The 144,179-nt window shown below is 42.7% G+C and overlaps 1 protein-coding gene, 1 long non-coding RNA gene and 1 other non-coding gene across 4 annotated transcripts; 2 read left to right on the top strand and 1 right to left on the bottom strand.

Moving 5' to 3' along the window:
* The first annotated feature begins 39,231 nt into the window (after window positions 1-39,231).
* On the top strand, window positions 39,232-39,318 carry trnay-gua (transfer RNA tyrosine (anticodon GUA)). The gene is given in 2 exon segments: window positions 39,232-39,268; window positions 39,283-39,318. It is a non-coding gene; the product is annotated as a tRNA-Tyr (tRNA).
* A 10,390-nt stretch (window positions 39,319-49,708) lies between these two features.
* adgrl4 (adhesion G protein-coupled receptor L4) lies at window positions 49,709-115,059 on the top strand. The gene is made up of 16 exons (XM_077202813.1): window positions 49,709-49,820; window positions 50,537-50,683; window positions 57,637-57,786; window positions 57,901-58,050; window positions 60,455-60,525; window positions 83,978-84,145; window positions 104,758-104,941; window positions 105,934-106,050; window positions 106,145-106,344; window positions 106,434-106,610; window positions 111,062-111,265; window positions 111,386-111,606; window positions 112,065-112,131; window positions 112,458-112,549; window positions 113,185-113,353; window positions 114,690-115,059. Exons 1-16 carry the CDS (start codon window positions 49,775-49,777, stop codon window positions 114,750-114,752), a joined length of 2,226 nt encoding a protein of 741 aa, XP_077058928.1. The 5' UTR covers window positions 49,709-49,774; the 3' UTR covers window positions 114,753-115,059.
* Window positions 115,060-137,639: 22,580 nt separating this feature from the next.
* Window positions 137,640-140,295, bottom strand: LOC143712030 (uncharacterized). 2 transcript variants are annotated; one of them, XR_013194967.1, is made up of 4 exons: window positions 139,964-140,295; window positions 139,352-139,456; window positions 139,054-139,207; window positions 137,640-138,539 (listed from the first exon to the last, which is right to left on the bottom strand). It is a non-coding gene; the product is annotated as an uncharacterized LOC143712030 (long non-coding RNA). The 2 variants fall into 2 exon arrangements; XR_013194966.1 differs by having other exon boundaries at window positions 139,054-139,197.
* Window positions 140,296-144,179: the final 3,884 nt, after the last annotated feature.

Raw genomic sequence — 144,179 nt, 5'->3', positions numbered from 1 at the left:
GGCTTGAAGCACAGTAAGGGAGGAAAAATGTAGGAAAAGCTCTACAAGAGTGCGCGAGTGGATTGTAGCAGCGGCAGTGAGTGGTGTTGAGTCCCCCGAGACATGCTCATTCAGTGAGTCTTTTAAAAGAAACCACGAACAGCAACGCAACGAAGTAAGTGAAAAAACTTCACAGAGAAAGAAGGAGAGTGACTGGCAGAAAAGAGAGAGGAAACCCGCTGCAGGATTCACGCGACTCACCGAGGGAAAGTTAAGTGCACCCTTTTATGATTTACCTTCTGGAGAAAATCACATGTAAAGATTTACCATCACCAGTGTACGACTAACCTGTGTTTGTGGGCAGTGTGTGTTATCCTGTTGACAGAGCAAAGAACAGTAATGGTAACGGCTGGGAAGATCGCTGAATCCATGTTCATCTTCTGAGACTACTATTCCTTGGATCATTCACCCTATGAAGAGAAGAGAAACGAGTTGATTAATCACTGTGAAGGTAGAGTAAGTTTGCAGTGTCTGAAAGAGTGAAACAAACACATGTTGAGATTTACAAGAGTGATTTATGCACAAGTGTGGGGAGATCAAACAACTGTGTTTTCTCTGAGTCTCTGACGGATGAAATTGACCCATAACTTTGAAGATTCGTTCAAACTGATCTGTCCCCTCTGCTGTTCTGTGAACAGAGAGTCTACCGCTGCATTCTGCTATTGTTGTCCTGTGGTAGGCGAAGATTCAGTTATTAACTGTTGGATTCTGTACTCACCATTGCTGTTCTGTGAACAGAGAAATTCTGCCGTCCGCTGCTGCATTCTGCTATTGTTGTCCTGTGGTAAGCGAAGATTCAGTTATTAACTGTTGGATTCTGTACTCACCATTGCTGTTCTGTGAACAGAGAAATTCTGCCGTCCGCTGCTGCATTCTGCTATTGTTGTCCTGTGGTAAGTGAAGATTCAGTTATTAACTGTTGGATTCTGTACTCACCATTGCTGTTCTGTGAACAGAGAAATTCTGCCGTCCGCTGCTGCATTCTGCTATTGTTGTCCTGTGGTAAGCGAAGATTCAGTTATTAACTGTTGGATTCTGTACTCACCATTGCTGTTCTGTGAACAGAGAAATTCTGCCGTCCGCTGCTGCATTCTGCTATTGTTGTCCTGTGGTAAGCAAAGACTCAGTTATTAACTGTTGGATTCTGTACTCACCATTGCTGTTCTGTGAACAGGGATTCTGCCGTCCGCTGCTGTATACTGCTATTGCTGTTCTGTGAGTCTGCTGACTGCTGTGTTTGATCCACTGTCTGTCCCACGAGCTGATTCAACGAGGCTGACGACGAGAACAGCCACTGTCTGTCCTACGAGCTATTCAACGAGTCTGACGGCGAGAAAAGCCACTGTCTGTCCTACGAGCTGATTCAACGAGTCTGACGACGAGAAAAGCCACTGTCTGTCCTACGAGCTATTCAACGAGTCTGACGGCGAGAAAAGTCACTGTTCGTCCCACGAGCTATTTAACGAGTCTGACGGCGAGAAAAGTCACTGTTCGTCCCACGAGCTATTTAACGAGTCTGACGACGAGAAAAGCCACTGTCTGTCCCACGAGCTGATTCAACGAGTCTGACGACGAGAAAAGCCACTGTCTGTCCTACGAGCTATTTAACGAGTCTGACGACGAGAAAAGTCACTGTTCGTCCCACGAGCTATTTAACGAGTCTGACGACGAGAAAAGCCACTGTCTGTCCTACGAGCTTATTCAACGAGGTTGACGACGAGAGAAGTCACTGTCCGTCCCACGAGTCCACCCAGAGAGGAATATATTTATCTGAAGAACGGAAGAATACCTACCAGCACTTCCCTCCCTGTATCGTACCAAAGCCACAGCCCCGAACGTCCCTGCCACTGCTTTTATTCCTTTTTAATTATATTAAAAAAAACTTACTTTTTAAACTTACCTTGGTTGTCTGTCCTCTGGTGTCTGCTCCTCCGGAGTGTGGTAAATAACCCTTGGCCTTAACATCGGTGACACTTACATGCATTATAGCTGCATACTTATACTTGAGAATGCTTTGACCTGCAACCACAGTGCACGATGACTAAGGGAACGTATGTCAATTCCACCAAGTGGTTAAAACGTATAATTTTATATAATATGAATACATATTGAAATACGATGTGAACAATATGAATACATACATTTAATATTCAACAATATTATTGATCTGCCTGTATTGAAACCATCATGAGAACGGAACTGAATGATGACATCACTGTTTTCTCCAGAGTGGCTATACACTCACCTAAAGGAACACCATACTAATACTGTGTTTGATCCCTTTTGCCTTCAGAACTGCCTTAATTCTACGTGGCATTGATTCAAAAAGGTGCTGAAAGCATTCTTTAGAAATGTTGACCCATATTGATAGGATAGCATATTGCAGTTGATGGAGATTTGTGGGATGCACATCCAGGGCAGGAAGTTCCCATTCCACCACATCCCAAAGATGATCTATTGGGTTGAGATTTGGTGACTAATGGGGCCATTTTAGTACAGTGAACTCATTGTCATGTTCAAGAGACCAATTTGAAATGATTCAAGCTTTGTGACATGGTGCATTATCCTGCTGGAAGTAGCCATCAGAGGATGAGTACATGGTGGCAATGTTGTTTTCGTCAACGATGACGATAACGAAATGATTTCGTTGACGCACTTTTTTTTATGAAGATAACGCGACGATGACTAGCTAAAAATGGCTCTAAGGTGATTAAAACATGACGAGACGTTTTCGAGTTTTCGTTGACAAGACGAGACGGAACAAAAATGATTATAAGTCTGACGTTCACAATCACAATGTATGTCATTTCTGCCTATTTTGCGTAAAATATGTCTGTTTTGAGCTAAAAAAAGTTTCTACCGCAATGCTACCGCTTCCTATCCTTGTTTTGGGTACGCCCACCACCCATGCCGCGCGCGCACCAGATTCCACACAACAACAACACACCTGCGGCTGCGGCTAGTCACTCACCACACATCTTCGAAGGACCATGGCGGCGAAGTCAATAAACGGCTTGGTGGTCGGAAACGACGAGATGATTTATGGACATACTTCAGTATAATCCAGCGGTTCTCAAAAGTGTGGGGCGCGCCCCACTGGCGTGACAGGTCTCCTCCAAACAGGAGGAAATTTTCCTTTTTATGCCTTTATATCTTTATTCGTTCATGGCGAGTCCGCATCGTCAACTTCATCTTTGCTGTGACACCGAAAACACCAGTTTATTAATAAACAATTAAATGTATCCTTGCTATTTTTTACACATTCATAATCATTACTTTTGCCGGTTCTTTGTGGCAAGCTTTATGCGTGCGGTCGTGCGCTTAAGTGCGGCTATAACGCTCATTATCCTGTATAGCCAATTTAAGTAATTAAATTAATGTAAAGGGGCGATTTGTTCACTAATTTGCCCAGCACTTATTCCACATATTCTCGAACCAGCAGGCCATTCTGTGTTGAGCGCGCGACCCTGATCGGAATGAGCAAGCGGAGGAATATTCAGAAATGCTCTCTTCGCTCACATGCTCTGATCGGAACAAAAGAATATTAAAATAATTAATCATTAATTTATATCTTATACACTGCCCATACACTAGGCTACCCATAATTTTAATCCCATATCAAACACAGTATGTTATGTCTATTTTATCTATTTAAATCTATTTAGTAAATCTATTTTAGTTTTTAAGTACCGGTAGGCTAAAGGCAGAGAGCTGTGTGCATTATTCTTCCCTTTGCCACATCATATCTCTGTGAGATGGGCTTTTCAGATGTTTCAGCTTCACTGAAAACAAAGTACAGATCTCAGCTGAACATTGAGCATATGACTTTTGATAAATTGTGCAATAAATTGTGATAAATGCAGGCTCATTGCAGCCACTAATGTAGGGATAAATAGACCTGTCTTGCCAAATGGATTTCTATTCTTTTCTTTTTTTTAACAGATTGAAAAGTGGCATTTTTTTCTATTTTTGAACTTGATACAAATTTTGACACAGCTGCACTTTTATTTTCTCTATTTTTTAAAGACTACTTTTTTTTTTTTACTAAAATTGACTAAAACTTGACTAAAACCTTTTTTTGTTTTCGTCGACTAAAACTTGACTAAAACTATTAAGTTTATAAGTGACTAAAATGTGACTAAAACTAAAAAGCATATTCGTCCAAAAGACTGAGACTAAGACTAAAACTAAAAGGGCTGCCAAAAACAACACTGCATGGTGGCCATAAAGAGATGGACATGGTCAGAAACAATGCTCAGGTAGGCCGTGGCATTTAAACGATGCCCAATTGGCACTAAGGGGCCTAAAGTGTGCCAAGAAAACATCCCCCACACCATTACACCACCACCACCAGCCTGCACAGTGGTAACAAGGCATGATGGATCCATGTTCTTATTCTGTTTACGCCAAATTCTGACTCTACCATCTGAATGTCTCCACATAAATCGAGACTCATCAGACCAGGCAACATTTTTCCAGTCTTCAACTGTCCAATTTTGGTGAGCTCTTGCAAATTGTAGCCTCTTTTTCCTATTTGTAGTGGAGATGAGTGGTACCCGGTGGGGTCGTCTGCTGTTGTAGCCCATCCACCTCAAGGTTGTGCGTGTTGTGGTTTTACAAATGCTTTGCTGCATACCTCGGTTGTAACGAGTGGTTATTTCAGTCAAAGTTGCTCTTCTATCAGCTTGAATCAGTTGGCCCATTCTCCTCTGACCTCTAGGATCAACAAGGCATTTTCGCCCACAAGACTGCCGCATACTGGTTGTTTTTCCCTTTTCACTCCATTCTTTGTAAACCCTAGAATTGGTTGTGCGTGAAAATTCCAGTAACTGAGCAGATTGTGAAATACTCAGACCAGCCAGTCTGGCACCAAAAACCATGCCATGCTCAAAATTGCTTAAATCACCGGTTACACTTTATTTCGATAGTCGTTTTAGATATTCTACTAACTATAAGTAACTTTTCAACTACATGTCAACTAACTGTCATTAGAGTATTAGTAGAGTGTGGTAGACGGTCAGTAGACTGTTAGGTTAGGGTTAGGTGTTAGGGTTCGGGTTTGGAGAACAAGCTGACTTGTAGTTGCTAAGTTCCCTTTCGAGGGAACTCGGACTGCGTCGAATGACACTTTGGGGGGGAACGCCCTTAGCGTTACGTATCTAAAGTATGAATGAAACTAATCCAATCCTGATTGGTGTTGCGTCATGACGTAACATGTGACGGCATACACGGAAGCAATGCCGGCACACAACAGAGTTAGCTTTTTGCTCTTCAGCAAGCGCTCTGTGTCAAACTGTCTGTCCTATTTGGTGTTGTTTGTCCCATAAGAATTGTCCTAAATAAAGGTCTGCAAGAAAAAAGAAATTGCAATATAGAAACTATAGTGGCTCGGATCTCGCGTTTGCCGAGGCGGCGCGTTGATTACGGGTCTACTCTGCAATAAAGATTCTGTGACTGGGATCTCGCGTTGTCGAGGCAGCTCGTAGATTAAATGTCTGCATTGCAATACAGAATCTATAGTGGCTCGGATCTCGCGTTTGCCGAGGCAGCGCGTTGATTACGGGTCTACTCTGCAATGAAGATTCTGTGGCTGGGATCTCGCGTTGTCGAGGCAGCGCGTAGATTTAAGGTCGTACATTGCAATACAGAATCTATAGTGGCTCGGATCTCTCGTTTGCCGAGGCAGCGCATAGATTACGGGTCTACTTTGCAATAAAGATTCTGTGTGTGTGCGAGGCATGAACAGTCAGCTCCTGAGGGTGCTGGCTGTGTTCATTGAGAAATATCTCGACGCGCACAGCCGTGCATTTTCGGGTGTTTCAGCCTCGCGCCTGTTGATTTTATTCTCGAGAGATGAAACCAAATATATTGTGAACGACTCGAATCTCGCGTTTGCCGAGGCAGCGCATAGAGTACGAGTCTGCAATGAAAGGGACACACGCAATCTGTGAAATAATAGGCTACTGTTTGGGGGCGAGGCATTCACAGTCAGCTCCTGAGGCTGCTGGCAGTTGTTCATTGAGAAATATCTCGACGCGTATATCCGTGGGCTGTCGGATGTTTCAGCCTCGCACCTGTTGACTTTCTTCCTGAGGGATGAAAGCCAAATATATAACGACTCGAATTTCACGTTTGCCGAGGCAGTGTAGATTACGAGAAATCGTAGCCTATAACGATTTCTCGTAGCCTATAACACAAAACAGTATGTCTGGTAATTATGGCTGCATTTAATTTTAAGAAATTAAAATTATGACATTTTATCTGACTTTAAGGAAGTTAAATATTTTAATTCAGCCTACCATTCAGACTGTGTTTCACAAATACAGTGTTTATGGCTGCATTTAATTCTGAGGAATTAAAATGATGAGCAGTGAACGCACGCTGCTCTGTCTGCCCCACAGGCTTGCGGCCATGCATTGTCCCTTCTGCACATCAAAAATTGTTTTTCGATTTTTCCCTGCCGGTCCTCCGCTTCAGGGTATCGAAAACGAGACAAAAATAGCAGGGCTATCCCCCCCATGGAGGGACGAGCGAGAATTGCTCCTCCGCGGAGCCCTCAGAAAATCGATGTTTGTATCCAGCGTCAAGTGCGCCTCGGGACACATCGGTTTTCAGCGAATGCACTGCAGTATCCGCCCCAAGGGCTTGCGGCCAGGCAGTGCTCGTGTTTGCCCATCGGAAACGGTTTTCGATTATTCCCTGCCGGTCCTCCGCTTCAGGGTGTCGAGAACGAAACCGAAAGAGCCCTCAGGAAGTCGATGTCTGTATCCTGCCGTTAAGTACACTTCGGGACACATCGGTTTCCAGCGAACGCACGCTGCTCTGTCTGCCCCACAGGCTTGCGGCCAGGCAGCAATCGCGTCCGCCCATCGAGAATCGTTTTCGGTCGAACCCTGCTGGAGATCCCCTTCAGGGGCCCGAGAACGAATCCGGATTGATACCCGAAGCCAGGCTCGAGAGCCTAGTTCCTTTGGTAAAATATTTCGATGCATGGAAAAATCTCACGAATATTTCTCCCTGGGCCCTGTGCACCATTCAAAAGGGGTACAGGCTGCATTTCCGCCCACCAAGGTTCAACGGGGTGGTCTGGACTGTAGTCGACCCAGTTTAGGATCGGGTATTGGAACAAGAAGTAAACTTGCTGCTGGTAGGAAGTTCCTGAGGTTCGCTTTCGGGGGCGAAGCGTACCAATTTCGGGTTCTTCCGTTCGGCCTAGCTCTCTCCCCACGCACATTTACCAAATGTATGGATGCTGCTCTAGCACCCCTGAGGCTCCAGGGCATCAGGGTACTCAATTATATCGACGACTGGCTGATTCTGGCCCAGTCACAAGAGCTGGCGGTTCGGCATCGAGATGTCGTCCTCGCCCACATCCAAAGCCTGGGGTTGAGACTCAACAGGAAAAAGAGCGTGTTGACACCAGCCCAGAGAACCACGTTTCTGGGAGTGGTGTGGGACTCAGTCGCGATGCGGGCACGATTGTCTCCTGCACGAATCGAGTCCATTCTGGCCACAGTGTCCAGGATAAAGCTAGGCCAAGCCATTACTGTGAAAGTGAAACATTTTCAAAGAGTGTTGGGGCTCATGGCAGCAGCGTCCAACATTATTCCATTTGGCCTGCTGCACATGAGGGCCTTCCAGTGGTGGTTGAAAACCAAGGGGTTCTCCCCGAGGGGGAACCCGTTCTGCATGATCAGGGTTATGCGCAGATGCCTTCGTTCCCTATCTATGTGGAAAAAAGCTTGGTTTCTGTCCCAAGGTCCAGTGTTGGGTGCGTCATGTTGCCGGAAAACCGCTTCGACAGACGCCTCCCTCACGGGCTGGGGCGCGGTCATGGATGGTCGCTCTACGACAGGCCTATGGCAGGACCATCATGCCTCCTGGCACATAAACTGCCTGGAGATGTTGGTGGTGTTCCGAGCTCTGAGGAGCTTCCTGCCGGACCTCAAAGGTCATCATGACCTTGTGAGGTCAGACAATATGTCGGTAGTGGCCTATTTAAACCATCAGGGGGGGGCTGAGTTCTTGCCCTCTATGCAGACTGGCGCATCAGATCCTCCTGTGGTCCCAGGGGAAACTATTATCTCTAAGAGCAATATACATCCCAGGGAGTCAAAATCAGGGAGCAGACATCCTGTCGAGACAGGGGCTGAGGCCCGGGGAATGGAGACTCCACCCCGAGGTGGTGGAGTCAATATCTTAGAGGTTCGGCCCAGTGGAAGTGGACCTATTCGCGTCTCGAGAGATGACCCACTGTCCACTGAGGTTTTCCCTCACTCATCCAGCCCCGCTGGGATTGGATGCCATGGTGCAGACGTGGCCGAGGCTGCGTCTGTATGCATTTCCCCCAAACGCTCTGCTCCCGGGAGTTTTAGAGAGGGTCCGTCGTGATGGGATCAGTCTACTGCTGGTAGCCTCGTTGTGGCTGGCCCGAGTATGGTTCTCAGACATTGTATCGCTCCTAGACGGCCCTCCGTGGGAGATTCACCTCAGGAGGGACCTGCTGACACAAGCAGAGGGCTCAATATTTCACCCTCGGCCCGAGCTATGGAAGCTGTGGGTCTGGCCCCTGAGGGGGCACAGTACCTAGAGGCCGGCCTATCAGCTGGAGTAGTGGAGACCATACTCAGCTCTAGAGCTCCCTCCATGAGGAAATTGTACGGCTTAAAGTGGAATGTCTTTACCAATTGGTCTAGAGAGCGTGAGGTGGATCCAGTTAACTGCCCAGTGGCTTCAGTTCTGGAGTTCCTCCAAGATCGCTTACCCCGTCCACACTCAAGGTGTACGTGGCTGCAATTGCGGCTTTCCACACTCCTCTGGGTGATGGGCCTCTGGGGAGACAGTAGTTGGTCGTACGTTTCCTCCGTGGGGCTTGGAGGATGAGACCTGCGGCTCGTACCAGGGTTCCCACATGGGACCTGGCAATGGTTCTCGAAGGGCTGGCCGAGGTCCCCTTTGAACCACTGGAGTCGGCTGAGGCCAAGAACCTTTCCCTGAAGGTGGTTTTTCTGTTGGCCATTACTTCTCTGAGGAGGGTAGGAGATCTCCAGGCGCTCTCTATATCTTAACGGGTGCCTGGAGTTTGCTTCACACTAGGACAGGCAGGGCGCGTTGTGGCATAGTCGGTACTCGTTCCCCCAAAGTGTCATTCGACGCAGTCCGAGTTCCCTAGAAAGGGAACGTCCTCGGGTTACGACTGTAACCCATGTTCCCTGAGAAAGGGAACGAGGACTGCGTCCCTTCGCCACGCCTTCCCCTGCCTGGGAGTGACTTGCTTCATCGCATAAGCTAACTCTGTTGTGTGCTTTCTCAGGGAACAAGGGTTACAGTCGTAACCCGAGGACGTTACTTATAGTCAATAGAATGTCTGTTGGGGGACCAACAAAATAAAGGGTTAGCAGATATTAAGCAGAAAGTTTACTAATACTATACTGAGAGTTGGTTGACATGTAGCTGCAAAGTTACTTATAGTCAGTAGAATGTCTAAAGTGGACTATCGAAATAAAGTGTTCCCAAATCACCTTTCTTTCCCATTCTGACATTCAGTTTGGAGTTCAGGAGATTGTTTTGACCAGGACCACACCCCTAAATGCATTGAAGCAACGGCCATGTGATTGGTTGATTAGATATTTGCATTAATGAGAAATTGAACAGGTGTTCCTAATAATCCTTTAGGTGAGTGTATATATATATATATATATATATATATATATATATATATATATATATATATATACAGTGGTTAAAGTGGCATTTGGTAGGTGGGGGAACCCTCAAATTTTGTGTAGGTGCAACAGGGAAAAATGAATCACCGTGGGACAACATATTGAGTATCATAGTATAGCAATACTTTTTGGGTCACTCACTATGGCACCACATATCACAATAATTATTTACTTGATATTTGAATGGTTTTATTTTGGTCCATCAACACATATGATGACGATACTGTGTTAAAATTGCTGAACACTGGTCCAAAAATTGAGCCCTGGCATTGTAGCCACATCAGCCCACATTAGCACAGCCCCACCCACAGACAGAGACATGTGGATTTAAATGTGAGGTAGTTAGGGGGGTTCGGGTGTATGCTCCCCCGAGAAAATTTTGATTTCTCTGACCTACATATGTGCAATTTAAGACTTTTGAAGGCCCAAAAATATTGATAATAAATAGCTTTAAAACCATGTCAGTGTGCATTCGATTATTTGTCAATATCTGGTCTCTCATCTTAATCTTTCTTTTTCCTCTCAGTCTCCTTATCCTGCCGTATTTCTTCACCGGTGATCAGCGCGAGATGCATGCCGGTTAGAAATGTGTCCGAGTGCTGGCCGCCTTGCTCTGATGTCATGCTGACGTGTGTCAAAAAGCGAGCACAAGGCGCACGTGTCGGATTCTGCAGTCGAGCGTAGTTGCTCTCCACCGACTGCGCTGAACAAAAGCATGATGGGAAACGACCACTGATCTATATAGAATGACTGGATAGCTCATGACGTTCTAAACTGCCATCAAGCAGTGAAGCCACCGGAAGTGTTCGAGCGGCCATCTTACGATTCCCTACCAGCAGAGGGCTCCAACGGCCGTTATACAGATTTTGCGTAACTAAACCCCTGGTCAGAGCCTGAGTCCACCCACTGGCAATATTTGAAAAATGCTGGAAAAGTGGGCAGAGCCCAGCGGAGGGGGGCGTGCACCTGAGACGCATCTGTCTGTATGGAACTTGCCTACCTCACCAACAACCCCTTATGTCACAAACCACCCCAAACATCCAATAGGAAAATTCAACTGCAGTAGCCACCGTTCAACCTGAAGAGGGCAGCACTCAGACGTTTTTACTCCATATATTGTAGAATTAAAACACTTTATACACAAATGTCAAAAAAGTTACTCAAATCAATGAACAGTACTAATAAAGCCCCATTCTTTCAGATCATTAACTAAAAAAAGTTGGTTTAGGGTTTAGTTACCCTTTAAGATGACCCGCTGTGCAGCATACAAGTGTAAAACGACGTTCACAAAAGGATGCAGAATAAACTGCCCACAGGTTGTAATTCAAGCCCTATAAGTAGTAATTTATATGTACAATTGTCGCTATTCCTGTGTTGTTTTCTCCGAGGCAAGAGTAACTTAATTCTTCTACTAGTGTTGTCGAAAGAACCGGTAATGATACTTCGGTCCGAGTGAAGATTGCGCAACTTGCGCAGCGCGTCGTCCATGCAACTGATAGCAGCGGACACGAGCGCTCAACTTGATTTAAAAACAACCAATTTTGGCGCTAGATCTCTTATTTAATAGCGAACTAAATGAATGATCTGCTAGTTAACTGGAGATGTTTTATTTATTTGTATTAGGTACATCCGTGCCTCAATGTTTCAAAAAGTGAATGTGTGTGAAACGTGTGTGTGACGCCAATCGGACGTTCATGTTTTTTTCCGTCTATTCGAAAGTTAAGCTAATAATAACATGTTGCATTCTATGCGGCCTTATTATTTCATTTTTTAAGTTACATAGACTGCCTGCAGTTTTCCTCAACTTGACTAATTAAGAGGCGATATTTGACCGGCATATCATCAAAATGTCAGTAAAACGAAACTTCTGCCGGTCACTGTGACCGGCACCATTTTTTTCTAGCGGAAACTCTGATACCACTATGTATTATACTAGTGTCTGTGAATATTAAACCGCAAAAAACGTGGCTATTAAAACGTTCTGCTTGTCTCTGTGGGAATGAATGGCGCAGACGCGCGGTTTAATTTACCACACACACAGAAGCACGCGTGACGCTCGCGCAGGTTTCAGTCTCTGCTGCCTCAAGATATGAGGACATGATGAACTTCCTCTCCAGAGCCGATCTAAGTGTCACTTCATGAGCATTTTACCGCTTCATTTGAGAAAAACTATCGTCATATCATAACACACACAGAAACTCAAAAGGTCTTCACGGCAACCCGTCAAAATAAACATTTTCGACTTTAAACAAATATCCATTTAAATACTTAGGCTGTTTGAGTGGTAAAAATGGACAGGGAGACTTTAGATTTTAAAACGGTGTCTCCTTAGGCAATGTTTTCTCAGTCAAATCATACAATTTCCTATTGATTCAATAGAACGCGTGACCTCACTAGGGAATACCAATATGGCGGCGCATAGCTTCGGTGTTTATGACGTCATGAGCTATCCAGTCATTCTGTATGTAGATCAGTGGAAACGACTTGCTGACGACACAGCTTAATGTTGATTGGTTTAAACAACCGTGATGTATTGTTCTCTTTTAAGTTAAAAGAGAACAATACATCACGGTTGTTTAAACCACTGTCCGAGAGTTTGGGAATATTCACACATAACATATAGGCCTATGATATCCATGATATCTGAGTTTTAAAATAAAAATTGTTAAAAGTTTTAACATGTTTGATTTTAAAACTCGGATATCATGGATATCATATATGTTATGTGTGAATATTCCCAAACTCTCGGACAGTGCGATCTCTATGGGTTATGCAATGTCATTTTATTATATACATATATAAAAAACCACATAGCCTATGTCTGTATTAAAGAAAAAATGATTGATAAACACTTATTTGGAATGGAATTAAATAACAAGTACTTTGGGTGTCTTGTTCATTATATTTATTTTCATATAAAAGCAATTGAACTTAAATTACATCCAGTTTATTAGCAACACTGTGCACGAGCGTGAATCCCGCGATATCCATCATTGATCTCACAGGTGTCAGATCCACTGTGAGAAGAGAGAACTGTCCGGCTTGCCTGCACTTTTTTCACTCCTCCTCTCACTGCAGCCGCCTACTCTCGCCTACATTTCAGGCGAGGCAAGGCGCACCTCAAACAAGCCTATTCACGGGTATAAATATGCAGCATTAACGCACTGTGATTTTGAATGAATATTTAATGTCGATAATGGTTACATAATGTTAAAACTAATCCTGCTATTGATATCTTTGTAAGACTGCCGACCCTAGAACAGTGGCAAGGGAAAGCAATGTCCGTCGGAATATCGAACATTAAATTAACTTTACCACGCTCAACCACCTTGAGTGCATTTCACGCATTTATAATCACTCGAGTTCAGCGGGAGGAAGGGAGGTTGGTCGGCCAGTCGGCCCATCTCGGGACCAGCAAGATTCGTTGAGATTAATGAATCTATTTATTTAATAATTTATCTGAGGTGCCGGAACGCAGTTCCGGACCGTTCCGGCCCACTTTAACCCCTGTATATATATATATATATATATATATATATATATATATATATGTGTGTGTGTGTGTGTGTGATACAGATGACGATGATGACTAAACAGGTGACACAACTGAACTGATAATGACAGTAACCAAGGATACGAAGGAGTGGCGGTAAAAGAATAAAGGAGAAAATGAACCAATCAAAATACAAACTGAAAGTCCAAACAAACACTGACAAGTGACAGACTTGAATATAATTTGATAAATAAACAAATCCTTTTGGTGAATTACAGTAACTGTAGGTGCCAGGTTTGGGTTGATGTCTTTTATTTTGAAATTTTTACTTTCAGTTTGTTACGTCACTTGCTATAGGTGCATATTACCTGCTAGTTTGTAGGACCTGTAGGAAGGGGGTCAGTAGCTGGGAAGCTCACTTTCTGTTGGCCGTTTTCATTTTATTTTATTTCATTTCATTGCTTTTTTGCTTATTTTACCTTCAATGAATGATTGAATGAGGCATTTATATAGCGCTTTTCATATGTACTACTGTACACCCAAAGCGCTTCATAATCATGTCGGGGTCTCTCCTCAACCACCACCAGTGTGCAGCCACAGTACAACGGCGCCAGTACGCTTACCAGACCCGGCCCGAGCCTTTTGGGGGCCCTAAGCAGAATTTGATTTGGTGGCCCCTCCCACTACGCGAATTCACCTGTGCTTGACAATTATTGACATAAATGTCACACAATAAAGATACATTATAAATGAATACAGTGAGGTTATGTATTAATACAAAATAAATACTTTAAAAAAAATGTCAACTTAAATAAAAAAGTTTTAACTTTTACTTTACTCTTTTACTAACTCTTTTACTAACTCTAACTCTTTTAAACAAACAGTCTCAAAACATATAAAATAAATTACTTGCTAAAATAATGACAAAGTATGAGAAATCAGAAACATAATAAGAGCAAGGGTTCAACAATGACAATTATTGTTGAAAACTGTAAAAATATTATTATTTCTCAACTGTCCTCAAAATCTTTTTTTTTTATTATTGTAACAGACTTTGTTGGATTGTACATGACAGAATCCAACAAAGTCTGTTACTATAATACCATTAATGATGTACTGGCGCTCGTTGTATGTGTGTATGCAATCTATTTTTCCCCTCGGGGCTTGCCGTAGATAGAAATGGGTCGTGCGCACTTGGTACTGGAGTGTCGCGGGTTTTTGGAGTTAGTGATCTGATGTGTGATATAATAAAGTGGAGAAGAGTTCAAACTGCTATGTTTATTATTTATTCAAACTGCTACCCTTACACCTAGAAGGTTAAGTTCCCCTGCGGCTATTTTCTCCAACTTAAACCGATACCGTGACTATGCACAGTTGCGCACGAATTGTCTATGCAATCGCGAGGTGTCTAGATTATGCGCATGACTTAAATGCTGGCAGACACAGCATCAGTTGTTGGCAGGTATATTGATCATGAAATCAGAATTTTCTTTTCTTGAATTATTCATTCATTCATTCATTCATATTCATTCATTTATGTCACTTGTTTAAGTCATCTAAAAAAATAAAATAAACTCGATTGGGGGGCCCCAAGCAGCCGCTTAGTTCGCTTATGCCTCGGGCCGGCCCTGGCGCTTACCACACACCAGCTAACAATTCATTGCGGGGATTATTAGGAGGCCATGATTGGCAAGGGCTATTGGACAGAATGTGGCCAGGACACCGGGGTTACACCTCTACTCTTTACTATAAGTGCCATGGGATTTTTAATGACCACAGAGAGTCAGGACCTCGGTTTAACGTCTCATCCAAAGGACGGTGCTCTTTGACAGTGTAGTGTCCCCATTACTATACTGGGGCGTTAGGACCCACGCATACCACAGCGTGAGCACCCCCTGCTGGCCTCATTAACACCTCTTCCAGCAGCAACCTAGTTTTCTCAGGTCTCCCATCCAGGTACTGACCAGGCTCAACCCTGCTTAGCTTCAGTGGGCAAGCAGTGTTGGGCTAGAGGGTGATATGGCTGCTGGCCATTATGTTGCTGTTCATTTCAATGTTACAATAAACCACCTGGATTTAAGTGGAAACGTGTCATCTTTTACTCCCTCTAGTCAGTGTCACAAGAACGGGGTGGAAGCAAGTGCAAGTTAATTATTTTATTTAGGGTCAGAAGACACTTAGACAATCTCGAGGAATCTCAGCAGATGGTGGCGCAGGGACTCAGTGGTCAGCGTGCAGGTGAGGGTGAATCCAGTGCGGGTGATGGTGAATCCAGTGCAGGTAGAACTCCAGACGAGACAGGACACGAAGACACCGAACAGGAACTCAAACTGGAACAAACTGCAACAGGGACACGAAGCACGACACAGAGGACACCAAACAAACGATCTGACAAAGAAAGGAGATTGTGATGAGTCTTTATAGTGAGGTGAATATGCAGCAGCTGGCGCTGATAATGAGATCAGCCGGTGACTGATCAGCTGAACGAGCGGTAACGCCCACTCACACGCGCTCATACTCACAGAACAACAATAACACGAGACATGAAGGAAACAGCGAATTCATGAATCGTGACAGTCAGCCTCTTAGCAGTTACTGGCTGCTGCTCTAGTAACCTTTTTATAAAATTAGTATGTATTACTGTACATACTGGAAGGTATTTGGCATACGGAGCCCCTAAAGGGACCTTTGCAAAAATAAAAATATACAGACTTTCACATGCTCACGAGAGGTATACGTGCTCATGAAAGTCTGTATATTTATATTTTTTGCAAAGGCCCCCTTAGGGGCTCCGTATTGGCACAATTTTACCTGTAATAAATTACTTTTACCAATAGGAAGCTACTTCGAGGTTTGGGACATGAAAAACCCTTTTTTATATTTATATATAGTTGTATACTGTGCCTACAGGGAGCTATTGGCACTAGGGGTGGGAATCTCTAGGCACCTCACGATTCGATTCGATTACGATTCAGAGGCCTGCGATTCGATTCAAAAGCGATTATCGATTATCTGAATCTTTTGTGTGTGTGTGTGTGTGTGTGTGTGTGTGTGTGTGTGTGTGTGTGTGTGTGTGTGTGTGTGTGTGTGTGTGTGTGTGAATATAAATACTTTGCTTTAAAAGTACAAAGTAATGACCCATAAAGAATTAACGTACAATATATTTTATTAACATTGCAAAAGAACCAACAGGAAAATAAAGTGTGCCTGAACTAGCAGCATACTTGTAGTAAATTAATAATATAACAACAACAGGTGTTCTGACGATTCATGCTACCCATCGAGATGTGCTATTTACTGGTGCATGTGGAGACTCATTTTTCTTCTGCTTACCACGCCCATAAATCTATGCATCCTTGCTGTGGAGACTTGTAGGAAACTTTGACAGGTCAAAGATGAATATTTGATGATAATTTTTACTTTTCACAGCGTTTTAAAAATAAAAACAGTACATTATACTGTACTCTTAACTTCGAATTTTATTATAATTTTATTTCATATAATATTATCATTTTTACTTGTTATATCAAATGTGATAATTGCTAGTTCATTTAAAATATCCAAATATGCTCCCCATACACTTACCCTCATTAAAATGAAATAACAATGTTATAATATTGTGAGATTTACACCATTATGGAAACAATAGAGAATGAATCAACATTATCTATGATCGATTCGCGTTTGTGTAGCATTTTTCGACAAGGCAGCAGAAATCGTCTGAACACCGGTACAGCCCAGAGCCTTAGAGAGAAACGGCTCTGGTACAGCCGAGTGTTTTTCCTCCTCTGGGTGGAAACGTGTCATATGGCTTCTCATATTTGTCGTGTTGCCGAAATATTTTAGTTTTATTCTACAAAGCTTACAACTAGTGTGGCTCTTGTCCAGCTCCTTTCCCCCTTCAACTTCATAGAAGCCAAAATATTTCCACACGTCAGCTTTTAACGAGGAGGGTGTTTGGATTTCGCGCTCAGCCATCGCGTCTCTGTTATGTGCGCACGCCACAGACAGACGTCCGGGCACTGCACACTTCCGCGCTGCAGAGTTCCGTCTTTTGCGTTCCGTCAATATTACGTCATTATAAATAGGCTACATATCTAAAAAAAAAAAAAAAGGTTTGTTGAAAATCGATTTTTGACATTTGTGAATCGATTCAGAATCGTCCGCATCGCGATGCATCTAAGAATCGATTTTTTCCCCCTCCCCTAATTGGCACAATTTCACCAGTAGTAAGTCAGTGTGGTCACTATGAATGTATTCAACCTTTGAAACATGAAAAAAATAAAAAAAATAAAAAAAACTTTTGTTATATTACAGTAATTTTTTTCCTAAAAAACTCATTGTTTCCCTTAAATACATGAAGGGAGGTATTGGTGTAAGGAAGCAGCAGACTCAATGGGATCCATTTGCAGCTTTTTATTAGAGTCATCAAACAGGCAGGGATCAACACCAGCAAACAGGGCAATGGAGAACAGACAGAGACAAACTAGATAAGAAGCAATGGTCGGGGCAGGCGGTGAGAAGCAAGGTCCAATAAACAATCAAGGTCAGGGTATGCAGAGAACGATCAGAAACGGGGTACACAGTCTAAGGTCAAGGTCAAGGTCAAGGTCAAGGTCATCAACAATCCACAGGAATAAACGCTCGCTAGTGATAGTCAGGGCAAATCAAGATTTCGCTCTGGTGTGGTACGTGGAAGTGGTTTATGTGTGTGGATGAATGAGATGCAGGTGTGTGTGAACGAGATGCATGTGTGTGCGCAATCAGTCCCAATTAAGAGGCATGATGGGAATTGGAGTTCGGTAAGGTTCAATATTCCAGAGATGGCTCCCTCCGGTGGTGCAGAGGAGGCAGTACGGGAGCCTCTTCTGTTACAATTGGAGAAGGAAAAAAAAATCACCCGTAGTAAGTCAGTCTTGTAAATACAATCAAGCTTTGGATTTTTAACATGTCTGATTTTAAATGAAGAGCTCTTTTCCAAAACGCGATAAACACCATTTAAAAAAAAAAGAGTTTCTCATGTCATTTTGCTGTGTACTGAACCTATTCACTGCTCCATCAACGTTTCATGCAAAATCACTATATTTCCTTGTTTAAATTGTACTGCAACATGCAGTTTCTTTCCAAACCGCGATAAGCGCCAAACCTATTGTTAGCCTAAACGCGATATATCCTCTTGACTAATCAGAATTCGGTGAACGTTCTACACAATCCAACACGGCGGCACTCTGAACAGAGATTTGTTTATGTTCATTCATTCCTCAAAATGAGTACTAGTTTTGTAGTCAACTAGTAGAAGTTCGTTTAAGCCATTAGTCTAATCACATATTTATATTGATTCAATTACTTAAATATATATGGGAGAGAAACCATAATGAGCGTTTTTAATTGCCTATTCCGCATCTCAACGCACGCATAAAGCTTGGCACAAAGAACTGGCAAAAGTAATGATTATGCATGAAACATTTGAAATGTTTATTAATAAACTAGTGTTTTCTGTCAGTGTTGGCTGCAAAGATAAAGTTGACGATGCTGACTCGCCATCTTCGCAGTAGTGAATGCACCTATAGAGAGAAATGCACACTTCATATGAATTAGTCTACATATAAGCAGAGGTATAGGCAATTTCTTTTCTTTTTAATTGTTTTGTTTAAAGGTAGACATTTCAAGCTTTCTATACTTCTCTGTCAGTCTGTGAGGCAAGTATCACTGTGTTTCGGTTCATTTATGACACACGCTCCAGTTTACGCGCCGGCGCCTCCGTGTCCTTGTCTTGCTTCTTATTTATTAATCCTGTCAATTTGTTAATGAAACATTGATTAAAATGAAGATAAAATTTATACAAAACGAAATTCACTTTAAAGAAAGGCTTTCTACTAAACAAAACTTAATAAGTGGTCAAAATCATGTCTGACCCATTCCAAATGTTTTCCGATATTCGATTTGCGAATAATAATAGAATAATAGAATATTCAATATTTTTAATAATACATTTATTCATGCATAAGTAGAAGACAAATTGGTCCTACTTGTTACAGGTTTGCCACTTGACACTACTAAAAATGACTCTGAATGTATTACTAAATAACTTAATGACCGAATGACTATTAGCCTAAACGTGTTACTAAATTTCATGTATATTAATTTATAGTATGAGCCCCTGATTATATGCTTGCTTGTTCTCTTGTTTTGTTTTTTAGTTTTTTTTTAAAGACAAAACCATGCATTTTTTGGAACAAATTGATGGATTTATAGTGTTTGGGAAAAAAATGGATGGATTTATAGCATTTTGAAAAAACAATTAACTTTGAATTTATCATAAACAATAGTGCTGTTTGATTTAATAATCATTGTTCAACATGTTCAGACTAAGCCAAAAAACATTTTAACAGTATAAATTGAATAATCACAAAATGTGTGGGTCGAGGTAAAAAAAAGATTTTCCTGAAAACTATTGAAATGGATTTATAGCCTTTTGGAAAAGAGCTCCTCAAATGTTAAAAGTAATTTGAATTAATACAAATCATACATTTTAACCACTTGGTGGAATTGGTAGACGTTCCCTTAGGCATCATGTGCTGTGGTAGTGCGTCAAAGCATTTTCAACTATAAATGCGCAGTTATAATGCACATAGGTGATTTTGAATTAATATTTCATGTCGATATACAATGGTAACATACTGTTAAAACTTATTGTGGAGTTGATACATTTCTAAGATTGCTGACTCTATAGAACAGTGGAAAGGAAAACTAACTTTACCGTGCTAGTGGTAGAGGGAATTTCCATTGTGTTGTGGCTTTTTTTCATTGTGTTGTGGCTTATTTCCATTGTGTTGTGAATTATTTCCATTGTGTTGTGGCTTGTTTCCGTTAGTGTTGTGAACTTATGTTTGCTTTTTAAATTGTGTTGAGTTTTGCACTACTGGGCCACCGTAGAGATGGCTATGGTTTGTTATTGTCATGTTTCGGTAGTGAAAACTAAAATAGGATTAGCAGCGTTTACAAAAGTCCCCCTTTTCGAGGGTTGTGTGAATGCCAGGCGTAACCGTAGCAAAAGTGATGCATTTTAAAGCAAAAAAGCACCAGTGTAAACAGGGCCTTAAACTGACATTCTGTCATTATCATTAAAGGTAGGGTAGTCACAGTTTTTCACAAACAGTTTTTGTTATACTGGTTGAAACTCGATCTCTTCACATCCTGATAGGAATCAATAATAGACGTGGACTTAATATTAAAAACTGTACATATATCTTCTGTGGAAGTCTCAGAACTAAAAAATAATTAAATTGTCCAACCATTGTATTTGGTATGACTTACTTGTGCTAAAAGTTCAGAGCATAAAATAATGGAAACATTATGCTGCTGCTAGATAGAGGGAGCTGCAATGATAGGATGTCCATCCTGCCTGTCAACCTATGAATTTCCAGACCTCCATGCAAACCTGCTTGGGCAGACATCACATGTCATCAGTGTGTTCCATGAGGCTTTGCAGAGTTGTAGACAGAAAGTCAATGAGCGTCACAAACGAAAGAGCAACCAAGCTTTACAGTTCCTCCTGAACCAAAACAATAAGGTTATGCTGCTTTCACGCCATGTCTGTCACAAGAACGCCAGAGAAGGCAATAGCAGGTAAAAGAATATGTTTAGTAATATAAACAGAGCTGGTCAGGTCTACACTAACACGACACACAGGGCGGGAGAGTGACGCAGGGACTTTGATGGACAATTGGGTAGAAGATAGATGACAGATGAAGTGCTTGTCCATGAATCGGAAGTGTGATGACGATGACAGGAGACGAAGACACGACGAGTAGGGATGTGACATTTGAACCGAGGCGTCGGAGCTTGTGTCGAGAAAAAATAGGCGTGCGAGATGAAACCGCGATTCGAGGCTTGTGTTGTTAACGTGAAAATCACGTGACTAATGACAAACGAGGCCTCGGTTTGTGTGGATACGTCATCGATTCGGCCTGAGTCTCGCTTCCGGATAAAGGGGGTTCGAAACTTGCGCCACCTTCTGGGTGTTGTCAGGAGTAGAAACAGTTATAGTATTGTCAGAGAGTCAGAGAGTTACAGAACTCTCATTGTCATTGTCGTTATTGTGTCATATGTGTTAGGGCTGTATATTATTACATTATATCAGGTTAGAATACTTATATTGTTATTATTCATTATAGTAGCTATATTATAGTCTTGTTATATTAATTAGATAAGATTATATGGATTGCTTTGGATTTTTGTATCTGAACTGGACTGCTTTTTGTTTTGGATTGCCCTTTTGGATTTGTTTGCTTTTTGCGACTCTTCCTTTTTCCTGGTAATGGAGCCAGCAAGAAAGAGGAAATCCTCCCCCCTCTGGGCTCAACAGAAGCATCAGTATCCTCATTTATACCAGCTGGCAATGCCATTTTTATGTTCCCCTGCATCCTCTGTTCCTTGTGAAAGGATCTTTTCCAAGGCTGGAGAGGTTTTGTCCAAGAAAAGGAATTGTCTAAACCCCAACACACTTGAAAAAATATATATTTCTCAATAAAGATCTATTGTAATCCTTCCTTCACCCACCCCAAACTGCAGTGTTGCAATATGCTCCTCTATAGCCTATCCCCAGTCCCATAAGCACAACACTGCACTAAAACTAGTAACAGTTCACTGCACAAACCCCCCCCAGAAACAATTCTTAACTTTTTCCACCCCAGACTATTATTTTGCAGTGTACTTTATTACACTCCCTCCGCCGTAAGCACTGCACTCAAAACTATGGAAGCAGATTAGTCTCAAATATAATTCACGCAAAAAAACGTCTCAGGTTACGTATGTAACCCTGGTTCCCTGAGAGGGAACGAGACGCTGCGTTGAGACGCGGTGGGAACGCTCTGCGTGATTGCGTCGTGAAGCACGTGTATAATCAGTCCAATGGAAGAGCGAGACGTCATAGGCGGTGACGTCATAGACCAGGAAGCTATAAAGCACACCAGAAAACAGACCGCGACAACTTCTGAAAAAGCCTGAAGCAAGTCGATCAGGGCATGCAGGAAGTATGGCGGGAGAACGCAGCGTCTCGTTCCCTCTCAGGGAACCAGGGTTACATACGTAACCTGAGACGTTCCCTTTCAAGGGAACTCGAGCTGCGTTGAGACGCGGTGGGAACCCCATACCCACTACGCCATAAGACAAATGCCCGTTCTGTGTGAAGTCCTTGCGCACACTAGAAGCAAGCAACCTAGCCCCGGGAGTGGAGAGGTGTAGGTCATAAAATCTGACAAATGTATGAGGTGAGGACCAGCCTGCCGCATTACAAATATCCTGAAGGGAAACACCCGAAATTAAAGCCTAGAGGCAGCCATACTCCTAGTAGAATGGGCCTGAACAGCCACAGGTGAACGCTGTCCGGCCGCTTCATAAGCAAGTGAGATAGCCTCAACTACCCACTTGCTCATTATCTGTTTAGATCCAGGGCAACCTATCTTAGGTTACCCGAAGCAGACAAATAATTGTTCTGATAAACGCCACTGAGCAGCTCTGTGGACCTAAGCATCCAAAGCCCGGACAGGGCATAACAGATTTAAGATTTTCCTGATCTGGGGTATTAAAGGTGGAGGACAGAAGGCCTGGAGCACAAATGACCGCACATTTAGTAGGGACCTAGAAATACAACCCGATCTGGGGTGAAGAAATACTACCACCAACCAGGTGCAAATCCAAGTACGTGCAGGCCTCAGCCTCATGTACCACGGAGAAGACGAAATTTGGGATCTCTCCTCAGAGATAGCCCAGCAAAGAAACATTCATTACAGAAATCAAGTACTGTACCAAAAAGGGCAGAAACGAGATTCAGAAGGCGTTCTCTGCACCAGGCAGAGAACAGCATATTAGTCTTCTCGTGGAGGGAGCTCTAGACTGGAGTATGGTCTCCATGACCTCGGTCGAGAAACCTGAATCTATGAGCTGGGCCCCCTCAGAGGCCGAGCCCACAGTATCCACAACTCCAGAGCTCCCAGGAGCAAAGATATCGGGAAAAGCGTATAGGTGTAGTGGCAACCACACCTATTACATTACATCCAGTCCAAGCGGAGCTGGATGCGTGAGGGAGAAACACAAGGGCAATGCATTGTACAAGCGATGCGAAAGGTCGACTTGTAGTTTGACCGAAGTTCTCCCTAAGAAGCTCCACCACCTCGGGGTGAAGTCTCCATTCCCCGGGCCACAGCCCCTGCCTCAACAGGATATCTGCTCTGATATACGAGACCATCAGTGTGTTGTCCGGACCCTTCGCCGACCAAGCACTCATGATTGCCCCCGACTTGTGAGGGAAACATCCGTCGATAGCATTATGCGTCGACAAGAAGCCCCCAACACTGGGCCTTGGCGAGGAACCAAGGTTCTTCCACATGACTGAGGCACGAAGGCATAGCCGCGTGACCTTGATCATGCGAAAGCGGATTTCCCCTCGGAGAAAACCCCTTGGTCCCGAGCCACCACTGCAGGGGTCTCATGTACAGAAGGCCAAAAGTAACTACGTTAGACGCAACTACCATGAGCCCCAACAGTCTCAGAGACTGTTTGCAGTGAGTGACTGACCTAGTTTTACATTCTTTACGGCTGTGAGAATCGCAGAAATACGTGCAGGAGACAGACGTGCTTGCATTGTTGTCGAATCCCATAATACACCTAGAAAGTGGTCCTCAAGCTGGGAGGAGTACACTCTTTTTGGTGTTGAGCCGCAACCCCAACCTCCTTATGTGGGACAGAACGACATCTCGATGTTGAACTGCCAAAAGCTCGGACTGAGCTAAAAATCAACCAATCGTCGATATAATTTAATACGCGAATGCCCTGGAATCTCAGAGGAGCCAGAGCTGCATCCACGCATATTGTAAAAGGTGTGGGGTGATAACCTAGGCCGAATGGAAGAACCCGATACTGGTATGCTTCGCCCCTGAAAGCAAACCTCAGGAACCTCCTGTGATGAGGATGGATAGATAAGTAAGCGTCCTTTAACTCTATTGTGACAAACCAGTCCTCGGACTGAATCTGTGACACAATCATATTTAGCGTAAGCATAATATGCTGTTTAATTGACGCAGGTCTAGAGTAGGACGCAACCCCTCATCCTCTTTCGGAACAATGAAGTAATGGCAGTAAAACCCTGACTGTCTGCCGGGAGGAGGAACCCCTTCTACAGCTCCTTTTGCAGAAGTGTCAGTACTTCCTGCTCCATAACCAAAGCCTGCTCGGGGTCCACCACAGTGGGGAGGACCCCTAGAAATCTGGGCGGACAAGAACCGAATTCTGAACCCTTTTCTATAGTGTGCAGGACTCACCGAGAAATATGTGGCAGTAGTTTCCACGCTGCCAGAAATTCTACTAGGGGAACCAGTCTCTCAAGACTGGCCTCTGGATTTGGTTGAACAGTCAGTACGGTGCCCTGAAGCGGCGAACCGGCAGGGAACAACCGAACTGACCGTTCTACGACCCTCCTCGGAGGATCGTATGGGGACGCTGACACCTCGGTGCCCTGAACGGCGAACCGGCAGGGAACAACCGAACTGGCAGCGCTGCGACCCTCCTCAGAGAGTCGCACCCCAGAGGGCGCCGAGGAGAAACGATTTCTCAAAACCGTCCCTGCCCCGGAGGAGCCCTCAGAAGCTTTATTAGAGATGACAGTCCTCAGATCTTGCCTCCCTTTAAATAACTTAGTTCCAATGACCCTCCTCGGAGGATCATTGGAAAAAGCAGGCACCTCGGCACCCTGAAACGGCGAACCGGCAGGGAAACCGAACTGACTGCTCTACGACCCCCCTCGGAGGATCGTTTGGGGACACTGACACCTTGGTGTCCTGAACGGCGAACCGGCAGGAAAACCGAACTGGCAGCGCTGCGACCCTCCTCAGAGAGTCGCACCCCAGAGGGCGCCGAGGAGAAACGATTTTCTCAAAAACCATCCCTACCCCGGAGGGGACCACCCTTTAGAAGCCTGATAGCCTCGGCATCAGGGCTTCCTATTGTCCAAGCTTTTTTAGAGATAAAATAGTCCTCAGATCTTGCATATCTCTAACTGGCTAGACTGCTACCGCCACCCAAGTCCCCTTTGATTGTGGAGGAGCCCAAATGGCGATGCTCGCTGCTGCGAGGAGCTTAGTAGACTGAGACTGCTCCGCCCAGCAGTCTCAGGAACATAGATTGGTGAGGAAGAAACCTCTGGAACGCCGCTGAACGGTTTATTCTTAGTTTCTTGAAAGCGGAGCATCCAGAAGAACAGACATAATTTTATCTTATTTTTCTTTACTTTTAAATCAGAAAAACGTATATATATATCAGTCCGTGGCCACCAGCAGGAAAACAACCGAACTGGCCGTGTGCGACCCTCCTCAGAGAGTCGCCACCCAGAGGACGCAGAGGAGAAACGATTTCTCGAAACCGTCCCTCCCCAGTATAGTTTATCTGTTTTTGCACGACGCAATTCTCGAATAGCGTCAGTGCTGACAACCTCACATTCATCCATGTCTTTATAATTTACCCACCAGCGTTGCCTAAAAAATTTTTTATTTAGATGGCTGGTGGGTAACGTCGGGGTTAAAAATTATGACGCCGACTCGGGAGAGAGAAAGCTAGCAAGCGTCTCTTTAACCCGAGGCACTGTCATACCATGATACTTAATACCCATAGCATTACTATAGTTAGACGTAGGGCATTAAACACATAAAATAGAAACCGACTTATTCCACGATCTTGACACCTCAGTGTGGTGTGGAGATAGGGAAAAACGGCAGTGCCCGACGAGGAGGCTGAGATACAGAGTTTTTCTGTTTTTAGATTTATTTAATCTAATAAACTCCTTATTTTCACTCTCATAAAGTTCAGCTGGCCAGAAAATATTTAACTAGCAACAACACTAGATAAACCTCCTTTTAAAGCTCCTCTTTATTCAACAGAGTTATGAGCTGACTTATTTATTCATTTATTGAAAACTCAAACATCTGCCTTTTCTTAATATCTTTATTTGTTTTGTTCTCTTTTTCTAAACAAAACACTAACGATACCAATTCCTCGGAACTGGAAATCGCCAGCACTGGATCTGGCAGGTGAAAGCTGAGATAGGGCAGAGCCCGTCCCAACCCCCGCTGTCAGATCCGTTTGCGAACCCCAAAATGCGAGTCGCCGCCGTGCATCGGCAACAGCGGGACCCGCGCGGGGAGCGCGAACCGAACCGTCCTCCTCGAAGAACGCCCGGCGGGAGCGGAGCGTCCTCACGGACAGTTTCTCGCAATGCTCACAGTCAGCCCCCTCGAGAACTGACTGTGGCATGCTCCACTCCCAAATAGTAACAAAAAGCTGATGTGTGTGTCCCCACCCGTGATATAACGTGGGCAGGGAACAACACAAAAGCTGCTTGCTCTCTTTTGCCATAATATATATATATTGCAACTTGACAGACAAAATAAATATGACAAGGACAGAATACACAGATCGCTTGCTGAAGGCGACAGAAGCTGTCGCGGTCTGTTTTCTGGTGTGCTTTATAGCTTCCTGGTCTATGACGTCACCGCCTATGACGTCTCGCTCTTCCATTGGACTGATTATACACGTGCTTCACGACGCAATCACGCAGAGCGTTCCCACCGCGTCTCAACGCAGCTCGAGTTCCCTTGAAAGGGAACATGATTCACACATGCTTAGACAATTTCACATGCATGAAACCTAATTCACGTACACACAAAAAAAATTCACTTGCGTGAAAAAAATATTTATCAACAAAAAGCAATTCACATGCGCAAAATAAAATTATATATTCATAAAATACATTTCACAAATGCAAAACACAATTCGTAGATAATCAGCTGTGCACAAAAACCTTTGAATGTTTAAAATGTACGAGTGTGTCCTTGAATTTGAATTTGCAAATCGTCATTCACGTACCAATCGCCTTGCATATGTGTGTGTGTTTTTGAGACTTTCCTGGCAGCGCTTTACTCGTAACACAGAGCAGTCGTACTCTTTAGCCAATCAGATTTAAGCTTATCTATCGACCAATCAGTATCACGTGAGGGCGGGCCATACCTGCATTATGTCATCAGCTTTCGACCATTTCATGGCTGAGCAGAGGTAAGTGCAGTTAATTGTTCATTTCTGTGTTAACTGAAGTTAGAGATCAGTTGAAGCAACAGTTTATGAACTATTAACTGATGTAAGCAAGTGCTGTTGTAATCAGATGTCCCATTGTGTCAAAAATGAAGAAGAATGATGCTTATTTTGCTGTAGTTAAGCTGCAGGTACAGACAGCTTTCACACCCACAACACTCACTCTAATGATTGCAAAATAATCATCTGTTGTCAATACCCACTCTAGCTCTTAGCACTGGCCTCATCGAGATTGTTCTTTAAATGGTGAATAAACCTATTTTAATGGGCACACAGTGTTTATTTGCCATTTGTGTATGTTGTTAAATTATTATTAACACTTGTTTCCCTGTATTTTTCAGGATTACTCACCTTTGTGACATCTGGATAGCAGTCACAAACATCTTAATTCATGTTATTTATTTATTCTCTATTTTTTGTATTAATGTCTTAATTGACACGAGACGAGGAAGAAACAGTGAATTCAACAACCCTGACAATGTTGCAGCTACAATAATCAAGAGATGACAACCTGTGAAGTTTTATTTATCCAATTCTATGGCAACACTACCCTTTAAAGTGTCCCATCAGACTATTTGCTATGTCCAAATATTGTATACCCAAAGGACCGCTTTTGTGAGGAACAGAACAAAATTTAAATAGTAATTAAATGAAAATTGTAATAAATTTTTTGTGCTGTTACAAACTGTAAGTTGAAATTACAGTATGCAAGAACACAAACACAGGTGCATATATTGATGACAATTTTGGACAAGTAATACCTTAGTCTTAGTAGTGCAGTGACAGCGAGAGTTTGAAATCAAAAACAAAATGAAGGTGCAAAATAAAACAAAGGTACAGTACTCAGAGAAGGAAAATTAATAAACAAAATGAAGAAGGTCCCTTTTTAAAAAAACACGTTAGAGGGTAAATTGTGTTCCACAGGGCATCAGAAAGCGACCGAATAGGGTACTTTTGCTTTAAATTAAAGGGGCAGGGGCTCAAGCCACACACCCTCCCCCTATCCTCTTCAATGTTTATTTTTTATTTTTTATCCTGATCGATAAGAGAGAGTGAAAGTGGATCTGGGGGGAAAACAGGGCTTACGTGGCTGTTCTGATGTTGCATGGTTGATAGTTGCATTGGTCAGTGAGAAAGAGGAATAGTTCTCAAGCTCCCTTCAGCCAGTTTCTCCACTCCTCCAAGAGTTTTCTGGGTAAAAAGAAAACACAGGGAACAGAGTATCTGTGGACAACCTTGTCTTTGGAAGTGTTACTCACACACCTGATTCAGAAGCATCCACTTCCACCGCAAAGGGTCTGGATAAAAGCCCTAGATGAAACACTGATGAACATTTGGCAAACCTCAGGAATCCTTGCAGTTTCTTGATGATCTTGGGCTCAGGCCACAGTCAGACAGCCTCCACTTTCTTTGACTCTACCCTTAACCCCTGAGAACATAATGTATCTGTCACAGTTTCCAGTGAGTGTGCCCATCATTACCACCAGAGGGCACTCCACTCCAGACTATTGTCATTCCCTAATGAAACTACATTTCCCATAACTCTCTACTTGGACTCATCATCCCTGATTGCATCCACCCTGTGTCTCATTACCTTGTTTAACTCACCCTATAATAGCTTGGGCCGTTTCTCAATATGTGTTCTTGTCTGTACTTGTGTTCTTGTGAAACGTCATCAGTCGCTGCCCAAGTACTGTTCCAATTCAAAGTTCACATCTAGCCAAGTCCAGTTCAAATCCCCGGATGTGTTCTTGATCCGCCCCTTTTACCGAGGATGCATCGAGAGGTGACTTGTGCGGATTTGAGACAGCCAGGTAGCAGAGGAGAAAACCCTAATAATATCAAAATACTACTGTTATTGTGTCACGAAATGTAATTTTAACAGTGTTTCAGGCGAGAATGTGGTTGTTTCTAGCACAAATCTGTGGTTTATTTATAAAGATAGCACCTATTTGAAAAATGTATCTGACTTATCCGGAGTTTCGAGATCCAGGCGATCACCGGGAGTTCAACGCTCATTAACCCTGACTGGAACAGCTTTTCCTCGGCTACACTGTAAAAAAAATCCCGTTGTTTTTACGGAATAAAACCGGCAGCTGTGGTTACCAGAACTTTACCGTCAAAAATACAGTATCAATGTTATTGGTTTTACAGACTTAACGTAAAATTTACAGTAATAAACCGTATTTCATAATCTGATTTAATGTTAACTTACCAACCCATTGAAGTATTAATATCTGTTTTGTACCATTGTAATACACTGACAACCAACAATCACCACAGCAGTGATGAGAGTCACGTGATAAATCAAAGCTTATCACAAGCAATATTCCACAAGAAAGTTAATACTATTATATAGAAGCTGCACAGTGTCCTTCGCACAAACATTAAACACCATCACGGTAACACACATGAAATTATAAAAATGCAATTAACATTAATTTAACAACATTAAATGTGACATAAAACCATAATGTACATAACTGATTAGAAAAGAACTAAGAAAACTAAGAAGAAACATAGTTATTTCAATAAAAATACATAAAATGTGAAGTGTCACGCAGGGAATTGTGGGAATGTCAATTTACAGTTTTTCACTGTAAATTATACAATGAGTTGTTCTTTTTCACTTTCAAAAACTGTAAATTTAACGGTATTTTACAGTAAAATTACATTAAATGTACCGTTAGATCTATCACAGTTATTTACCGTATATAGTAAGGAAACTTTCTGTTAACCAATTAACAGTTTTGCACTGTAGCATTTTTACAGTCTTTTACCGTTAAAATCACGATCATTTTTTACAGTGTAGTCCTTCTGATGTTTGCCGCTGGCTCTGATGTCTCTAGTCTAGTGGTTAACATGAGATATAATTTGTCTTGTGTAGTCAATTTGTTTTTGGTCTCATTATCTAGTTTTTTCCATGGTAAATCGTTTTGGCTGAGGGCAAAGCGAAATTTCATAACTTTATATTTAGGCTATTTAACTTTAACTTTGTAGCCTATTAGAGAGCTGACTAATGTTTGACTGAATTGTTTGCTTTAGTTCTCATTGTATAGCTTCTTATACCTTTTAGGCTACTTATAGCTACTTTTATACTGAATATTATTGATCATTAAAACTGACATTTAACTAAAAGACACTGGGTTGTGTTATTTTATTTTATATATTTAAAAATATATAGAATTTTTTTTATATATTTATTTTACTATACATTCTCTTCACTTTATGTACATGTATAATAAATAAAATGACTCAACCCTGTCTCTGTTTGATAAATGTCAGTTTTAATGATCAATAATGTTTCATATTTTTCAAATGAAAACAAAAAGCAGCAGGGTTGTGTTTTATATTTCGTAGTGTTATAAATATATGCAGTGAAGATAATCAATGTACCTGTTGCCTGAACCACATTTGTGTGGCCATTAATATGTTTAAGATTTTTTTTTAATGAAAAGAGGCAGAGTTGTATTTTATACCATATTTCATTTTATTGTTGCCTAAAAAATACATAAAGAGATAACCAGAGTAGCCAGAGCATGCTGAGTGACGCGATCAAGAACGCCGCTGTTCCATTTGCAGAATAACCAGAATTCCCTACTCTCGTTCTCGGGAGTTTGTTCTCCTCTTGTTCTCGAACTTGGCAAGTCCGAACTACCAAGGACACAAGTCCCAAGTTTGCGTACTTGGTATTGAGAAACGGCCCTGGTTTTCACATTCATTCCCTGCAAAGTCTTGTACGTGTAACACTGCATTTCTGAGCGTTTCCACTGTTTTCCATTTTCCTGGTTTTGGTTATCTGCCTGTGTCCTGGTTTTCCCGTTCCTGTCTCACCCTCTGCATTTGTTTGTCATTGTTTGGACTGATTACCCTGTGCGATTGACCACTGCCTGTTATACGGTTTATGATCTTGGATTTTTCCCTTAAAAACTGCATTTGGATTCTCAACCTTCGTGTCTCGGAGCAGTTTGTTAAAGTATCAAAAGCATATGTATCCAGTGGTTGAATGAAACAGCAAAGGATACAAAAATTAGGATAGACTGTGTACAGTTGAAACGTGTACAGTTGAGACACCTTAAATAACTTGCATGCTCAGCAAGCACAAGTTGTGATTTTTGCTGTGCACATGCGTATCAGTGGGAAAATCTTTGATCGTGGGAAATTTGAACAACGGACGCATCTCCGTTCTGAAGATATCGGCAAGAATTTTATTTTATTTTATTATTTTATTATTTTCTAAGGGAAGACGTTCACTTCACCATGCACTCTCCACAATGAATATCTTATTATCCTTATTTGACTGTTAAACGTAACTGGTTTCATCACAAACGTTATTCTGTGCCCTAAAAACTGGCATATTTCATGGTATTGTGTCATGCAAGATCATTGCAAAATCTAGAGAAATGTGCGTGGTGGCCAGTGGGGGACAGTTGAGACACTGTATCAACTGTCCTCACGATAGAGTTCTATTGCGTCACACGCTGTTTAGTTGTTCAGTGTTATGATAACAGGTTAAACGTCTTAATTAGCCAGCATAGGACACAAATGAAAACCTAAACTGTTGCAATATCTGTTCGTTCAATATCTTGTTTCTGTTTTATACATTTTAACCAGTGCTAATTTAAATAATATGAATTAATTTAAATGGATGAATAAACAAACATGTTGCCCAATTGTTATTTTCTTTATTTGTCTTTATTTATTATATTTGCAATGAACGTTTAGTTACCCATTTTTAATGATATAAAGGTGTTTCAACTGTACCATGAGACAAAGTTGAGACAAAAAGCACCATATTTTTATGAGCTAATTGAGAAAAATATAAACTACTTCTGGATATGGTTGATTGATAACATCTTAGTCTACAAGCTAATGAAATGTCATGTGGAAATTCACTTCTTTTCAGTATCTATTTTTGTGTGAAAAATCAAAACGCAAAAAGTGTCTCAACCGACACAGTCTATATACTCTTGGTGTTTTATTCTGGCTGCTGCCTCTATGAAGGACAGCAGTCGAAGGGGGCAAATATTTAGAAATACTAATAAAGTGATAAAGTTTTTCTGATTTCTTTGGTGTGTTTATTTGTTATGAAAAACACTTGGTAAAAGAAATTTGAATGAAATAAAATACATTGGACTAACAAAATACTCTAATTGAATATAGTACAAATACAGCAATGAAATACGGTAGAGGCTAATAGTCAAATGAAAGAAAAACAGTACATTAGTCTACCATCAAACTTCACAGTTATCTGCATACACTTTAAATAAAAATAAATCAATATACCGTTCAAACAGCATTCAATAAGTTTCAATAGTTCTTAACCAGATAGTAAATGTTGGTTCCACTTTATTATGATAGTCCACTTTGGACATTCTACTAACTATAAGTAACTTTTCAACTACATGTCAACTAACTCTCATTAGAGTATTAGTAGACTGTAGTAGACTTTTAGGTTATGGTTAGGGTTCGGGTTAGTAGAATAAGTTGACTTGTAGTTGCCAAGTCACTTATAGTCAGTAGAATATATGTTGGGGGACCAACAAAATAAAGTTTCAGCAAATATTAAGCAGACTGTCTGCTAATACTCTAATTACAATTAGTTGACATAAAGTTGCAAAATTACTTATGGTAATAGAATGTCTAAAGTGGACTATCGAAATAAAGTGTTACCTAAATGTTTTAAAAAAACCCACTGCTTTTAATAAAGATTGTGTAGTGTTACAAATGTATTAAATGTTTTAATTTAGGTTCCAATACAATAGTATATAAACTGAGCAAGTTTATTAGTGTGAATTTTGTACCTAAATGATGTCACAAACCTGCCTGTTCCTGTCTGTCCTGATCTCTCTTTTGTAAGTTAAATTGATCAGAGCACTGAGACGATTACCTTTTGTCTTTATGCACTGCCTGGCCATTAAGCTCTATGATAATGTGAAGGTATTGGTGATACAATCAGGCTGATTGGATTACCATCTATACACTGTACATGACACTCTTATGCTGATGAGATCAGGGTTGGGGAATTTCCAGTAAGGTTCCTAAACAACCTGTATACCTCATTTACATGCTTGGTTTCAGATTGTAAATCTGAAATATAGGTTTCATCTATATGTAAATCCCTCCCCCTTGAAAAGATATAAACACTGTGTTTTAGCTATTGAGTCAGACTTGGGAAGTCTATAGCGATGAAACAGCAATAAAGAACTCTGCTTGAAAGATACCCCCGAGTCTCCTGGTCTTCGCTTCTGAGATTCCAACAATTGCTTACCCCGGATTTCCACCAACGGCAGATGGGCACCCCCCATCAAGTCACCTTTATTTATATAGCGCTTTTTACAATACAGATTGTATCAAAGCAGCTTCACAGTGATAACATGAAAATAATATAACAGAGATTGTTTATAAAAGAAAATTGAGTCAACGTCCACCTTAAGTAAGGCAGATCAATAATATTATTGAATATTAAATGTCCCCAACTAAGCAAGCCAAAAGCCAAGGCAACAGTGGCAAGGAACCAAAACTCCATCAGGTGACAGAATGGAGAAAAAAACCTTGGGAGAAACCAGACTCAGTCGGAGGGCCAGTTCTCCTCTGGCCAACGAAGGAACAGTGCATGATTTATGATTCGGGCAGCATTACAAGTCAGATTGGATCGGAACATTTAGAATATTTATCCATTTCCATCTTTTGGAAGTCCAAGTAATCACGCCGGTGTTGAGACGAGTTGTTGAGGATCAGTGCCGTCCACCATAGAGGGTCCATATCGCCGGTGTTGAGTCGTCTCTTCACAGGCTTTGTGATTGGCGTATCTGAAGTCTCTGTGAAAGGCTGGATACAAACTGGAGCTGACGAACGCCGTTTTTCTCGGGACTCGCGTCCCGAGATAACAGCAGAAAAGCAAAAAGGGAAAATAATTAGCGTAGCTGCTGTTCATAATGATTTCCATAACACGGGCGTAAATGATAAAAAAAACATGAAGACAGTGATTCTTGCGTCCCAGAGTCACCCCCCTCCGTCCCCAACTCAACTCAGCCCTGCTTACTGACCTCTACATCCCTCCTGCTGCTGAGACCCAACCACAATCTCACAATCTCTCCGCAACCCAACCATACGCGCCGACCCGTTTGACTAAGGCTGTCGAGCCCCACTGTCGTCGTTAATGCAGGTTCAGTGGCAACGGTTCCGTATGGCATACCAACTACCGCAAAACACAATATCTACCCAACCACCCGTCATTCACGCAATATACACAGGAACGTAATGACTGTAAATACTATGCAACTTATACAAATAACCTACAGACTCTTCAAGTTTTATAATATTAAATGCATTGATCTGATTCAGCAGTGGTATAAAAGGTAAGCATTATGTAAATGCTTGGCTAAAGAGATGCGTCTTTAATCTAGTTTTAAACTGGGACAGCGAGTCAGAGCTTCGAACAATATCAGGAAGGCTATTCCAGAGTTTTGGAGCTAAATGTGAGAACGCCCTTCCTCCTTTAGTGGATTTAGACATCCTAGGAATGACCAGAAGCCTCGAATTTAGTGATCTTAAAGAATGTGATGGATTGTAGGGTGATAGAAGGTCCATTAAATACACAGGAGCTAAACCGTTTAGGGCTTTATAGGTCAGTAATAGTACTTTGTAATTGATACGATATAACAATCTGCCGTGTCATGAATTGCTGCGGAGAGCTCCGCAATAAAAGCTCTGCGTATCTGCCCCGGAGGGCTGCAGATCGTCAGAGCTAGGACGGAGTCGGAACGCAGCCGTTCTGCAGTCGGTGAAAATACACACATTGACTTTAATGGAAACCTATTGATTATGCCGCTGTTCCTGAGCCGGTCTGCAGTTGTTGGAAATTGCCAGTCAAAGATTGAGTAGCAACTACACCATTCCGGAATCCAATTTACAGGGACCTATTTTAACGATCTGAAACGCAAGTGTCAAAGCGCAAAGCGCAAGTAACTTTGTGGGCGGATTCCGGCGCTGTTGCTATTTTCCCGGCGGGATAAATGCCTCTTGCGCCTGGCGCAAATCTAAAAAGGGTTGGTCTGAAGTAGCTTCATTATTTATAGGTGTGGTTTGGCCGTAACGGGAAACAAACCAATAAGAGCTTTATATCACATTCCCTTTAAGAGCATGATGAACGAGGTGCGCTTGTTCCATGGCGCAATACTATTATAACGGCGCATTTACCAGGCCCGCTTCAGAATCGGTTCACAGCCGAGGAGATCGATGTTCTCGTCAGGGCCGCAAAAGAAAGAGAAGTGACATTGGGGATGGGACAAACCCACCCAAATTAGCTTCGGTTAAACATGCATACAATAATTTGGGTAAATGTGTAAGCTTTATGCCTATTTTCCCCATCGTCATGGAGACAACAATGATTTCCCTCGTGTTTTAATATTTTTCCTCATAATAATGTATAATTTGCAAAAAGTTAAATGCATCTGTGTAGATGAGAGAATCTCAGTGTATCTACAGTGTATCTAAATCTACAGTGTATGCGCATTGTTCACACTCTGTATTATGGCCAAGCATGCGCGCTTAAAATAGCATCTGAATGTACGCGCAACGCGCCACTGACTTTAGACTAGGTTTTTTTCTGGTCAGTGGCGCAATTGTTTTATAGAACAGCAAAATAGAATGAGGGAACGTTTGCGCCGGAACACGCCTCCTCTTCGCGCTAAACCGCCCCGGGGAGCGCAAGTGTATTTCTTAGTTAACCGACGTGTGTCTGTGGAGGGAAAAGTCTGCTTTGCGCGGGTGCAGAATAGGAATGATTCATGCGTCAGTGTACAAAGTCATTTGCGCCGGGTGCAAGATAGGGCCCGCAGACTTTTTGCGAAATGGATATTAGGGTGCTGGAAAGTGCTCCGATTGGGGACTCTGTCGTTCTACTGGGGGACTTCAATGCCCATGTAGGCAGTGACAGTGACACCTGGAGGGGCGTGATTGAGAGGAACGGCCCCCCGATCTGAACCTGAGCGGTGTTCTATTATTGGACTTCTGTGCTAGTAGAGCTTGTCCATAACAAACACCCTAGGCCGGAGGTCCATGATCGACTTTGTGGTCATTTCATCCGACCTCCGGCCATATGTCTTGGACGCTCGGGTGAAGAGAGGGGCGGAGCTGTCAACTGATCACCACCTGGTGGTGAGTTGGATCCGATGGCGAGGGAAGAAGCTGGACAGACTCAGCAGACCCAAACGTACTGTAGGGGTCTGTTGGGAACGTTTGGCCGAGCCCCCTGTCAGAGAGATCTTCAACTTACACCTTCGGCGGAGCTTCGACTGGATCCCGAGGGAGTCTGGAGATATTGAGTCCAAGTGGACCATGTTCCCCACCTCCATTGTCGACGTGGCCGCTCGGAGCTGTGGCCTTAAGATCTCCAGTGCCTGTCGAGGCAACAATCCCCGAATCCTGTGGTGGACACCTGAAGTAAGGGATGCCGTCAAGCTGGAGAAGGAGTCCTATCGGGCCAGGCTGGCTTGTGGGACTTCTGAGGCAGCTGATGGGTACCGGCAGGGTAAGCGGACTCCATCCCGGGTGGTTGTGGAGGCAAAATATCGGGCCTGGAGTTCGGTAAGGCCATACCAGTAAGGACTACCGGTTGGTTTCGAAGAGATTCTGGCAAACTGTCCAGTGCCTCAGAAGAGGGAAGCAGTGGCCTACCAACACTGTTTACAGTGGAGATGGGCAGCTGTTGACCTCAACTGGGGATGTCGTCGGACGGAGGAAGGAATACTTCGAGGATCTCCTCAATCCCACCAACACAGCATCCATTGAGGAAGCAGAGGCTTAGGGCTCGGAGGTGGACTTGTCCATCACCCTAACGGAAGTCACCGAGGTAGTCAAGAAGCTCCTCGGTGGCAAGGCACCGGGGGTGGATGAGATTTGCCCTGAGTACCTCAAGTCTCTGGATGTTGTGGGGCTGTCTTGGCTGACACGCCTCTGCAACTTCCTTGTGGCGGTCGAGGACAGTACCTTTGGGCTGGCAGACCGGGGTGGTGGTCCCTCTTTTTAAGAAGGGGGACCGGAGGGTGTGTTCCAACTACAGGGGGATCACACTTCTCAGCCTCCCCGGGAAAGTCTATGCCAGGATACTGGAGAGGAGAATTCGGCCGATAGTAGAACCTCTGATTCAAGTAGAACAGAGTGGTTTTGGTCCCGGTCGTCAGAGGAGGAAAGTAACCAATTGCATTTACTTGCGTTACGTAATTGAGTAGTTTTTTTTGTGTACTTCTACTTTTTTAAGTAGTTTTTAAAATCTATAATTTTACTTTTACTTAAGTACGTTTTGTTTGAAGTATTGTACCCTTTACTAAGGGCTGTCCGGTTCTTGTACGAACAGAGCAGGAGCTTGGTTCGCATTGCCAGCATTAAGTCAGACTTGTTCCCGGTGCATGTGTAATTTTTTTATGGACAGAATTTCTAGACACAGCCAAGGGCCGGAGGGTGTCCGGTTTGGGGACCACACGATTTCGTCTCTGCTTTTTGTGGATGATGTTGTTGTGCTGGCCCAATCAGACAAGGACCTTCAGCATGCACTGGGACGGTTTGCAGACGAGTGTGAAACGATTCCTGGCACATGAAAACAAAATCCCCAACATGTGAGGCCTGCATCTCAAAGGTTTATATAGCAGTTTTTTGCAGACGTCTCTGACCCTGGTTCCCAGTTAATTCGCTGAGAACTGTCACAGACTCTGAATGAATATCCTAACAACACCACAACTTAACATGTAAACAAAAACAAAAAAAAACGAGATCCCCAACATGTGAGGCCTCCGTCTTGAAGGTTTTTATAGCAGGGCCCTCATCTGACCCCTTCCTTACACCCCTTCCCGTGTAAGCTCAAGGACACCTTATCGGTGGGCCAGTGGTGCAATGGATAACGCATCTGACTACGGATCAGAAGATTCTAGATTGGACTCCTGGCTGGTTCGCTCTGCCTCTTTTGGTTCGTTGTCAGTCCATAGCCGTTTTATTATTTCGTTTTATTGGGCAATAGTTTTGTTATTATTATTATTGGATTGTTTGAGAAATATTAAAAATTTACAGTCCAACAATAGGCTGCTTTGTCAGTGGGATAACGGTTACCATACAATACTATGCGTCTTTTCAAATGCATTGCATGAGTACTGTCACTAGAACATTGCTTTACGACCAGTTTATAGTGTCTATGCCATCGCAGGAATGGGAGGAAACTGAACCCCCTGGGCGAGGCAAATGAAAGCTCCCTAAGGTGAGCCCGATGAAATTGAATTCAGTAAACAATCCCTTCGGATCATTCCCATGTTCTTAAAGGGGGCAGTCACACACTAAAAGCAAAAGGGCCTGCTCCAGGCGGAAGGAAGATCCCATACTGTATGTTCTAACGGTCAGGATTTCTGGTTTTCACCCAGACTGCCCAGGTTCGACTCTGTGTATGAGAATTTCGTGTTGTCTTTGCTACTCTTATCGAAACAGCCAGCACATATGTCTGAGCCTGATGAAAATGAATTCAGTAAACAATCCCTTCGGATCATTCCCATGTTCTTAAAGGGCGCGGTCACACACTAAAAGCAAAAGGACCTGGTCCAGGTGGAAGGAAGATTCCATATGGTTGGAAAATCCCATGTGGTAGGGAAATACCATATAGTCTAGTGGTCAGGATTCCTGGTTTTCACCCTGGTGGCCCTGGTTCGACTCCCGGTATGGGAAGTTTGAGTTGTCTTTGCATCACTTATCAACAGCCAGCCAGCACGTTTGTCTGTGCCAGTGGCACTTTTAGCCAGTGGCGGAGCTTTAGCAACCTGATATGTTGAGGTTCTGTCACCGATCAGTGTGCTTTTGATAGCTCAGCTGGTAGAGTAGAGGACTGTAGGTGGCTAGGTGGCAATCCTTAGGTCGCTGGTTCGACTCCGGCTCGAAGGAGGTCTTTTTCACATGCAAACATTTCCTTGGTCCTGCTTTTCAACTAGGCCGTCAGCGATTGAGTTCGTAGTCCGCCATTTTACAATCACGACCACCGGTGGTGGGCAAAAGCTCATTCCCTGACCAGGAATCGAACCCAGGCCACAGCAGTGAGAGCACTGAACCCTAACCACTAGACCAGCAGGGAAGGTCTGTTAACTCCTGTAACTCAAGCCCGGCTGTGGGCCTCTACCAGCTTTTGCAGCAAGACCACTAAGGCTTGTATTTTCCTCCAGGAGAGGAGACATCTCTGACTCTGGATCCCAATTCTTCCGCTGAGAAATTGTCACAGGCTCTGTAGGAATATCCACAACCACAACTTGCCATAAAAACAAAGCAACCGAGATGCCCAACATGTGAGGCCTCCATCTCGAAGGTTTTTATAGCATGCTCCTCATCTGACCCCTTCCCAACGTTGGCTCCAGGCTTGTTAATGGCATGAGAAAAAGTAGATGTCAGGACAGGCCTCTGCTTAGTCGAACACCAACATGTCCCGTGTAAGCTCAAGGACACCTTATCGGTTGGCAAGTTGCGCAATGGACAAAGTGTCTGACTACGGATAAGAAGATTCTAGGTTCGACTCCTGGCTGGCTCGTTCTGCCTCTTTCGCTTCACTTTCAGCCCATAGCCGTTTTATTATTTTGTTCTATTAGCCCATAGTTTTTGTTATTATTATTGGATTGATTGATTATTATTAAAAATTGACAGTCCAACAATAAGCTGCTTTGTCAGTGGGTTAAAGGTTACCATACAATACCATGCATCTTTTCAAATGCATTGCATGAGTACTGGAGCCCAAAAATTACCTTGAGCAACCGGTATGGTTCCAATAACATGCTATTGTTCCCTTTCGAAGGGAACTCAACATTGCGTCATCGACGCTATGGGGAACGCCTCAGGCGTGACAGGTGTCTGAAATCAAGTATCAACTCACAACAATCATGTTGACCGGCGACAGCCCGTGCTTCATCAGCTCGAATGATGAGCACGCAACCTGGATGTATAAAAAGGGCGCCTTGAGACCGTGACAACATCCTTTTCGTCTTCAGGGACTGTTTGTCTGTTTTTGAGTAGTCAACAAAAATGAAGCGTGCAGAGAAGGGGAGAAATACTTTCCGCAAGTGTGCCGACCCGTGTCCCAGATATTTGACACCGGAGGATTCACACGATCTGTGCGTTTTCTGCCTGGGAGAAGAGCACGCGCGGGAAGTTCTCGAGGGAGCTTCCTGCGCAAACTGTGAGCGTTTTTCTCTGAAAACGCTCCGTTCTCGTCTGTCCCACTTCTCGAGGGAAGTGGGCGCGGAATCTGAACCCCGCGGTGTTGGTCCCGCTTGGGCTGAGGCTCAGCGGCGCGTGAGCTCGTGGGGCTCTCAGATGGAGCTGGCAGATCGTCTGGAGAGGAAAAAAAAAAAAAAAAAACCTCGCGGATGATCTGCCAGCTGACGAGGGTGAGTTACAGGTCGATGTTGAAGAGGTTCTTTCTCTTTCTGATGGATCTGTAACCGGTTCTCTTCGGGCCGGGCAGGAGTTGGCTGCTGATGATGTCAGTCTGGTTGAGACTGAACCATCTCAGCCCTCCTGCCCAGTGTACGCTGAGTTGGTGGATGTTATGGGGCGCGCCACCAACAGATTACAGCTACAGTGGAGGCGCGTCCGGGAGGAACCTGCTCGTGGTATTTTGGACGATCGGTTCCTCCCTTCCCATAAACCACCAGCCCGGACTAGCCTTCCATTCCTTCCTGATCTCCACTCTGAGATCGAGAAGGCATGGAAGAACCCGTTCTCTGCGCGTCTTCATCTGCATCAGCGGAATAATTTCGCTGCTGTGGATGGGGCCGCGGAGCACGGGTATGTGTCGATGCCACCAGTGGACGAGACGTTGGCCAACTATCTCGCCTCTGGTCGGTCTTCGTCACTAGGAGCTCCGTCCCTGCCATCCAAGCCGCTTAAGACTACATCACGCTTGAATGGCAGAGCGTACACAGCAGCAGGTCAGGCAGGAGCGGTTCTGCACACCCTCGCGGTCCTTCAGGCCTACCAGGCCGACCTGCTGCGGGACCTCGATCAGGGGGCCGGTCTGTCCCCTGACGCGGTCGCAGAGCTGCGCCGCACCACGGATTTGTCTCTCCGGGCCACCAAACAGTCTGCTGCCTCCATCGGTCGTTCGATGGCGGCTATGGTGGCCACGGAGAGGCATCTGTGGCTCAACCAGGCTGACATCGGGGAGAAAGAAAAGACCTTTCTCCTCGATTCGCCGGTTTCGCCTTCCGAGCTTTTCGGACCTTCTGTCGACACGGTGGTCGATATGTTCAGGGAGGCGAGGGCGCGCTCTGCGGCGTTTAAGAGCTGCATACCGCGGAGGTCCTCGGCCCAGCCCAGGCAGGCGGGAGGGCCTGGTCCGTCGTGGTCTGAGGATCACAGACAGGCCCAGAGGGCCAGTGTCGCTTCCCGCGCGCCCCCTCCTCCTAGCAGAGGGAGCAGGGCGCGCAGGAGGCGTAACTCCCGCGTGAGGCACGATCTCAGGGAGGTGATCCAGAGCAAACGTTCTCAGACCAAACGTTAACCTCCCTGGATCTTGTTTCCTATCCACCATCGCTCCCAGGCTCCTCCTACATCAGGCCTGGGGCGGGGCCCATGATGAGCTCATGAATTCTCTGATGGCCCGCTTCAGCTTGGTTGATAGGAGCGCCTTACCTTTACTTGTGAAACAGTAAAAAAAAAAAAGAAAGAAAAGAAAGAGGGGGTTACTGAGTTTCTGACTCTCGGTGTGCCTCATTCCGCATGCTGCAGGTTTTATGCTGAGTGAAAATGTTCTTTTGCGCAAATAACATTTTTCTCTTCTTTTTCAGAACTCGCCTCCTGTACAGAGCCGGGGACATGTTTGGTAAGCAAGGTTGTGAGTCGAGCTCCCACACACTGTGGTCGCCAGGTTACAGGCCTCGCCAGGCCTTCCGGGTTATGAGCTTCCACATGTCAGGTTACAGGCCTTACCTGGCCTTCCTGAATGTGAGCTCCCACATACTGTGGTTGTCAGGTTGCAGGCCTCACCCGGCCTCCCTGAATGTGAGCTCCCACATACTGTGGTTGTCAGGTTGCTGGCCTCACCCGGCCTCCCTGAACGTGAGCTCCCACACAGTGTGGTTGTCAGGTTGTAGGCCTCACCCGGCCTCCCTGAGTGTGAGCTCCCACATACTGTGGTCGCCAGGTTACAGGCCTCATCCGGCCTTCCTGGTTATGAGCTCCCACACACTGTGGTCGCCAGGTTACAGGCCTCATCCGGCCTTCCTGGTTATGAGCTCCCACACACTGTGGTCGCCAGGTGACAGGCCTCACCGGCCTTCCTGGTGATGGGCTTCTACATGTCAGGTTGCAGGCCTCTCCCGGCCTCCCTGAATGTGAGTTCCCACATACTGTGGTCGCCAGGTTACAGGCCTCACCCGGCCTTCCTGAGTGTGAGCTCCCACATACTGTGGTTGCCAGGTTACGGGCCTCACCGGCCTTCCTGGTGATGGGCTTCTACATGTCAGGTCACAGGCCTCACACGGCCTCCCTGAATGTGAGCTCCCAGATACTGTGGCCCGGCACATTCTGTGGCAGGTGACAGGCCCCAGCCGGCCTTCCTGGTTATGGGCTCCCACATACTGTGGTCGCCAGGTTACAGGCCTCCTCCGGCCTTCCTGGTTATGAGCTCCCACGCCCTGTGGATGAGCTCCCACCTAATGTTGTCGCCAGGTTACAGGCCTCACCTGGCCTTCCTGAATATGGGCTCCCACATACTGTGGTCACCAGGTTACAGGCCTCACCCGGCCTTCCTGAATATGAGCTCCCACATACTGTGGTCGCCAGGTTAAAGGCCTCACCGGCCTTCCTGAGTACGACCTACTGTGGTCGCCAGGTTATAGGCCTCTCTGGCCTTCCTGATATGAGCTCCCACCTACTGTGGTCGCCAGGTTACAGGCCTCACCCGGCCTTCCTGAATGTGAGCTCCCACATACTGTGGTCGCCAGGTTACAGACCTCACCCGGCCTTCCTGGATATAAACTCCCACATACTTTGGTCGCCAGGTTACAGGCCTCACCCTGCCTTACTGAGTGTGAGCCCCCATGAGCTTCTACAGGTCAGGTTACAGGCCTCATCCGGCCTTCCTGAATGTGGGTTCCCACACACTGTGGTCACCAGGTTTTTAGGCCTCTTAGGCCTTCCTGGGTGTGAGCTCCCACATGCTGTGGTCGCCAAGTTACAGGCCTCACCCGGCCTTCCTGGTTATGAGCTCCCACATATTGTGGTCGCCAGGTTACAGGCCTCACCAGGCCTTCCTGAATGTGAACTCCCACTCACTGTGGTCGCTAGGGTGTAGTTGTGAGCTTTCACATGTCAGGCCTCGTCAGGCCTTCCTGAATGTGAGCTCCCACCCACTATGACTATCAGGTTACAGGCCTCATCTGGCCTTCCTGATCATGGGTAAATTCAGGCCTCAAAACCGGCCTCCTGAATTTAGAGTGATGAAGTACATGCACATTTACTTCATCTATTTTCTTTGTACGCTCCGTACCTTCTAAATAAACCCATACTTATGGTAAGTCACACGACGAAACGTCTTGTGTACTTTCTAAAATCCATTTCTTATGGTAAGGGTCGTGCGCTGAACGCTTCAGTCCCTTCCTATGTGGCTAGACCCCGGTCTTTCACCTTGGGTCCCACTCTAGATGCGTCCTGTCATCAAAGTATGCTATGACAGACGCCTTTCTCTAGCTAACTTCCACTTTTGATCCAGGCCTTCCTGGACTCAGAATGGCTAAGTTCATGCACTTTTGTTTCATGTACTTTCTAAAAATCCATATTTATGGCCTTTCTGGAAGTAGCCCCACATGGTGTGGTTGTCAGGTTACAGGCCTCACCAGGCCTTCCTGAAAGTAAGCTCCCACAGGTTGTGGTTGCCAGGTTTCGGGCCTCACCGGCCTTCCTGAGTATGAGCTCCCACCTACTGTGGTCGCCAGGTTACAGGCCTCACCCGGCCTTCCTGAATATGAGCTCCCACATACTGTGGTCACCAGGTTACAGGCCTCACCCGGCCTTCCTGAATATGAGCTCCCACATACTGTGGTCGCCAGGTTACAGGCCTCACCCGGCCTTCCTGAATATGAGCTCCCACATACTGTGGTCGCCAGGTTACAGGCCTCACCCGGCCTTCCTGAATATGAGCTCCCACATACTGTGGTCGCCAGGTTACAGGCCTCACCCGGCCTTCCTGAATATGAGCTCCCACATACTGTGGTCGCCAGGTTACAGGCCTCACCCGGCCTTCCTGAATATGAGCTCCCACATACTGTGGTTGTAAGGTTGCTGGCCTCACCCGGCCTCCCTGAACGTGAGCTCCCACACACTGTGGTTGTCAGGTTGTAGGCCTCACCCGGCCTCCCTGAATATGAGTTCCCACATACTGTGGTCACCAGGTTACAGGCCTCACCCGGCCTTCCTGAATATGAGCTCCCACATACTGTGGTCGCCAGGTTACAGGCCTCACCCGGCCTTCCTGGATATAAGCTCCCACATACTGTGGTCACCAGGTTACAGGCATCACCCGGCCTTCCTGAATATGAGCTCCCACATACTGTGGTCGCCGGGTTACAGGCCGCATGGGCCTTCCTGAGTATGTACTTCCACATGCTGTGGTCGTCAGGTTTCAGGCCTCACCGGCCTTCCTGATATGAGCCCTCATGTACTGGAGCTCCCCACATAGTTATCAGGTCTTAGGCTTCAGAAGACCTTCCTGGTTTTGATCCCTCTTACTTTCTCAGTGTTCAGAACGAACACTGGGTAGGCCCATGGATTGAGTGGACGTCTTCCGTCATTTCTTGAGGTTGAGTCACACTCTCCGGGGAATCCCGTCTCTGTGATCCGGAACTGAATGGTTTCTGCCAGCTTTGCAGGCCTTCAGTTTTGGATGCCTTTTCCAAGGCAGTTTCCAGAGGCTCTGTCTCGGACAGACAGGCAATGGCCAGACTGTGCGTCTTAGGATAGATCACCAGGCCAGCCTGGTGGCATGTCAGGAGGCATGCTCTCCTGAATAGTGACTGGCTGGGTGTCCCTTGAGTCCCCTAGCCACACTCCCTAGAAGGGACCCCTTCTATTAGGAAGTTGTGGTCCTAAGCCTTTGAGCTGGCCCAGATATTCCTCCCGTGAACTATGTTCTGGCAGTTTTCTCGGTTCATTAGCTTGGGCTATGATCGGTAGGGAGTGCTGTCACTGACAGCCCAACGTGACCTAGGGTGAGTGGTTTTAGTGTCCTTTGTATTACTGGTTCTGACAGTTGTCACTGCCATTGGGCATGTACTCCCCTCAGTATGGCTGCGTGGGTATTTCGTTCCCCATAGCGTCGATGACGTATTGTTGAGTTCCCTTCGAAAGGGAACGTCTCAGGTTACAACTGTAACCTATGTTCCCTGAGAACAGGGAACGAGACAATACGTCTCCCTGCCATACCTCGGGGCCTGCCTGCAACAGTCCCTTCAGACGATAGGATGTTGTCACGGTCTCAAGGCGCCCTTTTTATACATCCAGGTTGCGTGCTCATCATTCGAGCTGATGAAGCACGGGCTGTCGCCGGTCAACATGATTGTTGTGAGTTGATACTTGATTTCAGACACCTGTCACGCCTGAGGCGTTCCCCATAGCGTCGATGACGTATTGTCTCGTTCCCTGTTCTCAGGGAACATAGGTTACAGTTGTAACCTGAGACGTTACTGATACCTGGATAGCCTTAAGCAACAAAGCACGTTGCCACTAACCTTCTAGCTTTTAAGGAATGAGCATAAAATGGTAACTTGGCTTAGCTATGTGAAGACATTCAGAGATGGAGAGTGAAATATAGCCAGCTGTGATGTGGATGCATGATATCCTTCTTCATGCGTTGAGTGCAAATCTCATCTAAACTTTGTTCTTGAGGCAGTCCTAGTATAACTTCAGCGAGTCCATGCCAGAAACAATGCTAACTCAGGTCAGTTCCAAATCAAGCAGCTTATGATCAATGCAGCAAATTTATGTGTTCAAGTTCACATACTTGAACTTGACATGAAATCCGTGTGGGGAACGTGATATGAGTTTTTTTTTATTTAATTAGGTCCTGAGCAACGCAAAACAAAAAGCTGCTGATAGTACCGAATGGTCCTTATATATAGGGATGCTGTGATAGATGTCATATTCCTGTAGGAAGACGAGGATCATCAGAGAATCAGCTGATACAAGCTTGACTGACGTGACCTGCCAGAACTAACGCCACGGTTGATTTGTATAACATAAAGAAATTGTATTAATACTATTTGTAATTTATATCAGTAAATGATGACTCAAAGCAAAGTCAAATAATTAGTCCCTGTTTTACTCGAAAGAACTTTTAACCCCAAATACAGAACAGAACTTTAAAATTCACCAAAAACAGTTCCTTTGCTCTCCAACAATTCGCCTATCTTTTCATCAGAATTTGGTGTCTGTCTCATACGTATGAGCACATTTGCAAGTGGAACCCATCCTCTTGCTGGCTCAAAAAGTGTCTTCCTCGCTTCTTGCTTTCAGGTTTAAAATGAGCTACACGTCACAGGAGAGCAAATGATGCATTTGTCCACACTTGCTGCCCATGAGGCATGTGCAAATTCGCAAGAAAAGTGGATCTCAAAATGGAAATACTGCCCTTAAACTGTAGGGAATATGGATTAGTTCAGTCAACTGTGGTGAATCTCAGGCAAAGACCAGCAAGACAAATATATTTATGAGCTTTTGAGGCAGGAGAGGCACTGCTTTATAAGGACTGGTCTTTGAGTGCTTACTCATCTTGAAACTTCAGTCCCAGAGAAAATCGCAATATACATTTTAATTTGTTTAGAGTTTCACGACCATCAATTTTATCTTCAAAGATGGTCCAGACTTCACTGCAGCACCATCAGACTGTTTCGCCGTGATTGTATAATGTAGGCTCAAGCGCCAAAGTTAAAAGGATCTAGGTGCAGCTTTATTTGTGAAGGCGAGATAGAGGACATGAACAAAGACAGCCATGAATACTGACTTACCAAACAACACTGCCATAAAAGACAAAACATTGAAATTTTACTCTTTTTTTATTATTCTTTTTGTTCTGTTAAACATGTAAAAAACATATTTTGTAATGTATTTTCCTATTTGAATATTTGAAGTCAAGTCAAGGGAAAACACTAAAGACCACATGCAAATATGACAAATCATTTTCAAATCAATGTTTCATTTTCAAAAATCATTTTCAAAATCAAATCAATGTTTTGTCAGCTGTGATAGCCTGCCTGAATAAAAAAAATCACAACTTGATTCACCCTTAAACAAGTTTCTTGACAACATGTTTTTACCTCTGATTCTTGCTTGATTGTATGCCAGCGTGGCCTAATTGTTCACTTGTAACCCAGTTGCAAAAATATGATGATATATATAGTATGATAATTTTAGTTTATAGGGGAAATTTTTATCTTGGTGTTTGGACTAGCTCAGGGTGTTCATACATACACTACAATACCAATACCAAGGCTTAATTGATTTGATCAAAATACAGAAAAAAATTAATAATGTGAAATATTATTACAATTTAATAATAATAATAATAATACAATAGTTTTCTACTTTTATATTTTGTTTTAATGTAATTTATTCCTGCTATGACAGATTCTTTTTTTTCAGCAGCCATTGCTGCAGCAATTTAGTGACACACAATCGTTCAGAAATCATTCTGAAATACTGATTTGGAACTCAAGAAATATAGAATATCATTATCAATGTAGTTGATAAAAAGTTGTTGTTGATATTTTTGTGGAAACCATTACATATTTGTTCAGGATTATGGGATGAATAGAAAGAAAAGAACAGCATTAATTTTTTAAAAAGTTTTTTTTGTAACATCATGAATGTCTATCTTTTCTTTTGTGAGTAGTTATAGGTTGTGTCATGTTTTGCAGTTTACAATAAGAAAGAGCAAATTCTTGAACTGCACGTTTTAACCATTTTTAACAAAGTGTTTTGGTTTATTCATAATTAGCCACAAGAAGGCAGTCAATGTGACAATTTATTCAGTGCTTACAGTAAACACTATCCCAGTACAGAGCGGATGTGTGGGGGCAGAAGGTCCCGTCTTATTGTTTGAAGGCAGAAGGAAAAGCCGCACCCACTGTTATGCTGTCAAGGGTCACACTAGGATAAAAGTTACAATCATACTGAGAACACTGTAATGGATCTGTGTTCATGTTATAATCATCTTTATTCTATCTATCTATCTATCTATCTATCTATCTATCTATCTATCTATCTATCTATCTATCTTAATAAGTGGCAAGTACTTCAAAGAACTCAGCTGTCAGAACTTAAAAAATCTGTAAATGTGTGATATCTATCACAAGCACACTTTTTAAGTAACACATTTCACTATAAAAGCTTAGGTTTTAATGATGAAACAATATTAAATATTTTTATTTAATTTTATTTGTTTTAGGAAACTTTTGTGGTATTTTTACATATCACAAAAACATCCAGGCCAGTTTGTAAAAAAAAAAAAAAAAAATTCAATTTGTTATAAATTTATTCAATTTGATAAATTTTGTTATCTAATGCAATGATATTCAGACTGTTTAAGTGTCAAAATTACTGTTTGAGACCGCTGACATCTAGTGTATAACAAATAAAGGGACAGTATTAAGCAATCCTAAAACAAAAGTTAAAGTTTGTCTTCAGCTTTTCACCCCTTAAATCCTAGTGAAGTAGTGGGTGTTGTGGTGCAGCCAGTCCTCAGTGGTTTTGTTTCTTATCTTCAAACACACATTTCTTGCAGACGTCTACAACAAAGAGGTCTGTGGTTAAAAATATACCTCCACCCAACTCTGATACCTAGACTCTGTTAATAGAAAGTTAATAGAATAGAAGTGTTTATATAAAGTGTAAAGTTTTTGGCTGCAAGTAGTGTGAGCTATTTTGTAACCAAATAACAAGTAATAACACTTCAATGACAATCACATAAGCAAATGCGTGACACTGACCATGTGGATTCCTTTGTATACTTACTTTCATTGAAGTACACAGATTAGAACATGCTCAAATCATACTGGATGACTTGAATCTTCAGGTTTTGCACAAACTCATTGGAGATAATGCCAAATCATTTTCTCTACTGGTTCAAAACATGTAGACTTCAGTGAAGACATTCATTACACATCAGTAAATTGTTTGTATTATTGTGTACAATAGTGTTGTGTGTGCGGGAAGATGAGCTGTCTCGTCCCTCTGTGTTTTTGTGAGTTGACTGAGCCGGACAGGAAGGGTCAGGATTAGAGAAACAGGAAGCTGACATAAGGAAGTATTGTGCGTCACACAGATATTCACTGCTTAAAGACATTCCAGCCTCACATCTGAAATGAAGTTTTTCCACAGTTCTCCCATGAAACTCTTGCTTTTCGCTGGTAAGTCACTTTGATCAACTCCTATGATCTATTCTTCTAATTTATATATATATATATATATATATATATATATATATATATATATACACCTCAGTAGTTCTCACACTTTTTACCCAAGTTAATATACTCAAGTATAACTATTTTTCAAGATATATTTATTTTTGACAGTATGTTTCTGTAGCTACATACCTATAGACATGTACACACAGTATTGACTGTTAGCTTTCTATGAGTGGCCTGGAAAAATACAGTATATTGATCATATGTTGATGCCTGTAGTGGAGCGTGTTGTCACGCTATATTGTGTAATTTGTCAAAATGGGGACCTACTGTTTGTTGACAGGTTTGAGATACAAACTTTAGAAAAAAAATAAAAAAAAAATAAAAATGGAAACATATTTATGTATTAAATGTATTCAAGGTTATTTATTTGATTTTCAGCTAAAATTAAACAGTTAAAGAATTATGAACAAACACACACAGATGTCAGTATTAATGTGACAACATGCCCAATGTCTTACTTTTTTTTGACACTTATGAAAAATATTCTTGTACTGAGAACACAATCGTTAAATCTTTCAGTATCTTTCATGTGACAAATAACATGTCCCAAACATAATCATTAAGGTCTGTAATTTATGTGCATCCATCTTTGAAAATAATTGTATTTCTATTATATATTTATATCTATATATATATATATCTTTTTTTAATAGCTTGGTTTTCAAGTGTGCTGGATCCATGCAGATTTGCTGACATTTGCCAGACCTGTCACCACAATGCTACCTGCAAGCCTACTTATTCCAAAAATGCCTGCTACTGCAAACAAGGGTTCACTGGTGATGGAATCAACAATTGCCAGGGTTTGCTATTTATTTTACTTCATTAAAACAAAATGGTAAACTTATTAGTGTAAGAACAACAAAGCAACAAGTTCAAACAGAAAAGACTGTAGACCGACTGTACTGTATGAGTAGTTTATAAATCTTGTTACAATATGTGGGTCCCGCTTTATATTAAGTGTCTTAAACAACTATGTACTTACATTTAAATTAAGAATTTTTATACGATGCACTTATTGTGTACATCGATGTTTACATTGTACACTGTACTAAAAAAACCTGCATGTTATCACATCTGTATTCATTTCTGTAATAACTTTTATAATTACAGTGTTGTAGACATGTGCTGGTATTCGGTAATAAATCGCGGTAATGAATATGCACAATATTGTTATCGCGGGCACTTCAAAATACCGTGAAAAATAATAGATCCGAATTTAGATTTTTAGAATGCGCATTAGCTTGTTTTCCATCAACCGCTTAAAAAAACACTGCGTATATGCTGCGCAAAACACACTCTGATGTAAACAATCCCAACATGTATAAGCACTGTATGCATGCGGCGCAGTGCGCACTCTAGTCTAATGTAAACAATCCTCACATGGAAAAGAAGCATGGCGGAAGGAGGCACGCTGTCGACGATTTATCCCCCTTCTAAAAGTCAGAGCTGCCAAAACTCACGCAATCGACACTATTCACACGCTCTCACGCCACACATCCATTTTTTCACTCAGAGAAAAATCGCGGAGCAAAGAGGACACTGACCCCGACAGACTAGACAGAGCAGGTTACTTTTGATATGAAAAAAATTCTCAGCTCTCAGGTTCTGTCTGAGAGTGCTTGTGACGTATATATAATATAATGTGACGTGACAGATCGCTGCAGCGCTATCATATTCAAGTAAACCGGTCATCTGTTACAGATACAGTACAACTTACCAAAAGGTATTTATGCCTCATACATAATATAGATCAATCAGTGTTTTTCAATCACTGAAAGAGGTCAATAAAACTGCATTAGAACACTATTGTCACAGAACGTTACATTTACCTCAGGAAAGCCATTTAATGACCAACGCGTTAGTTGACTAGAAAAAAAATAGCTATAGAGAGGAGTATTTTGCTAAATATGTGCACTATATTACATATTTATTATATTTCTATATGTCATTACCCAATTAGGTTACACTTTATTTTGATAGTCACTTTAGACATTCTACTAACTATAAGTAACTTTTCAACTACATGTCAACTAACTCGTCATTAGATTATTAGTAGACTGTAGTAGACTGTCAGTAGACTGTTAGGTTAGGGTTAGGTGTTAGGGTTCGGGTTAGGAGAACAAGTTGACTTGTAGTTGCTAAGTTACTTATAGTCAGTAGAATATCTGTTGGGGGACCAACAAAATAAAGTGTTAGCAGATATTAAGCAGACAGTCTACTAATACTCTAATGACAATTAGTTGACATGTAGCTGCAAAGTTACTTATAGTTAGCTGAATGTCTAAAGTGGACTATCGAAATAAAGTGTTACCCATAATTGTTATTATAATGAAAACCGCATTACATTTAATGTGTTATTTTTAACCTTTAATAATACCAGCTGATAGTGCTCTCTGTATGTTTATAGCATTATGTGAGATATATTTTTTCTTGAGAAAAAATAACATGTAGGCTATCTACTATAGCCTACCTAATATTTATCCAAATGAGTCAATATTGAATCAAGATTGAAATCAAATCAAGAAATGAACTGAAATCGTGAAAATTGGGTAAAGAAATAATACAAACAGTAGCCTACCAGTCATTGTACCATGTACCATTGTAACATTTTGTCACTAAACTTAACAAAATTCTGTTTAGTTACCAAATGTTTTGACAATCACATTTACACCTATTGTGATGCAAGTTTTTTATTTACATCCCCCCAATCCACCCGTTTCTCTTGTGCAATTAAAATATCGTGATAATAACGTATACCGTGATAAAAGCTCAATCAATTAATCGCAGCATGAAAATTTGATACCGCCACATGCCTACAGTGTTGACCATTCTCTTGCACTTTTCATTCCATTCTTTTTGCACATTCTCTTGGATAATATTCTGATTGTTCCAATCCAATCTAACTTCTGACCTATAATCCTGCCTGAATCATAACCATACACTGTTGGTTTGTTAGCCAGAGGAGAACGGATGAGCCTGGTTTCTCCCAAGGTTTTTTCTCCATTCTGTCACCTGATGGAGTTTTGGTTCATTGCCACTGTCGCCTTTTTCGCCCTTTGTCTCCTTTTTAGCCATTGGCTTTCTTTTGATATTTTCATTGGATATCTGGAGAAAAAATTCACTCTTCGTGTGATATTTATTAGTTGAGTGGGGGACGGAGGGGGGTGACTCTGGGACGCCAGAGTCACTGTCTCGAGCCCTCTTGAGGTGTCGTGGGCTAGTCGACGAAACACTGAGGACGGAAGGTGCCCACTTGAAGACCTTAGATTTGTCCCCTATTCGGCTCAATCCAGACGGTTGTCATGCTGATCCACTGGGGAGACCGCACTGTGGTTGCAGCCATTGTGTGCTGACGCGATTAATACCAGACAGAAGGAGATTCACATCATCATATGGAAAGAAGCGTAAATGGATGGAGAAGCATAGACTACTGTAAAGCTACATCCTAGTTGGTGCTTATCTTGGCGAAAGCCGAGAACAAATCAGCATGAAGTTTTAACATCTACTCTTCTGTAATGGAAATCAAACTATATTAAATGATATAAATATAGACTAAATCACGCAGGTAAAGTCTGCACTCTAAATGTGTACCCACAATAGTCTATTCTACGAGACTACATCACACTACATAGAGACGTGCTCCAGAAAAAAAATTCACAGAGACAGAGAGGCAGAATGCACATCCTTTATTTTACAAAAGCACAATGTTTTGTTTCGATTTTAAGTGGGCAGTTTATTTTATTCATATTTCTTTCGTCTGAATGACGAAAAATTTGTATTTTAAGTCTATTTTGCTACTATGTGAAGAAAATCCAGCAAAATGCACCGGCGCGTTTGTTGACCCCTAAGGGTTAAATTCAGCAGGGAAGACCAGTTGTTTCTGATGAATGAATTTTCAGAATTTAGTAATCCCACGTAGCGAACCTCTCTTTTGAAGAACTTTCATTTTGTTGGTCTGAGTTTCATCCCATGCTGTGCTTTTAAGACTCTTATTAGTCTTTCAATGTGGCTGTCAAAATTCTTTGCATAACAGAGTATATCATCCAGGTAAGGTATGCAGCTATCATCTCGAAGGGAGCCCAGCATCTCCTCCATGCTTCTCTGAAATTCAGAAGGTGCGTTGGTAAGCCCAAAAGGAATCCTTACCCAGTCGTATAACCCCCATGGTGTAATGAAGGCCGTCAGATGTCTGGATCTCTCAGCTATAAACCCTTGGCCGTATACCTTTCCTTGATCAAGAATGGAAAACAACTGTAACCGCCTAAATTGTCTGTAATGTCTTTGTGGCAAAGCGGGAGTGGAGGGAGCCACTGTCTCCTCTAAGAGCAAAATAAAAGCTCCATCAATTGCAACAACGGTCGACTACGCCACCCCAGAATACTGGGGACTAACCGCCCTAAGGGCGCACAGGTTCGTCATCTAGGACGTGGGTAAAGAGACGTGGGGCAACATATAGAAAAATAGACTTTTTATTTCTCTCATCAGCACTTCATAATAAATAGTTAAAAAGTCACAAGATTCTCAGAATCAATTTTACAGTAACGTTTACGCAGTTTGCATCAGAAACACATTACAACAAACCTATATCTAAATTTAACTAATAGACCAGCAGTGGAGGTTCCTGGAGGTACAGGCTAGCTGCCAAATTAACAGGAGCCCCATACACACGCCTCCCCTCCCCCACACACGTGAAGATTGGATCCAAGAAAACACGGCCTAGGTGTAAATCACCACACATGATAGCAGCTTGCCATCCCTCTCCGGAAACCTCCAGCTCCTGCAAAGAAAATAACAGAATATAAATGTACAACAATAACAAGAAACCACAAAAAGAAACATACAAATAACTGTTCTCGTAAGGGGGAACAGTTAAAAAAAAAAACATTTCACTCAGCCGTTCTTTACTGAGGTGCCTAAGATCAACTGGAGGATGCCAAAGTCTTGTAGAATTTTTTTCCTTCATCTTTGTTACCAGCCAGGGAGTCCATACTGTTTACTTCCACAGACAAAGGTCGAACATCTTCTTGACCATTTTCAATTACTTGTCTGTCTGACTGTCTGAATGATCCCTAGTGTGGTCTTCCGGGGCAGTGTGATGCTATGCATGGATTGATTGCCAACAGGAATTTGAACATATGGATTCTGTGTATTTTCAATTTTCAAAAGTATCTTGCCAAAAATCAACTGATCCAACTGTGGACACTCAATGACAAGTTCAAACAGCACCAAAATACTGGTGAGATCAAAGTTGTCTGGAACACAACACTTAATATGAGTGACACGACCTGAGTGAATAACATCTTGCGGTCGAACATTTAGTGAGACCTGGAAATCCAAATCCAGCTCATTTGAAGTTTTCTTGTATTGAATGAAATTGACGATCATTGGCCTAACGTCTTCAATTTCCATTGCTGTGGTGGCTAGGGTGAACAAGGCTTGAGTTTGACATTATCCCCCTCTTATAATCTCTTGGACGACATTAAAGCCAGCTAGATCTAGATTCTCGAGAGAAGAGGGTTTGGCGTCTGGGCCTCGTGGCTCAGGTCCTGCTCGTGCTGAAAAAATAAATTAAAAAAAAGCAGAGTGGTGACATGCATTATGGAGTTCCCAGATGGAGCTCGCCGATCGCCTTGAGAGGGGTGTAATCCTCTCAGACGATTCGGCGGCTGATGAGGGTGAGCTGCAGGTGGATGTTGAAAGTTTTTCTATAAAAAAGAGAACTTAGTCCGGCAGCGAGTGCTCTCCCGGATGAACAGGAGATGGCTGATGAGGGTGATAATCGATCCTGAATCTTCTCAGCCACCCTGCCCCGTGTATGCTGAGCATGGCCGTGTTATGGAACACACCGCGGGCAGTGTGCAGCTGCCATGGCTGCGCATTCAGGGAAAAATGGCACGCTATAAGAGCAGATTTTCCCCAGTCATAAACCACCAGCTCAGGTGAGCCTTCCATTTCTTCCCGATCTCCTTACAGTGTTAGCAAGAGGACATGGAAGAACCCATATTCTGCCCGCTTCCACCAACATCAGCGTGCTAGTTTCGCTGATGTTGTGGAGATAGGAGAGCAGACATCGACACTGAGAGCTCCAAACCAGCCAGTTTGAATGGCAAAGCATACACGCCAGCGGGTCAGGCCGGTGCTGCTCTGCACATCATGGGAGTTTTGCAGGTATACCAGGCCGATCTGCTGGGGGATCTCAACCAGGAGGTGGGGCCCCTGAGGTGGTCACTGAGCTGCGCCACACAGCAGATCCAGCTTTTCAGGCCACCAAAAAGACTGCCGTGATCGGCCAGTCGATGGCGGTGATAATTGCCCCAGAGAGACATCTGCGGTTTAACCTGGCCGACATTGAGGATAAAGAGAAAGTCTTTCTCCTCGATTCGCCGGTTTGGCTCTGAGCTTCGCTCTGAGCTTTTCGGCACATCTGTAGAAGCGGTGGTTGGAAAGTTCAGAGAGGTGAAGGCGCGCTCAGCTACATTTAGGACCATGTATACCGCTGAGATCCATATCCACACCCAAGCAGACGGAAGGGCCTGGGTCATCACGGTCCGAAAACTGTAGACAGGGCCAGAGAGCCAGTGTCGCCTCTCGTACGCCGCCTCTGTGAAGGAGTGGGTCGCAGTAGAGGCGCACAGGTAGTAGGCCTCTCCAGGCCTCCCTGAAGGCGAGTTCCCATGGATACTAGTTATCAGGTAGTAGGCCTCAGTAGGCCTCCCTAAAGGTGAGTTCCCAAAAACGGCCACTAGGTAGCCAGCCCTCTGGTTATCAGGTAGTAGGCCTCACCAGGCCGCCTTGTAAGTGGTCTCCCAGTGACGCTGGGTTCCGGCAGCTAGTGGCCGCTTGCTATCAGTTCAGCTGGCCTTAGCAGGCAGCTTCTGAAGGCAAGATGGCACCCTAGCATGACTAATTGTCATTTTCTGCTACTGCTTCCCTCCCGGGACCTCTTTAATCTTTTACCTCCCAGTTAGATCAGTCCTTAGGCCTTTTCAGGCCTCCTCAATACTTTGAAACACAACTGCTGGGTAGATCTGTGGATCGAGCAGAGAAACTCCCCTCAATGGCAAGGGTTGTAAGCGCTATGCTGAGTCATGCTTTTTCTGGATACCCCATCTCTGAGATCCGGGCCGAGTGGTTTACTGTCAGGGACCCCTTCTAAATTTGAAGCTGTGATCCTGGGCCCTTGAGCAGGCCCAGGTAGGCCTTTCATTAAACAATGTAAATGGACTGCATTTATATAGCGCTTCCAACAGACCCCTGGCCACCAGAACACTTTACATATTGCCTCACATTCACCCAATCATTCACTCATTCATACACAGCTCGTCGGGAGCAGCTGGGGTTAAGTGTCTTGCTCATGGACACCTCGACACTTGGTCAGGTGGAACCGGGGTTTAAACCACCAACCTTCCAGTTTGTAGACAACCTACATGCCACCCCGTAATGTTTATGGAGGTTTTCCTGTGGAACGTATAGCTTGGGCTATGACTGAAGGGAATGCTGTCACTGACAGCACAGTGTGACCGGAGGATGAGTGGTTCTGGCATTTCATTTGAATTTTGCTGGATCTGACAGTTGTCACTGCCAATTGGCATGCACTCCCCTTAGCATGGTGGCGTGGGTATATCGTTCCCCAAAGCGCTAATCGATGCAGTGCGAGTTCCCTTTCAAAAGGGAATATTTAACACTTGGTTTATCATATGCATATCACCGCTGCTTCTTGGTTTAATTAATCTGTTTATCTGACCCCTCACAGATGACAATGAGTGTGAGAATGTAACTGGAATATGTGGCCCACATGCCAACTGCACCAATACTATTGGAAATTATTACTGTACCTGCTTGTCTGGATTTAAATCAAATGGAAAGCAGGAATTTCAAACTAATGATGGGACCAACTGCACAGGTATGAATGGCTCCAGAAGATTTTTTGGACACTACGTAAAAATGTATGAATGGCGAGAAGAGTACACAATTGACTTTATAATGAATATGAGCAAGGCTCTTCTTTGAATTGTAGATATTGATGAGTGCGAGTATGATGCTGATATATGTGGACCCTCTTCTAAATGCCACAACATAAACGGCTCATTCATCTGCTCATGTCTGAGAGGTTATACGTCCCCAGCCGGGCCCTGGTTCAAGCCTAAAAGCAGGATGGACTGCACAGGTGAGAAAAGTTACATTCTGCTCTCAGTATAAAGTGGATAATCATTGTATGTTCTCCCACATGCTTATTTGTACATTTTGACATACGGGTCCTTCTCAAAAAATTAGCATATTGTGATAAAGTTCATTATTTTCCATAATGTAATGATAAAAATTAAACTTTCATATATTTTAGATTCATTGCACACCAACTGAAATATTTCAGGTCTTTTGTTGTTTTAATACTGATGATTTTGGCATACAGCTCATGAAAACCCAAAATTCCTGTCTCAAAAAATTAGCATATCATGAAACGGGTCTCTAAACGAGCTATTAACCTAATCATCTGAATCAACTAATTAACTCTAAACACCTGCAAAAGATTCCTGAGGCTTTTAAAAACTCCCAGCCTGTTTCATTACTCAAAACCGCAATCATGGGTAAGACTGCCGACCTGACTGCTGTCCAGAAGGCCATCATTAACACCCTCAAGCAAGAGGGTAAGACACAGAAATAAATTTCTGAACAAATAGGCTGTTCCCAGAGTGCTGTATCAAGGCACCTCAGTGGGAAGTCTGTGGGAAGTAAAAAGTGTGGCAAAAAACGCTGCACAACGAGAACAGATGACCGGACCCTGAGGAAGATTGTGGAGAAGGACCGATTCCAGACCTTGGGGGACCTGCGGAAGCAGTGGACTGAGTCTGGAGTAGAAACATCCAGAGCCACCGTGCACAGGTGTGTGTAGGAAATGGGCTACAGGTGCCGCATTTCCCAGGTCAAGCCAGTTTTGAACCAGAAACAGCGGCAGAAGCGCCTGACCTAGGCTACAGAGAAGCAGCACTGGACTGTTGCTCAGTTTTGCATGTCATTCGGAAATCAAGGTGCCAGAGTCTGGAGGAAGACTGGGGAGAAGGAAATGCCAAAATGCCTGAAGTCCAGTGTCAAGTACCCACAGTCAGTGATGGTCTGGGGTGCCATGTCAGCTGCTGGTGTTGGTCCACTGTGTTTTATCTAGGTCAGGGTCAATGCAGCTAGCTATCAGGAGATTTTGGAGCACTTCATGCTTCCATCTGCTGAAAAGCTTTATGGAGATGAAGATTTCAATTTTCAGCACAACCTGGCACCTGCTCACAGTGCCAAAACCACTGGTAAATGGTTTACTGACCATGGTATTACTGTGCTCAATTGGCCTGCCAACTCTCCTGACCTGAACCCCATAGAGAATCTGTGGGATATTGTGAAGAGAAAGTTGAGAGACGCAAGACCCAACACTCTGGATGAGCTTTAGGCTGCTATCGAAGCATCTTGGGCCTCCATAACACCTCAGCAGTGCCACAGGCTGATTGCCTCCATGCCACGCCGCATTGAAGCAGTGATTTCTGCAAAAGGATTCCCGACCAAGTATTGACTATTGAGTGCATAACTGAACTTAATTATTTGAAGGTTGACTTTTTTTGTTGTATTAAAAACACTTATTTTATTGGTCGGATGGAATATGCTAATTTTTTGAGACAGGAATTTTGGGTTTTCATGAGCTGTATGCCAAAATCATCAGTATTAAAACAATAAAAGACCTGAAATATTTCAGTTGGTGTGCAATGAATCTAAAATATATGAAAGTTTAATTTTTATCATTACATTGTGGAAAATAATGAACTTTATCACAATATACTAATTTTTTGAGAAGGACCTGTATTTAAAAACATTTAACTCAATAAAATGTAAAAAGTTGAAGGAACAGTATGGTGATGGGAATGGTTCAGGTAAAGTGAGGGTTTGGTGAGCAAACAGAGTCTCGATCAGAAGACATCAGGTGATATTGAGCGATGAATGAGGGGGGGAGAAGGCAAGGGTTTTCTCAACAGCAGGAGAATTTTATTTGATCATTCAGGTTAACTTTGGTCCAATGCATTGTCTGTGTGCTGCATCAGGGGATAACAAAGAAATAATACAAACAATTATACAAATGAACAAAGGAGAGGCGAGGTTACTATTCACAAATGAACAAGCTTTAGCATAATTCAGACAAAAAAAATCTTCCCACATGGCTCATGGCACATGTTTGACAAACAAAGGAATCAATCAGCAGCGCACATGTTAACAGAGTGACAGTAAATCATAAAAAGGCATAAAAGACAATCAGATTGATAGATGGACTCACGTTATTTCATAAAGACACACACAGCATGCACACACAGCATGCATCGCAATGCCAGTAGAGAGTGCAAAGAATGAGCCAAAGGGTTCACAATCAATTTATAGACAAAAGGTGAGGCGGGTGTGGTCAGGTGGCATGTGTCAAAAGTATCATTGAAAGAGCGAAATGGAGTAGAAATTGAATGGAAGGGCAGGAGTCTTTTCAAAAGTAAACATTTGAATAAACTCCATTTTTCATATATATGCATGTATGTGTGTCTGTTTCTCAGAAAACCCAGAGAAGCACTGCCATCAGGACCCCAAATGTATTAAAGAGGCTGTTAACAACACACTGCAAAAAGTGAGTGAAATTATTTAAATGAAGTATTGGTTTCACAAAATAATCCCATATTATAAACGTTGTTATTATTATTATTATTATTAGTAGTATTATTATGTCCCAAGTCACTAGGGAAACAATAAATCTCAATTATACAGCAAATTATAGAGATAAATAATGTAAAAAAATTGCTCCCATTTTGTATTAAGGGTCTTTAGTGTCTTTTTCTACTAAATATTAACATTTAAAATTATTATTTGATTTAGTGCACATATTGTGTATATACTCTAACAAGCAAAAGTTAAAGATCAGTAAGATTTTTTTTAAATGTTTTTAACCCTCTGAGGTCTAAGGTGTTTTGGGGGTCCTTGAGATGTTTTGACATGCCCTGACATTTGTGCTTTTTTCAGTTGCTTATAAACATATTAATTGCAAAGGTGTAATTACACTCTATTTAGCACAAACAGGGCTACCATAATATGTGAGCAAGATGTATGGACATGTTTGTATTTTTGAGAGAATATTGTTTATGCATGGTTATTGAAAAAACTAAAACTTAAAGTGTCTGAAATAAGGCCACAAAACACATACTTAATATGTGTCGACAAAACTTTTGACTAATGGGTGTTGTTGCCTAGAATTTTTGCTTCAAAATGATCTGAAAATCATCCTGACTAATCATTTACACAAAACAATACATTGATTTAAATTTTATAAGACACCTTTTGTTTGGAAAGGCAATATGCGTGGAGCCGTGTTCACACCTGAGAAGACAAAGGCCGGATAATGAGCCCTATAATGAGCTGCATATTAATTAGCCTTTCACACAGCTGTGTCACTGGGTACCAAAGAATGTGACCTTGGACAAAAGAAATATATATTTGTATATATATATATATATATGTGTATTCTTTCTTTGTAAAAAGTATACATTTTATCATACGTATTAAAAAAGGTAAGGATTCATTGGTTTGAATATTGGAACAAACACTAAATAACATCTTAGTTGATAATTCAATATACCTAATTTATTTTTGACAAAACATCCCATACTATAGTATATTTAAGATATGAGCAGAAATTGGCGAACAAAAGCCTATTTAATGTGACAGTAGTCTTTTTTTTACGGTCAAAAATGTATAATCTATCCAAAACTAATCACGAAATCTTGTCTAAACATTCATATTTAGTCTGTAACATATCTTGTTTATGATATTATATTAGTATGTTAATTTGCAGTTTGTTACTTATACAGACATTTTATTTCAACATATTTCAGTCTATTTTTACTAATCTTAGTAGGATAGCAATATAGTTTGGATGTATTCATGAACATGTTTACTGATGTAGGTGCGAGAGTGAATGATCGGCACAGACACGCGCTGTATAACTGTAGTAAACAACCCACGCACGTCTGTGCTATTCATTCATCATTTAGCCTACACACAGACACGCATTCATATTTAAACAGTCTTTTTGCGGTTTACAGACATTGCGATTAGGACAAAGCACTTAAGAATAAATGACTTACTACATCAGCTGGATCCGTTGCTCCTCGAAATGAAACTACCAGCACTTCTGTTACATTTTCCAAGGTTATTAGATAGTATTATTGCTCACAGCGTAGGGATACGCTGTGTACACAGTGGTAGTAAGACACTTACTAAACTTGATCTATTTTATAATCCAGCTGGTGGGCGTTGGCATGTTTGAATGGCTTCCCTTAGATCATTTGCGTTTGAATACCACGCGCTCTCCGTGGGGCGTGGCACATTAACGGGTAATTAGGTATAATGAGCTGGAAAGCAAAAGACTGACATCTCTCACTTTTCAAACAGATTACATAAACTGAGAATATTTGTTTTTTTTATATAAATTAATTCATTTAAAAGAAGAGAGTTCAAGCTTAATTATGGAAAAACACTGGTGCCTGTATGACAAGTATTCGCGGAATTAAAGTTAATTTTCGGACGGGTTTCAGAATGGACTTCACTGACTAAGAGAAGGCAAAACTAGCATCATGTTTATTTTTCTTTATTTGACTAAAAGCACAATGCTTTGTTTATATTGTGAGTATACACAAAAAATACACACTTAACAGGATCGAATGATGTATAACACTAACACATAAGAATAAAATCAACAGAGTATTTTGAGTCTCTTTTGCACTGATAAGAAAAAAAAAGCGAGACTATCGCGCCGGCGCGATAGCTTACCTCAGAGCAGAGGTGGAAAGTAACGAATTACATTTACTCGCGTTACGTAATTGAGTAGTTTTTTTGTGTACTTCTACTTTTTAAAGTAGTTTTTAAAATCTGTACTTTTACTTTTACTTAAGTCCGTTTTCTTTGAAGTATTGTACTTCGCTACATTTGAAATCATATCCGTTACTGAGTAAAAAATAATAATACAAGGGGGGGGGGGATCACACACTCCGGAAACTACTGAATTGATTGAAGGGCGGGAGAACAAACCCGAACAAACGCGCAAAAAAGGTGACGCCCAGCTGAAGCTGAAAGCTAAGCGCCAAGCGAATTATGGCCAGTATGAAAAGTAGAAAAAAAGCGTGGTTGTCCTCGAGGATAGATATCCAATTTGCAAAAAATGTGGACGCAAAGTGGCTGCAAAAAGAGGATATAGGACACCATCCCTCCTGCAGATAAAGGTATGTCCCGATTTACGTGATGCAAAGGGAATCCCGGAATCCAGTCATGAAAATGGAATTCACTTAATGCAGATGTCACGTAAAACATACAAAATAATGGATGGATGAATACATGGAAAGTAGAACTGTGCAATAAACCCAATCGCGACATGGTCTGTGGATAATTAAGCTAAGCACAAAAATACTGCAAGTAAATATATAAGTTAACCCTATTTGTTCTGCTGAGCTGCGTTTGTCTACTACATACTCAAGTACTCGTGACGTTCATGGTGTTTTCAGCGTCTCACAAACAATTTGAGGATATGAATACATGAACATTTCCAGAGCTGCTCTGAGAGAACGCCTAATGAGCATTTTCATAATTTTATTTGAGAAAATCCATTGTCAAATACACTATTACAGGTCTTCACAAACCGTCAAAATAAAAGTTCGGTTTTACTAGGAGAAATTATGACAGAAATATATTACTATTGTAGGCATACAGTAGAACGTAGCCTACTTCTCAAAATAATAATAATAATAACAATAATAATACATTTTATTTGAACATTATTTATAGGAATATTTTTTTTGTCCATGGTTTAATTTAGTAAATCTTTTTTTTGCAGCGCTTCCCCAAAAAATAAAAGGACACAAGTTTAAATTTACATTTGATTAGCCTACCACCGTTTTTGATAATATATTTGGATTAAATCATAAAAAGTAGGGGTGTAACGATACACAAAACTGACGGTTCGGTTTTCCCACGGTTTTGATGTCTCGGTTCGGTTCGGTTTAGAAAGCTAAAAAAAAAATTAAACAGTGGTTTAATGAGAAAATTGTGTCTTTGTCAGTTTTTGCATTAACTTTACTCTAATTTGTTATTGAAATATAATAATTTACACAGTTGCTGTCATTTTCATTAAAGATATTTTAAACGTACTTTAAATAATCAAGATATAATTAACAGGTTAAGTAAAATATAATATATAGGATAATATTGTGCATTTATTTAGTGCAAGAGTTCATTTCTCTAGGAACCAACAAGTTGTGGACACTTAATCACTAGCCTGCTGAGGTAAATATAATGCTAGTGACAAGCTATGCAGTTTTATTGACGTCTTTGCGCTGATGAAACACTGATTGAGCGATTACACGAGTTATGATGCCTTTCAGTAAGTATACTGTATTTTTCAACATATCTTCAGGTGTCCATTCATGTTTATTCTGTAACTGAGGAAGAGATGATCGCGTTTACTCGCGTTTACTCGCGTTTACTCCGCGCTACCGCTACTGTTACAATCCGTGGTGACAGATAGTTTTAAACTGTGGGTACAGATTGTCAATTTACATCCATGTGGACAGATTGGTAAACTGTGCCTAGTTTTGTAAAACTGTGCACACGGTAGTTTATTTTTCTTCTGTAATGAAGCTTGGCTGTCCATCTAGTGAAAAATGTTGGTACTGCGGCCAAATAAAATCTTACTGAAAGCTCATTTTTTGAGATATCAACCTACAATTTGGAACACAACTTCTTCAGATTTTTGGCTTACATTTTCTGGCAGTTTTAGAGTAAAATATATTTTGTAATATATATATTTTATATAAAATATAAATAATGATATTTTTACATTGTTCATTTTCATAAACTCAAACTTGTATAACTTTTTTTCTGTTTCACTTTCATAACTTCATAATACTTCATTTCAACATTAATCTGGCAAATGTCTTCTTTAAAACAAGACCAACCATAGGTCTATATTCGAAAGCATTCTTGAATTACAACCATTTAAGTTTGAATAGTGATTTTCATGTCTATGCGAAAAAAGGGGGAGTGACAGTTAAAGGGTTAAACAATATTAAACTATAATATCTATATCTATAATATCTAAAATATAATTTATAAATAAAAACTCTCCTACAGTCCAGTCACCATCAGTCGCGACAGTCGCGACTCGCACGTATTTTCATTTAAACGTCACTCACTGACGTTTTCCTAACCAGAAAAAAAAACGATTGCCCTGCTCTGCCTCTGATTGGCTAGTACTTATTGCCATCTGGGTCAGAGCCAATTAGAAGCAGGATGTGGGTGGGGAAAAAACTCTGTGTATAGGGAAAGGGGAGAGACAGAGGGAACAGGCAAGACAAACTCCTACGTTTAAATAACATATAGAAAATATCTGCTTGACAACGAGCTGAGAACAAGCCCAAATAAGCAACTACACTTTAGAAACAAGCCCAAAAAAAAATGCGACCCGCGACTACCAATATTTGTAAGCGACTTTACAGAAAAACAAGCCCAAAGTCGCTTATAATAAGCGGACTTGGCAACACTGATTCCAGGTCCAATCAATTAGCCGGGCTGGGCGGGGCCGGGGTAGCTTGCAGGGCGGGGCGTGTTCGGTACGCCATGAGAGTATCGCCATTCGAATCGTGGGTTCTGTATCGCGGTTCTTCGGTTTGGTTCGAATATCGTTACACCCCTAATAAAAAGAAACATTAATTTTCTGAATAAAATACATTTCATAGGACAATATTATTCTTAAACATTTTAATAAATTATTAATGTTAAAAATAAGTTGTTAATCTAATTCATTATTAATTATCAAATTTAATTGATTAGACATGTTTTATTGAAATTTTAATAAACAAACAAATTATTTCAAGTTTGTTATAATAAAAGCATTTGTTCAACCAAAAAAAAATCCTGTTTTCATTAATTTAACTGTCATTTTAACTGATGATAATAATAATAATACCCATAATTTAATAATACAGTTTATTTATTTAACAATTGATTAATACTGTAAACCGTGATATTTTCTGAGACGTTACCATACTGTGAAAATCTTATACCATTACAACCCTACACGGGAGGGTCCCCCACCCCACCCCCGCTGTTAAAAAAGTAACTCAGTAACTTTTACTCCGAGTCAATTTTAAATGAGCTACTTTTTACTTTTACTTGAGTAGATTTTTAGACCGGTACTTTTACTTGTACTTAAGTAAAATTTCATTGAAGTAGTAGTACTTTTACTTGAGTAGAATATTTTATTACTCTTTCCACCTCTGCCTCAGAGGGTTAAAAGAAGTCTCTTCTGCTCACTAAGGCTGCATTTTGAAAGCATTTTTAAGGTGTTATTTTGAAATATTACTTCTATGAGTCATTTTTACCAACTGGCATTAAGGTATTTTTGTAGATTTTTAAATGTGACATCAGTGACCAAATATTTTCAAGGTGATGTACCTAGTTACAAAAATGTATAGAAATAATAAAATGGGAACATTTTATTTCCTTTATTCATTGTGTACATGGGCTTCATAGAAAGTTTTTTTAATATAACAATGTGCAGAATGTGACGGCGCTGCTCTCCATCTTCATTTTTAAAGTTGTATGTGTGTAATAGGTCAGTGCTTGTACTCTCAGTGATAACTGGGAATCTTGTGACTAGAATGCAGTCGCATCTCTCTTGCTGAGAACAGCTCTTGCTCAGGAAACAGCTTTTCTGGAGGTTTTGTCATGATATTTTTGTCATATAACAATCAGGATGGACAGAGTATTTTAGGAAATGTCATCAATATTTCAGGAATGGTGTAAGACAGGAACATTCAGAGATTCATTTTATTTTATTTTATTTTAGTAAAAAGGCAAATAAATTTTTACATTGTGCTTCACATTCAAGAAATGTATGGACATATTAAAACTAACTACTATAATACTCTAAGACATTATAATACTAACAATATTATAAATTATAGTGTAATACTATAATGCTAAGCTATTTTTTATATATTTTTGTAATATATTAGCTTAGTTCCCTTTCAATATGGTTCAATAGCATTGTGTCAGCAACTGACACTAATATGGAAAACGTCTCAGGTTACGACTGTAACCCTAGTTCCCTGAGAAGGGAACGAGACGATGCGTTGATGCTTTGGGAACGCCTTCGCATGATTACCTGAAGCACGTATGTCAACTAGTCCAATGGAATGACTGAATGAATGCCACGGGCGGGTGACGTCATGACCAGGAAAGGATATAAGCACATCCGATTCGAAGCAAAGTCGATCGCAGGGTTGCAGGAAGTATGGCAGGGCGACGCATCATCTCGTTCCCTTCTCAGGGAACTTGGGTTACAGTCATAACCTGAGACGTTCCCTTTCGAGGGAACTCGCGATGCGTCGATGACGCTTTGGGAACGAGAATACCCAATCCGCCGTACTTACAAAATGCCAGATGATAAAACTGTCGGCAAACTAAGTAAGAAGCACCTGGGAAGCTGGGGCAGCATCCAGATCCAAGCTGTAAAACCTCACGAATGTGAGCGGTAAGGACCAGCCCGCCGCATCACAAACGTCTTGGAGAGAACTCCAGATAATAAAGCTTAGAAGCCATACTCCTAGTGGAATGAGCCCTGACCACCAAATGGTTGGCCAGAGGACTCACAAGCAAGAAGAATAGTCTCAAATATCTATTTGCACAATAGGTTGGATTTTCTCGACAGAGACGTCCGATTAACATATGTGTCCAGTGCTCGCCCTGGGCACAAAAGGTTCAGCTTTTCCTGGTCCGATAAATGGGGGAGGACAGAAACCTGCAGCACAATAGGCCTCGGAATAATGGTAGGCACCTTAGGAACATATCCATGTTTGGGGTAAGATTTCCTTGGCCATCGCCGGTGCACTCAAGACAGGTGGGGACCGAAAGGGCCTGAAGGTCTCGACTCTTAGAAGGACGAAATAGCTAGCAGAAAATAGTCTTAAAAGAAAGAACTTCTCTGAGACCAAATCTAAGGGCTCAAAGGGAGCCCCAGATAGGCCTTCTAGAACTATTGCAAGGTCCCAAGCCGGCACCCTAGTGCAAGTTGCAGGCCTCAGCCTCAAAGTGCCATGAAGGAAACGAGTGAACAGGGGCTCTCAACCCAAAAATGTACCACCCACCAGGGCGTGGAAAGCCGCAATGACCGCCACGTATACCTTAAGCGTGGAAGGACATAGACCTGATACAAAGCGTTCTTGCAGAAACTCAAATACTGTGTTTACTGGACAGTTAACCACTGACACTGGTAACACCAAGAAGTGAAAAACTCTCAAAATAGTGAATATAGTTTCCTCGTAGCGGGAGCTCTGGAGCTTAGAATGGTCTAAAAACCTCGGTTGAGAGACCTCTCTCTATGAGCTGGGCCCCCTCAGAGGCCAAACCCACAGTTTCCAAATCCCCTGCCGGGGGTGCAATATTGCATCCCCTGTCTGAGGCGGAAGGTCTCTCCTGATCGGGATCTCCAAAGGAGGGCCGTCAAGGAGAAGAATTAGGGCCGCAAACCAAATTCGGCTTGGCCAGGGTGGTGCTACTAGCAATAGACTTATACCATCCTGGCGGATTCACGCCAGAATTCCTGGGAGCAGAGCAACAGGGGGAAATGCGTACAGACGTAGCCTCGGCCACGTCTGCCCCATAGCATCCAGCCCCGACCCAGCTAGAAATTTTACGTTCCCAGAACGTTCTGAGAACGTCCCCGCTGGTGTCAAGGACGTCGCCTGGTAACGTTCCCACAACGTTCCCAGACAGACACGATGTGGAGTTATTTAAAGGGTTTGGGGACGTTATTATTGCGAGGACCTTCAGGGAATATTCAGGATGTTCTGGGAACGTTTAGAGGACAATATTTAATTCAGAAATCCAATGTTCCCAGAACATTCTGATAACGTCCCCGCTGTGTCAAGGACGTCGCCTGGTTACGTTCCTACAACGTTCCCAGACAGACACGATGTGGAGTTCCTTAATGGGATTGGGGACGTTATTTGGAGGACCTGCAGGGAACATTCGGGATGTTCTGGGAACGTTTAGAGGACAATATTTAATTCAGAAATCCAATGTTCCCAGAACATTCTGAGAACGTCCCCGCTGATGTCAAGGACGTCGCCAGGTAACGTTCCCACAACGTTCCCAGACAGTCACGATGTGGAGTTCTTTAAAGGGTTTGGGGACGTTATTTGGAGGACCTTCAGGGAACATTCAGGACGTTCTGGGAACGTTTAGAAGACCATATTTAATTCAGAAATCCAATGTTTCCAAAACATTCTGAGAACGTCCTGCAGAACTTTTAGGGACCAACTTAGGATATTATTTTTTTGTCCTATTAAGGTCTTCTGTTATATTTAAAGAAAAAGAAGCTGATGCTTCACCGCTTCAACCTGATCTGCAGGCTCTGTGTGTGTGACATGAGATTTTTTTTTATATACTGTGTACATTTTGCTCCCATGGTTGCTGAGCTTAAAGGAGAACTCCGGGCAATTTTTAAATTAATCTTGATCGTTAGACCTTTGTGAGTACTGACTATAGAAAAAAAACGAACCGGATTGGTGCTTGCTATGCGGAGCTGCGACCGCGAATGCCCAGAGCTCCCACCCAGCTAAAACGGCAGCTATGGGGGCATGGACATAAAGAGCGTTTTTGAGCCTCTTAACAGACACAAAATGCAATTAAAATGTCTGTCCAACATGAACAGGGACCCTACATGTGAACAAGATGCGTTTAGCAACTTAGCCATTGTTTCAACTCACCTAAATAGTCTTTTAGACGGCAAGCTGTAGTCTCGCGCTGCAGTCCCATGCTGTAGCCGGAAAAGGTAAACAATGTCCAGGTGGGAGGAGCGTTGATTTTGTGTCTGTTAAGAGGTTCAAAAACACTCTTTATGTCCATGCCCCCATAGCTGCCGTTTTAGCTGGGTGGGAGCTCTGGGCATTCGCGGTCGCAGCTCCGCGTAGCAAGCACCAATCCGGTTCGTTTTTTTTCTATTGTCAGTACTTACAAAGGTCTAACGATCAAGATTAACTTAAAAATTGTCCGGAGTTCTCCTTTAAAACGTCTGCATTCTTGATTTTATAATAACTGTTATAATTTGATTTTATAATAACTGTTTTATAATAATTGTAAAAGACTGTTTTACATCAACGAGCCAAATAGCGGGATCACCACAACTTTTTTCCCATGGAAAAGTGGTGTAGCCTTTAACAAATAATAGGAAAAAATGAAAATAAAAGAAAAGAGACAAAAATAATACAAACATATTCTAAAGACCCTTGCATTGAACTTTATGCCGCTTAGATTTCGTGAGGAGACCCTGCAGGCTATGTAAACAAGAGTTAAAATAAGCATATTGGAATAGGCCTAGCGCTTACGTTAGCTTGTTTATCTAAAAAAAAAAGCCAATATAGCCTGACCATCTACACGAGAATGGTTCATTAAAATAACTTTACATGATAATCACATTGGCTTTTTCTGGCTCGCTGTCGGTGAAGAAAACAGGAAAAAGACAGCCGTCAGGTGTCTGTCCGAGAAGGGTCCAGCCCACAGACAAACCAGATAAACGTGACAGAAGTTGACGGAAGTTGAACCTCGGTTCGTCCCACGTCACCGCGCACAAAACGTGATGTATATGAGAATGTTCTCATTAAGTTAGTCACAAAACGTTCTCATATGGTCAACACAGAACCATATGGGAACGTCCTTATTATGTCCTCTTTGTAATGTTGCTATGTGACCATAAAATAACCATTACGGAACGTCCCCCTAAAGTCCTATAAGGAACGTTATAATATGACCAACTTAGACCCATATGAGAACGTTTTGATTACGTCCTCTTTGCAACGTTGTTATGTGACCATAAGATTACCATTACGGAACGTCTCCCTAAAGTAATTTAAGGAACGTTATAATAGGACCAACTTAGACCCTTATGAGAACGTTTTGATCACGTCCTCTTTGTAACGTTGTTATGTGACCATAAGATTACCATAACGGAACGTCCCCCTAAAGTCCTATAAGGAACGTTATAATAGGACCAACTTAGACCCATATGAGAACGTTTTGATTGCATCCTCTTGGTAATCTTATGGTCACATAACAACGTTACAATTACGGAACGTCCCCCTAAAGTCCTATAAGGAACGTTATAATATGACCAACTTAGACCCATATGAGAACGTTTTGATTACGTCCTCTTTGTAACGTTGTTATGTGACCATAAGATTACCATTACCGAACGTCCCCCTAAAGTCCTATAAGGAACGTTATAATATGACCAATTTAGACCCACATGAGAACGTTTTGATTATGTCCTCTTTGTAACGTTGTTATGTGACCATAAGATTACCATTACGGAACGTCTCCCTAAAGTAATTTAAGGAACGTTATAATATGACCAACCTAGACCCATATGAGAACGTTTTGATTACGTCCTCTTTGTAACGTTGTTATGTGCCCATAAGATTACCATTACGGAACGTCCCCTAAAGTCCTATAAGGAACGTTATAATATGACCAATTTAGACCCACATGAGAACGTTTTGATTACGTCCTCTTTGTAACGTTGTTATGTGACCATAAGATTACCATTACGGAACGTCTCCCTAAAGTAATTTAAGGAACGTCATAATATGACCAACTTAGACCCATATGAGAACGTTTTGATTACGTCCTCTTTGTAACGTTGTTATGTGACCATAAGATTACCATTACGGAACGTCCCCCTAAAGTCCTATAAGGAACGTTATAATAGGACCAACTTAGACCCATATGAGAACGTTTTGATTACATCCTCTTTGTAACGTTATGTGACCATAAGATTACCATTACGGAACGTCCCCCTAAAGTCATTTAAGGAACGTTGAACTGCAGCACTTTCATTACCAAAAGAGGACGTTTCAGGAACGTCCCTAATGTTCTGTAAAGTTTCGGAATGTTCGTCACCTTTAGAGAACTTTTAGGAAACGTTACCCATGGTCGCGGGAACGTCACCTTCTACCTGGGGAGGGGGCTGGTTTAGTGAGAGAGAACCAGAGTGGACAGTGCATCGTATGCTGAGACGTGAACAGATCCACTTCTGCTTGGCCGTAAAACTCCCATATTTGCTCCACGGCCTCAGGGTGGAGTCCCCTGGCCTCAGCCCCTGCCTCGACAGGGTGTCTGCTCCAATATTCTGGCCCCCTGGAATATACACTCCCCTCACATAGCGTATTATCTTGAGGGACCAAAATAAGAGGCCACCAACGTGTTGTCTGTGGGACAAGAACCAGAATTTACTCCATATAACCAAGGCGCGGGGATACTGCAGTTTGATCTTGATCGTATGGAGTGGGTTTCCCCTCGGGGAGAACCCTCTGGTCCTGAGCCACCACTGCAAAGGTCTCACGTACAGCAGGCCAAAGGGTATCACCATGGACGCTGCTGCCCTGAGGCCTAACAGTCTCTCGAACTGTTTCACAGTGTGTGACTGGCCTAGCTTTAGCTCTTTTGTGGCAGTAAGGATAGCAGCTACACGAGCGGGCGACAGAACGGCTCGCATCCTGACTGAGTCCCAGACCACTCCAAGTAAAGTGGTCCTCTGTACTGGAGAAGCACACTCTTCTTGGCATTGAGCCTCAACCCCAACCTTTGCATATAAGCGAGGACGACATCTCTATGCCGAACCGCTAACTGTTCTGATTCCGCTAGAATCAGCCAGTCGTCTATGCAATTCAGAATGAGTACACCTGCTCTATAGCTTTCTTTGCTAACAGGGCCTTTACCTCTTGCTCCATTACCCAAGCCTGCTCGGGATGCACTAACGTGAGCAACACCCCGTTGTAACCTGGAGGACGAGAACCAAATCTGCCTCTTACTACTAACTGCAGGACCCATAGAGATATATTCGGCAGTAGCTTCCGCGCTGCCAGAAAATCTACCAAGATCTACCCTCGAGGCTGGCCTCTGGTGTAATTGAGACAGCCAGTTTAGGGGGCCTGACGCATACTGGCAGGAACCACCCGAACTGACTATTTTCGAACCCCCCTCAGAGGGCGCGAGTCCTACGCAATGTCGAGTTGACGCTGCGCCAGAAGCTCGCTGGAGACCGCTGCGCCCTGAAGCACCAAGGGTGGCGGGGTTGGCAGAACAGTCCCCTGAGGGCACCGAGATGGAAAGGGCACGTATAATGAGGTGTACACCGTTACACCCCGGTTGGGGCTGCCCTCACCGGTCTGACGCCGGTGGCGCAAAGACCTTTTCTTTTGAGCCGAAGCCGTCTCAGCGTGAAAGACGGTCCTCGGATCCAGCTTCTGCTTTGAAGGCTTTGGCTGCTGTGTTGCGTATGAGAAAAAAGACGGCTGGAGCTGCTCACGCCCACCAGCCCCAGGGGGTTGGACATAGCGATGGAGAGATTCTCTTGTATCTTTCTCCATGATTCCCATCAAATTGAGCCAGAGGTGTCTCACAGTGACCACAAGGGCTGCCATAGACCGCCCAAATGTTCAGGCGGTCTCCTTAGTATCCCTGAGAGATAAATCTGTGGCCCGACGAAGTTCTCAAACCCCATCGGGCCAAACTCCCTCACTTCTGTCAAAATACCCCAGCAGGTCAGCCTGATATGCTTGTAGCACTGCTATAGTGTTTAAGCAGCCTCCTGCTAGACCCACTGCCGTAAATGCTTTTCCCACTAGATTTAAAAAAAAAAATATATATATATATATATATATATATAATGGTTTAGTGAGAGAAGCCGACGCATTCAGGGACGATACTAAACCGGGAGACAGATAGCTCGCAAGCATCTTTTCTACCCGGGGTATTGCCCCATAGCCATACTCTCTTAACCCCCTAATATCTGAATATACATGAACTTTGGGGGCTAAAAGACAAGATGAGTAAGGCATTTTCCATGATCTAGACAGCTCGCTGTGCAGATCGGGAAAAAATGGAAGGCCCCGTGATGGAGGTGAAAAAATAGAGGGAAGGAAACTCGTTCTTTATTTTTTGGACGAGCTACCCCTTATTTCTGCTGGCCATTAAATATTTAATTTATCTACAGCCTTGGTAAGCACCTCCACCAGCTTTATTTTATATATATATATATATATATATATATATATATATATTTATTTATTTTTTATTTTATTTTTTTATTATTATATATACATTTATTTTATATATAATATATAAACTATTATATATGTGTATATATATTTCTCATACGCTGGGGAAATAAATGACAAATCCACTTCCCCCATGATTGTGCTTTGTTACTTTTAATGGCCAGCACATCTACCTCCTCGGAGGTAGAGCACTGAAGCATTGATCTCTCTCCCCGGGCGGAAGAGACCGCAGCGCGGGCTTCCGAGACCGGAGAGAGAGCAATGGATCCCTCGTGGAAAGGGAGGAGATAAGATCCGCGGACCCGTCTCCAACCCCGTAAAGAGATCCTATTTGCGATCCACAGGAATGCATTCTGCCTCGGCAGACGCGGGTCCTGCACCCTGAGAATCGCGAGCCTGGCCACTTCCCTCGAAAAGTGACAGGCGGGAGCGAAGCATGCGAAGCGAAAGCTTCTCACAATGTTGGCAATCGGCCAAGGCTGATACCACATGCTCCACTCCCAAACACATCACACAAAGCTTGTGTGTGTCCCTACTCGTTAAATAACACGAGCAGGGAGAACACAGAGTTTGTGCAATTGTTCAGTGAGGGCTCGTCACAGCTGCCACCTTCCGGTGTGCATACGGCTGTGCTCGAGTCTGATCCAGAGATGACGGCCATGCTTTCCCGGGCAGCCGCGAGCATCGGACTTGAGTGGAGGCCTCCACCCTGTCCTGAGCGGCTGGACGATTGGTTTTGAGTAAGGCCGCCGACCCTTGTCCTCGGCAAACCCCAATACCTTTCTTCCCTGGAAGACCCCCCTGTCTTCTCGGGACCGCTCGCTGGTCTCATCCGCCTTTCCTCCCTTCGATGAGCCAGCTACACTGGGCTTCCCCCGCGCTCTGTTGCCATGCAACTATGTCCTCAGAGTGCTTCTTCTCGGGGCGAGCCTAAGCACCCATCCAAAGCCTGTAGATTTTCGTCGACCCTGGTGGCGAAGTCTTACAGAGCGGCGGGACAGGCGACTGCTTCACTGCATGCTATGGCCACTCTGCAGGTCAACCAGGCCCAGATGCTCAGAGACATGCACGAAGGTAGGACAGACCCAGGTCTCTATGATGAGCTGTGCGCCGCTACCGACCTTGCTCTCCGGGCGACGAAGGTTACCCCGCGCTCCCTGGGTCTGGTGATGTCCACAGCTGTGGTCCAGGAGAGACATCTGTGGCTGAACCTGGCTAACATGCGGGACGCGGAGCGGACCCGTCTGCTTAACGCCCCCTTGTCCCTGGCCGGCCTCTTCGGCGGTGCAGTTGAAGATTTTGCCCAACAGTTTTCAACTGCCCAGAAACAGACCGAGGCCATCAAACCCATTCCGCCTCGACCTGTTTCCCGCCGAGGGCACCCTCCTGCGGCTCCCGCCCCTCCCGCCCGGACCACGCAGCAGCCTCCACCCAGGGCCGGTCGCGGAGGAAGCCGCAAGAAGGCGCCTCAGCCCTCTCCTGGCTAAACGCCGGGCCAAGCGGCGCTCCTGAGACGGGCTGCTCAGGGATGATGATTGTTTCTCAGGAGGTGGTAGCAGGACCACTCCTTCCCCTGGTGGAGGGCCGGGGGAGAATCTTTTGTTCTCCACTCCCCGCTGCTCACCCACGGGTGGGCAGCACCCTAATGTGGTTAAAGACAGAAACAATCCCCTCTTCCCTGAGCTCAAAGAGTTCTCGGGCGACACAGAGCGCCGCCCACAAGCCGTGCTCTCCTCGCCCCCCTCTGTCCCAGAGGCGGTTGACACGGCGTGCCGTCCACGGACCGCTTCGGACTTGTCCCCCTCTTGTCTCCAGACCCCTGGCAGAGCAGGCCCCCGCGGGACGACCAGCCTGGTCCTCCCCTGGCCCCCTCTCCCAGGGCGCGGTTGCTAACTGTGCCCCCACACCGGGCCGCTATGCCGTCCACGTCTGGGCCAGTTACTCGCTGCCCCTCCGGGGGGACGCCTGTGGTTCGCATGATCCCGCTGGTTCAGTTCCTGGGAGCCTGGTTAGAGCTTCCCCGTCTGTCCCGCTGGATCGCACGGACCATCAGGCTCGGCTATGCGATTCAGTTCGCACGGTCTCCTCCCCGCTTCAGGGGAGTCCGCTCCACTTTGGTCGGTGGCAATGCCCCCATCATGAGAGCATAGATTGCCACCCTGCTGGCGAGGGATGCAATTGAGACTGTCCCTCCAGCCGAGATGAGGTTCGGCTTCTACAGCCCCTACTTCATTGTCCCCAAGAAAACCGGTGGGTTACGGCCAATCCTGGACTCGCGCGTGCTGAACCGCTCCCTTCACAGGATGCCGTTCTAGATTTTCACCGCCAAACGCGTTTTCGAATGCATACGGCCCCAGGATTGGTTTGCAGCGATCGACCTGAAGGACGCCTACTTTCATGTCTCCATTCTTCCTCGACACAGACCGTTCCTCCGGTTTGCTTTCGAGGGGCAGGCATACTCCTACCCGGTTCTCCCTTTCGGGCTAGCCCTGTCTCCTCGCATCTTCACGAAGGTCGTCGAGGCTGCCCTTGTTCCCCTTCGGGAACACGGGGTTTGCATCCTGAGTTATATCGATGACTGGCTGATCCTAGCTCACTCTCGAGATCAGGTTTGCGAACACAGGGACCTAGTGCTTCGGCACCTAGCTCGTGTGGGCCTTTGGGTCAACTGGGAGAAGAGCAAACTTTGCCCCGTGCAGAGGATCTCTCTTCTCGGTATGGACATCGACTCGGTCGCCATGTCCGCGCAGCTTACGAGCGAGCGCGCGCAGTCACTGCTGACTTGCCTGAGACAATTCGAGGGCAGGAGTGCGGTTCCACTGAAACTCTTTCAGAGGTTCCTGGGGCATATGGCATCTGCAGCCGCGGTCACGCCGCTCGGATTGCTTCATATGAGACCGCTTCAGCTTTGGCTTCGCGACTGAGTCCCGAGGTGGGCATGGCAACACGGCACGCTCCGAGTACCAGTTACTCCGACCTGCCGTCAGTTCTTCACCCCGTGGTCGAACCTCAGTTTTCTCAGGGCGGGTGTCCCCCTGGAACGTGCTTCCCGGCATGTTGTTGTCTCAACAGATGCCTCCACCACGGGCTGGGGCGCCATGTGCAATGGACATGCTGCTGCGGGCTCCTGGACAGGACCCCAGCGGCTATGGCATGTCAATTGCCTCGAGTTGTTGGCAGTACGCCTTGCCCTGCACCGCTTCCGGGCGCTGGTCAGGGGTCAACACGTACTAGTCCGATCAGACAATACCGCCACAGTAGCGTACATCAACCGTCAAGGTGGTCTACGCTCGCGCCGTATGTCACAACTCGCCCGCCACCTCCTCCTATGGAGTCAGAAGCATCTGAGGTCGCTTCGAGCCATTTTCATTCCCGGAGTGCTGAACTGTGCAGCCGACGAGCTCTCACGGCTTCAGCCACTCCCTGGAGAATGGCGACTCCATCCCCAGTCGGTCCAGCTGATTTGGGACCAGTTCGGGGACGCATAGATAGATCTGTTCGCCTCCCACGACTCGACCCATTGCGCCCAGTTTTATTCCCTGACCGAGGGCACGCTCGGCACGGATTCTCTGGCGCACAGCTGGCCGCAGGGCCGCAAGTATGCGTTTCCCCCAGTGACCCTTCTTGTGCAGACCTTGCGCAAGGTCAGGGAGGACGAGGAGCAGGTCATCCTGGTTGCCCCTTACTGGACCAACCGGACCTGGTTCCCCGAACTAGTACTCCTCGCGACAGCGCCTCCCTGGCCGATCCCTCTGAGGAAGAACCTTCTTTCTCAGGGACGGGGCACCCTATGGCACCCTCGTCCCGATCTCTTGAACCTCCACGTGTGGCTCCTCGACGGGACGAGGCAGGTTTGAGTACCCTACCACCAGCGGTGGTGGCTACCATCACTTCCGCTAGGGCGTCGTCCACGAGACACGTCTATGCGTTGAAGTGGAACCTCTTCGTCAGCTGGTGCTCTTCTCACCGAGAAGGCCCCCCGGAGATGCTCGATCAGCGTTGTGCTTTCCTTCCTTCAACTGGGGCTGGAGCGAAGGCTGTCTCCCTCCACCCTGAAGGTCTATGTTGCTGCTATTGCCGCACACCATGACCTCATCGAAGGTAAGTCGGTGGGGAAGCACGACCTGGTCATCAGGTTCCTGAGAGGAGCGAGGAGACTAAATCCGCCTCGCCCTCCTCTCGTTGCCTCTTGGGACCTCTCAGTGGTTCTAACTGCCCTGAAGAGTGCTCCCTTTGAGCCACTGCAATCAGTCGAGCTCAAATTCCTGTCTATGAAGACAGCGCTCCTGGTTGCTCTGGCCTCCATCAAGAGGGTAGGGGACCTGCACGCATTCTCCGTTGACGAAGCATGCCTGGAATTCGGGCCGGCCTACTCTCACGTGATCCTGAGACCCCGGCCTGGATATGTGCCCAAGGTTCCTATCACTCCCTTCCGGGACCAGGTGGTGAACCTGCAAGCGCTGCCCCCGGAGGAGGCAGACCCAGCCTTGGCAATGCTCTGTCCAGTACGCGCTCTCCGCGTCTATGTAGACAGGACGCAGTGTTTCAGGACCTCAGACCAGCTCTTTGTCTGTTATGGTGGGAAGCTGAAGGGAAAGGCTCTCTCCAAGCAAAGGTTGTCTCACTGGGTAGTGGACGCCATTGCTTTGGCATACCAGCAGCAAGGTCGACCGTGCCCCCTTGGTGTGACTGCCCACTCCACCCGGAGTGTGGCATTCTCTTGGGCTCTAGTGCATGGCGCCTCGCTAACAGACATCTGCAGAGCTGCAGGCTGGGCGACACCTAACACATTCGCCAGATTCTACAGTCTCCGAGTGGAGCCAGTGTCCTCTCATGTACTCGCTTCAACCAGCTAGTACTGGACCCGCTCAGGTGTCTTCGCTTGCTCGCCATTCCACTCCACGGACTGGATACGTGCGATATTCTCCTCAGGTGAGCTTCCCCGAAAGCCCTGAGTTCCTCCTAGAGCTGCACGATTATGACAAAAATCATAATTGTCGATTATTCCCTTGAAATTGTAATTGCGATTATTAATTACGATTATCACAATTTACATTGAATATATATATAGGCATATTATAATACAAAAATTGTTAACACACACACAAGTACTGTCCCCATTTACACATAAATTGTATGACTCATAGTAAAGACTAGAAAAACATTAGGACTATGCTAAAGCAATTAAATATAGCAGTCCCAAACTAGTTTTTGTTAATACAATGTTGATATGAGCCACCACAGTCATTTAAAAATATAAAAAATAACACAAAGTGAAAATAAAGTGGCATTTTGGGGTTATGGAAACGACAGTTACCATGGTGAATACACAATATACTAACAAGAACTGTTAATGAAACAGCTCCTGGTGAATAGAATGAAAATCATACCTGCATGCAGATCCTTCTCAGCTAACACGTGATTTATTGGTATTTTACTTTTATTTCGTGACATACTAATTTAAATTGAAACGACGTTGCATACTCGTAGTTTCTTTTGCACTTTATACAGTGAAGCGATACACAGCGCGCACCGCCGCATTTGCGCGTGCAATTGAAGAGTGCACGCTACGAGCACAATATAACGGGACAGGACAGTAAAGTCCGTTTTTCTGAGGTGAAAGTCTTTTTATTTCAGCGTACACTTACGTCACTGCCTGGTATGTCATATTGTGCTGGGTTTTCTGAAGTAGTCGTGATTCGCCTCTCATAACATATTTATGCTCTAAACACACACACGCAGAGTGGATTTTCTTTTGTAATCGCGGCTTTGAACGATTACGTAATCGTGGCATCCGTAATCGTAATCGCAATTAGAAATTCGATTAATTGTGCAGCCCTAGTTCCTCCAGCACTCCTGACGTTGGCGCCAGTGTCTATTGCCTGTGCGTCGGCTAGGTGCCTCCCGTGTACATGGTCCCTCCCCTGAGCGACCCCCACATGTATATTTCCACTGTAAGCCTCTCGGAGCATGTGTCTTTCCCTTGGCAAGCCACCTTGCCACCCCTGGGGTTGAAATATTCCACCTGCGGCTGGATACCCCAGTGTTCTCCATATGTTCCTTCGGGTCATATGTGTATTCTCTAAGTCCCCCCCCCCCTACTCAGGGAACGAGGGTTACATACGTAACCGTAGACGTTCCTTTTCCAAATCCTAGTGTTGGGAACATCCTGTCATTGCAAGACTGTGTCGAAAGATACATCCCTCACAGGGTGGGGAGTGGTCATGGAAGGCCGCTTGACCCATGGTCTCCAGGGATACAAATAGCCTAGAGATGTTAGCTGTATTGCTAGCCCTAAGAATCAGTAAAAATCTGTAATATTGTGAAATATTATTACAATTTAAAATAACTGTTTTCGATTTTAATATATTTTAAAATGTAATTTATTCCTGGGATTTTAATTTCAGCATCATTACTCCAGTCTTCAGTGTCACATGATCCTTCAGAAATCATTCTAATATGATGATTTGATGCTCAAGAAACATTTCTCATTATTATCAATGTTGAAAACAGTTATTTACATTTTTATTTCAGGATTCTTTGATAAATAGAAAGTTAAAAAAAACAGCATTTATCTGAAATATAATCTGTTGTAACATTAAACACTACCGTTCAAAACTTTGGGGTCAGTAAGTATTTTTTCCCCCAAAAATTAAAATAAATCAATACTTTTATTTATCAAGGAGGAATTAAATTGATCAAAAGTGACATTAAAGACATTTATAATGTTATAAAAGATTCTATTTCAAATAAATGCTGTTGTTTTTAACTTTCTGTTCATCAAAGAATCCTAAAAAAATGGTACACAACTGTTTTCAACATTGATCATAATCATAAATGTTTCTTGAGCATCAAATCATCATATTGATTTCTGAAGGATCATGTAACACTGAAGACTGGAGTAATGATGCTGAAAATTCAGCTTTGATCTGTATTATATCTGTTTTTTTATTTGTTGAACATCAATAAAAATGCTACCCTTAGGTTTTGGAGTTTTTTGTATTTCTTAATTCGAAGAATTCGGGGAACAGACACACTCTTTCTGATGATATCTAGGGGATAGAGTCTCTATGTGATGGGATTTATCTGACCTCAGTGACGTGAGACAGCTAGCAGATGGCCAGTTTAGCCAGTCTGTCTGCTTCCTGAACTGAGCCCCAATTCATGTTTCAGCTCTAAGACTATGTGCCATATTACTAGAGAGAAGAGCAGCACCATCCCAGGAGGGAGGAAAACCATCTCTTTTCAACAGGTCAGGTCTGCCCCAAAAACTTTTCCAATTGTCTATGAATTCTATATTATTTTGCGGACACCCCTTAGACAGACAGCCATTGAGTGAGGACAGTCTACTAAGTATCTTATCACTCTGGCAAACAGGAAGGGGGCCAGAGCAAATTACAGTGCCTGTCATCGTATTTTTCTGGGACTCGACATTCGTTGTTATACGTTTTTTCTTGTCATTTTAAGTTTAAAATGGTCAAACGGTGTGCATGGGGTACATACAACTCCGACACTAGGTATCCCGAGAGACTGGGCGACGGTGTGTATTTTTTACCCTTTCCCAAGCCACATCTCAACCGAGATAAGTGTCTGGATTAAGTTGTGCGGTAGACCACAACAATAACTAAACGTGGATAGATTAAACAAGGATGTCTACATCTGTTCTAAGATAAGTCAACAACGTATTTGAACGTAAGCCTAACATTAGAAAATGTTAACGTTAGCTTCTAGCTGCGTTGTACATCATGTCACTTAGATTAATTTACATATCTGTAAATAACCGAGATAACAAATGTTAGCAATGTTGTGCTGAATGATTCATGTAAATACTTTAGCACCAAACTAACGGAGAGGTACTCTTGGTAAAGATGGTAAAAAGGCTTGTCCTGGAAACGTATGCAACTTAGACCTGTAGATATTTAATTTGATCATGAAACATTAATTACATATTGAAACACAACATTTTAGACAACTTTCTACCAAAATATAATCTATATAATATTTCTCTCTCCAAAAATCATCAATTACCTCCTGTGAAAAGTCTCCAACTGTGAGAGCTGCCATAGCGCCTGCCACCGAATCTTGACTGTTTGTCCGAGTGAGTGGAGGGGGCGTGGCTTAGCCATAGGTCAATTAGCATTAGCCAGCACTTTTGAATTTGCTTTGATGTCAGGCGTCCTGGCTCCCAGCAAACGTGTGACTATGGTGGCTGATGTCTCTATTTTCACATTCCGTTCCACTGAGTGGGGAGAATCTGTTTGTTATTGTAATCGGAACAGTAGAGCAAAACTACAGCGTCTCTCGGTCACCCAGTTGCCCTGCTCCACAGGCTCTACAGCCGGAACCGAACAATGTACAGAGTTCACTAAGCAAGTCACATCCAAAGCAGTATCCAAAGCCCCTGTACTCTTACTATCCTCGATTAAAGTTTGGATGCGTGTCTCTAGTTCTGAAATCTTCCTGTATTTATCACATGTAAAGGCCTCAGTGCTGACAGAGAATGCTATACTATACATGTGACACGAAGTGAAAGTGACAATAACAGGAGAAGACATTATTCACTGTGTTTGTTGACTGAGCCTACTCACCACAGTTGTTTGATATACTCGTAAAAGAAAAAAAGAAGATGGCAAGCACGGATGACAGGCAAACAGGCTAGCGAAAAAGGATGGTGGCCTGGAAATGATGGCAGTATTTCTGGCTTTGAAGGAGTTCCAGTTAGAACTCAGAGGGCGCCACAACTTGGTCCGTTGGGACAGTATGAAAGTGGTAGCATATATAAATCACCAAGGGGGACTCTGGTCTCATGTGCTAAACAAGCTGATGCCGCCTCCTATGGTGGGCACAGCACAGTCTTCGCTCAGTGAGAGTGGTGCACGTGCTGGGCTCCATGCATACGGAAGCAGATATGCTGTCCTCGAACGGACCGTCTCATAAAAAATAGCTTGCCATGCTACTAAGCTTACACATGAGTCGACGCTCCTGCTCCTCAGTCGAAAAATTCTGACAAAAATTCAGTGCAACTCAAATAGGCAGTCCGCCGTTGTCAGTGCTGATGCAGGAGTTTTCCCCATAAGAGCCAATTACTGATGCAATCCTTGTTCCCGTTCTCTCAGGCAACCAAGGCTACGTTAATAACTGAAACATTTTATATTTTATTATTCTCTTGTTAGTTTCAATATTTGCATACATTGAAATGTGAGATGTGAAGCATGATGTAAAAATTAGTTTGCCCTTTTTACCAAAACAAAATAAAATTAATAATATCTTACTGTTCCTGTGTGGCCTCTCTCACCATTCATGAAATATTGACGACATTTCCTAAAATACTCTGTCCATCCTTATTGCTATATGACAAAAATCTCATAACAAAACACAGCTGCTGTTTAGGTCCTTGCACCATTCAGTCTTTAATCACAATGTAAGTGTGAGAAAATGGCGTCCTCTGCTGGCAAAGTTGCAGATCTGTCCCAAGAAAATTATAATCTCATTACAACACCCTTTAAACTGATTCCATTTGCTTATTATCTGGTTGGTACTAGCCGTGTTAGAAGTTTTTTTAACTTTATAAAATACAAAAGACGGTGACACTTTATTTTGATGGTCCCTTTTGAACATTCTGTTAACCATAAGTAACTTTGCAACTACATGTCAACTAACTCTCATTATAGAATTAGTGGAGTGTTTGCTTAATATCTGCTAACTCTTTATAAACAAATTTGTCTGAGGAAGGGTAAACATTTGCGGAAATGTTTTAATGTGCTTTGTGATTAAGGCCTTTGATATAAGCATGTTAGAACACCTGTGTGTTGTCTGATTTTCCCCTGTAATTTATGATCTTTCAAATAATATATGATCTTTAATAATATTGTATATTTGAGTGAATAATAAATCTATTTTCTTCTCTCTGGGTTGTAGATGATTAATCTGTCAACTCCAGAGCGTCTGAAAGAGATAAGACATCAAACATCAGCTGAACTCTACCCTGTTCTCCTCATATCATACATCGAGGCCATGGCCAGCCATAAACTAGGCGCTGGAGACGAGTCTGAACATCCTGAAGAACACATCAATGAAACCATCAAGGTAATTTCCATTCCACATACAGGACATGATCTAGACAGAAACACACCAGTCAGTTTTAATTAGGGATGCACCGATACGACTTTTTCAGTCCCGATACCGATACCGATGCCTGGGCTTTGTGTATCTGTCGATACCCGACACCGATCCGATACCGCTGTTGAATTAATAATAAACTGTATACCTTCCACCTTATACATTCCTTCCACCATGTGGAAGAGACTAAAGGTACCAGACTTTACAAACTAAACATTACTTTCCTAACTAAGACAAAATAGCATAGCCTAGATGTAATGTATTTAATTCTTATTTATTTGTTATTTAACAATTGTGCATTCAAATCGAAAATAGAATGTAAACAAACTTCTTAAAATAAATTTAAATAAATAAAATGTAGCAGTAGAAACCAAATTGTGTATTGGTCAAACAGTAGTAATCAAAGAGTGTAACCATGTAAAAATATATTTGAATTCTTAATTATATGTTATTAAGAAAAACAATTGTGCATTCAAATCTAAAACAGAATTTAATCAAACTTCAAGTTCTTAAATTAAAATAAATAAAATGTAGCCGCAGAAACAAAACAGTGTTGGTTGAACATACAATAGTAATCAAACAGTACCCAAACTATAAATATACTGAGTGCAAACAAAGTCCTGCAAACAGGAATTCAAAATAAAACATAGCAGCTGAACCTGAGAATATACTAATAAAAAGTTGATCAAACAACAACTTGGTCGAACATACAAATAATAACCAAACATTGTAAACATGTTGTGGTCTAGAGTGTCACACCACTCAGACCTGTGAATGCTCACTAAACCAGCAATGGCAAATTCTTTCTCATGAAGACATGCATGTCTGCTCTCTATGCTGTAAGTCTATTTCTCTTTTCATCCACAATGTTGGATACTGGGCTGAACACTCTCTCACTTTCTACACTGGTGCAGGGCGCATAGAGGTATTTTGTGGCAGTAGCAGCAAGGCAAGGTAATCTGCATTTGTTGACTCCCCAGTACTGGTATGGGTTGTCTGAGGCACCGATGGTTTTCTCTGTAAGATATCCATGCAGTTGGATTGCAGGGCTCGAGCTGCTTGCTGCACCGGGATCTTCACACTCATCCACAATTTGGTCAAACTCTTGCATAAAGCTGCTCGGTGCTGCTGCTGCTTCCCCCCGAAGGACCTTTTCTTGTGGAACTGCAAGCTATGATGCTCCAGCTGTACTGCTCCTCAAGTCTTCCTCTAGTTCCCCTGTCAGTGCATCTTTTGCACGCTTTGCAGATTGTGCACTTGTAAAGTATATGAAACAGAAATAATAAACCATAGGTTAGGCTAAATATAAAAAAACTTGACACTAAAACTTGAGGCTGATTTAATAATATACAAATATATCGTCGCTGCCCTATGAAACCAAAACGGTTACTTTTCAGGAAGTGAAAAAAACACCGTCATTTCAAAAGCAGTTGAACTTGGTACGGCATCGTTAAATGTAACCATATTCTTGCCAGTGTAATTATATAATCCACATTTGACCAAAGTCGAGTTTAAATGGACATACGTGCATATTTTACAGTAACGGTGGTCGATACGCGTTCTTCCGATCATTAATTAGAATGACCAAGTTGCGTTTCATATTGACATATGAATAGGCTATGCTCAGTTTATTAAATAAGTCTCAGTTTATTAAATACGCTCAGTTTATTAAATAGCCTACGTCTCAGTTTATTAATTACGCTCAGTTTATTAAATGTCTCTTGCAAACTATGAAGGGACAATGAATCAATACACTGACATGGCAATGCTAGACTTATATATTAGATATTGCTAGACTCAAAATCGGCAAAATGGACATACGCGGTTTTCATCGGACAGCGACGATATACAGGTGGTGGTCCTATAATTAGAATATCATCAAAAAGTTGATTTATTTCAGTAATTCCATTCAAAAAGTGAAATTTGGATATTATATTCATTCATTACACACAGACTGATAGATTTCAAATGTTTATTTCATTTAATTGTGATGATTAAAACTGACAACGAATGAAAATCCCAAATTCATTATCTCCGAAAATTAGAATATTACTTAAGACCAATACAAAAAAAGGATTTTTAGAAATGTTGGCCAACTGAAAAGTATGAACATGAAAAGTATGAGCATGTACAGCACTCAATACATAGTTGGGGCTCATTTTGCCTGATTTACTGCAGCAATGCGGCGTGGCATGGAGTCGATCAGTCTGTGGCACTGACAAAACTAACAAAAGGTCATTGCTAAAGAGGCTGGCTGTTCACAGAGCTCTGTGTCCAAGCACATTAACAGAGAGGCGAGGGGAAGGAAAAGATGTGGAAGAAAAAAATGTTTGTTTGCACAGTCCTACCGTAATTTTGTGAGTATATAATAAACTTGAGAACAGTTGTCAAAAACAAACGTTTGCTGATACTTTACCTCACAGTGTTATTCGGCCATCCAATGCTGAGCTTCCAGAGACGCTTAAGATGAAACTTCACGAGACCGGCAAGATGCCACCAAATGGATATACGTGAAAATTAGATGACATGATTTCACATCTTTTCATTGGTCATTTAGATAATGTGAAGCATACTGTATACGGAAATAAACCTGGACATTCTATCCGTCGAAAAATCTCAGAATCGGCAAAAGTGACATACGCGGTTTTCATCGGACAGCGACGATATACAGGTGCTGGTCATATAATTAGAATATCATCAAAAAGTTGATTTATTTCAGTAATTCCATTCAAAACGTGAAATTTGGATATTATATTCATTCATTACACACAGACTGATAGATTTCAAATGTTTATTTCATTTAATTGTGATGATTAAAACTGACAAGTAATGAAAATCCCAAATTCAGTATCTCCGAAAATTAGAATATTACTTAAGACCAATACAAAAAAAGGATTTTTATAAATGTTGGCCAACTGAAAAGTATGAACATGAAAAGTATGAGCCTGTACAGCACTCAATACATAGTTGGGGCTCCTTTTGCCTGAATTACTGCAGCAATGCGGCATGGCATGGAGTCGATCAGTCTGTGGCACTGACAAAACTAACAAAAGGTCATTGCTAAAGAGGCTGGCTGTTCACAGAGCTCTATGTCTAAGCACATTAATAGAGAGGCGAAGGGAAAGAAAAGATGTGGTAGAATTTTTTTTTCAAGCAATAGGTATAACCACACCCTGGAGAGGATTGTGAAACAAAACCCATTCAAAAATGTGGGGGAGATTCAGTCACTGGAGTCAGTGCTTCAAGAACCACCTTTGTCACGGCCGGCTCGCAAGCCGCGACAAAGGAGACAACACGTTGGATATTGCTCAAAAAGAATAACATTTATTAAAGTAAGAGTAATTAAATGAGAAGGAGACGAGACGGAACGCAAACAAACAACGGAATCCAAGACACGGCACAAGGATGCGAGAGCGCGCGCCGTCACAGCTGAAGGGAACTGCTTTTAATTGCCGGCATCAGCTCCAACACAGGTGTAACTCCTTAATCAATAATGACATCACTCACTTTAACTCCCTCCTGCAAACCAAACAGAAAGAAAAACACACAAACCACAAATATGACCCATACTGGGTTCATAACACCCTCCCCCATAGAAAAGGGTTTACACTTAATGAAACCCAACCTAAACCCTTCACCCGATAACCCCCCACATTACTGTATAACACCAGCTTCATTTTACCCCCAATGTCCTTGGCAACTATGGGCCCTGTAGAAGCAATTTAAGAGAGTAAAGGAAAGCAAGACAAATGCAATTGTTCTTTTGCCATCTTACCTGCTTCATACAATCTGTGCTTAAAGTCGTTCACATAACTTAACAAATTCTGAGGCGGTGTAGCCAACGGTCCCCGAACAGTATGCCCAAACACCAAATCATTGGCACTAAAACTAGTACTTTCCTGGCTCACCTCATGCGCTGACAACATCAACCACGGCAATCCCTTTGATCTAGGCAGTGGGCCTAAACAATCAATAATAAAGTGTTCAAAAGGTGGACTAACAGCAGGAATAGGAAACAGTGGAGCAGGTTTGATCTTCTGATTCGGCTTTCCTGTTAGTTGACAGGTATTACATGTCTTGATATACTTTGACACATCCTTCTTCAATTTAGGCCAAAGTACGGTCTTCCTTACTCCTAAATGTCCAGCAAGTTTATCATGAGAAATCTCCAACACCAATGATCGATATTTCTCTGGAACTACCACCTGCAAAATAGGGTCCCCAGCAAAGTCACTTCCATGAGGAATCCATTTCCTCACCAACATTCCATCCAGAAAAGATAACCCTGAGCAGCATGCCTAATTTCATCAGGAGACATCAAACTCTCAAACAATGTATGGAGAGGGCCAGGGCCGAAGCAGCAAAAATAAAGGTGTCTTACGCAGAGAAGGAGGCAGCCATCATTAAAGAAAAGGTAACCATAAAGGCCAATCTTCATGTTTTGCAGCAAGAGAAGGAAGCTGCAGCAGCATCAAAAGAGGCAGCAATATATGAAGAGGCAGCAGCAGCTGAACAGATGGAAAGAGACCCTCTTGGTGAGTTTCAGAATTTGACTTTTGAAGATCCAACAAAACGCACCAGAGACTATATAGAAACCCAACCATTTGAGCAAAATGCTCACCAGGAGTTTCATGATGGTACGCCACAGCAGCCAATCCAACAGGATAAAACTCTAAGTCTCCCATTCACTCTCAACGGGGCACAAAATACAGTGTATAGACCACTTAAGGAGGAAGAAAGTTACAAACCCATTGCAGATGGGCGCTATGCACCTCCACCTACCCATAAGGCTCCTTATATCCCAAACAAATACCCAGCCGCTACCTTTCCAACACCTAATCGGGTCCAGTACAAGATAAACTCACCGTCAACTCCTCAGAACGCTGACCTAGCCCAGTATCTGGTGAGAAAGGAAATGGTTAGCTCTGGGCTCCTTGCCTTTGATGACCGTCCAGAAAACTATTGGGCATGGAAATCGTCTTTCCTAGCAGCCATAAAGGAGCTAAATCTATCTGACCAGGGAGAGCTTAACCTCCTCGTAAAATGGCTTGGGCCGGAGTCATCAGTACAAGCCAAGCGGTTAAGGTCAGTGCATTTTAACAATCCTAGAGCAGGTGTGTATATAATATGGCAGCGCTTGGAAGAAATGTATGGAAGCCCAGAGGTTATTGAAAATGCCCTACTGAGAAGACTTGAGACCTTCCCAGTCATCTCTAACAGAGACATACACAAGCTTGTGGAATTAGGTGACTTGCTAAGAGAGCAAGAAGCTGCTAAAGCGGAGGGATACTTGCCTAGAATCCTATATCTAGACACATCAAGGGGTGTTAATCCAATAGTGGAGAAGCTTCCTTTCTCCCTCCGGGACCGCTGGATAGGGCAGGGATCCAAATACAAGGAGGATTTTCATGTCCCATTCCCACCATTCAGCTTTTTTGCGAACTTTGTATGTTCCCAGGCAAAGACCCGTAACGACCCCAGTTTTGCATTTAGCCTCTCCTCTACCCCAAGCCACACCAAAGGTGAAAGGTCACCAAAATAACTCCCCAGAACAACTGTGACAGTCAGAAAGACGGCAGTCACTGCTACAACTACCACTCCACAGGCTAATGCAGCTGCCAAGGATGAACCGGATAAGCAGTGTCCCATACATAATAAACCACACCCGCTATCAAAATGTCGTGGGTTTCGAGGGAAACAGCTTGATGAGAGGAGAACATACTTGAAGGAGAATTCAATCTGTTTTCGATGTTGTGCCAGCACCAAGCATATGGCCAAAGATTGCAGGACAACACTTAAATGTAATGAGTGTGAAAGCGACAGACACATCTCAGCGATGCATCTGGAATGGCCCCTTGATCGCTTGGTGAGCAGCTTCAGCACGCAGCTGAGGACGAGCAAAGCGGGGAGCGTGAAGAGCGAACACCTCCTATAGTCACGTCCAAGTGTACAGAAATATGTGGTGGCTCTACCAAGGCCAGATCCTGCTTGAAAATCTGCTTGGTCAAGGTTTATCATGCAAACAATCCAAGTAAGGTTCACAGGGTGTATGCAGTACTAGATGACCAAAGCAACCGGTCATTAGTAAAATCACAATTCTTCGATCTGCTAGACATTAACAGCAGTGCATCCCCCTATACTCTTAAAACATGCTCCGGCACAGTGGAGACTGCAGGACGGAAAGCAATTAACATAATAGTGGAGTCATTCAATGGTAAAACCAAGGTGAAAATTCCTACTCTGCTAGAATGTAACAACCTACCTGACGACAGATCAGAGATCCCAACGCCTGAGTGCATTAAATATTTTCCTCATCTTGCATCAAGATTCACATAACGGAGGGAGTACAGGGTCCAGTGCAGCCTAGTCTTCAAACATCATCTTACAGCCAGGAGATCTTTCAGGAGACCTGCCGAGATGGTTTGGGGGAAAGTGTGTTTCAAAAAACACCCGAGGATGAGAAACTAGCCATATCAGTAGATGATAACAACTTTCTCAGAATAATGGAAAGCGAAGTGTACATGGATGACCAAAATCACTGTGTGGCACCCCTACCTTTTCATTCACCTTGCAAGCCCCTTACAAATAACAGAGGACAGGCCACCCAGAGACTCTCCACTCTCCAACGCTCATTCAGAAGGAGACCCGACATGAAATACCACTTCTTTGACTTCATGCGGAAAGTCATCGACAACCAGCAGGCAGAGCCGGCTCCTCCATTGCAGTCAGGGCAAGAATGCTGGTATTTACCTACCTTCGGTGTCTATGATCCGCAGAAGCCTGGGAAAATCAGGGTGGTTTTTGATTCCAGCGCAGTGTTTAAGGGAACGTCATTGAATGACATGCTCCTCAGCGGACCTAACCTCACCAACACTCTAGTTGGAGTCCTACTAAGGTTCAGGAGGGAGCAAATAGCCATTACAGCCGATATAGAACAAATGTTCTATGGGTTCAAGGTCAGAGAGGACCATCGCAATTTCTTATGATTTCTGTGGCACCGAGATAATGATCTTAATAAGGAGATCATTGACTTCTGGATGAGTGTACACGTGTTTGGGAACAGCCCGTCACCCGCAGTAGCAATATATGCGCTGAGGAATGCTGCTGGAACAGATTCATATCCAGCGAACATACGTTCCAAGTTTCCATGTCATGTTGTAAAATGATAGACTTATGCGTTTTCTCAGACGCATCTACTATAGCAATAGCGGCTGTAGCCTATCTGCGTGTCATGGACTCTGATGGAAAATGGCATGTAGGGTTTGTAATGGGAAAAACAAAGCTGGCTCCTTACCCCATGCACACGGTGGCACGCCTTGAGTTTTGTGCCGCAGTCTAGGCAGTTGAACTGGCAGAACTGATCCAATCTGAAATAGATGTAGAGTTGAAAGCAGTCAGGTTCTATACAGACAGTCGTGTTGTGCTGGGCTACATTTACAACAGATCAAGAAGGTTCTATACCTATGTAGCTAAACGAGTAACTCGCATTCGGAGCTCCACCAAACCAACACAGTGGCAGTACGTTCAAACCGATGAGAACCCTGCAGATCATGGAACCAGGCCGATTCCAGCGGCTTACCTGGCCTCATCCAGTTGGTTACTTGGCCCTCAATTTCTCTGCCAGCCAAATACACATCAAGAGGATGAGGCAGAATTGTTCGAGCTAGTGCAGCCAGATGCAGACAAAGACATTCGGCCTGAAGTCACCTCTCTTGCAACAAAAGTCACAGAGCAGTCTCTTGGATCACAAAGATTCGAAAACTTCTCTACCTGGAAGAGTCTAGTAAGAGGCATAGCAAGTCTCATTCATGTCATTCTCTGGTGAGATTAAGAATGATGAATGTAAGGGATGGCATCAATGTAGGCAGCCACACACCACAGAACGCTGTCAAGCCAAGACAAATATCCTCAAGGCAGTGCAAGAGGATGTGTATCAGGTTGAGCTAAAATGTCTAACTCAGGGTATCAAAGTTCACCACCACTAAGATCCTCTTGTTAAGTTGGATCATTTCCTTGATGAGAAGGGACTGCTTAGAGGGGGAGGTCGAATACACAAAGCAGATCTGGAAGATCAAGAGAAACACCCACTAATCCTTCCAGCTGGACATCATGTAACCACTCTCTTAGTCCGGCACTATCATGATAAAGTGGCACACCAAGGTCGTCACTTTACAGAGGGCGCATTACGTGCCGCTGGAGTCTGGATAGTAGGAGGGAAGAGGCTCATCTCCAGCATCATATTCAAATGTGTCATCTGTAAGAAGTTGAGGGGCAAGCCTGAAGTTCAGAAGATGTCTGATCTGCCCACTGACAGGTTGGCTATGGACCCGCCTTTCACCCATGTAGGACTTGATGTTTTTGGTCCGTGGAATGTTGAAACCCGGCGGACACGAGGTGTTGCTGCTGAGAGCTAAAGGTGGGCTCAAGCCTCATCAACGCCTTAAGGCGCTTCCTATCCATACGGGGATCTGTCAGACACCTCAGGTCAGATAGAGGCACCAATTTCATTGGTGCATGCAGAGAGCTTCAGATTAACTCTGGCGACCCCGAGGTAAAGAACTACTTGCAAGACCAGGGCTGTACATGGACCTTTAATGCACCTCATTCTTCACATATTGGAGGAGCTTGGGAGAGGTTGATAGGAGTGGGTAGACGGATCCTAGATGCGCTGCTAGCGAAGGATGGAGTTACCAGACTTACCCATGAAGTCCTAACAACCTTGATGGCTGAGGTTATGGCCATTATGAATTCCAGACCACTGGTTCCTATCTCATATGATGTAGAGATACCTGAAATACTCTTAACTGCCATGTTACTAACCTTAAGGCAAGTGTTACTCCCGCTACCCCAGGGAATTTCAAATTGTACCACCTATGCAAGGGACAGTGGCGCCAGGTCCAGAGCTTGGCGGACTCCTTCTGGAAAAGGTGGAGGCTGGAGTACTTAGCAACTCTTCAGCCGCGGAGAAAGTGGACCAAGGAGAAGCATAATCTACAGGACGGTGACGTTGTTCTGATCAAGGACGTTCAAGCAAGGCGCAATCAGTGGCCTCTCGGATTGATAGTTGAGGCCATTCCTAGCTCTGACAGCAGGATCCGCAAGGTTATGGTGAAGACCTTTAGCCAAGGGACAATTAAGGAGTATCTTAGGCCAATTAGTGATGTTGTGTTACTGATACAAAAGGGAGAAGAGTAGATTGTGGTATAATATAATTATACCAAGCGGGGAGTGTTCTGACTCTTATCAGTGTCAGTTCTTTGTTAGAAATGATATGTAGCGACATCTGGTGGAATATGGAGTCATTGCGCTTGTAAGGAGATTGTCAACAGGTGTATATGCAGACTGAATGCTCCACCACCAGCGTTATTTGTGTATCCTTGGAATAGATCCATCCGTGAGTATCGTCGCTCACAGTCATTTAAGTAGTTAAAACATGTGTAGATGTTCTACTACTGTTGTTTAAAAGCATTTATTTTCAGTGAAAATCGGGTTAATGCTAAGCGTTTTGCTAACCGCTAGAATGGATTTAGCTGTGTTATACATACAGAGTTAGCTCAGTCTGTTAAGACTCATTTAGGATTGTTTTCTTGCCTGTGTTTTATTTAGCCCATTTACCTATGTTCTTTGAGTGAATCATATTGTAATATATGCTGTGGTTATTATATTTATGTTGATGTTGCACATATTTGACTGTAACATAGTGTTTATTTTATACTGTATTGCAGTTTTACAAAAAAGAAAACAATCAAGATTTCAGTAAAGAAAACACTCAACCTGGAGTCAAGCCTACTGAGTCTTATTGATGATGTTCGCTATCTGTCTAACAATACAGTGACGTATCTGTCAGGACAGAATAGTGCCACAAGGCCTGCTGGTTTAACACAAATAACCTTTCCTCCTTTACTCTTACCTTTAAGCACAGGGCACTCATTTTTCCAATGGCCTTCACAAAGACAATAATTACAGAGAGGAATCCCTGGGCATGTGATCTACTCTATCTTCAAAAATATCATCCCTTTTCCAAACTCAAAATTACTCTTGTGCATTAAAATATAGTCATCAGCCAACTCAGCAGCTTTAGCAGTTGTTTCAGCTTTCTGCTCATTTATGTATGTTGCTATTCGAGCAGGAACACAGTTCTTAAACTGTTCAAGCACAATTAAGTTAGTTAACTCTTCAAACGTGGTTACCTCAGATGCCATACACCAGCGATTAAATGCAGTAGTGAGCTCTCTAGCAAACCCCACATGAGCCTCCTTTAGACCCTTAGACAATGTTCTAAATTTTTGTCGGTACGCTTCTGGTACTAACTCATAAGCTTTTAAAACTGCCGCTTTAACGGTACAGTAATCGTTGCAGTCCGAGAGTGACAGGGCAGAATAAGCTTCTTGTGCCCTGCCCATGAGCACACATTGTAAAAGCAGTGTATGTTCCTTACTAGGCCAACCTCTTGCCTCCGCTATTCGCTCAAACAATATAAAAAAGGTATCTGGGTCTCGCTCGTTAAACTTAGGCATTAACCTCAAATTTCCAGCAGTGTCAAACACTTGAGGAGCACCCTGCAAAGGATCAGTTGAACCATTTAGTCCACCTTCTCTCATTATTTCCAAGCGATATTTCTGCAGCTGAACATTAGTCTGTTCATTTCTAGTTTTCTCACGCTCTACTTCCAATTTCAAACGTTCCTGTTCAAGCTGTAACAACAATAATCGTTCCTGTTGTTCAAAAGTTAAAGAGCCAACATGAGGTTTAACTTGAGAGGTGGTAGCGTTATCGGACATTTCAAACAAGACGGCCTTTTTTATTAGTCTTGATTTAAGTACCTCTTTAATTGTACTATCCTTTAACCTCTTATCTCCAAGTTCAATTTCGTAATGAACCGCAATCTCGAATAACTGATCTTTTGTACACGAATCAAGCAAACCTTCAGCAGGAGAACTAATAAACTCTTCGACTAGATTAGACATCTTTCCAACCCTATAATCTTCATGTGGTTACTGGTGAGGGTATTTTAAGCACCAATTCCCTCTAGTATGAAGAAAAGAAACCAGCACGCTGGCGACTCACTCATACCATGGATATGCACCCGAGACAACTGCTCTACTCACGGTCGCCACACAAAAATAAAAAAGTTACATTACATCCACTCATTCCAAAAGGGAATGAGCAGCTAAACCTAACCAGGGAACACAAATGTTGTTAAATATTCCTCCCACAACAGGATCTGCAAAAATCACTTACCTCTTACAAAAACAGCATGGGACAGCCAAATTACAGATAGCCTACAGCATTCCACACATTCCGTTGTCAAAAACAAAACAAACCCAACGCGTATTTCCTTCAAAGTACGATGTATAAAAACATCCCAAACAATAGCGCTAAACAAACAATCTTACAATTACATTCGGTTATTCAACACGCCAATTTACTTACAAAATATCGTACGGAAAAAAAACAAAGCGCTTCCAAATCATGTCGAAATACAACCAGAATTTTCAAACGTTAAAGGATGGACGAGACCCCATTTGTCACGGCCGGCTCGCAAGCCGCGACAAAGGAGACAAAACGTTGGATATTGCTCAAAAAGAATAACATTTATAAAAGTAAGAATAATTAAATGAGAAGGAGACGAGACGGAACGCAAACAAACAACGGAATCCAAGACACGGCACGAGGATGGGAGAGCGCACAGTGCCAAAGCTTCCAGTACCTGGTGTAAGGACCATGGTGTCCCTGTTCTTAATTGGCCAGCAAACTCGCCTGACCTTAACTCTATAGAAAATCTATGGGGTATTGTGAACAGGAAGATGCGATACGCCAGACTCAACAATGCAGAAGAGCTGAAGGCCACTATCAGAGCAACCTGGGTACTCATAACACCTGGGCAGTGCCGCAGACTGATCGACTCCATGCCACGCCGCATTGCTGCAGTAATTCAGGCAAAAGGAGCCCCAACTAAGTATTGAGAGCAGTACATGCTCATACTTTTCATGTTCATACTTTTCAGTTGGCCAACATTTCTAAAAATCCTTTTTTTTGTATTGGTCTTAAGTAATATTCTAATTTTCGGAGATACTGAATTTGGGATTTGTATTAGTCGTCAGTTTTAATCATCACAATTAAATGAAATAAACATTTGAAATGTATCAGTCTGTGTGTAATGAATGAAAATAATATCCAAATTTCACTTTTTGAATGGAATTACTGAAATCAACTTTTTGATGATATTCTAATTATATGACCAGCACCTTTATGTGTATATATATACACACACACACACACACAAACATATATATATATATATATATATATATATATATATATATATATATATATATTAGGGGTGTAACGATATTCAAACCGAATAACCGTGATACAGAACACACGATTCGAATCGCGATACTCTCATTGCGTACCGAACACGCCCCTCCCCGCCCCCTGCTACCCCGGCCCCGCCCAGCCCGGCTCAATGGACCTCATGTCTTATGTGTACATTACACAATGAATTCAGTTTTGTAGCCTAACCACCAGTAACGCCAAATAACATGCTCCGTGTTTTGTTACTTTCGATAATAAGCAAGGTGTAATCTTTCAAATTCTGTCTATTTGATTACGAAATTCAAACAATAAATGGCGTTTTGGCGCTCTTTGCTGTGGCGTGACAGATCGCTGTAGGCCTACTAATGGCGCTTTTCCACTGCATGGTACGGTACGGTACGGCTCGCTTCGGCTCACTTTAAATGGTACCACCTCTGTTGAGGTTGTACCATTGTACCATTGTACCTTTATATCTTTAATCTCTTTTGAGATGTGTTCGCACACTTTTTTGTACAGTTTTGGCAGTGCGGTCTCGGAAAAATACTTGCGTGATGGAAGAGAGTACCTTGACTCTAAGTATTCCAGTAGGCGACGGAAGCCCTCATCTTCAACAACTGACATTTGTTGAGCATCTAAAACAATGAATTCTGAAACTTTCTTTGTTATTGCCAATGCTTTCAAGTTTTCCGTCGGAAACTTTTCACATCGTTGAAGTGCATCTGCCAAAGTTAGTTGCTGGGCTGTATTGTCTCCTGCTCCTTTGGTTTTGTTGAGCTGCAGGAATTCGGCGTGCTCCTTAGCATGGTGCTTTTGGATGTGCTTGATTAAATTGGTAGTATTGTACTTTGCAGTACTACCACCACCCCGTGAAACATTTACTTTGCAAACATTGCAAACAGCCGACGAACTAGTTGGCTTGGCAAGCGTGAAATATCTCCACACAGCCGACTCTTTGGCGCGCTCCATGTTGCTTAACGGTTAACTCAACTCTTCCAGCATGCGATGCGACAAGTGCTGCTGACGAATGACGTAGGATGTTCTGCGACGGAGAAAAAAATATATTTCGATCCAGCTATTTTGTCAATATCGTGACCGATATCCGATCTTAATATCGGATCGGTGCACCCCTAGTTTTAATAAGCCAGAATTGTTTACACAAAAGATTAAAATCGAAAACTTAACCCCCAAAAACCTACAAGAAACTATAAATGAGGCCTATAGAGAGAAATTAACTTTCATACGGGTTACATAAGCAGAGAGTATTTCTTTATATTTTGAATTGGTTAATTTAAAAGTAGTTATTTCAAGCTTTATATACAGTAGATATATTTCTCATGTCTGTGAGTCAAGAAGCCAATAAGCTTAGTTTCGATTAATTTTTTAGATGTGCTCCAATTCACGGAGACCGAGGTGGCAGGAAGCGCATCCTCTTTGTTTTCTACAAAAAGCACAACATTTTCTTGCAGTTGTGAGTTTATGTAGACCCTTTTCAGTTTCTTATGATGTCTATTAATGATATTCTTATCTGTATGACCATTAATGAGAGAGTATTTTAAGTTGTTTCTGCTGTTGTCAGGAAAAATGCAAGGGATTGCACAGGCACTTCCATGTCTTGCAGTAAGCGTGCTATACTTTAGCATCCACATTTCGCACAAACACTTGAATGTCGCCTAATAATAGGTTCATGTTAAAGCGAGCAGCCATGTAAAGTTGCTACTTACATGTTTTAAATGACAAGCCATTTTTTAGGTTGATAGATGATTTGCATTTCCTCCAACATACTGTAATTACCACAAAGAACCACAGTAAACGATCTGTCCCTCATGGACTCCGTGACTTCACCACAAGTTTTTTCTTTCTGTGACTAACTGAGATTTTGGTTGACTAAGCCTCTTCTAGTCGTCCAACATTTAGTCGACTATTAGGGGGAAGCCCTAGGAAACAGTGAGTTTGGCCCCTGAGAGAGGGGTCAAACCTTAAACTATGGTCTCTTAGCTGAGGTTGCTCATCAGATCCGGATATGGCCTGGATCCGGCGGGCTCAGGATAAACAGAGAGATTCTATTCAAAAATAAATAAATAAACACCTGTAAACATGTTGATATCAAGACAAACTATAGGGCTGCACAATTCTGGGAATACATTTTAGATTTTTCACACACACACACACACACACACACACATATATATATATATATATATATATATATATATATGGAAAATAAACCATTAAATAGCACTTTCTGGAGAGTTTTGTGCAAAGAAATGGAGAAATTGAGTATTACATGATATGTGAAAAACTGCAAGGTTAAGAGCATATACTTTGCATTGTTGTAGTTTCAACAGGTATTAGGACATTTAGCATTTACATTACTGTTAATCAGTCATCACTTGATTACACATTGTATTACCTTGTTATAATATATATTGACCCATACAATGTGCCAAACATTAATGTGCCACATGAAGAGACAGTGCAGCATATGACAGTAGCAACAGCTGAGAAGATTTGGGTCTGTGGTGACCAGGTCCACCTCACACACACTTCCTTCTCCCATTCTCTCTCTTTACTATTACAACACACACACTCATCCTACTCTGCATCATTTCTCATCAAGACGTGAGGTTAGAATTATACAGTTCTATCTCTGTTTAGGGTAGTTCTGAGATTTTGAGCATCAAAGTTTTTAAATCCCTGCTGTTTTGTGAGATGGAACCTTTTTATTTTATTAATAACTACTAACAAATTTTTTTTTTTTTTTTACAAAAATAACACCACACAGGCATTAATAAACACCTAATGGATAAGATTATGTCAAAAACTCAATTTCCACCAAAAGTGGAGATAGAACCATATAATTCTAAGCTCACGAATATATGCACAAGTCACAAAAATAAAACAATCTATCCTTGTGGAAAGGTTGCTTGGTAGCTAAATGTAGGTCTAGCAAGTCTTATATTTCTGTAATTCACACAGATCAAATACAAATATGCTGACTGAATATATTGCTAGTTTATTTTGAGTAGCCAGCTAGCAGTTCTCTTGGCAGTTTGCTGATAATCCGTTTGTCTGAAGTAAAATGCTCAAAATATCTCCTGAGAAAAATCACATGGTCAACATAATCTGGTTATTTAATTTTGATTTAGTCTTATTTTACTTACCTTGTCATTCAAGGCCAGGGCACTTTTTGTACATTTCTGGAACTTTTGAGCGCTTCCACATTCCGCGCAACTACGGATATCCCAGGAATATTCATTATACATGGCTGCGTACATTTATCTGTGTCACCTAGATGCGGGTGCGCGAGCGGTGGGCGATCATGGTTGATTGACAACGAGATTACGCAGCTGAACAAGAATACGGCCGTGTTCCGATTGTTCTCATTTCAGCTCCGCCGAGACAAAATAGACATGCCATTTCAAAAATCTATAATTTATTTTCAGAAATATGTTTTCAAAAGAATCACTTTCATCAAATTTTATGTGGCATAATTTCCAGTAGGCAACTGACTGCAAGCGAGCAGGCTTGTGCCGAGGCTGAGCCCCGGAGAGCCCCGGCCCAATTTAACCATATATATCTGAGTCTTCGGTGTCACAAATTCCTTCAGAAATCAGTATAATATCATGATTTGATGCTCAAGAAACATTTTTCATCATCATCAATTTTGAAAACAGTTATTTACATTTTTAATTCAGGATTCTTTGATTAATAGAAAGTTCAAAAGAACAGCATTTATCTGAAAAATAATCTTTTGTAACATTGAACAATACTGTTCAAAACTTTGGGGTCAGTAAGAATTTTTATTTTATTTTTTGGGGGAAATAAATCAAATAAATCGATACTTTTATTCATCAAGGAGGAATTAAATTGATAAAAAGTGACAGTAAAGACATTTATAATCTTACAAATGATTCTATTTCAAATAAATGCTGTTGTTTTTAAATTTATGTTCATCAAAGAATAAAAAAAATGTATACAACTGTTTTCAACATTGATAATAATCATAAATGTTTCTTGAGCATCACATCATCATATTATACTGATTTCTGAAGGATCATGTGACACTGAAGACTGGAGTAATGATGCTGAAGATTCAGCTTTGATCACAGGAATAAATTACGCTTTTTACTATATATTCACATAGAAAACAGCTGTTTCACATTGAAATAATATTTCACAATATTACTGGGTTTGTTTTGTATTTTAATCAAATAAATACAGCCTTGGTGAGCATAAGTGACTTCTTTTAAAAACATAAAAAATCTTACCGACCCCAAACTTTTGAAAGGCAGTGTATATATGTATATGTATTTTGTAAATTATATGTACGAACACCTAGTTTGTTGTGCCTTGTATATAGGCATGTGTAGGGCTGCATAAAATAATAACAATAGCCTAGATAGCAGGCAGCCTATAAATCGTTAAAAATGAACACTTCAGTAACACTACACTAGAAAAACATATATTGTTTATCATATGTTACTTCAAATATTTCTATTCGTTATGAAATGAGATGAGTTTGGCGTGAAGCCTAATGTGTGGTGTGTTTTGCTTTTCAAACACACAGCGTCACTCAGACCCAAACTCAGCGCATGCAGCGATCGAGCCCGCTCCAAACTATGAAACATTATTGTTACATTATACATCTACGTTTGAGCATATATCCACAAACACAGTATTTAACAGTAAACACAGGTCTAAACATTAAAATATTCACCATATTAGAATAAACACTCATACTAGCATACTCGTATCTCATTTCATAACATCTTAGGCTGGCACCAGTTTAGTAGCTACAATGTAAAGTTTATGCAACGATAAAACACTTACTAGTATGTCTCTTACCTTAAAAATTGTTCTCATTTTTTAAAAATGTGTCCTTCTGAGGTAAATCCAAGGTAAATCCTCAGCACAAACAGTCTTCCAAACTGATGAAAAGCAGAGAAATACTGGAGTCGCTGATTCTTTGTTTCAAGCTGATGAGGGCGTTAACAGCTCTGCGCTCCTTCACATGGATCATTTGAATGAGAACAGCTCGCCCGTGTGGGGGTGTGGTCACATTAAAGTTAATGGGCTCGGGCTGGAGAAACTGTACATGTCTTTGCTTTCATACGGATTTCTTAAACCAAGAATATTTGTTTTTGATATGATTTACATCATTTAAAAAAGGAGACTTCAAGTTTTCTTCACATTGAGAGAGAAGACAGAACGTGCATCATGTTTTTTTTCTTTATTTTACGAAAAACACAACTTTTTGTTTTTATTATTAGTGTACACAAATAAAAGAAGACATTTAACAGTTTTTAATGATGTATAACACTTGCCTGTATGACAAAAATCGACAGAGTTATTTGAGTTTCTTTTGCACTGATAAGAAAAAAAGCGAGACTATCGCGCCGGCGCGATAGCCGACCCCAGGGGGTTAAGATGGAAAAATGCGGTTCCCTTTTGTTGTCACTCCGAGTTATGTCGGATGACGATGAATGGGGTTTCGCTTAGAAAGCCTATCGACTTCGAGTATACAAAACGAGCCAATGGCAAAGAAATGCCATGGGTCTGCGGAATTTGCATAGCGTATCTCCGCCTTACCTCGTGGGTATAAAAGGAGGACACCGGCAACATGCAGATATGTTTTCGCTTCGGAGCCAAGAGTATCTCTTCACTCCACAGCCATTTCTGACTTCGCCCTAAGAGACGAGCCACTTTCTCCGGTGTTGGTGTGACGGCGATATGCAGCGATCTCATTGCCTAGTGATCTGTGCAGTATCTGCCAGTGAGTGTGTTTGTCCTTGCTCACTTCAATATCACAGAGTTTTTTCCTCTCACAAAAGAGCTCACACGCGGCACGTCTTTTTAAGATGAAGGCACCCTTTCTCCTGGCCACAGCCCTCTCCAGCCCCGCCCCCCGCTATACGCCGGGTTAAGCGGCACTCTTGAGATGGGCTACTCAGATGGGACTCAGTTCTTTCCAGCAGCTGGTAGCAGGGCCACTCCTTTCCCCGTTGGAGGGCCGAGGAAGAATCCTTATTCTCAGAAAGAACTGACTCTCCCATCTCTGAGCACACAGAGTTCACGGACGACACGGTGCGCCGCCCCCGAGCTCTGCACCCCTCGTCCCCCTCTGTCTCGGAGCCGGATAAAGTGCATGCCGTCCACGGACCGTACCGCTCTCATCCCCCTCTGTCGCCAGACCCCTGGCAGAGCAGACCCCCGCGTAACACTGGTCCTTCCCTGGCCTCCTCTGTCAGGGTGCGGTTATGACCGTGCCCCCACACCGGGCCGCTATGTCGTCCACGTCCGGGCCGTTCATTCCGCTTCGCTGCACCACCGAGGGGACGTCTATGGTTCTCATGACTCCGCTGGCACAGTCTTTGGGAGCCTGGCTAGAGCTTCCCAATCTGAACCGCCCCTTTCACAGGCTGCCGTTCAAGATGCTCCTGGCCAACGCATTTGGCCTACTTTTATGTCTCCGTTCTCCTTCGACCCAGACCGTACCTACGATTTGCTGTCAGGGGGCGCGCATATCAGTACGCTGTTCTCCCATTCGGGCTAGCCCTGTCACCTCGCGCCTTCACAAAGGTTGTCGAGGCAGCCCACGTTCCTTCAGGGGAACACGGGGTTCGCATCCTGAACTATCTCGGTGACTGGCTATCCTAGCTCACTCTCGAGACCCGGTTTAAGAACACAGGGACCTCGTGCTCCGGCACCTAGCTCATCTGGGGCTTTTGGGTCAACTGGGAAAAGAGTAAACTTTGCCCCGTGCAGAGGATCTATTTTCTCTGTATTGACTTGGTCGCCTTCTCCACTCAGCCACTGCTGACTTGCCTGAGACAATCAAGCGCAAGAGTGCGGTTCCACTGAAGTTTTGTCAGAGGCTCCTGGGGCATATGGCGTCCGGAGCCGCAACATCGCCGTTCGGATTGCTCATATGAGACAGCTTCAGCTTTGGCTTCGCGACCGAGTCCCGAGGTGGGCATGGCAACACGGCGTGCTCCGAGTACCACTTACTCCGACCTGCCGTCAGACCTTCACCCCGTGGTCAAACCTCAGTTTCTACGGGCTTGTGCCCCTGGAACGAACTTCCGGGCTTGTTGTTTCTCAACACATGCCTCCACCACGGGCTGAGGCGCCATGCGTAATGGACACACTGCCGCCAGCTCCTGGACAGGACTCAGCGCCCTTAGCATGTCTATTGCCTCGAGTTGCTGGCAGTATGCCTTGTTCTGCACCGTTCTTGCGTTGCTCAAGGTCAACGCGTACTAGCCCACTCTGACATTACTGCATCAGTAGCGTACATCTACCATCAAGGAGGTCTACGTTCCAGGGACCAGTTCGGGGACGCACAGGTAGATCTGTTTGCCATGACTCGACCCATTGCGCTCTGTTTTGCTCCCTGTCCGAGGGCACGCTTGGCACGGACGCACTGGCGCACAGCTGGCCGCGGTGGCCCGCAAGTATCCTTTTTCCCTCAGCGAGCCGTCTTGCACAGACCTGTGCGAGATCAGGGAGGACGAGGAGCAGGTCATTCTGGCTGCGCCGCACTGGCCTGCCTGGACCTGGTTCTCCGAACTAGTACTCCTCGCAACAGCACCTCCCTGGCCAATTCCTCTGAGGAAGGACCTACTTTCTCAGGGACGGGCACCCTCGTACCGATCTTTGGAACCTCCACGTGTGGCTCCTGGACGGGACGAGGCAGGTTTAAGTACCCTACCACCAGCGGTGGTGGCTACCATCACTTCCGGTAGAGCGTCATCCACGAGACACGTCTATGTGTTGAAGTGGAACCTCTTCGTCAACTGGTGCTCTTCTCACCGAGAAGAGTTCCTCCAGCACTCCTGACGTCGGCGCCAGTGTCTATTGCCTGCGCGTCGGCTAGGTGCCTCCCGTGTGCATGGTCCCTCCTCTGAACGACCCCCACATGTGTATTTCCACTGTAAGGCTCTCTGAGCATGTGTCTTCCCTTGGCAAGCCACCTTGCCACCCCTGGGGTTGAAATATTCCACCTGCGGCTGGACACCCCAGGGTTCTCCATATGCATCCCTCTGGGTCCTATGTGTATTCTCTCACTTTGCATTATATGAGTCTATATAATATACCAGTTTCACTTTTTTAATGGAAAAACTGAAATAAATCAACTTTTTGATGATATTCTAATTATATGACCAGCACCTGTAAGAGACTTGCAGGCCCTGTCATATGCTCCTTCTGCCTGTTACAGTCGTAACCTGAGACGTTCTGTGTTTTCTGTATTTGTCTCATAGAATTTGGTTTTTAGTGTGAATAACTTAGTCGAGAAGGATGAGAAGGTGGAATGGGACAGGATAAATGAGGATTTGAGGAAGTATTACATCACCACACTCCTTCACACAGCAGAGATGGAAACACTGGCCCTGTCTGCTGGATACACACACACTATGCAGATGCAGGTGCATGCCGGTGAAGTAGGTGAGATTTGTGTGGGTTAAAATATAAACAAACACTCTCTAAGGAGTATCTGTAAAAACTGGGCCCAATGTTCATATTGGGGAATTTTCCATTTAGATTTTTCGCAGGTATTTAACCATTTAAATTATGCCTTTCATTGGGTTGTATTTAACACACTTAAAAATAAAGGTCCCAAAAGTTTTTTTTTTTTGTTTTTTTTTGCTGTTTGTTTGTTGGTTTGTTTTGTTTTGTTTTTTGCAGCACTGCAATATAAGAACTATGTTGGGTCTCCCAAAGGAACTGTCCACTATAAAGAACCTTTTGTTAAATAGAACGGTTCCATAGATGGTTAAAGGCTCTCATTGAACTACAGACAGCAATAATAACCTTTATTTGTACGAGTGTAGAGTTTAAAAGAAATGCCTAAAAACTTAATGGATAATGTACTGGCATAAAATTACCAGTACATTCTCCATTTTCCATACATTTTTATTTCTTACAGTGTATTATTAATTTTCATATACTGTAAATCTTAAACTTTCTGAAAGAACAATTAAAGGATACACTATTAAAAAAATTACTGAAAATGTAAAAACATCCTAATTAGTTAACCGAAATAGTTACCATTTAGAAATAAACCGTATGAAAATCTTTAGAACATACAGATTGAATAAAATTGAATACTTTATTCAACAATAAAATCAAAGTACATTATTATAGAATGTTTTATAGCTTTATTGTTATTTCTTGTGATTGTTTAATATAAATATGTTATGGAGTCATTTTATAGAAGTCGCTGCGTGATTAATAACATTTTATTGTTTTTTTTTTGTTGTTTTGTTTTTTTAATACCTTTTGTATTTTATTCCATAATACCTGAAACAATGGCACCATATTTTTACAGTGGTTTTATTTGCAGCACACTTTACATTGAATTTACTTGTGCAATTTTTATTTATTTATTTTACCTGCTTTTGATGAAAGCGCTAATCATTGTGTTGAATGATTTCTAGAAATGGAACTATACACATTTGAACCCAACCAAGCACATAAGCATCCAGTTTCAACCAACATCCAAGGAAACTCAATTTCACTGACCACTAAGAATGCAAAAAACCAAAGCAATAATGGTTTGTAATAATGCTCTTTCTTAACTTCATAAAAAATTGAATACAAATGCACCAAATGATTCAAATGCATGTATTCCATCTGTCTCTGCTGTAGGAAGCACATCCATTCTATTTCTAATCTATAACAGTATTGGGGATCTTTTAAAGCCAACTGATGACCCTGGTGTGGCCGATTACTCTCGCTATGCAGCAGCGGGTGAAATTACAGTTAATTCGCCAGTAATAGCAGCAGCCATTAGCAATCCAAAGACATTTGCACTGAACAACGTGACCTTCACTCTCAAACACACACAGGTGCAGTCTGACTGATTGATTAATTAACTTGAAATAGTTGTTGCTTTGAATGTCATTTGCATTGAACAAGTTTTGATTTTTTCATAAAGGCGATAGATCCTGCCCATGATGAGACTAAGTGTGCATTCTGGGAGTATTCCCAGAGCATGATGGGACACTGGAGTTTGGAAGGCTGTACACGCACTCGTGTGAATTCTACTCATACTTCATGTTCCTGTGATCACCTGACACACTTTGCTATTCTCATGTCCTCTGCTCATGCCAATGTAAGTGAACTACTGCTTTCCCCTACTGGTCTCCTCACAAAACACGGTGGCCCAACAAACATTTATTGTTATTTCTACCTGAAACTTTTAAATAATTTTACATTATCATTCAAAGGTTTGGGGTCGGTACGATTTAAAAAAAAAAAAATTTTTTAATTACTACTTTTATTCAATGAATATATAAAAAATGTATAAAAAGTGACAGTAAAAATGCCACAAAACTGTTTTCGCCATTGAAAATATTAAGAAATGTTTCTTAAAACATAAAAGTATTAAATAATAGAATGATTTTTGAATCTGTGACACTGAAGACTGGCGTAGTGACTACTGAAAATTCAGCTTTGCTATCACAGAAATAAATTACATTTTAAAATATATTAAAATCAAAAACTGTTATTTTAATTTGTTATAATATTTCACGATGTTACTGTTTTACTCTATTTTAATCAAATAAATGCAGCCTAGGTGAAAACACTGCAAGATCCGACTCCAAACTTTTGAACGGTAGTATATATATATATATATATATATATATATATATATATATATATATATACTATGTTTATGATTGATTAAGTCACATTACATATTAATAAACCTGACAAAAAAATTATTAGACTGATGTTATCTTTAAAGTACACTTTTAAAGTTACAGTGAAGTTACCTTAATCATTAGAAATACAGAATGTAGTTCTGTTTGCTCAGTCCAGTATAACATATTCGTGGTGACTGCTATCACAAACCTCCCTCATCCTTGTTAGGAATTTGAACAAACTCCTAACCCTAAATATTAAATATCAGCATGAGCTGGTCGTGGAAGAATACACCTATTGGATCGCCGTAGGGATCACCACATATGGAATCCAGCGAAGCACAAGTTACACAAGCATACGAGCACTAGGCCTAGCGTCGGACTGTCGAAAGGGTGCAGAGGAACTCTCCAGGGTTCGCCTGAGTGGGGAACTCGACTGGAGCAAAAAAAAGCGCACACATCCGATCCATGTGAAGGGGAGTGGCGCAGTAAGCCGACACTAGGGGGGAACTTCGGTGTTACCGGCTGGTTGAAGCGAGCACACAGGAAGAAACCGGCTCAACATGTAGGCTATTAAACCTAGTGAATGTGTTAGGTGTCGCCCAGCCCTCAGCTCTACAGATATCTGTCAGCGAGGCGCCGTGTACCTGCGCCCAAGCAGAAGCGACACCCTCGCGCTCTCAACCCGGGCAGGTAAGGCACACCTTGGGCTTTGTAAACCAAGGCGATGGCATCCACTATCCAGTGGGCCATTCTCTGCTTGGAGACAGTCTTTCACTTCTGCCTGCCTCCGTAACAGACGAAGAGCTGATTTGAGGTCCTCAGGCTTTACGTTCTGTCCACGTAAAGGCGCAGAACGCGAACGGAATAGATAAAAGCCAGGGTTGGGTCTGCCTGCTCTGAAGGCAGCGCTTGCAGGTTTAACACCTGGTCCCGGAAGGGAGTTGTAGGAGCCTTGGGCACGTATCCAGGCCGGGGTTTAAGGATCACGTGAGAGTTAGCCGGGCTAAATTTTAGGCACGATTCTTTTACCGAAAATGCATGCAGGTCCCCTTCTCGACGGCCCTGGAAAGCACAGCTGCCCATTCTAGATTGGACTCGGGCAATGGCACACCCCAAAGGGGACAACACAGCCGAATCCTCATACCCAGAGGACTGAAGCTCCCCCTTTGATGCTGCAACCGACATCTGATCGTCAGGAGGAGCTCCAAAATACACGACTGGTCATCCATGTGAAGGACCAGCACACTCTTTTGGAGGCTACGGCGGAGTTAGTGAGGCATGAGGGGAAGCACTCACGGTAACTCAGATCACCCTGGCTAAGCACCGGAGTAGGCCTACTCCGAGGTCCAGAATAAGCACTAGATCGGGGCATAGGTGAGGGCACTGCACCTCCCTTGAGGTAAGCGAGTCTCGATCTCAATGCTGCCATAGTCATATTCCCGCAATGGGAACATGAGCTATTCAAAAAGCTGCCTCAGCATGCTGAATGCCCAAACACGAGAGGCAACTATTCTGGCCGTCTGCTGGCGCCAGGGAACGATTGCATCCAGAAACGCACAGGCGGAATGACATCCTGAAAAGGGCGCACTGTCACACCTGTGTTGCTCTTTTAGTAGAAAACAAAAAACTGAATTTTCAGTACTGAGGCACCCAGGGATAGCCGTGGTGTAATGAGGTTTACACACTCATACTGAGTTTACACACTCAGTATGAACGCCAACCGAATCCGACACACACACACGATGCAGTGCTGTGAAAACAGCAGTTGTGAGCTGTAATGCTTGCGGCCACCGCTGATCGCGCAATCACACCAACACTGAGGGAGAGAATCTGTAGAGTCTTCAACGTTGTTAGAGTCATGTAGATCTGAAGTCAAATAGGTAGCTCGGCTCCAAAGTGACAGACAATGTGTGCGTGCACCCGCTTCCTGTTTATACCAGCACTGCAGGGCGGGGCGCATGACGCGATTCACGCATGCCAACGTCCATTGGCTGGTTCTTTAGACACTTCGAAGTTGATAGGGCTCCCTGATGTGATCCCACTTACCTCGTCATGTCGACGTTAGGTCGAACATGAGCGACTTTATTTTACAGTTTCCTTGTTACATGTAATTACCATAGTAATAACAGTAAATTATGCATAATTACATGCAACTAATCCTCAACCAAATCCTAATCCTACCCTAACCCTATAGTAAGTACATGTAGTTGTAATATTACTCAGTACTTAAATATATAATTACACTGTAACAATGACACCTTAAAATAAAGTGTAACCCAATGTGCTATAAAACCACCCAGAACACCTTAGCAACATGGCACAGGTGAGTGTCACACACCTTTTCTTCAATGTATGCTATTATTACTTTGTGAAAACAACTGACTCAATTTGTAAACACGGTACAATTATGGCTCGTTTCCACTGAGCAGTACGGTACGGTACAGTACGGTTCGGGTCGGGTCGGGTCAGTAAACCATGATCCAGCTAGCGTTTCCACCGCCAACAGTACCCTACTTGATAGGCGTGGTGTTTGCCGGAAAGAAGCGATCAACGTGATTTTTGCGCGAAGAAGAAAGCGACAAAGTAAACACCAATGGATGGCATACAGCAGATCTTGTCCTTGCTTCTCGTCATGTTTGTCACAAGAAGACAAGCGCCGACATTAGGCATTTCTCAATACCAAGTATGTAAAGTTCTCAGCAGAAGGACTCCCGAGGACGCGAGTCCGGTAATTCACCACATGGAACAGCGCGTTCTGCATGTACATTTTAGGCAACAATAAAACGAAATATGTTATAAAACACCACTCTGCCTCTTTTCGTTTTCATTTAAATAAATTTTAAACATTATAGGCACACAAATGTGGTTCAGGCAATGTATAGACCTGATTATATACATGTTTAACGTTAGCCTATTTATAACAAAACGAAATATAAAACACAACCCTGCATCTTTTCGTTTAAATTTAAAAAAATATTAAACATATTCCAAGCAATATGTGCATTTGTACAAATGTTGCAATAAACAACATTACAGTGATAATCTTGTAATAAAAAATGACAAAACTCAACCCTATTTCTTTTTGTTAAATTTCAGTTCTATCGATAATAGCCATTATAAAAGTATAAGTAAAAGGTAACGTTACAAGAAGCTATACAATAAGAAATAAAGCAAACAATTCAGTCAAATATACAAATTCAGCGCTAGTCTAAAGTTAACTTTACAACGGAAAAGTTATAGCCTAAATATATGAAACTTCACTTAGCCCGCAGCCAAAACGATTGGCCAGGGAACGAATTATCGATTCACGAGACCAAAGATCACCCGTTAGATATACACAAGACGAATTACCACTAGCTGCTACAGAGTCAGCGGCAAACGTCAGAACGACTAGCCGAGGAAAGGCTGTTCCAGGTGGGGAACAAGAGCGCCGAGCGCCCGGTGATCGCCTAGAATGGATCAAATTATCATAAATCATTATAAATAAACCGCAGATTTGAGCTTTAAACAACTACATTCTCGCCTCAAAAACTCTTAAAACTACATTTCGTGAAAGAATAACCGTAGTATTATATTCCAACTGTATATTAAAAAATGGCGCTTCTTATGTTGCCATTCCCCTCGCGCAAGTGACGATCTCTGTCAACCAATCAGCGTTTTGCAGTGAGTCTAGCTCCACCCTTTAGTACCGTACCACTGTGCTAGGTACCCCAACGGAAGGGTACCCAAAAAGTGGTACGGTACGGTTCGGCTTTTTGGTACCATTCACAACTTTTGACAGTGGAAACGCAAATAATTGCGTACCGTACCGAACTGTACCGTACCGTACCGCTCAGTGGAAACGAGCCATTAGAGCAGAATTCACAATTTGGTTGTAAACAATCCTAACTGCCTTTTCCTGCTATGTTTTATGTAGTTGCTTGCACATTATAATGTTCTGACGAGGATAACGCAGTTGGGAATGGTGATCTCCATAATATGCCTGTCCCTGTGTATCTTCACATTCTGGTTCTTCCGAGACATTCAGAACACCAGAACCACGATCCACAAGAACCTGTGCTGTAGCCTTTTCATGGCCCAGTTCATCTTCCTCATCGGGATTAACAAGATTGCACACAAGGTTCTCTCCTCAGACTTGTTTAATGTGTCAGATGGCAACATAAACCCTTTACAAAAGTAGTCTATTAAGAAATGTAGTGCAATGTGTTGATGATTCATGTTTGTTCACTGTGTGTTTCAGTGGTTCTGTTCTGTTATCGCTGGCCTACTGCACTATTTCTTCTTGTCTGCATTTGCCTGGATGTGTATAGAGGGGATCCATTTGTATCTCATTGTTGTTGGTGTCATCTACAACAAAGGTTTTCTCCACCGGAACTTCTACATATTTGGTTATGGGAGTCCCGCAGTGGTTGTCACAATTTCTGCAACACTTGGCTATAAATATTATGGCACAAGTACTGTGTAAGTTATTATAATTTAAATTTAGTGGTACTTGCAAAAGAAAGTATGACTATTACAATGAGCAATCCACCTTATTTTTAACTTAAGAGTGATCCACCTTATTTTGATCCACCAATATTATTTTGAATGAGCAAGGCTTCTGTTGTCTTCAGTTATGTTTGCTGTACCAATATTGTATTTTATGCTGCTTGAAATTAAAAACTGTTATTTGCTTCCATATTATATTATTTACTATCATAATCATAAACACAGGCTTGTAGCTCAAATAGTTACCATTTATTGAACTTTATTCTTCTAGTTATTTAATGTATAGCGGCTAACAAATCGTAATTCTCATACATTCACAAAAAATAGCTTGCAGAATAAGGTGGATTGCACCACTCACATTTTCTTCCAACAATGTAAATCGAGTTTTACAATAATTGTAATTATTATTTCATGTTATTAATCTTATTAAGGTGTTGGCTGAGCACTGAAAATAACTTCATCTGGAGTTTCATAGGACCAGCTTGTCTGATTATTCTGGTGAGCATCTCTTCTTGTGTTAGTGTAACATCCAGTAACTGTAGTATAGACTGTCTATAACCCATGAACACTACTCTGGACTCATCTACACACAGCAACAAATCTCAGTTATGCTAATACAACCCTTTTCATTAGAACTATGCTGTATTTTTAATTTAAAATATTTAAAAATGTAATTTCATTAGAGCTGTCAATAAATGTAAAAAAAAAAAAATTATTGATAGCATGATATGCCGTTTAATTAATCAAATGAATTGCTGCATGTAGTTGATACTGTACTTTCTTGTTGGATACATATTACATTGAATTTATTTATTTCCTCCCAGGTTAATCTGCTGGCATTTGCTGTGATCATCTTTAAGGTTTATCGTCACACTGCAGTAAAGATACCTGAAATCAGTCACTATGAAAATATCAGGTAAAGAAATTGTTCATCATTTTCACATAGTGTGAATATTTCTGTTTGATGCTACTTTTATCTTATTTTGTTTATTAAGTAATGATGTGACGGTAGAACGTGTGACAGACAGTTATACGATTCGATTTGGGAATAAAGAGCGAGTTGTGAGATGCCAATCGCCTCCGTGAGTCAGTCTGGCCTCTGCAATAACTTCAGCTGTGAGCTATCCCGTCGCGTAATTGCGTCACTTCATAACGTTCCCATGGAAACAGGGTGAAATGGCTGCTCTTGTGTGAAGCAAACGCAACATTTTTCAACTTTCTGCTAAGATATATGTGACTTTTTTGCAACGAAAATGCGAGGATTATGAAATCATGCAAGCCCCGCATATTTTGCACGGAAATCGGCAATTTATGTGGCGAAAGTGCTGCGTATTTGAAAAATGTGGCCCCCGCATGAATATGCGGACTTTGGCTGATTATGCATTGAATTCAGCGATCGCATAATCGCGTTTTTCTGGAGGGACTAAAAAGTAAAATTTAATTTTATTCATGTCAGGGTATAGCTAAATTCTAAAGTTACTAATCAAACAGAAGCCTGAAAAATATTACAAACATATTTTTTACTTTTCCTATTCAATAATTATTCCACAGGTCTTGTGCAAGAGGAGCTATTGCTCTTCTATTTGTTCTGGGAGTTACCTGGACATTTGGTGTCATGCACATCTTATATGAGACCACCCTAACAGCATATCTCTTTACCTTCGCCAATGTGTTCCAAGGGATGTTCATTTTCATTTTCCTTTGTGTTCTATCCAGAAGGGTAAGGTGCACACTATTCTACAATTCCCTTCAGATGTAACTCAGCATTACGTTTTTACTTTGATGCTATGGGAATGCCCCTGAATGAGCAAGTGTCTGAAGCACGTGTGGAATTGTAAGTTTTATTGACCAGGTGAGGTTAGCTGACATAGTGTAAGCGTGTCATGAAGACCATAAATAGGCACCTGAAATAAAGATCATCAGCTTCTTTGCTTTAGGAAGCCAGGGTTGTGTTTGAGAGACCCTCTGCAAGTCATAAGGGTTATGCGCAGATACTTTGTACCCTTTGTTTTTGGAAGACCCCAGCGTTGCCTAAGGTCCAAGTCTTATGGCATGTTGCCGTCGCAAGATTATTGCCTATCGGACCCCTCTCTCACAGACTGGAGTGCAGTCCTGTATGCATTTTCCCCAGATCACTCTGCTCCCGGGATTTCTAGGTGAGTATTCGCCAGAACAGAGTTCATTTGTTGCTAGTGGCTCTGGTCTGGCCACCCCAAGTCTAGTGTTTGGACCTAACATCTCTCTGGAAGGCCCTCCACTGGAGATTCCGACCAGGAGGGACCTTTAGTCTAAGGCCCAGGATTCTCCACCCCTGTCCCAAGATTTGGAAGCTGTGGTTTGGCCCTAAAGGGTGCCAACTCATAGATTCCAGTCTCTCAACTGAGGTTGTGATCCAATTTATTTAGCCTATGATAGGCATGGAATGGCTTTACCTCTAGGCATCAACTGCCCACTCAACTAGGAGTCTGGCCTCTTCTAAAGCATTATCTAAGGGTGCGCCTTTACAATATGTTTGTGCTGTGGTAGGCTGGTCCTCTCAGCACACATTCATAAGGTTTTACAGTTTGGATTCATGGCTCTCAAGTCATTTTGGGTTAATCCTCTTAGTGGACCACAGGGTTTGTGTGTAGCGTACTTCAAAACCTTGCTAGTCAGGCATTTTTCAGTATGGCAATGTGGGTATTAACATTCCCACAGCGTCAACATCAGTGTTGAATTCCCTTGAAAGTGAACGTCTTTGGTTATGTAACTCAGGTCCATGAGAAGGAAACGAAACACGGCGTCGCTTTGCCATACCTTATGCATGCCTGAGCGTCTTACTTCAGATAATTAGAATTTGATTCAAGTGCCTATTTATAGTGTTGATGGTGTGATTACACTTTCACCTGACCTCGCCTTTGGCAAATAAAATTGCTGTGTTTCCACACATGCTTTAGACATCATAATGCAGTGTCTCATCTCCCTTATCAGGGAACTGGGTTACCTAATCAGATATGTATTTTTTTTCAGTACCATTTTACACCTTAAATTGCAAATGTTTTCTCTTTTATCATCAGATTCAAGAGGAGTACTACAGATTATTCAAGAATATTCCATGTTGTTTTGAGTGTCTGCGATAAACTTTATCAAGAGAGATTAACTTCAGCGCCAGTTTACAAATGCTTTTAAATCTAAGCACTATAAATGATGTACTTATGAAAATGTGTGCGAAAGTTCCAATATATTTATTTTTTGAGAGAAAAGTATTAAAATGTTATAAAAACTAAAATTTTACTGAATGCTATGATGTAGAAGTTGTATAACCAATTGCAGTCAGCAGCTATAAGTTTTACAGTCAATAGCAAAATATTTCTTTCTTTCTGACAACTCTAAGATGATTTTCTATGTACTGTATTATGGACTAATAAAAACATGTATCTCCTTTGATGTGTTCATGTCGACCCAAGTGCAGAGTTAATAAATCTGAAACTATATTTAATACACAGTAATGTCAAACAAAGCCGGAACAAGTAGGCAGGCCATTCTGGGTATAGAACTGGGGCAAAACACAGAACTGGATTAGAAAAATACTTAAAAAGAACAACACAGAAACTAGAGCAAAGGGCACAATCTTCTCCTGGCATATTGCACAAAACAATCCTATGGATAGAAGGAAACACAATAAATATAGAGGGAAAACCATGAGAATCAGGTGTTGGCAATTAACAGTAGCCTACGTGAACTAGACAAGGGTTAAATGAGGGTGCGTGGCAAAAGGAAACATGGGGTCAGGACAAGGGGAGGACAAGGAGAGCACATGTCAGACACAAAAAAAAGTCGGCATTCGAAAGCTTTTGCCTCCTATCGGCAATGACTGCAGGCAGTATTTGTGCATGAAACTGATTTTGGACATACTTCTTATTGGCGATAATTAAGTGGATATTTAATTACTAAAGTACTCGTTTTTTTGCTAGACATTAAAAGTGGAAAAAGTTGGTCAAAAATTACATTTACACAAACAAACAGATGTAATTTTTTTACAGAATCGAAGGCACAGGATAGTGGGATTTCATAGGCAACGGAGCGAAGGATATTTCTATGCTGCCTTGTTTCATGTGCTTTCATGTCATGTTTTGTGTTGTGCTGTGTAGCACGCAGCTTGTTTTTTTTTCACTAGTTGTGTGCTTTCATGTTGTCATGTTTTGTGTGAACACGTGGCTTATGAGTGATCTCATTGGCTGCATGTTCATGTCTCATTTTGTTTGAGCACAAGGCTTGTGATTTGTTTTACTGGCCATGTGCTTGTGTTTTTTGTCATGTTTGGTGTGAACACATGGCTTGTTATGTTTCTTGTGCCATTTGCTCTCCTGTTGATTGTCTAGCCCCTCCTATCTTGTTACCTGATTATGGATTAATTTGCCCCACCTGTCCTCCCTTGTTATCTGATTGATTAATTTGCCCCACCTGTCCTCCCTCGTTACCTCCTTTGGTTGTTCTCCCTATTTATTCTCCTTGTGTTTGCAGTCCTGTGCTGTTTCGTCATATGTATGTCATATGTTCACTGTGTGTTCCCTGCTGTGTGCTTCAGTCATGTCATGTCATGTCATGTCATGTCATGCAGGGGCGTCACTAGGATTTTCATTTTAGGGGGGCTAAGCCCCCAATGAGGGTATGATTTTTTTTTTTATTATAAAAAAAGGTAACACTTTAGTTAAGGATCTAATGCTCACTATTAACCAGTCTCATTACCATGCAAAGGCAGGGTTTTATAACCACTGTGATACCAAATGTGAAGTAGGGCAGATAGGGGGGTTCTGGGTTTCCCTGAGAAATTTTTGATATTTTGATTTCTCTGACCTACATATTTTAAGATGTTTTGAAGGCCAAAAAATTCGGATAACAGCTTTAAAACCATGTCAGTGGGCAGCTGATTATTTTTCTCTCCTCATCAGCATCACACTCTTTTTCTCTTTGTTTTTATCTTACCCTATATCTTCCCCTCCTAAAGCTGAGCTTGGACTGATATAGGCTTCTCATTTTTGTCTGTCAGTGAAGAAAGTAAACAGAGTCAACTGATAGGTTGATTTTGCCTATGAATCATTTTCTCAGACGTGTTTATTTACTGAAAGCTACTAAAACTAAGTAATTAAGTTTATTAAATGCATTCACAATATTTAGGCTACACATTTATTATTGATCTTATGCCTAATACAGGGCCGTAGACAGGGCTTTATAATCAGAGAGGTGCTAAATTTGAGGTAGGGGGTTCATATGTTTTATTTCTCTGATATGCATTTCAGGACGTTTTTAAGACCCAAAAAAGTATAAGAAATAGCTTTAAAACCATGTCAGTGGGCAGTAGACTATTTTTCAATACCTGCTCTCTCCTCATCTCCATCACTTTTTCTTTTTTTCTCAGTCTCTTCATCCCTTTCTCTTCCCTTCCTAAACTTGAGCTTTTTTAATTTACTAAAGGCTGCAATTTGTATTATATTCTCAATACGTACACATTCATTATTAATCTTGTGCCTAACATGATGAAAACGGCTTTGTTAATGTTTCTTGTCCCCAATGATAGTAAACTAATTATTAGGCTACATTACATAAGTCACGTTACATAGGCATATTTTCAGTTCAAAATGGCGAAATTAGACAAACCTATATTAGTTTGCCTGATTATTTTTTGTCATTCATTTAACATTTATGCTTGGAGCTGTGGCCGTAAGGTCTCCGGTGCCTGTCGAGGCGGCAATCCCCGAACCCGGTGGTGGACACCGGAAGTAAAGGATGCCGTCAAGCTGAAGAAGGAGTCCTATCGGGCCTGGTTGGCTTGTGGGACTCCTGAGGCAGCTGACAGGTACCGGCAGGCCAAGCGGACTGCAACCCGGGTGGTTGTGGAGGCAAAAACTCTGGCCTGGGAGGAGTTCGGTGAGGCCATGGAGAAGGACTATCGGCTGGCCTCGAAGAGATTCTGGCAAACTGTCCGGCGCCTCAGGAGAGGGAAACAATGCCCTACCAACGCTGTTTACAGTGGAGGTGGGCAGCTGTTGACCTCAACTGGGGATGTCGTCGGACGGTGGAAGGAATACTTCGAGGATCTCCTCAATCCCGCCGTCACGTCTTCTATTGAGGAAGCAGAGGGTGAGGGCTCAGAGGTGGACTCGTCCATCACCCTAGCTGAGGTCACCGAGGTAGGCAAGAAACTCCTCGGTGGCAAGGCACCGGGGGTGGATGAGATCCGCCCTGAGTACCTCAAGTCTCTGGATGTTGTGGGGCTGTCTTGGCTGACACGCCTCTGCAGCATCGCGTGGCGGTCGGGGACAGTGCCTCTGGGATGGCAGACCGGGGTGGTGGTCCCTCTTTTTAAGAAGGGGTACCGGAGGGTGTGTTCCAACTACAGGGGGATCACACTTCTCAGCCTCCCTGGGAAAGTCTATGCCAGGGTACTGGAGAGGAGAATACGGCCGATAGTGGAACCTCGGATTCAGGAGGAACAGTGCGGTTTTCGTCCAGGCCGTGGAACACTGGACCACCTCTATACTCTCTACAGGGTGATGGGGGGTTCATGTGAGTTTGCCCAACCAGTCCACATGTGCTTTGTGGATTTGGAGAAGGCATTCGACTGTGTCCCTCGCGGCGGCCTGTGGAGGGTGCTCCGGGAGTATGGGGTCCGGGGTCCTTTGCTAAGGGCTGTCCGGTCCCTGTATGACCGAAGCAGGAGCTTGGTTCGCATTGCCGGTAGTAAGTCAGACTTCTTCCCGGTGCATGTTGGACTCCGGCAGGGCTTCCCTTTGTCGCCGGTTCTGTTCATAGTTTTTATGGACAGAATTTCTAGGCGCAGCCAGGGGCCGGAGGGTGTCAGGTTTGGGGACCACACGATTTTGTCTCTGCTTTTTGCGGATGATGTTGTCGTGTTGGCCCCTTCACACCCGGACCTTCAGCATGCACTGGGACGGTTTGCAGCCGAGTGTGAAGCGGCTGGGATGAAAATCAGCACCTCCAAATCCGAGGCCATGGTCCTCAGTCGGAAAAGGGTGGCTTGCTCACTTCAGGTTGGTGGAGAGATCCTTCCTCAAGTGGAGGAGTTTAAGTATCTTGGGGTTTTGTTCACGAGTGAGGGAAGGATGGAACGGGAGATTGACAGACGGATCGGTGCAGCTTCTGCAGTAATGCGGTCGATGTACCGGTCTGTTGTGGTGAAGAAGGAGCTGAGCCGTAAGGCAAAGCTCTCGATTTACCGATCAATCTACGTTCCTACTCTCACCTATGGTCATGAGCTTTGGGTCATCCCGGATACAGGCGGCCGAAATGAACTTTCTCCGCAGGGTGGCTGGCCGAGTCCCTTAGAGATAGGGTGAGAAGCTCGGTCACTCGGGAGGAGCTCAGAGTAGAGCCGCTGCTCCTCCACATCGAGAGGGGTCAGCTGAGGTGGCTCGGGCATCTGTTCCGGATGCCTCCTGGACGCCTTCCCGGGGAGGTGTTCCGGGCACATCCCACTGGGAGGAGACCCCGGGGAAGACCTAGGACACGTTGGAGAGACTATGTCTCCCGGTTGGCCTGGGAACGCCTCGGTGTCCACCCGGAAGAGCTGGAGGAAGTGTCCAGGGAGAGGGAAGTATGGGCTTCTCTGCTCAGACTGCTGCCCCCGCGACCCGGCCCCGGATAAGCGGAGGAAGATGGATGGATGGATGGATTAACATTTATGACCCAAAAAAAATGTCAAATATGAAATGTTAAGTTTAGCTACTTACATCTTATCTCACACTTGACCATACGCGTCAAGTCGCACTGTTAAAATTCGCGCTCAGCAGCGTCTGTGAACATAAAGCCCACCTACTTTGATTTGATTGGTCATCTCAAATATTCTGACATTGACAAGCAGTGACAGACCAATGAGGCTCAGATGAACACACACACACACACACACACCCTGTCCTCTGTGTCTGACATGCTCTCTGCTTGGCACCGCTGCGGACTGATTATAACAAGACCGAAGCGAACACGGATTTGTGTAGCCTACATTAATCACCCATTTTAGGGGGGCTAGGCAGAAGCCCCCCTAAAAAGGGTCTAACGACGCCCCTGATGTCATGTCATGTCTTTATTAATAAATAGCCCTTATTCCTCTGCACTTGAGTCCTTGCCTCATCTCCTCTACCCCAAACCCTGACAGAACAAAACAGCAATCAGAGGACAGAGGAGGGTACCTTCCTCTTCCCATCTCCCTCCAATGGAGCCTCAGTGAAGGATCAGATGGTCCAGCTCGTCTGGTACATCTCACTTCGTCAAGAGGGTTGTAACATCAAGGACTTTGCCTCTGACTTCCTGGCTGTAGTGGATGACCTGGACTACAGTGAAAATGCTGATCTTAAAGAGGTTTTCAACACCTGCCTCACAAAGCCCCTCAGCCCTAGGGTGACCACCCGTCGCACTTTGCATTGTACCGCACAGCATTTTCACCCCTTATCCCGCACGTCGCATATTGAGAAAATGTCCCGCATTTTCATCAGTCTGTTGGTTTTTAATTATCATTAAGAAAATGTGCATGCGTTCTTTTGCCTTTTTAAGAAAGCATTTTATTTATTATTTTTGCGGCGTAGTTTTTCATGTATTTAACAGCGCTTCATCAGAAGTACAATACAACAGCCGTTTTTAAAATCCTATCTAATGGTTGAAAGCAAAGGAGTAAACACGGTCACTAGTAGGTTGTGACGGCTGTCTATCAAAATGTGGAGCGGTGATTTGTTCCATGTGTTTCTGTCAGAAAACAAATGGATAATTCGGTAAATTAAATTTCAAATTTAACAGAATTTATCAACTTGTTGCCTGCTGTGGTTGTTCTCTTACGAGAGGTTCTCTCGTATTGCGCAAGTTGCTTACGCTTCGGGTAAAGTCATTATTTCTCGAGATATTGAAGCCAAATATTATACTTAATTTTGCATTTATTGTCAACGCAGTGCAGCAGCCAGCAGACCTAGAGCAGGCCATCATGCGTGCTCATTGGCTGCCGTGCGGCAACAGCTGCAGCCTACCACTGAGCCTCGTGTGAGCCTCTTCGAGGGCAGACCGGTCTTTGGCCTGTGGCCAGACCAAGAGAGTTTCCACAGTTTCCAACAGTTTCCACATAAACTGTCTGGAAATGATGGCGGTCAAGAACGCGCGTGCTCAAGCACTTCCTCCCGTTCATAAAGGACCACCATGTGCTAGTCCGCTCGGACAACATGTCTGTGGTGTCCTACATAAACCGTCAGGGTGGTGTCAGATCCAGAAGCCTCTGCCATCTGACAGAACGCCTTCTTGTATGGTCTCAGTACCTCCCCTGCTCGCTGAGAGCTGTGTATGTGCCAGGCCACTTGAACGACGGTCCAGACAAACTATCCAGGAACTACGTTCCCCCAGGGGAATGGTCCCTGCACCCCCAGACAGTCTAGTTACTGTGGCGCCTTTTCGGCAAAGCGAAAGTCGACCTGTTTGCGCCAAAAGACAACGCTCATTGCCTGAGGCTCTTTTCAAAGAACGAGGATGTGCTGGCCCAAAGCTGCCCCAGCCTCACATTTTATGCTTTCCCTCCGGTCTCTCTGTTACCACAGGTAATCAAGAGGATCAGGGAAATGCGCCACTTGGTGCTCCTTATAGCCCCGCACTGGGAGAATCAAACCTGGTTCCCGGAGCTGATGCGGCTGTCTCACACAGCCCCTTGGCCGATTCCAGTGAGGAGAGATCTCCTCTCTCAAGCCCGCGGCTCAATCTGGCATCACCATCCAGAGCGTTTGTCTCTGCACGTATGGTTAACGGATACCCGTTGTCCTGCCAGAAGGAGTGATGAACACGATTACGCAATCCAGAGCTCCCTCAACGAGGCGGCTTTACGCGTCTAAATGGTCGGTGTTCTCCAAATGGTGTGCTGATTAGGGATGGGAATTGATAAGAATTCAACGATTCCGATTGCATTATCGATATTGCTTATCGACTCGATTCCTTATTGATTCTCTTATCGATTCTCATTGAGTGAGGGAATAAGTACAAATTTGTTTGTTTGTATTAACTTATTGAACTTATAACTTAACTTATTTGTTTGTTAATTATATTTAACTCGCTGACACAGCACAGAGTATTAGGGGTGTGAACCTACACTGGTCTCACGGTTCGGTTTGATTACGATTATCATGTCATCGATTCAGTTCAATTCGATATCTCGATGCATTACATGAACTGCATCCTCAATTTTCAATTTTACTTTAAAAGTGATGTGTGTGTGCATGCGCGTGTGTGTCTGTTCGTGAAGTCGCAGTGACAGAAACAGTGACATTCCAGTTTAAGATTCATGGGACTAAAGTCTGTCCATGCTGTGTGTGTGGCCAAATGTTTCTGCATATTGGAGGTAGTTCCCCCCTTTTGACGAAATGGAAATTTTACAAGTGTTGCAAGAGACTATTGTTATGAGGCGCCGTCATACTCTCATTGAGTATGTGCGCGAGTTTGAGTGTGTGTGTGTGCTCGCGACTCATATGAGTATGTGCGTGGAGAGTTTGTGTGTGCGCGCGTGCGTCTCATATGAGTATGTGCCTGGAGAGTGATCCGCGCATCTCGTGTGTGTAGAGTTTGCGTGTATGTGCGTGAGCGACTTTAGGTGTGTTGTTGTGCATTTCATATGTATTTGTTTGAGCATTCAGCAGTGTACATATGTTTGACTACTTAGTATACGTGTAGGCAAGTGTTTCATATATCATATGTGTGCATGAAGTTTGATTTAAGCCGTCATGACACATTTGCAACGAGCGGAACCGATAAGTGGAATCGTTAACCAGGCATACTAACGGTTCCAAGGAATTGGTTCACTGGGCACCGGTTCTGAAGAAGAACCGGTTCTCGATTCCCATCCCTAGTGCCAATAGAGATCTAGACCCACAAACATGTGGGGTCCCGTGGTTGCTTGGCTTCCTTCAAGAGTTGTTGGATAAGGGCAGGTTCTCCATCCACGCTTAAAGTTTATGTGGCGGCCGTTGCAGCGTTCGCTGAGTCGACGCGCGGTCAGTCAGTAGGGAGAAACAAGCTCGTCATCCGCTTCCTTAGAGGAGCCAGACGGATGAATCCCCCGCCACCCCTGTCGGTTCCCATATGGGATCTTTCATTGGTCCTGGAGGCCCTGAAAGCTTTCCCCTTTGAACCGATAGACTCCGTGGACCTAAAGTACCTCTCGCTCAAAACCGTATTTCTGACCAGCTCTGTCGTCAAACGTGTGGGGGATTTACACGATTTTATCTGTTAGCGCTGCGTGTCTTGAGTTCGGGCCGAATGACTCTAAAGTCATCCTTAAGTTAAGTCAAGTCACCTTTATTTAAGTAGCGCTTTTACAATACAAATTGTTTCAAAGCAGCTTAACAGAGATAACAGGAAAGTAAAGTTGTAATAGTATTGTTAAATTCAAAATTAAATGTTAAATGTCCCCAACTAAGCAAGCCCAAAGCCAATGGCGAATGAAGGCAAATGAATGCGAAAAAAAGGTACAACAAACAAACGAACAGTGTAGGATTATGATTCAGGCGGCATTATAGGTCAGAAGTCAGATTGGATCATGGGGTGGTGATGGCGCAGTGGATAAGACACGTGCCTTTGGTGTGAGAGACCCGGGTTCGAATCCACTGTGAGACACCAATGTGTCCCTGAGCAAGACACTTAACCCCTAGTTGCTCCAGAGGAATGCGACCTCTGAAATATAGCAATTGTAAGTCGCTTTGGATAAAAGCATCAGCTAAAATGAATAAATGTAAAAATGAATAAAATGAATAAATGGATCAGAACTTTCACAATATTTATCCAGTTCATCTGGTTAGGGGGTCATCACGCCGGTATGGAGATGAGTTTGTTGAGGTGTCCATGAGGCCTTCACAGTGTTGATGAGGCTGGCACTTCAGGGATGCGTTGTCGTCGTGTCCATGTGATGGTCCTTCATCAGATCTAGATATGGCCTGGATCCCGCGGTTTGCGGTAAACCTCTGGATAAACAGAGAGACTAATATTAGCGTAGACACCATCCTTCATATGATGTACAAAGTACATCAGGATTTATGGGAAGTGTTCCCGGTTCCGGCTGATCTATGCAGCCTAACATTGAATTATAGCAATCTATAATGTGTTATGTGTATGCTAAGCCAAAGAGATGTGTTTTTAGTCTAGATTTGAACTGACAGACTGTGTCTGCTTCCCGGACAATATTAGGAAGATTGTTCCAAAGTTTTGGTGCCAAGTAGGAAAAGGATCTACCGCCAGCAGTTGATTTTGATATTCTAGGTATTATCAACTGGCCAGAATTTTGAGATCGCAATAGACGTGAAGGACTATAATGGGTTAAGAGCTCGCTCAGGTACTGCAGAGCTAAACCATTTAGTGCTTTGTAAATAATCAGAAATATTTTAAAATGTATACAATGTTTAATAGGGAGCCAATGCAGTGTTGACAGAACCAGGCTAATATGGTCATACTTCCTGGTTCTGGTAAGAACTCTAGCGGCTGCGTTTTGGACCAGCTGTAGTTTGTTTATTAAGCGTGCAGGGCAACCACCCAGTAGAGCATTACAATAATCTAGCCTTGAGGTCATGAACGCATGAACTAATTGTTCCGCATTTGTCAATGAGAGCATATGACGTAATTTAGATATATTTTTAAGATGGAAAAATGTGCTTTTACAGATAGTAGACACGTGACTTTCAAATGAGTGATTGGTATCAAAGAGCACACCCAGGTTCCTAACTGACGACGAAGACTTGACAGAGCAGCCATTAAGTGTTAAACAGTACGCTAGGTTATTGCGGTTGGAAGTTTTTTGTCCAATAATTAGAATCTCTGTTTTTTCAGAATTTAGTAATAGGAAATTACTAGACATCCAATTTTTTATATCAGCTATGCATTCCGTTAATTTTGTGAATTGGTAAGTTTCGTTAGGTTTTGAGGAAATATAGAGCTGAGTATCATCAGCATAACAGTGAAAACTAATTCCATGTTTCCTAATTATATCTCCTAATGGTAGCATGTATAGAGTGAACAGCAGCGTTCCTAGTACTGAGCCTTGTGGTACGCCATACTGAACTTTTGACCGATTAGACATCTCTTTATTTATTGCTACAAACTGATAACGGCCAGATAAGTATGATTTAAACCATGCTAGTGCAATTCCACTAATGCCAACATAGTTTTCTAGTCTATTTAATAGAATGTTGTGGTCAATGGTGTCAAATGCAGCACTAAGATCAAGTAACACTAATAGAGAGATACAACCACGATCGGATGATAAGAGCAAATCATTTGTGACTTTAATGAGAGCAGTCTCATTACTATGGTACGGTCTAAATCCGGACTGAAAATTCTCGCAGATAGCATTTCCTTCAAGAAAGGAACACAGTTGTGAGGATAATGCCTTTTCTAATATCTTTGACGGAAAAGGCAAATTCGAGATCAGCCTGTAATTGACTAATTCCGTAGGATCAAGTTGCGTTTTTTTAACAAGCGGTTTAATCATAGCCAGCTTTAAGGGTTTTGGTACGTATCCTAGAGACAAAGACGAATTAATGATATTGAGAAGAGGATCTATGACCTCTGGAAGCATCTCTTTCAATAGTTTAGTCGGTATAGGGTCTAACATACAAGTTGTCGATTTAGATGAGTTAACGATTTTGCAAAATTCTTCTTCTCCTATAGCAACAAATTAATCAAATTTTTCCTCAGGGAGACTACAATGCACTCCCTGATGCGATACTGTAGTAGACAGTTGCATAGTTATAATTTTGTCCCTGATATTATCGATCTTATAAGTGAAGAAGTTCATAAAGTCATTACTGCTGTGTTTCTTGGAAACTTCTGGGCTTGAAGCTTTCTTTTTCGTTAGTTTAGCCACTTTTTCAAATAAATACCTAGGATTATGTTTATTTTCTTCTAAATGGGTTTGAAAATAAGCAGATCTAGCAGCTTTAAAGCCTCTCTGTAAGCAATCGAGCTCTCCTTCCATGCAATCCGAAATACCTCTAGTTTTGTTTTCTTCCAGTTGCGCTCCATTTTCTTGCTGCTCGCTTAAGGGCCTGAATGTGCTCGTTGTACCACGGCGTTGGACTATTTTCTTTAATCTTCTTTAAGCGCAGCGGAGCAACTGCATCTAAAGTGCTGGAAAAGAGAGAGTTAAAAGTTTCTGTTATAATATCGAGTTATTCTAAGCTATCTGGGATGCTGAGATGATGAAACTGATCAGGAAGATTATTGATTAAGCAATCTTTTGTGGCAGAAGTGATAGGTCTAACATATTTATAACACGGAGTCGGCCTTTCAGCCTTGGCTAAATTTAATTTACATGAGACTAGATAATGATCTGAGATGTCGCTCATGTGATAATATTAGATCTAGAGTATGATTACGACAATGAGTAGGTCCTGACACGTGTTGTCTAACTCCAATTGAGTTTACAATGTCTTTAAATGCCAATCCCAATGCATCTTTTTCATTATCTACATGTATATTAAAATCACCAACAATTACTACTTTATCTGCAGCCAATACTAATTCTGTTAGAAAGTCAGCAAATCTTTGATAAAGTCTTTATGGTGCCCTGGTGGCCTGTATACAGTAGCCAGCAGAATTCTCAAACGTGATTTATCGTTTACACTATATATTTTTACATTAAGCACCAACACTTCAAAAGAAGTATATTTAAAACTAGATTTCTTAGTGGTTTTGAAAATATTACTATAAATTACAGCAACACCTCCCCCTTTGCCTTTTGGACGAGGTTCATGTTTATAACAGTAATCTTGCGGGGTGGACTCATTTAAAGTAATGTAATCGTTTAGTTTTAGCCAGGTTTCTGTCAAACACAGAACATCTAGGTTATAATCTGAAATCATATCATTAACAATAAGTGCTTTTGAAGTAAGGGATCGAATATTCAGCAACCCAAGCTTTATCGTTTGCTCATCTGTATTATATCTGTTTTTTATTTGTTGAACATCAATTAAATTTTTAACCTTAGATAGGTTTGGAAGTTTTTTGTATTTCTATCTAGGTGACAGAGCCTCTATGTGATGGGATTTATCTGACCTTGGTGACGTGGGGCCGCTAGCAGACAGTCGGTTTAGCCTGTCTGTCTGCTTCCTGACCTGAGCCCCAGATTGTCATGTTTTATCTCTAAGACTATGAGCCAAATTACTAGAGAGAAGAGCAGCACCATCCCAGGATGGATGAATACCATCTCTTTTCAACAGGCCAGGTTTGCCCCAAAAACTTTTCCAATTGTCCACAAATTCTATATTATTTTGCGGACACCACTTAGACAGCCAGCCATTGAGTGAACACAATCTACTAACTATCTCATCACTCATTCGGACAGGAAGGGGGGCCAGAACAAAATACAGTGGGTGACATTGTACTTGCTAGTTCAAACACCTCTTTAATGTTAATTTTGGTGATCTCCGTCTGGCGAAGTCGAACATCATTAGTGCCGACGTGTATAATAATCTTAGAGAATTTACGAATAGCACAAGACATGGTTATGTCCCTAAAGTGTTGGGCACCCCCATCAGAGTGCAGGTCATTTCTCTTTCGGCTTTGCCAGCATCTGATAGTGAGAGTGATGTTAATCTCCTCTGCCCCGTTAGGTCGCTGAGGGCTTACATTACGCGCTCCGCCTCTTTCAGGTGTTCGGAACAGCTCTTTGTCTTGTTTGGTGGGCGCACCAAGGGCCTCGAAACAGAGCCTGTCCAAATGGATAGTGGAAGCTATCTCATCCGCTTATAAGTCTAAAGGTCTGCAATGCCCCTTGGGCATCAGGGCGCATTCCACCAGAGGTGTGCCCTCGTCGTGGGTTTGGCCCAGTGGAATTTCCATTCAAGACATTTGTGAGGCGGCAGGCTGGGCCTCTCCGTCCACATTTGTTAGATTTTATAACCTGGAAGTTCCCGCCTTGCAGGCTAGACTTCTGTCAGTGTGAGCGGTGTGTATATCCTGCCCAGATTTATCATGTGCAGACTACTCACGCGACGTTAGCTCTCCTGGTTGAGCTGCACTATATGGTGAATAGTTATATGGACCGGCGACGCCGCTCTGTATACCCTGATTGTGCTTATGACATGTGCTGGCCCGCATTGCTGGCCACCGGTTTCCCACTTATCTATGTTCCCCAGGAATCCCTGGCACTCATGAAGTGGAGGCTGGGCGTGCACGGCATTGACAATGGGTTTCCGTAGCGTAAGCATTTTACGCAATACGAGAGAACCTCTCGTAAGAGAACGTACTCACTTACATACGTAACCTAGGTTCTCTCTAGAAGAGCGAACGAGGATTGCGTAACCCGACCGTGCAGGCGCCACAAGAGTTTTCGCTTCACCTGAATAAACCTGTGATGCAGCCTTCGAGCCTGTCTTTTATACGCTAAGCCACCCCCATTTTGGCGGGCTGTGACGTCACGCGAGGCTCAGTGGTAGGCTGCAGCAGTTGCCGCACGGCAGCCAATGAGCACGCAAGATGGCCTGCTCTAGGTCTGCTGGCTGCTGCACTGCGTTGACAATAAATGCAAAATTAAGGATAATTTGTGGCTTCAATATCTCGAGAAAAATGACTTTACCCGAAGCGTAAGCAACTTACGCAATACTCGTTCCATCTTCTAGAGAGAACCGAGGTTACGTATGTAAGCGAGTACGTTTTAATTCACATCCTTTCTGAAAAAAATATGAAAGATTTTGGTTTAATATATTTTTATATGTCAATGATCTAAATTCATGTTGGTTTATATTTTATTTGTTCATTATTTATTTTGGTGGATTTTAGTTGGACTTGGTCAGAACTGTTTCTAAAATAGTTATCTGCATGATGCCTGCTGCCTTTGGGCTCAGTGATGTTGAATTTAAATGTCGTGTGAAATAAAGACATGTTATGTTACATTGTGATGTAATGGTGTTTTCTGGAAGGGGCTAAAAAACAAAAAAAAAGGTTACATTTTATTTCGATAGTCACTTTAGACATTCTGACAACTATAAGTAACTTTTCAACCACATGTCAACTAACTGTCATTAGAATATTGGTAGGCTGTAGTAGACTGTAGACTGGTAGGTTATGGTTAGATGTTCGGGTTAGGAGAACAAGTTTACTTTTAGTTACTAAGTTACTTATAGGCAGTAGAATATCTGTTGGGAGACCAACAAAATAAAGTGTTAGCAGATATTAAGCAGACAGTCTACTAATACTCTAATGGCAGTTAGTTGACATGTAGCTGCAAAGTTACTTATAGTTAGTTGAATGTCTAAAGTGGACTATCAAAATAAAGTCTTACCAAAAAAGGGTTAGCTTTTTTTGGTAATCGGCTGAAAGGCAGAATACAAATGTTTTTATTAACCCTCTGGGGTCTAAGGTGTTTTGGGGGTCCCTGAGATCTTTTGACATGCCCTGACATTTGTGTTTTTTTCAGTTGCTTATAAATATATTAATGGCAAATTTGTCATTACACTCTATTTAGCACAAACAGGGCTACCATAATATGTGAGCAACATGTATGTACATGTTTGTATTTTTGAGAGAATATTGTTTATGCATGGTTATTGAAAAAACTTTCTGAAATAAGGCCACAAAACACATACTAAATATGTGTCCACAATACTTTTGGAAAGGCAATGTGCGGGTGGGCGTAAATGGGCGTGGAGGAATCATGAATTATGCTCTGATTCACACCTGAGAAGACAAAGACCTGCATAATGTGCCGCATAATGAGCTGCGTAATGAGCCTTTCACACAGGTCTGTCACTGGGTACAAAATGATGCTTTCAAAAAAAGATACATTTTTTCAAGATGATTCCAACTCTAACTTTGAACCAATTCTATATTCTAATATAGAATATACACTGCTTTTCAAAAGTTTGGGGTCGGTAAGTTTTTTAATGTTTTTAAAAGAAGTCTCTTCTGCTCACCAAGGCTGCATTTATTTGATTAAAAATACAAAACAAACCCAGTAATATTGTGAAATATTATATCAATGTAAAACAGCTGTTTTCTATGTGAATATATAGTAAAGTGTAATTTATTCCTGTGATCAAAGCTGAATTTTCAGCATCATTACTCCAATCTTCAGTGTCACATGATCCTTCAGAAATCATTATTATGATGATGATTTGATGCTCAAGAAACATTTCTCATTATTATCAATGTTGAAAACTGTTGTGTACCATTTTTTTAGGATTATTTGATATACAGAAAGATTAAAAACAACAGCATTTATTTGAAATAGAATCTTTTGTAACATTATGAATGTCTTTACTGTCACTTTTGATCAATTTAATTCCTCCTTGATGAATAAAATTATTTATTTTATTTTATTTATTTCCCACAAAAAATAAAATAAAAATTCTTACTGGTCCCAAACTTTGGAACGGTAGTGTTTAATGTTACAAAAGATTATATTTCAGATAAATGCTGTTCTTTTGAACTTTTTATTAATCAAAGAATCCTGAAATAAAAATGTAAATAACTGTTTTCAACATTGATAATAATGAGAAATGTTTCTTGAGCATCAAATCATCATATTAGAATGATTTCTGAAGCATCATGTGACACTGAAGTCCCAAGTACCCCTGTACTTGAGCGAGCTCTTTACGCATTATACTCCTTCATGTCTATTGCGATCTCAAAATTCTGGCCAGTTGATAATACCTAGAATATCTAAATCTAGCGGTAGATCCTTTTCCTATTTAGCACCAAAACTTTGGAACAATCTTCCTAACATTGTCCGGGAGCCAGACACAGTCGTTCAGTTCAAATCTACACTAAAAACACATCTATTTGGCTTAGCATACACATAACACATTATAGACTTCTATAATTCAATTTTAGGCTGCATAGTTTAGATCAGCCGGAACCGGGAACACTTCCCATAAATCCTGATGTACTTTGTACATCACAAGAAGGATGGCGTCTACGCTAATATTAGTCTCTCTGTTTATCCCGAGATCTACCGCAAACTGCTGGATCCAGGCCATATCCAGATCTGATGAAGGACCTGCGCCTGGACACGACGACAACACATCCCTGAAGTGCCAGCCTCATCAACCCTGTGAAGCCCTCATGGACACCTCAACAAACTCGTCTCCATACCAGCGTGATGACTCCGACCCCAACCAGATGAACTGGATAAATATTGTGAAAGTTCTGATCTCATCTGACTTCTGACCTGATTAAGCCTGAATCATAATCATACATTGTTTGTTCATTGGCCAAAGGAGGACTGGCCCCCTGACTGAGCCTGGGTTCTCCCAAGGTTTTGTTCTCCATTCTGTCACCTGATGGGGTTTTGGTTCCTTGCCACTGTTGCCTTTTCGCCTTTCTTTGCCTTTGTCGCCATTGGCTTTCGGCTTGCTTAGTTGGGGACATTTCATTTTGTATTTAACAATACTATTACAACATTATTTTCCTGTTATCTCTGTAAAGCTGCTTTGAAACAATCTCTATTGTAATAAGCGCTATACAAATAAAGGTGACTTGACTTGACTGAAGACTGGAGTAATGATGCTGAAAATTCAGCTTTGATCAAAGGAATAAATTATATTTTAAAATATATTTAAAATCGAAAACTGTTTTTTTAAATTGTAATAATATTTCACAATATTACTGTTTTTTGTTGTATTTTTAATTAAATAAATACAGCATTGGTGAGCATAAGTGACTTATTTTAAAAACATAAAAAATCGAAGCGACCCCAAACGTTTGAACGGCAGTGTGTATATATATATATATATATATATATATATATATATATATATAATCCAAATATAAATGAAAGTCAGAAGCACATTTTTAGTACATAGTCATACCTGGAAACAAATTCAAATAGGCTATATGGGCCATTCTACAGAATTTGTTCAAAGTTAGAGTTGGAAACATCTTGAAAAGAAAATGGTCTTTTTCCATTAATTTCTTATAAAGTATTCTGTTTTAAAGTAGGCCAATATATTTGATCATACATATTTTAAAGTTAAGGATTCATTAGTTTGATATAGCTTAGGCGACATTGGAACAAACACTATAATAACATCTTAGTTGATGAGTTTATTTTTGACAAAACATACTATATATTTAACATATGAGCAGAAACTGGCTAATAAAAGCTTATTTGATATTTTAGAATAAAAACTTTATAATCTATCCAAAACTATGAAATGTTGTCTTTCATATTTCATCTGTAACATAGTAAACAACAGCGCCCATCTGTGCCGTTAATTCATTCACACACAGAAACGTGGTTCAAATTTAAACAGTCTTTTTGCGTTTACAGACACTATTCCATATCGCGATTAGGACAAAGCACAAGAATAAAAAACATACTATTAAATGAAAATAAACCAGCACATGATCTGTGGTAAACGTCCCAGGATTATTCCTCACAGCCTCGCAAGACGACATAGTACATTAATCTGACGATTAAGCTTTGTGTGTTATCGAGTTCATGTGGGCGTTTACACGTCTGCATGTGTTGCCTCAGATCATTTGCGTTTGAATAGCGCACGATCTCCATGGGCGTGTCAGATTAGCAGATTAATGAGCTGCGAGAATGATAATGAGAACGGCTGACATCTCTCTCTTTTTATATAGATGACATAAACAGAGAATATTTATTTTAGTTTTGAGTTAGATAATTTAAAAGTACAAACTTAAACTATTATAAAGATATATTGCTCATGCCTGGGTGAATAGTATTCGCTGAGTTTTGTTTAAGTTTAGAGACGTGCTCCAGAAAAAAAGTTCACAGTGACGAAGAGGCAGAAAGCACACCCTGTTTATTTTCTTTATTTTACAAAAGCACAATGTTTTATTTCGATTGTAAGTGGACACATAAAAAAGTAGGCATTTAACGGTTTATTTTTGTATATTTCTTAAGTCTGTATGACGCATTTGCCAACCCCAGAGGGTTAAGTTAGATAAACATAACAGTTTCAGGTTATGTTTTAGTGTTGGTAACATTTCCCACATTGTCCCACACAAACTTATATTCGTCCCACATTTGGTTTGTTTGATGGTGGTCACCCTGCTCTGCCCTTAGGAGATGGGAAGGCTGGGGCACCTGCCCTTTTGGAAATTTGTGTACTGTTTACAACAGCGTGGGAAAGTAGTCCCTTCGCAGCACAGATTCCCACCACACTGACTGTTCACCCCTTCCACCTGCAGTCAGTGGAAGCCCCAGCCCTCCTATGACCCGTGGATGGAGGAGGAAGAATCTGCCACCTCTACAGAGGAAGATGCTGCAGCACTCCATGAGGAGGTGGGGTGCATTGCAGCTTCCCCGGCGGTGGTGGTACATCTATCGCCTCACCTTCACAAACGCAGGAGAAGAACTCCCGTCACTTCCCCCTAATCGAGAGGTCCTGGAGGACCCGACTCCGGTGTTCCCAGAGCTCCCTGTTATGGTCATGGAGGCCATCCTAGAGCAGTCTGCTCTTTCTGTCTGTCCTGTTGCAGTCGAATAGGCAGCTCTCTCCTTGTAAATTGCAGCTGTTATGTGTATCTGGGCCGCACATTCCTCCCTGTTGGCTGCCTCAGCTCCATCCTCTCCTGAGCCACCAATTTCCACCATCAGTCCTGCCATGGCCAAGAGGGCTGTCTTCACTCTTTATGTTTTGGCTGTCCTACGTGCCTGGAATATGCTCCCAGAGCAGCCCGCTGTTGTCCATGAGTAGTTACCAGCTCACACAGTAACGGCCAAGGAGACCATCCCAGAGCAGTCTGATCACACAGTAACGGCCAATAAGACCGTCCCAGAGCAGCCTGCTGTCTTTCCAGAGCCGCCTGCTCCCACAGAAATGGCTATGAAGGCCGTCCCAAAGCAGCCCGAGTGTCTTGCCCTGCTGGTTCCACCCATGCTGCCTGTCATGCCAGCTCCGCTCAAGCGCCTGGAGGCTGCCCTTCCGGAGTTTTGTTGCGTCGTGGCCGCCCATTTAGAGCCTCTTCCCGCCATGCGTGACCAGGCTGAGCCTGTTCACGTGATTTCTACCAAGCCTGAGCTTCATGTCAGGCCTCCCGAGCCAGAGACCGTTCACGCCAGGTCAGCCGTGCCTGTGTCTTCGGACAAGATGGCTCCGTCTCCTGTCTCTGGTCCATTGAGGGCCCCGGTCAAGCATCCAGACACGCCTGACCCACCCTGGCCTTCTGCCAGAAATCCTGACCCGCCTGATCCCACCCCCTTTTTGTCTCTGTGTTTTGATCATTCCATCTTGTGTTGTCTGTTGGTGAGTTTTCGTGTCATGTTCCTGTCTTGTTTGTGGGGTTCCTTGTTAGGGATGCCAGGTGGCGTCCCTTTAGAGGAGGGGTAGTGTCAGAGTTCTGTCACTTCTGCCTAGTCTATTTCTTGATTTTGTGACAGAGCCCCGACACTCTTGTTTTCTCTTGTCTGTGTGCCTTGTTTCATGTACTTTCATGTCATGTTTTGTCTTGTGCTGTGTAGCACACAACTTGTGTTTTCACTAGCTGTGTGCTTTTATGTTGTCATGTTTTGTGAACCCGGGGATCCTGTCTGCCTTGCTGTTGGTTCGTGTCTGTAGCTTTGTATATATTTCTGTTTTGAATCATTATTTACTACCATTCCCTGTTGTTTATACTGCTAAATACAACTTATTCAACGTCACATATTAACCTGACATCGCTAGCTTCAATCTAAATCGTTGCTAGTACAACAAGCTACTAATTCGCCAACTTGTTAGCGTGCCATCCGTGCGCTCTTTATTCATTTATTTATTTAGCTTGCGCGCTCACGCCTTTTACAAATCCATCAAAGCTGTGGTAAGTAGAATCAGTCAACAAACACAGTAAGTCATGTCATCTTCTCCTCTTAATGTGACTTGCACTTCATGTAACATGTATAGCATAGCCTTCTCCATCTGCACAGGATTTACATGTGATAAATGCAGGGAGATAGTCAGGCTGACGGGGAAGATTTCAGACCTAGATACACGCATCCAAACTTTAATTGAGGTTAATTGTAAGAGTGCAAGGGCTTTAGATACTGCTTTGGATGCAACTAGCTTAGAGAACACTGTACATTGTTCGGTTCCGGCTGAAGTAGAGCCCGTGCAGCAGGGCAATCGGGTGTCGGAGGACAAAACACCGCTCTTCCGTTCCGATTACAACATCAAACAGATTCTCCCCTCTCAGTGAAACACCCAATGAGATCCTGTTGAATGTGCCCTAATTATTGGCGATTCTATTAAAATAGAGACACCCGCCACCATAGTCACATGTTTGCCGGGAGCCAGAGCGCCTGACATCAAAGCAAATTTAAAAGTGCTGGCTAATGCTAATCGTAAATTCTCTAAGATTATTATTCACGTCGTTGGCACTAATGATGTTCGACTTCGCCAGTCGGAGATCGCTAAAATTAATGTTAAAGAGGTGTGTGAACTCGCAAGTACGATGTCAGGCACTGTAATTTGCTCTAGCCCCTTTCCTGTTCGAAGGAGTGATGAGATAGCAGATTGTCATCACTCAATGGCTGGTTGTCTAAGTCAGTGGTTCTCAACTCCAGTCCTCAGGACCCACTGCTCTGCACATTTTGTATGTCTCTCTTATCTGACACACTCAGTTCAGATCAAGGAGTCTCTCCTAACGAGCTGGTGATCTGAATTAGGTGTGTTAAATAAGGAGACATAAAAAAATGTGCAGAGCAGTGGGTCCCGAGGACTGGAGTTGAGAACCACTGGTCTAAGTGGTGTCTGCAAAATAATATAGAATTCATAGACAATTGACCCTGAATAAACCTGACCAGTTGAAAAGAGATAGTATTCATCCCTCCTAGGATGGTGCTGCTCTTCTCTCTAGTAATATGGCACATAGTCTTAGAGCTCAAACATGACAATCTGGGGCTCAGGTCAGGAAGCAGACAAACTGGCTAAACCGAACGTCTGCCAGCTGTCTCACGTCACCAAGGTCAGATAAATCCCATCACATACACTTGGTACTCAACCAGAATAATACTTTTTAATACGTTCCCACTGCGGTAAATTGCAGGTGTGTATTTGCTGCCCTTTACCGCTAAGAGGCGCTGCAATCACAGACTTTGAAAAGTGTCAGTTTATTCTCTCTATTGCGTAATCTGCCACCGTGCCGCGGCTCATTCAGAGCGATTGAAAGCAGGTAGCAGATGAATTCAAGTGAAACATTGTAGTTAAACGAATTCATAATCACAATACTAAAATTACCGAAATTAAATTGAATAAATAATGAAAACATTTCAAAATAAAACATTGCAATAGAAACATATTAGGTTACATCAATGAGGCTTTGCAAGAGCATAAAATACATTATCTCACCAGCGTTCTGACGGTAGCTCTGTGGTCAACGCAACAACATGAGCCTCGCGGATGCTTCAAGCGATCTGAGATCGAATCTCATTGAAGCCTACATGGCATGCAGCCTCACTTTAAAATCCAATTAGTACACCTTACTTGAAAAAAGCATGCAAACCGATTGCACTCAAAAAACTGAGTAAAGTGAAATAGGAATAATATGTAGAACTAACAAATGCATGTCTAGTAGTGTACACTTACAAGAGAGTTCCAGTAACTTAAAATAATTTGTATACTATACTTGATCTTTTACTTTAGCTGTACTCATTTATGCTAGTTGTGTTAACTCTGATGTAAAATCCAATTAGTACACCTTACTTGAAAAAAGCATGCAAACCGATTGCACTCTAAAAAATGAGTAAAGCTAAATAGGAAAAATATGTAGTACTAACAAGTGCATGTCTAGTAGTGTACACTTACACGTGTACACATCTATTATAAATCATTGAGAATAGTTTCACAATTTTACAAAGACAACATTTACAACTGGACAAATAAATGTAAGGTAATGATACAGTTCAAAGGTAAATTTATTGTATTGTTTTCTTAAAAACTGACACAGGGGTGGTCCACACAAGTTTGCATTGGGGTATACAATTTATGTAAATCACTTTAGGTTTAAAAGAAATGTAAAAAAAAAACGGAAACACTTTATAATAAGGTTCATTAGTTAACATTAGTTAGTGTATTAAGTTAACTAACATGAACTCACAATGAGCAATACATTTGCTATTGTATTAATTAATCTTTGTTAATGTTAGTTAATAAAAATACAGCTGCTCATTGTTTGTTCATGTTAGTTCACAGTGCATTAACTAATGTTAACCAATACAACCTTTGATTTTAATAATGTTTTAGTAAATGTTGAAATTAATATTAACTAAGATTAATAAATGCTGTAGAAGTATTGTTAATTCTTAGTTCATGTTAACCAATTAACCTTAGTGTTAAGTGTTTCCCAAAAACCTTTTACAGTAAAACAATGTAAAAAAATTATATAAAATCTGAAAAAAAATATATAAATTTGAGACCATACCCTAACTCTAACACATCCTCAACAAACAGCTTTAACAATTCAATAAATAACAATTACTCACTTTAATCAATAACACTTCGGAGACCAAACTTGGTATATAGAAGTGCAAAAAAAGTGGCTACATTCATTAGCCTAAACAGTGAAAAAGCAATGTCTCTGACACACATGCACATTAGAAATGAATACGCTGACAGCATCTTAAAGGGTTATTCACCCAAAAAATGAAATTTCTGTCAGTAATTACTCACCCATATGCCGTTCCAAACCCGTAAGACATTTGTTAATCTTCGCCACACAAATGAAGATCTTTTTGATGAAATATGAGAGCTTTCTGTCCCTCCAAAGACTAACGTCATTGCGACTTTTAAGGCCCAGAAAGGTAGTAAAGACACCGTTAAAATAGTCCATGTGACTACAGTAGTTCAACCTTAATGTTATGAAGCGACGAGAATAGTATTTGTGTGTAAAAACCCCGCCAAATAACGACATTATTCAACAATCTCTTCTCTTCAACGTCATTATCCTACGCTGTTGATGTAGTGTAAACAGCGCAGCGCTTCTGGGTTCTACATCAGAACTTAGGCTTATTATTGGCCGAAGCTGGTCATGTGTGATGCTGGCCAATAGGGAGGAGGAGCGATGACAGTAGAGATCGAGAGAGGCCAGGCCTGGATTTTATGTTGTGTTTTGTGTGGCCAGCAGTCGTCCTCGAGGGGCAGCTGGCTTTTACTTTCGTTTTGCATTTGTTTTATTTTATGTTATTAACCTTGATGAATGTTCGCCGGTTCCCGCCTCCTTCTTCCCATAAAAACTGAACCTCGTTACATCGCTATTTGGGGTTTTTTTTGCACATAAGAAGTATTCTCGTCGCTTCATAATATTAAGGTTGAAATACTGTAGTCACATGGATAACAATGTTTTTACCAGCTTTTTGGGCCTTGAAAGTTTCAATGACGTTGCGTTCAATGGAGGGAGAGAAAGCTCTCTGATTTCATCAAAAATATCTTAATTCGTGTTCCGAAGATGAACGAAGGTCTTACGGGTTTGGAACGGCATGAGGGTGAGTAATTACTGACAGAATTATCATTTTTGGGTGAACTAACCCTTTAACTTGCTCATGAACTAATGGGCTGACAATTTTAAACAAGTGGCTTAGTTTCCCTTTTATTTTTCTATCAACTAATCTAATTCCACTGTCATAAAAAAATTTAATCTAATGCCAAACATCATTAATCTTGCACATTTCATTACTCAACAAGAGATTTTTCAGAGATAGCAGTTTTGGTGGGAGTTTGTTATGTCCCAAACCAAGCATCAGTGTTTTTCATGTCTTTTGTGTAATCCAAATTTAAAGCATAAGACAGACCTAAATAGATGCAAATTGCATGAGGCAGGTTCTGCAGATTCTTACAATACCTCTCTCAACAATGATGGCAGTAGACACTGGGCAAAGGTAGAGAGAGAGGTTCTTCTTCGTCAATGACAGTCAGCACCCCAACAGATACTTGTGCCCAGGCTTCATCAACATCACAAACCTGAATGAAACCAAACAATAAAAATATTACTACAGGAAAAAGTGAAAAGGCATGATTCATTGTCAGTTATCTGCCCTGCATACATGTGTGTATTGATCATGCATGAGCAGCCAGTTGTTATCCTTTGAACAAATCGATAAGATTTAGTAAATACAAAATATTATTTTTATATTATTTTATATAAATATTATTACAAAAAGCGCTCATGTTGCTTCATGAAATGAGATTAAACCACTGGAGTCACGTGAGCTACTTTAATGATTTCTTTCATTGCTGCCTATTGAGGAACAGAAAGGACTCGGATTTTATTAAAAGTATCATAATTTTTTGATCTGAAAATGAAAAAAAAAGTGTCATTACCATTATGTCTTTAAGTGACTATAAAGATAACAGTCCACAGTTAAAGGGTTTATCAACAAAACCCCACAACACGTTAGACAACAGCTAAATAGATAAGCAAAACCATAATCAACTCAGAATAATAATAAAAAAATGAGGGCTGCAGTAAACTCACCCCTGTATTAATTTGCTGCATAAGATCCTCAAATTTCTCTTCAATGCTTCTTGAAGACTTGTGACAAAACATGGTGTAGCGATCCACAGCACCATAAAAGTTACTCTGCAGTCTGCAGATCTGTGGTGACTATCCTGTCAAACTCTGCAAACACCTACAACATAGGCCACACAAAAAAGGCATGGGACAGTCTGGAAATTTTTCAATGCATGGTCAGGCCTACAGGCCAATTCTAAAGTCAAACCTAAACAGAATGTGGTTTCTCATGGTGGAAAAAGGGATATGAATAAGTTATTACTGGTCTCTCTGTAAAAAGAGCTGGCCACTGCTCCATCTGCATCCTCAATCTCACATCTTCGCATTGAGAAGGTCTGGTCCATCTTTGATGCAATCAGAGGTTCCACTAGGGTAACATTACTAAGTTTCTCATCTTGTTAAAATATGGCTAATTTTATCAGCAGTGATAAAGCAGTTGAGTTTGAGTAAAGAAAATCACTTTTACAGTGCTTGCATTACATTCTTAATGTACTCAATTTAAAAATAAAAGTATAATGCTATTGTGAATTCATAAATACTGTCAAAAATCATCAAAAACTTCATCTAGGCTATGCATAAACTGCAGGTTAACGTTACCTTTAACTGTAAATGTGCGCCATTTCACAAGATTTGTAACCTTAATAATTTATAAACCAATGCCAACAGAGGAGAATGCATCAGTGAAAATGCATCAGTTTTACATTTGGGAACAATAAATAGCTTTTCAGGCATTCCAGGAACTGTTAAATGCCTATCCATATTCTTCAAGCTCCGAATATCACAATTATTTGGTACACTTTAAGGAGATCAGTAAAGATTAACGACAGACAATAAAAAAAACATTCACACAAAAGTCGCATGCTTGATTACTCACCGTATTATTATCTCATATTATTATTCCAAAAACGTAGCGAAGCTCCAGATAAAAATGTATGCAGTCGGTCAACGTCTTTCCACATTCTTCAAAATTGGCGCTGAAATACAAACAGAATCTATCGCGCATGCTCTCACAAGTGCCGCTTCTTCTTTGTTTTTTTCTGCACATTAGGCACGGTTCAATGCACTGCTGCCTCTCACTGTTTTAGTAACGTCATTGCATCCTTTGTTGCTACTTGCTTGTTTCAAGTAAGCGTCACTCAAATTATTGAGTAACTTGTTATTTTCAACCTGCAATTGACTGTAACTCAACAAAAGCTAGTAAGAAGTATGTATTTTATATAACTGAGTAAAGTTAACTAATATATGTGAGTCAGGAACACTATTGGATTTTACAGTACTTTTATGTTTTACCGTTGGAGCTTAAATAGGTAACCGTTTATTAGCGAGTTTATTAACTGTTTATTTATTTAAAGGCAGACGTTTTGTTTAATTATCAATGGCACATTACAACATAAATTTACAACATTCCAGTAGAGCCGCTGCACAGACGACAAAATAACTGTTGAAGGAAGATTGTCAGCCGATTATTACTGATAATAATGTTTATGTCGCTGTGTGTCATCCCAGCCTGGCTTAGCTGGTCAAGCTGGTCTCCCAGCCTGGCTTAGCTGGTCAAGCTGGTCTCCCATCCTGGTCAAGTTGGTGGTCAGCTGGCTTAGCTGGTCTCCCAGCCTGATTTAGCTGGTCTCCCAGCCTGGCTTAGATGGTCTCCCAGCCTGGCTTAGATGGTCAAGCTGGTCTCCCAGCCTGGCCTGATGAACATCTTACCTAATTACAAATTAATCAGAATTCATAGTCCATATACAGATAAGGTTTTAGCATCATAGTTAGGCTGGCTAGATGGTACAGCCTAAATTATTATAGTTGTTAATACAACAGTGTATCTGAACAGTATTAAACAAAATTATATTAAAATTATTAAATTAAATTATAATAAATTAAGTATTAAAATAAATTATAGCATAAATCTGTAGCATGCCCGGACTCGATTCAGATTCAAAACATTCACCATAGTTGTCTGACCAAGTATAGTCAGCTTTTTTATTTTTAATAAGTGTTTCAGTTGTGAATAGACTTGTTCACAAATTACAAGTGAAACAATGTCTCTATACAATGACCAATTTAATGTCATATTTAATCGCAAAACTAGATAAGCTGTACAATATCTTAAGACACCAAACACATGATACACATAATCTGATACAGGTTTATTTTACATTTAGTTCCATTCACAAATTCCACAAACATAAAACCGATTGTGTCATTGAAGACTGCAGTTAGGGCAGAACAACTGACAGTTAGACAGAAACACAGCAGCACTACACCAAAACATCTGCACTGTGGCACACCTACATTTACATTCCCCCCACACCCTAGACACCCCCTCTTCCTCATCGACACCCCCTCACCCAAACCTTGTGTGTCTCCTTAATACTTTCCACCTTTAAAAAAAATAAACAAATAAAATTTTAAATTGTTACAATGTGATTTTCTTTATGTATGTCTGAAAAGTAGTTTGACACTTAAGTTACACTATGAATGCAAAATATATATATATTTATATATATATATATATATATATATATATATATATATAATACAAATAAAATCAAAAGCAAAGTGATGGTATAAAAATATTGCAAGCACGTTTACAAATACAATAAAGAGGTTGTGTTAAATTCTTAAACTAAGTGCCACTTTGTCCCACTATCCCCTGCTGCAGGGGTGGCATTTTGCACGTTAATGGGTCATAGAACTATACACAATGATTTTTAAATTCATGATTTAATATTAATGATATTTTAAATAATATTATATGTTTTAATTCTAGATGTTTATTTATAAGCTGCGTGCCCTTTGAAGTGTTTTAATGCGCGTGGGCGTAAACATTTGAGTCGCATTTAAAGACTGGAGCGCGTGCGAGAGCACATGGAAACGAGGAAACGTCATCAACTGACAAACAGCAAAACTCCCGTCTCTCGCTGTTGTTTTCACTGCTTTTAGGTAAGTTTAGTCAAAAAAATCACACAAATAATACATACAAACGTTCCTGACACCTTTCTTAAGTGTAACATACACTTCTGTTGAATATTTACTTTATAGAAATGGTTCCCTTTCGAGAGGTCTCTCCTATTGCGTAAGTAGCTTACGCTATGGGAAAACTCCTTTTCTCGAGAATACTGAAGTCTTTATGTAAAACGCATTGCAGCTGCACAGCTGACAGCAATGAACGAAGGAAGCTCGGTCATTGGCTGTGCTGCGGCAACTTGCTCGAACCAATGACGGGGCGACTCTGAATGCGCGACCAATGAGCGCGCTTCGCGCCCGCGCACTTCAGAGCCCGTCAAGATGGGCGTGGCCAAGAGCTATTTATTGGGCGCCCCGTCATGAGAGTTCTTTAGATTTAATCTCCTTCAGCGAACACCTTCTTCGCTGGATCCTCCGGATTATTGAAGCCTTCGCCGCCGTCAAAAAGCATACCAGCGGGATTGCTACGAGGACGCCGGCACCTTCAGCCGCCTTCGAACGCCATCCTACTGAGCCATCCGGCGTGCCACACAAGCAAGTATCTTTACATCTGTTCGCCCCGCGACACTTGTAAAAGAGCAAATTTCTGAGGCGTTGTTTCAAACGCCTTCCTGCGCGTCGTGCAGAGACCTTCTCCCAGACGGGGATCGTCACATCATCTGCGCTCGCTGCCTGGGCCGGGACCACGCAGAAGCTGCTTTGACCAAGGGCGGATGCCCGGAATGTGATGACCTGGGTCTCTCCGCACTGCGGGCTCGCCTCGCCGCTTTCGCCGTGAGCGAGCCCATCGCCGCCACCCCTCTGTTTGAGCCGCGCAAGAAAAAGTGCCGCTCACAGAGGCTTCCTGAACCTGAGCTCAGTGACGTCACGCCGGACGGCGCGAAGGAAAGAGGCTACGAGGGAACACCGCCTCTCGAGGAGGCCGTGGCCAATCATCTCTGCCCGCCCTCCACCACCGGATGGAAAGCCAAAGCGTCCCACCCCTCGAAGCCCTGCCGCACTACTTCTGCTCTCGCCGGTCGCGCCTACGCCGCCGCCGGCCAAGCTGCATCAGCGCTTCACTCAATGGCGGTACTTCAAGTGTTTCAAGCCAAACTTCTCCGCTCTATGCAACTGATATAGCTCTGCGAGCCACGAAGGCCACCGCCCAGTCTATTGGCCGTGCCATGGCTAATTTGATTGTTCTCGAGCGCCATCTGTGGTTAACTCTGACGGAGATGAAGGACGCGGATAAGGCGCCATTTCTCGACGCGCCTATCTCCACTAGCGGGCTGTTTGGACCGGCGGTAAAGGGTTTCGCCGAACGCTTCACTGAGGCCCAGAACGCTTCACAAGCTATGCGCCATTTCCTGCCCAAGCGCTCCAGCTCATCGCAGAGCAGACAGAGACCGCTACAGCCGCAGCGGGCTAGAACAGCTCCCACCGCCTCTCAGCCCGCGCCTCAGGCTGACACTCGACGCCGCTCGCGTTCTCACAACCGCAAGCCGCCGTCTGAGCGACGGGGTCCTCGGCCCAAGATTGTGCTGAACCCTGAGCCTCGAAAGCCGTCCTAGCCACAGGAATGAGAAGAGAGAGTGCGTGTCTCGCAAAAGCCGGACCACTCTCTCTGCAAAAGCTCAAACATTGCCCAGTCCCCTTACAGGCGGCTGGATATGTCCATACAGCAGTCAATGGGCCAGTCAAAGAGCTCGCTCACCTGCAAACAAACGCTGTTTTTACGGCGACGCACAGAAAACACAAAAAGACTCTTTTTCTGCCTGTGTCACTAAGGGTTCACATGTCCACAAAGTGTGCATTCCCAGATACTGTCAAAACAGTGCCAAATTCATTCCCAGCTCAGGCTGCGCGCCCCATGAATGTAGATCACGTGCCTACGGTCATGTACGCACTAATACACACAAGCACTGTTCACACAGTTATAAATTCACCCCCAGTAAAAGCGGGAAACATTATAAAAGTGACGAGTGTGCCTACCACTGTTTATGCACCCCCACTTATAAACACTGTCCTTACAGTGTCAAACACAACCCCAGCTCAGGCCGCGAGTTTTACAGACACGGCGCGCGCTGTTGTAATCACACACGCGCCCATTCACTCAGCTGCTCAGCGCGCGCCCGCGCCTC

This window comes from Siphateles boraxobius, unplaced genomic scaffold (assembly GCF_051911475.1).
Source record: "Siphateles boraxobius isolate OS27281-9 unplaced genomic scaffold, OSU_SipBor_1 5, whole genome shotgun sequence".
In the NCBI taxonomy this organism is placed as follows: domain Eukaryota; kingdom Metazoa; phylum Chordata; class Actinopteri; order Cypriniformes; family Leuciscidae; genus Siphateles; species Siphateles boraxobius.
The sequence above is the reverse complement of the archived record's forward strand: the minus strand, read 5'-3'. Positions and strand labels throughout refer to the sequence as shown.

Bases quoted from the DNA above. Each gene is read 5' to 3' on its own strand.
- adgrl4 (XM_077202813.1), top strand. From the start codon at position 49,775: ATGAAGTTTTTCCACAGTTCTCCCATGAAACTCTTGCTTTTCGCTG. The intron at 50,684-57,636 runs GTTTGCTATTTA...GACCCCTCACAG, and splicing joins TGGAATCAACAATTGCCAGG to ATGACAATGAGTGTGAGAAT. The intron at 112,132-112,457 runs GTGAGCATCTCT...ATTTCCTCCCAG, and splicing joins CAGCTTGTCTGATTATTCTG to GTTAATCTGCTGGCATTTGC.